Genomic DNA, 144,179 nt, shown 5'->3' with positions numbered 1-144,179 from the left:
TTCTTCATGTTCTGAGTCGTTGAGCGGGATCTTTCTCTAGCATTTTCTTTTTCTTAGTGGGCAGCAGGTAGCCTAGTGGTTAGAGTGTTAGACTAGTAACCGAAAGGTTGCAAGAATGAATCCATGAGCTGACAAGGTAAAAATCTGTCATTCTGCCCCTGAACAAGGCAGTTAACCCACTGTTCCTAGGCTGTCATTGAAAATAAGAATTTGTCTTAACCTCTTCACTATAGGGGGCAGAATTTTCACGGCCGGATGAAAAACGTACCCAAATTAAACTGCCTCCTACTCAGACTCAGAAGGTAGGATATGCATATTATTAGTAGCTTTGGATTGAAAACACTCTGAAGTTTCTAAAACCGTTTGAATGGTGTCTGTGAGTATAACAGAACTCATATGGCAAGCAAAAACCTGAGAGAAATCCTACCAGGAAGTGGCAATCTGGATGCATGGGCTCTCTTCAAGTCGTTTCCTATTGAATACACAGTGACGTAGTAATAATTGTGCACTTCCTACGGCTTCCACTAGATGTCAACAGTCTTTACAAAGTTGTTTGAGTCGTCTACGATGAACAGAGACCGAATGAGAAGGCTGGGAACTTGGTCACCAAGGGAATGACATCACTTCATTGGGGCGCGTTCCAAAACGTTTTTCAAGACACAGGAACCGTCCGGTTGAAATATTACTGAATCTTCACATTCTAAAGGCCCTAAAGATTGATGTTTTACAACGTTTGACATGTTTGAACGAACGTAAATACAACTTTTTTTTACTTTTCATCGTGACATTGCCCGCGCGCTTCCTACATTTGGAGTAGCTTACTGAACGCGCAAACGACAAGGAGTTATTTGGACATAAATTATGGACTTTATCGAACAAAACAACATTTGTTGTGGACCTGGGATTCCTGGAAGTGCCTTCTGATGAAGATCATCAAAGGTAAGGGAATATTTATGATTTTAGATGACTCCAAGATGGTGGCTATTTGTATAGCCTAGTGTATTTTTCTGAGCTCAGTACTCAGATTATTGCAAAGAGTGCTTTCCCCGTGAAGCTTTTTTGAAATCTTTCATAGCGTTTGCATAAAGGAGATGTTCATCTATAATTCTTTGAATGACAGTTTAATTTTGTATCAATGTTTTTGTATTTTTGTATATTGTGGCGCTGATTCACCGGCAGTATTTGAGGGAAAATGTTTTCTGAACGTCACGCGCCGATGTAAAATGCTGTTTTTATATATAAATATGAACTTTATCGAACAAAAAATGCATGTATTGTGTAACATGATGTCCTAGGAGTGTCATCTGATGAAGATCGTCAAAGGTTAGTGCTGCATTTAGCTGTGTTTTTATTTTTGTCGATGTACTCTCCTAACATAATCTAATGTTTTGAAGCCTTTTTGAAATCGGACAACGTGGTTCGATTCAGGAGAAGTATATCTATAAAATGGTGTAAAATAGTCCTATGTTTGAGAAATAGAAATTATTAGATTTGGTTTTGAATATGGCGCTCTGATTTTTCACTGGCTGTTGATCCCGCTAACGGGATCGGAGCTGTAATTTTAAATGTAAAAGGCTTTCAAAATAAAAAGATTGGGTGCGCTCAGTGCTTCCTTGACATTTCACAGAGATCCGCTTGATTTTGTGATAAGTCTTTGGAAAAATAACAGGAATTTTGCATTAATATGACTGCCGTATACTAAAATAGAAAAATACTACGTGTCTAAAAATCAATATCTATCTTACCTCTATATTGGATTCAAGAAGGAAGATTACAAGTTTAATAGTGAGCCTGTCAGGTAGACTTACTGACGTTATCCTATTTTCCTGATTCTTGACCACCTTTTTTCTCTGGCCTCCATTGATTTAGTCACCCTAATCTTGGCCATCCTACAATGGTAAAAACTCCAATAAGTTTTGAACGGGTTATGATAGAAACATGAGGTTTGGACTATTGGTTTTATTACAGGAGTATCTGCACAATTATTATTTCCACAATAAGTCAAAATATACATTTTGATTGGACACCCTATAGAGAGAGTGGAACCCACCTTTCAGCATTATAAGTGGTCAAATGACTCCTAAGCGGCTATGATAGAAGTAGGAAGAGAGATAAAGAACATTTATGAGATATCTTAACAATCAATCCTCCACTTTATACCCGGCTTCTGCCCTGTGGAACAGACAGATAGCAGACGGGAGACAGCAGATAGCGATTGGTAGTTAGCACAGGGTCTGTGGTGTTAGTGGACAGTAATGGGTCTCTCTGAGAAGCGTAGGGAGCTTGTCAGAATGGCCTAACGAAGACAAAGCCTAGGGCTGGGACTGGGTTATGGGGGAGGAGTGGGTTGGGGGGGCTAATGTGGTATTAATGGGGACCTCTACTGTCCTTGGCAAATCATGAGGTTTTGGTTGGCGCACAAACACACACACAGTAGTGTACACACACTAATCACACACACAATGAGAGAACACACACACACCCACCTACACAGTAGACCCGCAACAAGCCCCAAACTAAGCACTTGCCACCATGTACGAGTTTAGTAAGAGTAGTGACAAGCGGCATTTGTGGCTCTCATTTGCGTAACATCATCTATGTCTGTCTGTCTGTCTCTCCACATCACATTTAATAGCACTGGTAACGGTTCCATAATGGCAAATGAATGTCAAAATGGCACAGCGTACCCCCATTGCCTTGTATCAGGGGAATGTAGCGTGCCAACAACATCTGATGCTTTTAATGCTCTGCATCCCTAATGGCCATCTGGTCAAAAGTAGTGCACTACATAGGGAATAGGCAGCCATTTGGTACACAGCTTGAGTTTCCCCTCAGGATAAAACCCTGAGTGTACCGCGATCACTTTACAACCACAGACACAAAACAACAATCCTCTGACAGAATCAAAAATGTATGTTAATATGTGTTCAGCATGACGTTATTGGATGTGGATGTTGGCGTTGTGTTCAGCACTCCGGGTGGTCCAGCGTGACGTTATTGGATGTGGATGTTGGCGTTGTGTTCAGCACTCCGTGTGGTCCAGCGTGACGTTATTGGATGTGGATGTTGGCGTTGTGTTCAGCACTCCGGGTGGTCCAGCGTGACATTATTGGATGTGGATGTTGGCATTGTGTTCAGCACTCCGGGTGGTCCAGCGTGACGTTATTGGATGTGGATGTTGGCGTTGTGTTCAGCACTCCGGGTGGTCCAGCGTGACGTTATTGGATGTGGATGTTGGCGTTGTGTTCAGCACTCCGGGTGGTCCAGCATGACGTTATTGGATGTGGATGTTTGGCGTTGTGTTCAGTTCTTGTATCACAATAAAGGAGAAGTACTTTATTTAGATGCAATGACATACAATGGCATCAAGGGAAGTACTGAGCTCCCCCCCACTATCCATCTCTCTCCCTCCCTCCCAATTTCTCTCCCTCCCTCCCTGTAGTGGTACAGTCGCCCTCTGGTCCTGTGAAATGAGTTGTAAATTCCCGTCTGCCATGAAATGGCTCTAAAGAGCTCTGAGCGGTTGAGCGGAGCTATAAATTGAAGACAGTGGATCCTGGGGTAAGTAGTTGTACGCGACATGCATTACCCAACACCAGTTTAATGCACTTGGAGATTAATTGATTTAAAGCTATTTGAGAAGTTAATGTTTCAGGTATTATTCTGCTAAGTGGGTAGTAATGTCCCTGTGCTCTCCAGTGGTTAGAATGTAATTGTATAGATAGAGAGCATTGGAAAGGTATTGCAACTGATAGAGGATAATTGATTTTGGAGTCATACCATATTTCACACAGAAAAACACATTCTCACTCAGACGCACACACACACATACATGCACACACACACACACACACACACACACACACACACACACACACACACACACACACACACACACACACACACACACACACACACACACACACACACACACACACACACAGCTCCTGGATGCACACGGACACACACACACACACACACAGAGTGAGGGATGCTGGATGCACGTATTCACACTCTCACACAAACACACACACACCACAAAAACACACACCGCCACTCCCAGCTTATCCTTGGCCCAGAGCAGAGGTAGAGGTAGAGTGATGGTTGTAAAGGAAAACAGACCATTAGCTTCATTGGCATCTGCCAAGAGGCTGACAGAGGAAACGCTGTCACAACGTTGTAAAGATGTACCTGAGACACCTCCAGCCCTCACAGTCTGACAGCACAGCATCACTCACCCTGTGTGTGTGTGTGTGTGTGTGTGTGTGTGTGTGTGTGTGTGTGTGTGTGTGTGTGTGTGTGTGTGTGTGTGTGTGTGTCAGGCCGTCATCATTCCCCCTGTCTTCCTCCTAGAAGTGGCCGTCACAGCCAATAACCCTGGCCTCTCTGTCACTGAGGACTGTGGGTGCCATGGGAATGAGCCAGGAGAGAACCAAGGAACTCCAACACCACACCCGTAACGAAAGTATAATTTGGAATTAGAAAAATACTCAAATTCTCTTGCAATCCAATGAGGGCTATGGAAAGAACTGAGTTTTCTTCAAAAAATACATGTTTAAATAAATAATTGAACAGTGCACCAGAAGTACTTGCTGCAGTGATTCCTGAAATGCAGAGCCTGTTAGAGTATTTTTCTAATCCCAAATTAAACTTTTGTTGTTTGCTAGCTCAGCAGGCTAGCTAGTTCAGTCTCATTGACCACCAAACGTTGCCAATGCTAGCTAGCTAGCCACTTAATGTCACTTGTTTTCTCAAAATGTATGTTAGCTACCTAAGTTATCCATGTTACTAATACAACTCCCATCTGCTGTCAACATCAGGATATGATTCGAGAGCATGAGTTACCTCCAAAAGTGTGTATAGCTTTGACTGCATGCTGACAGTGAATTCAGCACCATTCAGTGGCTAGCTAGCTACAGTACAAACATCATTTGACCAGGTTCCCATGAAGGAATTGTAATGACAGTCCACCACAACATACCCAAACGTTTCCTGATTAGCAAGCCATTGTGTATTAGAAACACAGTTTGAAATCATTGTGAGGGGATTTCGCCAGTGGTTCAATGGGGAATTGGGGAAAATGTTGTTTGAGGTTGCATCAGTAACCAAGGGGGGCAGGGCTTAGCGAAGGGTCGATGTTTACGCCAGGGATCATCAGCTAGACTTAGCCGCAGGCTGATTTTTCTTGTGTGGATAGTCAGGGGGCTTGAACATAATTACAAATCATTTGTAGACTGCAAATTGACCTCAAGAAACCCATGCAGACATAACATTTCACTAAAACATATTCATTTCAAACCTTGCTAACATTCGCATGGGATCACATATCTCTCTCTATTACGTATGGGAATACTTTGGAACAGATTTCCAAAAATAAAATCACTTGGAGCTGATTTGTTGGTGTTTTTACAGTCTCTTATGTCCAACAATATAAACAAAAATTAAATAAACTGTTATTTTGCTCATAAAACTTGGGGGGGAAATACAATCACCCGCAAGCAAAAATTCAGCCCACGGGCCACCAGTTGGGGAACGCTGGTTTATGGTATTCACCTTATGGTGCCCCACCCACTTGACCCAGTTCCTGATCGAAAGTGATTGTTTTCTTCCTTCCGCCCCATTCACAAACACTGCATGAAAAGCAGAGTTCCTGGGTGAAATCGGATCTTCTATTGTATATTGGAGTCTAGAGGAGTAGAACGAAAACAAGACGTTGAATTCCACCCACCGGAATTCCACCCACCTGAGTGGCTGCTAACCCCCGTAGTTCAATTAATCACTGATTGCTGTACTTTGTTGTAAACACTAATTGCTTCTGTAACTGCATGGACTGTTTCACTGAAAATAACAGTAATCATGAGCTTGGTACACGTTTTGGCACAAATTCTGTTTAATACTCTAGTCCACATGCCTGTAGCTCTGTGCACTGACAGTATCAAATGAAAAACTTGTAGCTGGTTTGATAATAATGACCTTTGGGTAGGTGTTTGTGGGAGATACATTGAGTGTATGTAGCCAAAGGCTTGTGGACTGTCTTCCAACCTGGTGGATGGAATTCAACTGTTGTTTTCACAGTAGTTCCATATTACTAATAAATACAGTAATTTCACAACATATTAAAAAGTGTTGGGGGAAATTCAAGGTTAGTGATAAAGGTCAAAGGTGAGAATTCCTCTTTACTATATCTCAATCTGTGGGTTGGATAAAGGTCCCGATTTTATATTAATTATATAAATATTCATGACTTGAGACTGATGCAAATGGTACCGTGTTCTATCGGTCGTAGATGCACGGTCGAGAGTGCCTGCAGAGAATGAGAGCGACATCTGGAGAGGAGTTCATGTGGACCTGATAGAGATGAGGAGGATGGCCTGCAAACCGGCAAACTAATGTGCCTTCAGAAAGCGTTCACACCCCTTGACTTTTTCCACATTTTGTTGTGTTACCACAGCCTAAATTTAAAATATACTGAACAAAAATAAACACAACATGTAAAGTGTTGGTCCCATGTTTCATGAGCTGAAATAAAAGATCCCAGAAATGTCCCTTATGCACAAAAAGTACATTTCTCTAAAGTACTGTGTACATACTGTGTACATATGTGTTTACAATATGTACAAAGGAGCATTTCTCCTTTGTCAAGATAATATATCCACCTGACAGGTGTGGCATATAAACAAGCAGATTTGAATATTTTACCTTTATTTAACTAGGCAAGTCAGTTAAGAACAAATTCTTATTTACAATGATGGCCTAAGAAAAGTGGATTAACGGCATTGTTCAGGGACAGAACAACAGATTTTTACCTTGTCAGCTTAGGGATTCAATCTTGCAACCTTTTAGGTTACTAGTCCAACGCTCTAACCACTAGGGTACCTGCCGCTACCTGTGGAGATTGATCATTACACTGGTGCACCGTGTGCTGGGGACAATAAAAGGCCACTCTAAAATCTGCAGTTTTGTCACACAACACAATGTCACTGATGTCTCAAGTTTTGAGGGAGCGTGCAATTGGCATGCTGACTGCAAGAATGTCCACCAGAGCTGTTGCCAGATCATTTAATGGTAATTTTTCTACCATAAGCCACCTCCAACGTAGTTTTAGAGAATTTGGCAGTACGTCCAACCGGCCTCCAAACCGCAGACCACGTGTAACCACACCAGCCCAGGACCTCCACATCTGGCTTCTTCACCTGCGGGATCATCTGAGATCAACCACCCGGACAGATGATGAAACTAAGGATTATTTCTGTCTGTAATAAAGCTCTTTTGTGAGGAAAAACAAATTCTGATTGGCTGGGCCTGACAAGCCAGTGGGTGGGCCTGGCATCTTCACCTGCGGGATCCATAGATTAGGGCCTAATGAATTTATTTAAATGTACTGATATCCTTATATGAACTGGAAATCAGTAAAATCATTGAAATTGTTGCATGTTGCGTTCATATTTTTGTTCAGTATATGTTGAGAAATATTTTGAAAAAATTGGCCAACCCCCCCCCCACAATCCCGCAGGTATTCTTTATATCGGACTTGTCTCAAGACAGCTATGCATATTCATGAAATGATGTTAGTAGCCTAGCATTTCTCTCCATTGAATACAGGCGGTTGACCTCACAACCCTCATCTAATATTACAATAATGAGATGTATCCACCAATCCAAAGAAATGACAGGCGGGACCTAGAAAGGCCGCCGTGCCGCTTTGTGGACAACGACTCCCATTGTTAGAGCGGAGAGACATATATCTTGTCAGTATAACCATAATCTTTGGTGATGTGAAGCTTGAGACAGGCATTTGTAGTTCTGCAGTTAATAAGCATTTAATTTGGGGGGGGGGGGGGGGGGTAAATACAGGTGAATATATTGATAAAAGCCATCTTGTCCCAGAGAGATTTACAAGGTTACCAAAACGTCATGCCAGGGTGAGGCTACATGAAATACAGCCCTTATTTGAAATGTTTCAAAATCCCCTATGGAAAAAATGAATGGTGGAAAAACGATTGGAACCATTTCCGTGTTTGACCACTAGGTTTTATGGGTATTTCAACTCATACTGTGGTACTCTATTGTAGTGGCAGATATTGGCTAGGACCTCACCTCTTTGGTGTACTTACTGTAAATCCACTTTTGTATTGATTGGTGATGTACTATAATGTGAATTATTAAACTTTAAAATATCTGACGCAAAGCTGCAAAATCACTGTCAATTGGGGGGAATGATTGCATGAAAGAATCCAGAGTTGTAAAATAACCTCACAGACCAGTTATCTACCATGACACTACTTTTGAGAAGAGAGTGAAATATTGTTTTGTTCTGCAGCTGAGGATGTGTTCAGTGAATGTCAACAGGGACATGCTCACCAAGGAACAACATTAGCATTCATGTCAGGGTGAAGACACAGGTGTAACATTACTCGAACACGGCCACCATGTTGATAGCAGATTTTTCTCCGCTAACCACTCTAACTCATTCAAACAGACACACTGCCATCTTGTGGAGGTAGATATAATGGCCTGCAGGGGATTGTTGATTACAGGCTGAGCTCCAAGTCTGCATTCGTTATCTCCTTGGGGTGCATCTTAATAATTGTCTGTACTGGTTTCCTTTCCTGTTGCTTAGAATGACTATAAATGAAGGAGAGGAGACGAGGAGTGGAAATCACTTTATACTGTTGTGGGCTGGCTGGTAGCCTAGCTGTTAAGAGGTTTGGCTGGCAACCAAAAGGTTGCTGGTTCATATCCCCAAGCTGACTAAGAGTAATCTGTCAATGTGCCCTTGAGCAAGGCACTTAACTCTAGCTGCTCTGGATAAGAGCATCTGCTAAATATGTGAGATGGAACCAACCATCTAAGGTTCTTTTTTTAATGAGTCATCGCAATAGAGTGTTGGGTAAAGATAGATTTCAATTATTTAGATGTTTGAAAGTGAGTTCATGTGACATTCTACATTCTTGCCGTTCTATTTCTTTAGTACAGTACTGTTGTCTTAGGAGGTTAGGAGTGGTAAAATGTTAAATCATGAACACAGAGGTGTAGAAATGTAATGGCATTCGAAAGTACGCTGAGAATGATCCTTACCAGTTGGTGTCAGAGTAAGGCCCTGAAATAGACTCCAGCCACCCAAGTCATAGACTTGGGTGGCTGGTACCGATGCACCAAGTCTGGAACCAACAAGACCCTGTACAGCTTCTACCCCTAAGCCATAAGACTGCTAATAGTTAGTCCAGGTAGCTATTGGACTATCTGCATTGACCCTTTTTGCACTAGCTCTTTTGACTCATCACATACACTGCTGTTACTGTTTATTCTATATCCTGTTGCCTAGTCACTTTATCCCTACCTATATGTACTTATCTACCTCAATGACCTCATACCTGTCAACTTGGTACTGGTACCCCGTATATATAGCTATGTTATCATTACTCATTGTGGATTTATTCCATGTGTTATTATTTTTCTATTATTATTTGTTGGGAAGGATTTCACAGTTAGTCTTCTTTTTTTATATATATATATTTAACCTTTATTTAACTAGGCAAGTCAGTTAAGAACAAATTCTTATTTACAATGACAGCCTTGTTCAGGGGCAGAACAACATATTTTTACTTTGTCAGCTCAGGGATTCAATCCACCAACCTTTCAGGTAATGGCCCAACACTCTAACCACTAGGCTACCTGCCACCCCAGTCTACACCTGTTAGTTATGAAGCATTTGACAAAGACAATTTGATTTGACCTTGACTCCATGATTTCAGAGCAGTCTTTGATGTTATTGATCATAATTTGTCATTGAAAAAACTCCCTTGCTTTGGCTTTACATCACCTGCCACCACATGGTTGACAGTTACTTATCCAATAGAACTCAGAAAGTGTTCTTAAAAGGAAGCTTCTCTAACATCAGAAATGTACAGTGCGGTATCCCTCTGGGAAATTGTCTTGGGCCGTTACTCTTCTCTAGTTTTACAAATTATTTGCCACTGGTCTTACAGGAAGCTAAAATGACTGCATATGCTGATGATTGCACACGCTACACATCAGCACCTACAGCCAGTGAGCTCACTGAGACTCTTAGCAAGGAGTTACAGTGTCAGAATGGGTAATTAACAGTAAACTGGTCTTAAACCAAAAGCAGTGTATTTGGTTCAAAACATTCTCTAAGACATAAACCTCAACTGGAGTTGTACATAAAGGGTGTGACCATTGAACAAGTTGAAGAAGCTGAACTCCCAGGAGTAACATTGGATGGTCAGTTATCATGGTCAAGTCATATTGACAAAATTGTTGTGAAGATGGAGAGAGGTCTGTCTGTTGTAAAAACATGTTCTGTGTTTTTGACACTAAAATCAACTGGACTATTTGTTCAGGCTCTGGTCTTGTCCCATCTTGATTACTGTCCAGTAATATGGTCAGGTGCAGCAAAGAAAGACCTAGCAAAGCTGCAGCTGGCTCTAAACAGAGCAACACACCTTGCCCTTAACCGCACACAGAACTAACATCACAATAGTATTTCATGGTTAAGGGCTGAGGAGAAATGTACTTTTTTAAAGAAACATTTGTGTGTTGAAAGTGCCTTAACCACTTGTATAATCTATTTGAATACTCTTCAAACAGACATACAGTACAAGTCAAAAGTTTGGACACACCTACTCATTCAAGGGTTTTTCTTTATTTTGACTGTTTTCTACATTGCAGAATAATAGTGAAGACATCAAAACTATGAAATAACACATATGGAATCATGTAGTAACCAAAAAAGTGTTAAACAAATCCAAATATAGATTTTAGTTTTTAGATTCTTCAAAGTAGCCACTCCTTGCCTTGATGACAGCTTTGCACACTCTTGGCATTCTCTCAACCAGCTTCTTCTGGAATGCTTTTCCAACAGTCTTGAAGGAGTTCCCACACATGCTGAGAACTTGTTGGCTGCGTTTCCTTCACTCTGCGGTCCAACTCATCCCAAAACATCTCAATTTGGTTGAGGTCGGGTGATTGTGGAGACCAGGTCATGTTTTGGGTCATTTTCCAGTTGAAAAACAAATGATAGTTCCACTAAGTGCAAACCAAATTGTCACGTCCTGACCCTAGTAAGATGTCATTTTCTATAGTAGAGTAGGTCAGGGCGTGACAGGGGGTGTTTTGTGTTTTTCTATGTTTTCTATTTCTATGTTTAAGTTCTAGTTTTTCTATTTCTATGTTGTTGTTTTTTGGTTGATCTCCAATTGGAGGCAGCTGATCCACCATTGAGCACAAAAACAACACTTGTTACAGAATATTTTACATAGAAATAACATCTATGGTATCGTATACATCAATAAAAACAAAAGGAGGCTATTAAAATAACTATTTATTTTTAAATAGTCTGTCTGTCCCTCAGGTGTCTGTCTTCAGTGTTCCTGCCTTGACAATCACTCATTGCAAATATAAACAAGAACCTTGAACCTTGAACTTTTTCTTCCTGGGTTTTGTGGGTGATTATATTTTGAGTAGTGTGTTTTCTCTCTGCGTCACGGTTTGTTGTTTTGCTATTTCAAGTATTTGGTGTATTGCATTACGTTTCACGGATAAATAAATATGTGGAACTACAACCATGCTGCATTTTGGTCCGATCCTTTTGACAGCCGTGACAGAATCACCCACCACAAAAGGACCAAGCAGCGTGCCCAGGAGGAGCAGGGATCCTGGGCTCGGGAGAAAAGAGAATGGAGGACGTCCTGGACCTGGGAGGAGGTATTGGCAGGGGACAAGACCCTGCCATGGAAGCAGGTGGAAATGGCACAAGCGGAACAGCGATGCTATGAGGAGCTAGCCAAATGACGGAAGCCCGAGAGGCACCCCCTCAAAGAAATTGGGGGGGGGGAGGGCACACGGGGAGTTTGGCAGAGTCAGGGTGGAGACCTGAGCCAACTCCCCGTGCTTACCATGGGGAGCAAGTAACGGGGCAAGCACCGTGTTATGCGGTGATGCGCACTGTGTCGTCAGGGCGCACTCACGGGCCGGTGCGATCTGTGCCCGCGCCTTGCAGTTGTCAAGCTGGGTTGAGCATCCAGCAAAGACGGGTTGTGCCAGCCATAAGCTCCAGACCTCCAGTGCGCCTCCACGGCCTAGTATACCCTGTGCCGCCTCTCCGCACTCGCCCTGAGGTACATGTCATCAGCCCGGTGCCACCTGTACCGGTCCCACGCATCAGGCCTCCAGTGCGCCTCCACAGCCCAGTACGTCCTGTGCCTTCTCCCCGCACTCGCCCTGAGGTGTGTGTTACCAGTCTGGGGCCACCTATGCTAGTCCCACGCATCAGACCTCCAGGGCGCATCCCCAGTCAGGAGCCTTAAGCGACGCTCTCCAGCCCGGAACCTCCAGCAGCGGCCTGCAGCCCAGAACCTCCAGCGGCGGCCTGCAGCCCAGAACCTCCAGCAATGATCTACAGTCCGTTTCTTTCGACGACGATCCACGGTCAGGTGGTAATAAAGCAGAAGGATCAGTGGGTGGAGCGGGGAGTACGCCCCGAACCGGAGCCGCCTCCTATGCTGGAGGTTATGTGGACTGCATTTGAGCCGCCATAGACAATTGTCACCCTCCCTACCCTCCCTTTTGTTTTGTGGTTTATTTTGTTTTTGTTGCATTCGGAGTCTGCACCTTTGGGGGGGGGGGGGGGGGTACTGTCACATCCTAACCCTAGTAAGATGTCATTTTCTATAGTAGAGTAGGTCAGGGCGTGACGGGGTGTTTTGTGTTTTTCTATGTTTTGTATTTCTATGTTTAAGTTCTAGTTTTTCTATGTTGTTTTTTTTGGGGTTGATCTCCAATTGGAGGCAGCTGGTCCTCGTTACCTCTGATTGGAGATCATATTTAAGTAGGGGTTTTTCTTCCTGGGTTTTGTGGGTGATTATATTTTGAGTAGTGTGTTTTCTCTCTGCGTCACGGTTTGTTTTGTTATTTCAAGTAATTGGTGTATTGCATTATGTTTCACGGATAAATAAATATGTGGAACTACAACCATGCTGCATTTTGGTCCGATCCTTTTGACAGCCATGACACAAATGGGATGGCGTATCGCTGCAGAATGCTGTGGTAGCCATGCTGGTTAAGTGTGCATTGAATGCTAAATAAATCACAGACAGTGTCAACAGCAAAGCACCCCCACACCATCACACCTCCTCCTCCCTGCTTCACGGTGAGAACCACACATGTGGAGATCATCTATTCACCTACTCTGCGTCTCACAAAGACACGGCGGTTGGAATCAAAAATCTCAAATTTGGACACATCAGACCAAAGGACAGATTTCCACCAGTGTAATGTCCATACTTCATGTTTGTTGGCCCAAGCAAGTCTCTTCTTATTATTGGTGTCCTTTAGTAGAGGTTTCTTTACAGCAATTCGACCATGAAGGCCTTATTCACGTAGTCTCCTCTGAAGAGTTGATGTTGTGATGTGTCAGTTACTTGAACTCTGTGAAGCATTTATTTTGGGCTGCAATCTGAGGTGTAGTTAACTCTAATGAGCTTATCCTCTGCAGCAAAGGTAACTCTGGGTCTTCCTTTCCTGTGCCGGTCATGAAAGCCAGTTTCATCATGGCGCTTCATGGTTTTTGCGACAGCACTTGAAGAATCCTGTTAACCTCACTAGTGGGTGTGGGACGCATGAAACATACAAGTGTTATACATGGGTTTAAAGAAACTTTTTATTAATCCAACCACAGTGTCAGATTTCAAAAAGGCTTTACGGCGAAAGCAAACCATGCGATTATCTGAAAACAGCGCCCAGCAGACAAATCATTACAATCAGTTAGCAGCCAAGAAGAGGAGTAACAAAAGTCAGAAATAACGATAAAATGTATCACTTACCTTTGATGATCTTCATATGGTTGCACTCCGAAGAGTCCATGTTGCACAATAAATGTTTGTTTTGTTCGATAATGTCCCTCTTTATGTCCAAAAACCTCCGTTTTGTTGGTGCATTTTGTTCAGCAATCCATTGGAAAAAAGCGCGGTCACAACAGACAGACGAAAAATCAAAAAAGTAGAATAAAATTTTGTAGAAACGTCAAACGATATTTAAAATCAATCCTCAGGTTGTTTTTGTCATAAATAATCAATAATATTTCAACTGGACAAAAGCTTCGTCAATAGAAAAGGAGAAACAAGAAAAGTGCGCTCCCGATCGCGCTCTGGACTCATGTCTGGAAATTTCCACTGTCCACTCATTGAAAGTGCTGTATCTCCCTCATTTTTCAGACTAAAAGCCTGAAACAATGCCTAAAGACTGGCCACATGTAGAAGAAGCCATAGAGATCGTGAACTGGGTCCTAGTCTTTGTATGGTGGATAGGCTTTCAATGGAAAAACAGCCTTTCAAAATAATAGTACATCCTGGATGGATTGTCCTCAGGTTTTCGCCTGCCATATCAGTTCTGTTATACTCATTATTTTAACAGTTTTGGAAACTTTAGAGTGTTTTCTATCCAAATCTACCAATTATATGCATATCCTAGCTTCTGGGCCTGAGTAGCAGGCAGTTTACTATGGGCACGCTTTTCATCCAAAATTCCGAATGCTGCCCCCTACCCTAGTGAAGTTAATTGAAATGGATTCCAGGTGACTACCTCATGAAGCTGGTTGAGAGAATGCAAAAAGTGTACAAAGCTGTCTTTAAGGCAACGTGCGGCTACTTTGAAGAATCTCAAATATAAATATATATATATTTGGGGGTTACTACATGATTCCATATGTGTTATTTCATTGTTTTGATGTCTTCACTATTATTCTACAATGTAGAAAAATAGTAAAAATAAAGAAAAACCCTTGAATGAGTAGGTGTGTTCAAGTGTTTGATTTGTAGTGTACATACCCCACCAGACACGATAGTATGGGTTTCTTCACTGTACCCAAACCAAAAATAGATTTAATGCGTCAGTCAGTTATGTATTCACACTGAAAAATGTTGGTTCCTCAAGGGTTCTTTGTGAAGGGTGATTGTTCTAAGTGGAACCATAATGACTCAAAGAACCCTTTGAGCTCTTCAATTGTTCTTTACATTTCACAAAAGGGTTCTTTGCTATTTTAGTGATAATTAAAATGTAGGGATGGCGGCTCATTCAAATATTTTGGGGGCGTGGTTTACGCACAGCTCTTTTTATACAACCGTGAGTGTTATCCAGTTTATCTAATACAGGTACTGCAATTTTGGAAAGGAAAGTCTTTACCATATTCTGAAATTGCATTTTTGGTCTGCCCAGTTTTGTCATTAGAATGTGATACAAAATCTGCTAAAATTGTGCTTTAGGACCATGAAAACGCCTGAGTGGTCAGGTATGCTGTTTGGAGTGTTAAACCGACTGAAAAAAATGATATATATGATTTTTTATGTCCCCCCTGTTATGCCATTCTATATGACTATGGCCAGCAATGGTGTCTGTGAAAGATGCACATGTGTCTTTTCTCAATTGTTTATGTTTGATTAGCTCAGTCAGTGGTTCTCAAGTCTCTCCTCAGTGACCCCCAGCTGTTCCAGAGGTAGCTCACTTGATTCAACTTGTCAATTAACACAGTAATACCTATGGAATTTTAACTATTATATGGCTGACCAGAATAAAAAAAACCTGTATGGTTCTTCAAAAGGATCTACAGATAACCTTTCAGATTGAGAAAGGTTCTTCATAGAAACATTTTCCATAAAGGTTCTATAAAGAATCATTAAAAAAAATCAATATAGCCCCAAAAAGGATAGTAAATTTAGCAGAACACTTTTATGGTGCTAAATATACTGAATAAAAATATAAACGCAACAGGCAACAATTTCAACGAGTTACAGTTCATATAAGGAAATCATCAATTTAAAGAAATTCCTTAGGCCCTAATCTAAGGATTTCACGACTGGGCAGGGGCGCAGCCATGGGTGGGCCTAGAAGGGTATAGGCCCACCCACTTGGAAGCCAGGCCCACCCACTGGGTTGTCAGGCCCAGCCAATCAGAATTTGTTTTTCCTCACAAAAGAGCTTTATTACAGACAGAAATAATCCTTAGTTTCATCATCTGTCCGGGTGATTGATCTCAGATGATCCCGCAGGTGAAGAAGCCAGATGTGGAGGTCCTGGGCTGGTGTGGTTACACGTGGTCTGTGGTTGTAAGGCCGGTTGGACGTACTGCCAAATTCTCTAAAATGACTTTGGTGGTGGCTTATGGTAGAGAAATTAACATTAAATTATCTGTCAACAGCTCTGGTGGACGTTCCTTCAGTCAGCATGCCAATTGCACACTCCCTCAAAACCTGAGACATCCGTGGCCTTGTGTTGTGTGATAAACCTGCGCATTTTTAGAGTGGCCTTTTATTGTCCCCAGCAAAAGGTGCAACTGTGTAATGATCATGCTGTTTAATCAGCATGATCACCTGTCAGGTGGATGGATTATCTTGGCAAATGAGAAATGCTCACTAACAGGGATGTAAAGAAATTTGTGCATATGGAACATTTCTGGGATCTTTTATTTCAGCTCATGAAACATGGGACCAACACTACATGTTGCGTTTATATTTTTGTTCAGTATAGAACCTTTTTTAATGGTTCTTTATAGAACCTTACGAAAGGGTTCTTCATAGCACCATAAACATTCCATTTAGAACCTTGTGAGCATGGTTCTTTATTGAACCTTTAAAAAAGGGTTCTATATAGCACCGAAAAGGGATCTGCTGTGGTTACAAGCCAAATAACCCCTATCTGGTACTATTTACAACCATCATTTTTTTGTGTAGAGCCATGTCATCATGGAATAATCTGCCACCAGAAGTTACTCAATCACAAAGCAAGTTTATCTTGGAAAAAAAGATTTTAAAAAACATACTGTATCACAGCAACTCCTCTTTCTAAATATCTAATTTAACTTTACTGTATATAAGAATATGAATATCAGTGGTGAAAAAAGTACTCAATTGTCATACTTGAGTAAAAGTAAAGATACCTTAATACAAAATGACTCAAGTAAAAGTGAAAGTCAACCAGTAAAATACTGCTTGAGTAAAAGTATTTGGTTTTAAATATATACTTAGGTATCAAAAGTAAAGGTAAAAGTATAAACCATTTCAAATTCCTTATATTAAGCAAACCAGATGGCACAATTGTCTTGTTTTTTTTATTGACGGACAGCCATGAGCACTCTCCAACATTCAGACATCATTTACAAATGAAGCATTTGTGTTTCGTGAGTCCGCCAGATCAGAGGCAGAAGGGATGACCAGAGATGTTCTCTTGATAAGTGTGTGAATTGGAGCATATTATGGAGTATATTATTTTATTTAGAAATATAGTGAAGTAAAAGTAAAAGTAGAAAAAATATATAAATAGCAAATTACAGATACGCCAAAAAACGACTTAAGTAGTACTTTAAAGTATTTTGACCTAAGTACTTTACACCACTGATGAATATGTATGGATACTGTGTAAATAGTATTTTTGTTGTCCCCTGGTGTCTTTCCAATATATAAATCTTAGAATTTTTTCATTTTTTGAATGTAATATCTTATGTTGTTCTTGTCTATAACTGTTCTGTACTTTGTCATGTATTTGTATGTTTTATGTGGACCCCAGGAAGAGTAGCTGCTGCATGTGCAGTAACTAATGAGGATCCTAATCAACTAAACTAAACTACGACCCTCAGTTTATGGTGATATTGTCGGAGTCACAGATCGAAGTAGGTGTGTGTGTGCGTGTGTGTGCGTGTGTGTGCGTGCGTGTGTGAGTGTCAGCGTGTGTGCTTACAAGGTCACTTCAGACAGCTTGAGAAATATTCACTGCACAAAACACTAAAAACTAAAACTAATTTGAACTGACAAGAAAACAGATCTCTCTCGACAAAGCTTGTTCAGCAATCTGTTAAATTATGGATTCATAAAACGCTGCATTTTCTGGGGGGAGGGGGGCTCTGCACTTTCGAGAGTACAGTACAGAGTTTGCTTACAAGGGGCAAATCACAATTTTGATCACACAGCAATCTCCTCTATTTTACAGTAGTGATCCCTGGCCTGCCAATCACCTCTCTTTTACAGTAGTGATCCCTGGTCTGCCTATCACCTCTCTTTTACAGTAGTGATCCCTGGCCTGCCAGTCACCTTTCTATAACAGTAGTGATTCCTGGCCTTGTAATAATCCACCTTGGACGGACAGAGTTGTTTGCGTATGCAGATTTCATAAAATGTTGTATTAATACTGGGCAACTCAATCAGGGAATAATGTATGTGTCCAACTGGATGTGCTGGCTGCTTCCACAGATTGAGTCTGGCCCCTTATCTGTTAAGATAACATAGAGGAGCTAGAGCTTCCTCCCAGGCACTTTAAATGTCACCTGTAATTTGTCATATAGACCTGCCAGATGATCTGCAACAACCATTAGGCCAACCTTTTCCCCCCGACAACTCCATATCTCTCAATTTCTCTATGGGTGAATGTTTGCTGTTCTCACCCTTCCTGTTATGAATAGTGATACCTTTGCTGTGGTATACAATGATCCCCCTACAGTATTAAAACAGAAACAACTCCCTGCTTACCCACAGTGCACCACATGCTCAATGAAAGATGAGCTCCACGTACAGAGACAGAGCCATACAAATCCCAAGGTGAAACACAATTAAATCCAATTACTCTTCACAGCAACTTCTCCAGTATAAAAAAAAATATATATAAAAAAATAACACTGAGTGTTAAACCAACAGAGAAATGGGTGTTGCAAATAAATCATCCTAGTCCTATGGACTTCACCAAGTGATATCCTAAGATAATATTTTATCATTAGAAAAATATATATTTAACACAATACCATACGTATTTCATAAGGCCTTATTTTGAGGTCCTATTTTTACTCTAATACAGGTAAAGGGGATATCTCATTCAACCAAAATATGTCTTCCACATTTAACCCAACCCCTCTGAATCAGAGAGGTGCGGGGACTGCCTTAATCAACTTCCATACACATCACTTTGAAACAAAACCACGTCCCTTATTATTATATTTCCGAGAGAGAGAAAAAGAGAGAGAAAAAGAGAGAGAAAAAGAGAGAGAAAGAAAAAGAGAAAAACAACACTCTAAAACATTCCATAAAGCTTATTCCACTTTCCCCAACGCACAAGTGGTTATCTCCACCCTGCCACCATACAGCCTCAAAACCTAATGTCTACCTGGACTTGAACAGCCTTTACAACCAGGTCTACAGGATTTCTGGTAAACCTGGGAATTTTCGGGAAAGTTAACGGAATTTTGCAACCCTAACTGCAAGTCACAAACTTCTTGCTTGCAAAGATGTGTTATTCCTATTGGAATCCAGCCAGAGTTAGTATATCCAACAGTTAAAATTTGTATTCACCTGCGACCACATTCAGAATGAGTGCCAGGGTTAGGAGCATTGTGAGGACACTACCTAAAGCATTTAAACTGGAACAAATAAAATAATAAAATAATAAAATCAATAAAATTAAATTAAATTGTATTTATCACATGCTTCGTAAACAACAAGTGTAGACTACCCGTGAAATGCTTACTTCCCAACATATACACAGAGGAACCAGTACCGAGTCGATGTGCAGGTATACGAGGTAATTGAGGTAGATATGTACATACAGTGCGTTTGGAAAGTACTCAGACCCCTTGACTTTTTCAACATTTTGTTACGTTAAAGCCTTATTCTAAAATGGATTAAATCGTTTTTTCCTTCATAAATCTACACACAATACCCCATAATGGTTTTTAGACATTGTTGCAAAAGAAAAACACATTTACAAGTATTCAGACCCTTTACTAAGTACTTTGTTGAAGCCCCTTTGCCAGCGACTACAGCCTCGAGTCTTCTTGGGTATGACACTACAAGCTTGGCACACTTGTATTTGGGTAGTTTCTCCCATTCTTCTCTGCAGATCCTCTCAAGCTCTGTCAGGTTGGATTAGGAGTGTCGCTGCACAGCTATTTTCAGGTCTCTCCAGAGATGTTCGATCGGGTTCAAGTCCGGGCTCTGGCTGGGCCACTAAAGGACATTCAGAGACTTGTCCCGAAGCCACTGCTGCGTTGTCTTGGTTGTGTGCCAAGTCCTGTTAGCACACAGCCAAGGTTCACCTGTTGGAAGGTGAACTTTTCCCCAGTCTGAGGTCCTGAGGCTTATGGAGCAGATTTTCATCAAGGATCTCTCTGTACTTTGCTCCGTTCATCTATCCCTCAATTCTGACTAGTCGCCCAGTCCCTGCTGTTGAAAAACATCCCTACAGCCACCACCAGGCTTCCCCGTAGGGATGGTGCCAGGTTTCCTCCATATGAGATGCTTGGCATTCAGGCCAAAGAGTTCAATCTTGGTTTCATCAAACCAGAGAATCTTGTTTCTCATGGTCTTTTAGGTGCCTTTTGGCAAACTCCAAGCGGGCTGCCTTGTGCCTTTTACTGAGGAGTGGCTTCCGACTGGCCACTCTACCATAAAGGCCTGTTGGTGGAGTGCTGAAGAGATGGTTGTCCTTCTGGAAGGTTCTCCCATCTCCACAGAGGAACTCTGGAGCTTTGTCAGAGTGACCGTCGGGTTCTTGGTCACCTCCCTGACCAAGGCCCTTCTCTCACGATTACTCAGTTTGGCTGGGCGGCCAGCTCTAGGAAGAGTCTTGGTGGTTCCAAATTTCTTCCATTTAAGAATGATGGAGGCCACTGTGTTTTTGGGGACCTTTCAATGCTGCAGACATTTTTCAGTACCCTCCCCCATATCTGCGCCTCGACACAATACTGTCTCGTTATATAGACAGGTGTGAGCCATTCCAAATCATGTCCAATCAATGGAATTTACCACAGGTAGACTCCAATCAAGTTGTAGAAACATCTCAAGGATGATCTATGCAAACAGGATGCACCTGAGATCCATTTTGAGTCTCATAGCAAAGGGTCTGAATAATTATGTAAATAAGATTTATATATATTTTTTTTAATACATTTGCACAAATTCTAAAAACCTATTTTCGCTTTGTCATTATGGGGTATTGTGTGTAGATTGATGAGGAACAAAAATATATTTAACCTCTACACGATTGGTGGGTCCCCCACGGGACGGTTGAGCTAACATAGGCTAATGCGATTAGCATGAGGTTGTAAGTAACAAGAACATTTCCCAGGACATAGACATATCTGATATTGTCAGAAAGCTTAAATGCTTGTTAATCTAACTGCACTGTCCAATTTACAGTAGCTATTAGAGTGAAAGAATATCATACTATTGTTTGAGGAGAGTGCACAGTTATGAAATTGAAAATGTAGTAATAAACCAATTAGGCACATTTGGGCAGTCTTGTTACAAAATTGTGAACAGAAATGCAGTGGTTCATTAGATCAGTATAAAACTTTGCACATACACTGCGGCCATCTAGTGGCCAAAATCTATATTGCGGCTGGGCTGGAATAATACATTATGGCTTTTCTCTTGCATTACAAAAATTATGTTACAAAAAATATATATATGCATGTTTTTTTCATTGTATTATCTTTTACCAGATCTAATGTGTTACATTCTCCTACATTCATTTCAAATTTCCACAAATTTCAAAGTGTTTCCTTTCAAATGGTATCAATAATATGCATATCCTTGCTTCAGGTCCTGAGCTACAGGCAGTTAGATTTGGGTATGTAATTTTAGGCAAAGATTGAAAAAAAGGAGCGGATCCTTAAGAGGTTTTAGTCCATTTTAGAATAAGTCTGTAATGTAACAAAATGTGGAGAAAGTCGAAGGATCTGAATACTTTTCGAATGCACTGTATAGATAGGGGTAAAGGGACTAGGCAACAGGATCGATAATAACCAGTAGCAGCAGCGTATGTGATGATTTAAAAAATATATATATATTTCACCTTTATTTAACCAGGAAGGCTAGTTGAGAACAAGTTCTCATTAGCAACTGCGACCATGGCAAAGATAAAGCATAGCAATTCGACACATACAACAACACAGAGTTACACATGGAAGAAACAAAACATACAGTCAATAATACAGTAGAAAAAAGAAAACAAAAAGTCTATATACAGTGAGTGCAAATGAGGTAGGATAAGGGAGTTAAGGCAATAAATAGGCCATGATGACAAAGTAATTACAAAATAGCAATTAAACACTGGAATGGTAGACGTGCAGAAGATGACTGTGCAAGTAGAGATACTGGGGTGCAAAGGAGCAAGATAAATAAATAAATACAGTATGGGGATGAGGTAGTTGGATAGGCTGTTTACAGATGGGCTATGTAGGTGCAGTGATCTGTGAGCTGCTCTGACACCTGGTGCTTAAAGCTAGTGAGGGAGATATGAGTCTCCAGCTTCAGAGATTTTTGCAGTTCGTTCCAGTCATTGGCAGCAGAGAACTGGAAGGAAAGACGACCAAAGTTGGAATTGGCTTTGGGGGTGACCAGTGAGATATACTTGCTGGAGCGTGTGCTACGGGTGGGTGCTGCTATGGGGACCAGTAAGCTGAGATATGGCGGGGCTTTACCTAGCAGAGACTTGTAGATAACCTGTAGCCAGTGGGTTTGGCGACGAGTATGAAGCGAGGGCCAACCAACTAGAGCATACAGGTCGCAATGGTGGGTAGTGTATGGGGCTTTGGTGACAAAATAGATGGCACTGTGATAGACTGCATTCAATTTGTTGAGTAGAATGTTTGAGGCTATTTTATAGATGACATCGCCGAAGTTGAGGATCGGTAGGATGGTCAGTTTTACGAGGGTATGTTTGGCAGCATGAGTGAAGGATGCTTTGTTGCGATATAGGAAGCCGATTCTAGATTTAATTTTGGATTGGAGATGCTTAATGTGAGTCTGGAAGGAGAGTTTACAGTCTAACCAGACACCTAGGTATTTGTAGTTGTCCACGTATTCTAAGTCAGAGCCATCCAGAGTAGTGATGCTGGATGGGCGAGCAGGTGCGGGCAGTGATCGATTGAATAGCATGCATTTAGTTTTACTTGCGTTTAAGAGCAGTTGGAGGCCACGGAAGGAGAGTTGTATGGCATTGAAACTTGTCTGGAGGTTAGTTAACACAGTGTCCAAAGAGGGGCCAGAAGTATACAGAATGGTGTCCTCTGCGTAGAGGTGGATCAGAGAATCACCAGCAGCAAGAGCAACATCATTGATGTATACAGAGAAGAGAGTCGGCCTGAGAATTGAACCCTGTGGCACCCCCATAGAGACTGCCAGAGGTCCGGACAACAGGCCCTCCGATTTGACACACTGAACTCTATCAGAGAAGTAGTTGGTGAACCAGGCGAGGCAATCATTTCAGAAACCAAGGCTGTCGAGTCTGCCAATAAGAATGTGGTGATTGACAGAGTCGAAAGCCTTGGCCAGGTCGATGAATACGGCTGCACAGTAATGTCTCTTATTGATGGCGGTTATGATATCGTTTAGGACCTTGAGCGTGGCTGAGGTGCACCCATGACCAGCTCTGAAACCAGATTGCATAGCGGAGAAGGTACGGTGGGATTCGAAATGGTCGGTAATCTGTTTGTTAACTTGGCTTTCGAAGACCTTAGAAAGACAGGGTAGGATAGATATAGGTCTGTAGCAGTTTGGGTCTAGAGTGTCACCCCCTTTGAAGAGGGGGATAACTGCGACAGCTTTCCAATCTTTGGGAATCTCAGACGATACGAAAGAGAGGTTGAACAGGCTAGTAATAGGGGTTGCAACAATTTCGGCAGATTCTTTTTGAAAGAGAGGGTCCAGATTGTCTAGCCCGGCTGATTTGTAGGGGTCCAGATTTTGCAGCTCTTTCAGAACATCAGCTATCTGGATTTGAGTGAAGGAGAAATGGTGGGGGCTTTGGCGGGTTGCTGTGGAGGGTGCCGGGCAGTTGGCAGCTGGGAGGAGGTGCTCTTATTCTCCATAGACTTTACAGTGTCCCAGAACTTTTTTGAGTTAGTACTACAGGATGCAAATTTCTGTTTGAAAAAGCTAGCCTTAGCTTTCCTATCTGCCTGTGTATATTTGTTCCTAACTTCCCTGAAAAGTTGCATATCACGGGGGCTATTCGATGCTAATGCAGAATGCCACAGGATGTTTTTGTGCTGGTCAAGGGCAGACAGGTCTGGAGTGAACCAAGGACTATATCTATTCCTAGTTCAAAATTTTTTGAATGGGACATGCTTATTTAAGATGGTGAGGAAGGCACTTTTAAAGAATAGCCAGGCATCATCTACTGACGGGATGAGGTCAATGTCATTCCAGGATACCCCGGCCAGGTCGATTAGAAAGGCCTGCTCGCAGAAGTGTTTTAGGGTGCGTTTGACAGTGATGAGGGGTGGTCGTTTGGTCGCAGACCCATTACGGATGCAGGCAGTGAGGCAGTGATCGCTGAGACCTTGATTGAAAACAGCAGAGGTGTATTTGGAGGGAGAGTTAGTTTGGATGATATCTATGAGGGTGCCCGTGTTTACGGATTTGGGGTTGTACCTGGTAGGTTCATTGATAATTTGTGTGAGATTGAGGGCATCAAGCTTAGATTGTAGGATGGCCGGGGTGTTAAGCATGTCCCAGTTTAGGTCACCTAGTAGCATGAGCTCAGAAGATAGATGGGGGGCAATCAATTCACATATGGTATCGAGGGCACAGCTGGGGGCAGAGGGAGGTCTATAGCAAGCGGCAACAGTGAGAGACTTGTTTCTGGAAAGGTGAATTTTTAGAAGTAGAAGCTCGAATTGTTTGGGTATAGACTTGGATACTAATACAGAACTCTGCAGGCTATCTTTGCAGTAGATTGCAACACCGCCCCCTTTGGCAGTTCTATCTTGGCGGAAAATGTTATAGTTAGCGATGGAGATTTCAGGGTTTTTGGTGGTTTTCCTAAGCCAGGATTCAGACACGGCTAAGACATCCGGGTTGGCAGAGTGTGCTAAAGCAGTGAGTAAAGCAAACTTAGGGAGTAGGCTTCTAATGTTAACATGCATGAAACCAAGGCTTTTACGGTTACAGAAGTCAACAAATGAGAGCACCTGGGGAGTGGGAGTGGAGCTAGGCACTGCAGGACCTGGATTAACCTCTACATCACCAGAGGAACAGAGGAGAAGTAGGATAAGGCTACGACTAAAGGCTATACGAACTGGCCGTCTAGCACGTTCGGAACAGAGAGTAAAAGGAGCAGGTTTCTGGGCATGATAGCATAGATTCAAGGCATAGTGTACAGACAAAGGTAAGGTAGGATGTGAATACATTGGAGGTAAACCTAGGCATTGAGTAATGATGAGAGAGATATAGTCTCTAGAGACATTTAAACCAGGTGATGTCATCGCATACGTAGGAGGTGGAACAACATGGTTGGTTAAGGCATATTGAGCAGGGCTAGAGGCTCTACAGTGAAATAAGACAGTAATCACTAACCAGGACAGTAATGGACGAGGCATATTGATATTAGAGAGAGGCATGCGTAGCCAAGTGAACATATGGGTCCAGTGAGTGGTTGGGCTGACTGGAGACACGGCGATTCAGACAGTTAGCAGGCCGGTGCTAACAAGCTAACAGTTAGTAGGCCGGGGCTAAACAAGCTAACAGTTAGTAGACCGGGGCTGGCAAGCTAACAGTTAGCAGACCGGGTTAGCAAGCAAGCAGTTAGCAGACCGGGGCTAGCAGTTAGCAGACCGGGACAGGCAAGCTAGCAGTTAGCAGACCGGGGCAAGCAAGCTTGCAGTTAGCAGACCGAGGCTCGCAAGTTAGCCTTTGGGGGACGTCGCGATGGGGGTAAGTCTGTTTTTGCCTCATCGTGCGGTGACGTCGATAGACCAGTCGTAGAATTAGTAGGGTTCCAAGTAGCTCTAGGTAGCTAGCAGGCCGCGGTTAGCAGAATGGGCCTTCAGCGGACGTCGCGCCTGAGGGGCCTGTTGGAATCCTCAGGCAGATTATGTCGGTATTCCAGTCGTAGAGGATTGGCGGGGTTCCGTGCCCCGTACCGGCAGTAGAAGGGGTCCGGATATTGTAGCCCAGGAGTGGGCTTCGGTGGTAGCACAGGAGCCCTGGCTTCAGGCTAATTGGTGCTTGCTCTGGGATGGAAACGCTAGCCAGGAGTAGTCACCCGGGATTGCGGTTTGCTAGTTTCGAAGATCCAGATGAAAATGTTCAGAGTTTGCTGTAGGAATCTGGGGATATGGAGAAAAAATATTTATATTGGTCCGTTATGCTCTGGTTTGAGTCATGTTGTTCAGTCTGGCGAGAGCTTTCCGAGCTAAAGGTTAGCTGATGGCCGCTAGCAATGGTTTGCTGACTGATAGCTGATAGGTAGTTAGCTGACTAGCTTCAGTTGAGGGATTCCAGATCCAAAGTAAATAGAAATACTTTAGAAAAAAAACAGATCCACGCCACATTGGGTGAGGCGGGTTGCAGAAGAGTATTTAGAAGTGGAGGTTTAGGAAAATATTTAAAAAAGATATGCGAAGAAAAAGATGTAAAAAGATATATACAAGGGACACGACAGGACAAAGGACAAACGTCTGAATGCTATGCCATCTTGGATCAAAGTCATACCAGATACCATACAATTTCAGTAACGGGTGCAAAACATCTAAATATCTGGTTGGATTAGTTTATAAAATATGATATGTTATTTATCTTTGTGTACCCCAATCAATCAATAATGTACATGCACTAACATGACATTGAAACAAACAAATGATGGATGTAGTTTTGGTTCAAAGTGGTGTATGAGTTTCAGGCCCCTCTATTAGGGTAAACTTAGGCCCTGAAAATAAGGCCTTATGAAATATGTATGGTATTATATTAAATAAATAATATTTGCTTAGGATCTCACTTGGTGAATTCCATAGGACCGAAAATGGATGAATGTCTCTGTCACAACCATGTCTCCGTCACTAATAAATACAGTCATTTGTGCTAACTACAATTTTCTGTAAAGGCAAGGCACTCTGGGAAATATTTGAATAAGGCTTTACACTAAGTGTGTTAGTTTAACACTGTTCCGGTGTCTATATGGGTCCACAGACTGAACACTTTCAGTGTTGATTTATCCTAGTTTTTTGACACTGGAGAATTTGCTGTGTACCACTTAGTCTGCCTACTCCATCTCCCCAGGGGAGATTTATAGTAGTCCTAGAAGCCCCCCCCCCCCCCCCCCCCCCCCGAGAAGTGTAACTAGATTTAAGGAGATGAATGAATAACAATTACGATAAACAGGCGCTCCGGAATAGAACCTCACTTAAACATGGGTATTAAACAGTACCACTTGGCTGCAGAGGCTCCTAATCCTGGCCTTAAACGCTGGTAAAAATAGGACTGGGAATAGCAGTCATCCAGGCAGCAGAGAGTCAGGAGATTAGGGGAAGGGATTAGCTATCCAATTGTTCTCTAAGTGCATCCGCTCGGTGAGCGCTGTGGATTGGGAAGGAGAGGTAAGAAAGAGAAAAGGCTTGGAGAGGTTCTGGCTGCTGGTGCTCTGTTCAGCTTGCCTCGCCTGCCTGGAAAGCTAATGCTTGCTATTCCATTAGACATAATGAGCTGAGAGAGAGAGGGAGCTTGAGGAGGAGTAGAGAAGCTGAAAGGGTGATGGTGAATCATGGTTTAGGGATGCAGAGAGACAAGGGAGTAGGAGGGAGGACAAGAAGGGGACTAGTGAGATTTCCACACATAGTTGTGTAGAGAATGGATGTATTTTATGTCACTCCAGGGGAGTGTGTCTGTGTGCACGTGTGTGTGTGTGTGCGTGTTTGTGAGTGTGTAGAACCTGTGTACTAACATCCAATGTTTTTGTATAATTGCACTTCCTCCATCCTCTACCTGTCTAATGACAATACTAAGAGCTCCTCTACCTGTCTAATGATAGCACCAAGGGAACTCCTCTACCTATCTAATGATCACAATAAGAGAGCTCCTCAACCTATCTAATGATCACAATAAGGGAGCTCCTCTACCTGTCTAATGACCATAATAACCACCAGGGAGCTCCTCTACCTGTCTAATGATCAGACAAAGGGATCTCCTCTACCTGTCTACTGATCACACTAACCACCAGGGAGCTCCTCTACCTGTCTAATGATAACACCAAGGGAGCTTGAAAATAAGGGAGAGCTGCACACTCTAGGAGCTCAGATGTATCATTTTTAATATCCAACGTTTCGACAGCCAAGCTGTCTTCATCAGAGCACCTCTACCTGTCTAATGATCACACTAAGGGAGCTCCTCTACCTGTCTAATGATAACACCTAGGGAGGTCCTCTACCTGTCTAATGATAACACTAACCACCAGGGAGCTCCTCTACCTGTCTAATGATAACACTAACCACCAGGGAGCTCCTCTACCTGTCTAATGATAACACTTACCACCAGGGAGCTCCTCTACCTGTCTAATGATAACACTAACCACCAGGGAGCTCCTCTACCTGTCTAATGATCACACTAACCACCAGGGAGCTCCTCTACCTGTCTAATGATAACACTAACCACCAGGGAGCTCCTCTACCTGTCTAATGATAACACTAACCACCAGGGAGCTCCTCTACCTGTCTAATGATAACACTAACCACCAGGGAGCTCCTCTATAAATACTCCCGTCTGCAGAAGCTGCCTTCCTTGTTTAACAGTCAGCCAGCCTGCAGAGAGAGAGAGAGACTGGTCTTAGTAGACATTAGATTACTGACTTGGATGCAAGCCAAGAGCTGGGATGAAAACTTAATGTTTAAAAGTAGATTCCATCTAAGGGGGGGATTTGAGTCAGTATTGAGATATCTAATATTTTTATACTAAAAAACCTCAGGGGAGCTGCTCGACAATACTCAGTCCATTTCCACAGAATTAAGTTTAAGTTACAAGGAGAGGAGATGTGTGTAGATTAATGTAGATCCTATGTAGATCTCATCAAATCTGTGATTAGACTGTTTCATAAGAGGCAGCTTATGAGGATTTCCATCAGTGAAATGTTATTCAATGAGAAATGTAATGACATCATAACTCTTCATAGATTAAATGTCTCTGCACTGAAGCGAGAAATGTCAGATGCCACAAGATTAAATTCCATAAGATTAAAAGCGGTACCCATTTTATGCAGCATTACAGCCTTATATGAAACTAAACTGTATTAAAAACATGTTATAAAATGTAATAAACATGTGATGAACATCATGTAATATGTTTAAAAGTATACATTCTCAGGTGGTGAGTCTGTTTTAGTCAATTCACTTTTAACCATAGAGGACCATCTTTGGAAACAAGTGTTTTAATTAATATTTCTAAGTGATGTCCCCTGGGAATACAATGTACATCTTCCTGTATATGTTTTTAACCAAATAAATTACATTCAATTCACACCATCACCTGACTGAAGTCAGAGAGGTCATTACCTTACAGGATAGCATGGGATGTCTAGCAGGGATCCATTTCAATAGTCTACAATGGCCTCCCTGATTTCACCTGTCCAGCTCTTTCAAACCATTGTAATGTACTTTTACTTAGGAGAGGAGATGAGGAGAGGATGCCACATTAGACTATTGAGATGCAGACATTAGCATCCTGCCAGACTGAGACAGCCCGGTTGGTGACCTAGGCCAGTATCTACAAAGCATCTCAGAGTAGGTATGCTGATCTAGGATCAGGTTCCATCTGTCCATATAGTCTTATTCATTATGATATAAACAGCTAAACTGATCCTACACTCTTAGAAAAAAGGGTTCCAAAAGGTTTCTATGGTTGTCCCCATAGGATAACCCTTTTTGTTCTGGGTAGAACCCTTTTTTGGTTCCAGGTAGAACTGATTTTGATTCGACATAGAACCTTAGGTCAATACAAGTCTGCCTTGGACACATAGTCTTACTGTCCGTAGACTACCTATTTTCCTTGCCTGAGAGTTCATTTTTACCTTCATTTTAATTTAATGCAACATTTTCACCCAATCATGTTTGACTCAAGTCAGTTTGTTTACCTGTGTAATCTATTGTAAAAACATTATAAAGATTGAGTCAAACATTTAGCCTGTTAAAATAATTAATTAATTGGATATCAACACTGGTAGTGGTGCCAAAATGCACCATGGCTTACATGAGACACACATTAAACAATTAGGGTTCCTCAAAGGTTATTGGCCCTTCAATGGTTCTTTCTTCTTTTAGTGATAATTAAAAGGTTAGTGCTATCCGGGATCATTGGGATGTCCCTACCCTAAACCCTAACCCTATCCTTCCCCTAACCTTAACCATAACCCTTACCTAATCCTAACATTAACCCTTACCTTAACCATATTACATTTAAACTTTAATTGGATAAGGTCTCAAGGATCCCATTTAGACTTAAAATGTAGGGACGGCGACTCATTCAAATATTTTGGGTCATAGTTTGTTCACAGCTCTTTTTGTGCAACCGTGAGTGAGAGTGTCATTCCAGTTTATCTAATCTGTTGTGTTATGCTATTAATTATTGTGTATGACTACAGCCAGTGATAGTGTCTTGTGAAAGACTCATGTATGACCTTGTGCTAATTGAGAACTGCTGAATAAGGCAGTAGTTCTCAATTGTCTCCTCAGGGACCCAGCTGTTTTAGAGCTTGCACACCTGATTTAATTTGTTAATATAACACAATCAAACCTATGGAATTTTTTACAATATATGGATACTAAACCAGAATAAAAACATGTTATGTTTCTACAAAGAACCTTTGAGATTTAGAAAGGTTCTTTATAGAACCATTCTCCATAAAGGTTTTATAAACAAAATATTAAAATGGTTCTATATAGCGTAAAAAAAGGGTTTAACAATAGTGGAACCCTTTTTTGGTGCTAATGAAGCTTTTTTTAATGGGTATTTATAGATCTTTAGGAAAGGGTTCTTTATAGCACCATACAGGTTCCATTTGAGCATGGTTATTCATAGAACATTGAAAAAAAAGGTTCCATATAGCACCAAAAAGGATTATGCTATGGTTACAAGCCACTTTAGTATAGAAACATTTGTTTTTAGCGTGTAGCATGCCACAGTTGTCACAATTTTTAAAGACTGCGCACGTAAAATGTGTAAATCGCTCTGGATAAGAGCGTCTGCTAAATGACTTAAATGTAAATGTAAAAGTAGGCTACTTGTTTCAATAATGTTCATATAATCTCAATACTCCCCATACCCATTAGGTTGTTACGACCCACATAAAGAGGGAGGTAGTACAACACGGATAAACAAACATTTATTCGTTATAACTAATGTATTTCGTTGAACCCCCACCTCCATGTATAAAACCAAGAGCCACTCCTAGAATCTGCCTTGGCTTACTGAAAGCACAGCATTAGCGGAAGTAACCCGCCTAGCTCACTGTCCGTCGCTAAGAGAGGCTCAGTCATCAAGGTATAGTACAACTATTTCATAGTCTATATGCTACCTCTTGCGAACAATTTCACTTTCAAATAAATGCCATATCTTCAACGGGTATATTTGAGACCTAATTCGTTTCTATTCAGTGTATATAATCGTTTAATATCGCGGCGAACATGTCGTAGGCTAGTTGTAGCTCTTATAGACAACCTTTACCCTCTCGAATGGCGATATGTCATCTAGCGTGAATGAATTCGGTGAATGATTTTTCCACATCGTTTTAACAGGTTTGCCATTCGGGATATTATCCTACAGAATATATGAATACATTGGTGTTTTTATGACATTCTATGACATTGTATTTGTTCAATGTTGTAAGACAATGTGTTGGAGCGAATCAGGGTGTATTGATGCTTTGATTTATTAGGATCTCATTAGCCGACGCCATAGTCTTACTGGGATCCGACACATAACTACAAATACATTAGTCAAAAGACTCTTGCGCTCATTTGAATGAGTTGCAACTTCCATTTGTAGGATTTTGCAAACATATTACATTGTGTTGTGTTATACAAGTGTTTAACATGAATTGAGCTCTAATACCGATTACAGAAGTGTATATTGAGGTCATAAAGCGAGTGCGCAGAAAGTAGCCTACTTGCTCTTCCTGGTTCATGGCACCACGTTGGGCTTTGGCGATGGTGGGACGAGGTGAGGGATAGCATATTCTGGCACTCCAGTTCAGTCACTTGTATAGGCTTGCACTGTAAAGGTGAGGGAGCGAATTTGACAGTAATTTACAGGCAGCTCAGTGGCAAGTAAGTTACTGTATTTCATATTGCATTACATCTACCCCAATCTAAATACAGTAACAAAGCAAATACTGTGTAATGGTACATTGTTCAAAACCTGAGAAATAACTATTTAACTATTGTTAAAAAAAATAATGCTAGTCGTAATTAATTCATTAATTCATGGATAAAGGAAGGAAATTCATTGAGGGGAAGGGTTTATGTTTCACAGCATTTTACTTTAATTACATAGCATCCAACCTGCTCGCACCAATCCTAAGTAATGTGTTTACACATTACATCATATCCCTGCTGTTTCATTACAATATCAATTAATATTTTGTGTTTTATATCACTTGCACTTGTATAAGCCTTAACCAAGGCTTCCAAACTGGTAGCAACTACAGGGCAAAACAGACCAAAAGGACATGGCAAAATGCTCAACCAGTAAAGTTTAAGACTGACACTCCAATCTGTCCTCTAAATTGATGAGGCACTATAACAACAGGGGGTAAATTGGTAGGTATTCTCACTAACTGCTGGCACAAATGTAGCCTCTTACAAGGCACACCTCAAAACAATACTATGCACCCACTAGTGGTCAAAAGGTTTTTGGCTGTCCAAAAACGGTACACTACTGTATTCTGTGGGGTGGAATTACAGTACCATTTGAAATTCAGCAATTCTTTCCCCACCCACAACATTTTCCCAAAACGCACCATAATTGACAGTATGATGCAGTAAAATGTTTCACAGTATTTTTATGTTGATAAAACCTCAAATGACTATAAATTACAATTAAAAAAATTGTATTGTCATATACACCGTATAGGTGCAGTGAAATGTGTTGTTTTACACGGTCAGCCATAGTACTACAGCACCACTGGAGCAAATTAGGGTTAAGTGCCTTGCTGAAAGGCAACCATTTTTTCCCCGTTACAGTGTGGCTACTTCTTGGCGTAGCCAGTAGGTAGCTATTTAAATGTAAAGAGGATTATGTGCATACTGAGCGGCACACTTCTGGTCATGCGCAAATGTGATTTTGATGCAGGTGATTATGGAAGATTACCTTCTGGCAGCGAGTCAAAGACCTTACAGAGCATGACAGTTGTCAGACTTCAAATGCAAAGTTAGAGGGGTTACCTTGCAATGGGAGTCCGGTGTGCAGTGTCTGTGTCTCTATTCATGAGATTGTCCCGTGATGGGGTCGAGGGCCTCGGCACCGCGACTCAAAACCCAATGTGCCAAATGCACGTAAGTAACGTTGTTTGCACTGATATTCAGTGGAATTTGCTTGTTTATTTACTCTCTCTCCTCTACCCCCTCTTTCTCTCTTAACCCCCCTCTCTCTCATCACATTCTCTCTCTCTATTCTCTCTCCCATCACACGCTCCCTCTCTCTATTCTCTCTCTCCTCATCACTGTGTACCTCTCTCTCTTTCTACTGTCATGTTCTGTCCTTATAGCGCCATGTCAAACGAGGAGCGGACTTTCATTGCCATCAAGCCAGATGGAGTTCAGAGAAGGCTTGTCGGCGATATCATCAAGAGATTTGAGCTGAAGGGCTTCAAAATGGTGGGGATGAAATTCATCAAGGTACGTTATTCTACTGACTGTAATCTCTTTTATTTCAGATGTAAACCATATAATCCTTTTCACTTTCAGAACATTATTAACCAATAATTAGGACTGAATGGCAGGCCTGTCCATTATGTAAACCAGCTATCTGACAGATATTCTTTAAAAAAAAAACATGTGTCTTGAACCATGACAAAAGTCAACTATAGTTTGTGTGTATGCATTGATATGTAGGCTACATGTGCCTTTAAAAATATATATTTGTAGTGCTGTTCTTTTCTATTAATGTTCAGTATTATTTCATGTTTTGTGTGGACCCTAGGAAGAGTAGCTCCTGCTTTTGCAACAGTTAATGGGGATCCTAATAAAATACCAACTAAGCAAGAACTTGTGCCAATACACAATGATTGGACATACAATACAGTAGAGTACAGTAGGCTACAGTATAGTAGAGTACATTAGGGTAAAGTCGGGTACATTTGTACATTAGAGTAACTATAGAAAATATATTCACGTCACCAGATAATTGATTAAAATACACTGTTTTGCAATGAAGGTCTACAGTAGCTTCAACAGCACTCTGTATGTAGGGTAGCACCATGGTGTAGCCGGAGGACAGCTAGCTTCCATCCTCCTCTGGGTACATTGACTTCAATACAAAACCTAGGTGGCTCATGGTTCTTCCATCACCCCCTTCCGTAGACTTACACAGTAATTATGACAACTTCCGGAGGATGTCCTCCAACCTATCTGAGCTCTTGCAGCATGAACGGACATGTTGTTCACCCAATCAAAGGATCAGAGAATGAATCTAGTACTGAAAGCATAAGCTACAACGAGATAGCACTGCAGTACATGAAATGTGGTGAGTAGTTGACTCAAAGAGAGAGAAAGAAAATAGTTGAACAGTTTTGAGCAAAAATGAAGGAGAAGCGAGAGAGGGATATTTCGTTGTATTTTTCTTTCACTTAACTAGCGAATGCAGCTAGCTAGTTTAGCCTACTCAAACAGAGAGGGATGCTATGTTAGCTAGCTGGCTATGGCTATCCAACACTGGAACTCTTCCAAGGTAAGCTTTTGGTTTAATTAATTTATTGCCACCGGGGCCGCTGGTGTAACTGACTGTATTCATTCCACAGATTCTGTTGAAAAACTTTCTTAAACGGAAGCAAACAACAAAACGGGGATCAACCAGTGGAGGCTGGTGAGGGGAGGACGGCTCATAATAATGGCTAGAATGGAGTAAATGGAATGGCATCTAACACATGGTTTTCATATGTTTTATACCGTTCCATTCACTCCATTCAAGACATTATTATGAGCCGTTCTCCCCTCAGCAGCCTCCACTTGGATAAACATACCTGAATTTGTCCCTTATAAACTCTCTTATTTGAGACTGTTGGACTAATGATTACACACTGGATCAGCTAGATGCAGGCAAGAGTGTGCAAGGCGGTATTGAATATGTCGCTGTCTGTCACCTTGATTACTCAAATTTCTCTCGACCTGAGTGCACCTACATTGTAAACTTTCATTAACAGGCTAGGTTGTAGCAACCTCATCGTGGGTATAGGGAACATTAGAGTATCATGTAGTAGCCTAAACCTATCATTGTTATGTTGAACTGGGTGAATGGAATATGAATGACCGTCATCCAATATGGTGCATTTAGAAATAAAGCCATGCTCATAAAAACAATGATCGTCCTGCTTCATCTTAAACGACACCAACCACCACTGAGTGCAGTATGGGTACAGTGCAGTATGGGTACAGTAGGGTGCTGTACTGTAGGGTGCTGTACAGTAGGCTACAGTAGGGTGCTGTACAGTAGGGTGCTGTACAGTGGGGTAGACTACAGTGGGGTACTGTACAGTAGGGTAGGGTACTGTACAGTAGGCTACAGTGGGGTACAGTAGGGTAGGGTACTGTACAGTAGGCTACAGTAGGGTAGACTACAGTGGGGTACTGTACAGTAGGCTACAGTAGGGTATGTACAGTAGGGTAGGGTACTGTATAGTGGGTACTGTACAGTAGGGTGCTGTACAGTAGGCTACAGTTGGGTACTGTACAGTAGGGTTCTGTACTGTACAGTAGGCTACAGTGGGGTACTGTACAGTAGGCTACAGTGGGGTACTGTACAGTAGGGTACTGTACTGTACAGTAGGCTACAGTGGGGTACTGTACAGTAGGCTACAGTAGGGTATGTACAGTAGGGTAGGGTACTGTACAGTGGGTACTGTACAGTAGGGTGCTGTACAGTAGGCTACAGTGGGGTACTGTACAGTAGGGTACTGTACTGTACATTAGGCTACTGTGGGGTACTGTACAGTAGGGTGCAGTGGGGTACTGTACAGTAGGGTAGGGTGGGGTACTGTACAGTAGGGTACAGTGGGGTACTGTACAGTAGGGTACAGTGGGGTACTGTACAGTAGGCTACAGTAGGGTAATGTACAGTAGGGTAGTGTACAGTAGGGTAATGTACAGTAGGCTACATTAGGGTGGAATACAGTATAGAGGATCTTGCTGACTATTCTTATCCACAGGTGTGATTAGCATTGAGTGTTGTCTCCTGATCCTCTGTGTGTTGGTCTGTGGCCAGGAAGGCTGCCTGTGACCCCCGAACCCAGGGATCAGGAGGGCCCACTGATAATAGTCTCTCTGTTTACGGTGGGCTATTTCAGGGTTAAGCACATGCAGTCAACTGGTTCCTAGTTATAAGCTCTGGTGACTTCCTGTGAATGTACAAAACATTAAGAACTCTTTCCATGACATAGACTGACCATGTGAATCCAGGTGAAAGCTTTTATCCTTTATTGATGTCGCTTGTTAAATCCACTTCAATCAGTGTAGATTAATGGGAGGAGACAGGTTAAAGAAGGATTTTTAAGCCTTGAGACAATTGAGATATGTATGTGTGCCATTCAGAGGGTGAATGGGCAAGACAAAATATTTCAGTGCCTTTGAACAGGGTATGGTAGTAGGTGCCAGGCGCACCAGTTTAAGTGTGTCAAGAACTGCATTGCTGCTGAATTTTTCATGCTTAACAGTTTTCCATTTGTGTCAAGAATGGTCCACTACCCAAAGGACATCCAGCCAACTTGACCCAACTGTGGGAAGCATTGGCGTCAACATGGGCCAGCATTCCTGTGGAATGCTTTCGACACCTTGTAGAGTCCATGCCCCGATGAGTTGAGGCTGTTCTGATGGCAAAAGGGGTACAACTCAATATTAGGAAGGTGTTCTTAATGTTTTGTACACTGGAGCTCTCCAGATATTGGCTGTAGCTTTACCATATTGAGAGAGTCTGCTAAATCATGAAATAAATGTTGTCGACATGATTGTTACAGGATCCTTTGCTCCAATCGATTCTACAACTGATGTTCAACACAGCCCACTGTATTTTGCCGTGTTATGCCTTGTGTGTGTCACTATGGTTATGATGGGTTATTGACGGTTGTGGCTGTTGTTGTGTCTGACTAACCCAGGCCCCAGAGTCTCTGCTGAAGGAGCACTATGCCGACCTGAAGGACAGACCCTTCTTCCCTGGTCTCGTCAGCTACATGACCTCAGGCCCAGTGGTGGCTATGGTAAGACAAACATTCCTTGTTGTCTTCATTGACATGATGTGTCTAGTTTCTCCTACAAGAAGACAGAGAAGCCTACACATTGTAATGCTGTGGTTCCTAATACCTCCTGCAACAGGGGACTGTGGTTCCTAATACCTCCTGCAACAGGGAACTGTGGTTCCTAATACCTCCTGCAACAGGGAACTGTGGTTCCTAATACCTCCTGCAACAGGGAACTGTGGTTCCTAATACCTCCTGCAACAGGGAACTGTGGTTCCTAATACCTCCTGCAACAGGGAACTGTGGTTCCTATTACCTCCTGCAACAGGGAACTGTGGTTCCTATTACCTCCTGCAACAGGGAACTGTGGTTCCTAATTCCTCCTGCAACAGGGAACTGTGGTTCCTAATTCCTCCTGCAACAGGGAACTGTGGTTCCTAATACCTCCTGCAACAGGGAACTGTGGTTCCTAATACCTCCTGCAACAGGGAACTGTGGTTCCTAATACCTCCTGCAACAGGGAACTGTGGTTCCTATTACCTCCTGCAACAGGGAACTGTGGTTCCTAATACCTCCTTCAACAGGGAACTGTGGTTCCTAATACCTCCTTCAACAGGGAACTGTGGTTCCTAATACCTCCTGCAACAGGGAACTGTGTTTCCTATTACCTCCTGCAACAGGGAACTGTGGTTCCTAATACCTCCTGCAACAGGGAACTGTGGTTCCTAATACCTCCTGCAACAGGGAACTGTGGTTCCTAATACCTCCTGTAACAGGGAACTGCACCATAAATTTCACCATAAACACATTCGCTACCTGTACCAATGTCCGATCATAACTTTGATCCTCCAGGCGTCAACATATTAACCCTCCTGTTGTGTTCGTTTCATGTTAATTCATTCTGTGTTTCCGGTCCAAAATGACCGCCCTATTATAGCTGATTATAAATCCATAATAATACATATATTATCACCTAATGTTGTGTTAGATCTTCTTATCAACTGAAGTTCTTGTGAACATTACAAGTTTTGAACTTCTATTTGCTATTTATGGCCTGTAGGCCTCATTGACCTGAGCTCATACAACTCGTTTTTGAGTTAAAAAAGCATAACGTATGGATTATTTTGACTAACAAATACTCAGATGAAACATATTGTGCCATTTATCACAGACGACTTTGTGTCAAAGTTTAACAAGGACTCTCTCCTCCTCACCAGTGTCATGATCAAAGATATGATCAAGAGCCTCACATACAGTATATCGTTTGGTCATTGTGCTGCCACAGAATGAATTGTGAGCAAGGCCTTAAAAAAGCTTTATATACCAGGGCTGTGAGAAAAGTTCTATATATTATTGAAACAATGTTGTGATTGTTTGTGAGAATGCCAGCAGGTGTGGTTCCCGTGGGGGAATGATTCTGTTGGAGAAAGGTTCCCGTGGGGGTTGCCATGGAAGCCAAGAAGGGGAGTGAGGTGTGTGCTCAAACACACATGCATGTGGGGGTCTGGGAGAGGAAGTGTGTCCATCTGATGAATGGGCATGTGCCTGAACTAAATTTTATACACTAATTGTAGTCTCACCCATTCATTTCTAATGTCTGGTCATTTTTGACCGGGAACACCACATTTGAACAAAAGTTAAATAAAACACCCAAAATGTAATGAAAATCATAAAAATGTATTTTGTGTGTTCAGATGCCCTGCTGGGACAAAGTCATGGAACCTTATGACAATTAGATTAAATGAACTACATTTTTCAGAGAGAACTTGTGAATCGGTCCAATTCGACAGGAACACAACAGGAGGGTTAAGATTTAGTACTTATATTTTGAAATGTTTTTGACCGCTGTGCATAGAAATGGAAGATCAGAAAGAATAATGGGTTAATAAAGTGTTATCCCTCTGTGTGTGGTGGCAGGTGTGGGAAGGGTTCAATGTGGTGAAGACAGGCCGAGTGATGCTCGGAGAGACCAACCCTGCTGACTCCAAACCCGGCACCATCCGAGGAGACTTCTGCATCCAAGTGGGCAGGTGAGAATCAATCGCAGGCCTGTGCGAGACATAACACAATGATCTATAATGTAAAGATTCTATGAAGCTTCAACTTTATGATGGATAATCGGATTATCATCAGGGCCAGGACGATACCAGTATCGCGATACACACTTTATGGGGTATTTTCACATTAGACAGACAGAGAGAGATTTGAAATGAGAGGGGAGACCGAGAGAGCGAGGGAGATGCAGAGCGGTGGCTGGGACAGGATTCGTACCCATTCTGAGGGTGTAGTATTTGTGCTGCAGGGCGGTGGCGTTATCCGTGCAGGTTGACGCTTATTGTCATACGTCTTATCCTGGAGGCAGAATTGAGCCATTTCTCCTTAAATAGGCCGGCTGCAAGGTCAAAATAGTTTATATTGTAAAAATTAATGAAAACATAAATGTGCTTTTTGGTCTTAATGTAAACAGTGTCGTTAAGGTTAGGGTTCAAATCAAATTGTATTTGTCACATGCGCCGAATACAACAGGTGTAGACCTTACAGTGAAATGCTTACAAGCCCTTAACCAACAATGCAGTTTTAAGAAAATAAACTGAAGTAAAATAAAAAAAAAAAAAAAAACGAATTTAAGGAGGAAGAATAAAATAACAGTAGTGAGGCTCTATACAGGGGGTACCGGTACAGAGTCAATGTGCGGGGGCACCGGTTAGTCCAGGTAATATGTACATGTAGGTAGAAGTAAAGTGACTATGCATGGATAATAAACAGAGTAGCAGCAGCGTAAAAATGGGGGGTGGGGTGGGGACAATGCAACTAGTCCGGGTAGCCATTTGATTAGCTGTTCAGCAGTCTCATGGCTTGGGGGTAAAAGCTGTTAAGAAGCCTTTTGGACCTAGACTTGGCGCTTCGGTACCGCTTGCCGTGTGGTAGCAGAGAGAACAGTCTATGACTAGGGTGGCTGGAGTCTTTGACAATTTTTTTGGGCCTTCCTCTAACACCGCCTGAAATAGAGGTCCTGGATGGCAGGAAGCTTGGCCCCAGTGATGTACTGGGCCCTATGCACTACCCCATGTAGTGCCTTGCGGTTGGAGGCCGAGCAGTTTCCATACCAGGCGGTGATCCAACCAGTCAGGATGCTGTTGATGTTGCAGCTGTAGAACTTTTTGAGGATCTGAGGACCCATGCAACCGGTCTCCTGAGGGAGTAAAGGTGTTGTCGTGCCCTCTTCACGACTGTCTTGGTGTGTTTGGACAATGATAGTTTGTTGGTGATGTGGACACCAAGGAACTTGAAGCTATCAACCATCTCCACTACAGCCCTATCGATGAGAATGGGGGCGTGCTCGGTCCTCCTTTTCCTGCAGTCCACAATCATCTCCTTTGTCTTGATCACGTTGAGAGAGAGGATGTTATCTTGGCACCACACTGCCATGTCTCTGACCTCCTCCCTATAGGCTGTCTCATCATTGTCGGTGATCAGGCCTATCACTGTTGTGTCATCGGCAAACTTGATAATGGTGTTGGAGTCGTGCCTGGCCATGCAGTCGTGAGTCAACAGGGAACACAGGAGGGGAATGAGCACGGTCCCCTGAGGGGCCCCCATGTTGAGGATCAGTGTGGCAGATGTTGTTACCTACCCTCACCACCTGGGGGCGTCCCATCAGGAAGTCCAGGATCCAGTTGCAGAGAGAGGTGTTTAGTCCCAGGGTCCTTAGCTTAGTAATGAGCTTTAAGGGCACTGATCCTAGACCTGTGTCTGGGGTTATGGTTAGGTTTAAAAACCAGATGTTATGACTTTGTGGCTGTGCCAGCTAGTGCCCACTCTCTGCAGCGCTGCCTTCAGAACAAGCTCTCCTGCGTTATCAGCTATCAGGCACTATTTACATCACTTTGACAACTACAGTACTTTCAAACTCTCCATAGGCCCTAAAGTTAAATATCTGTTTCCTTATGTCATTAAACGATAATAATCGTTCTTTCCTTATTGTTTCAGGAACATCATCCATGGCAGTGACTCAGTAGAGAGTGCTAACACAGAGATCAATCTGTGGTTCAAACCTGAGGAGCTGTGCAGTTACACTAGCTGCTCCAGCAGCTGGCTCTACTGAGGAGCTAAAGGCTACAAGTTGCCCCCAGGCACAGGTCTAGGACCAGTTTACCATCCACAAACCATTAGCATTAGAAGGGGGAATATAAATCTCTTCCTGGCCACTCTGGACCACACCACTTCCCGTTCATCTTCTGTACCCATCTGTAATTGGTCCATCGCTGATTCCATTCATTCCTCTGCACGTACAGTTGTCATAGTGAATATGTTTTTTATTGTCATTTGTTCAACTTTCCAATAAAAAAATAATCACAAGCCCTTATTTTTCCTTGTTGCTGATTATAACACACAATTTTCTATAGATTATATTGTTATTGTACGTTTAATCATGAACATAAACTTTTCTTTGAACATAGACGGTTTAATAGTGCATCCATGTCTTGTGTGCCTCAGTGCTGTGACCAGATTGACATTTCAAACATTAGCAGGCAGGCCTCGTCACTGCCAACATTAAGAGGGATTAGCCGGCTCCATAATCTCAGATTGGGATTAACTGTAGATCTGCTGCTTTGCTCAGTTGAGCTAATGGTGGAGGAGCGGGTGGGACCTGGGATGACACTAAGGTTGGAAGCATCACGCATGCACACAGAGAACAGAGAATATGCTTAGAATAGTGCTGGTGTCATTGGGAAGGTTTGACCTGAGATGCCTATTGTGTGAGTGAGAGTGCTGGAAACACCTGAACCCAGCAGGGTCTTAAAATCATCTGGCGGATCTCCGTAGTCCGTCTCATTGCAGGGGTCTCTAGAGACGCACTGGGTGTCCACTACAGGCTGCAGTGACCTCAGAGCTCCAATCCTCAGGTCTGGCGCTCATCTCCAGGACGGTGCCCACAAGTCCCAACCCCATTTTGTCTGTCTTATCGGCCCGGGAACATCTTCTCATCAATGGCCTTCTCGGCGTTCTGTTGAACCGACTCAAGTTGATGCACGTGTCCATTTCTGATGGATTTATAATGACGAGGCGAAGCCGTAGTTTAAAAGATTTTGGAGTGTGTGCTTCATAATGGACAGTGGTGTAAAGTACTTAAGTAAAAATACTTTAAAGTACTACTTAAGTAGTTTTTTGGGGTATCTGTACTTTAATATTTATATTTTCAACAACTTTTATTTCACTACCTTCCTAAAGAAAATTGTACTTTTTACGACATACATTTTCCTTACGCATTACATTTTGAATGCTTAGCAGGAGAGGAAATGGTCCAATTTGTATACTTAAAGAGAACATCCCTGGTCATTCCTACTGCCTCTGATCTGGCACTCACTAAACACAAACGCTTTGTTTTTAAATTATGTTGGAGTGTTGGAGTGTGCCCCTGGCTATCCGTAAATAAATAAACTGGTTTGCTTAATATAAGGAATTTTAAGTTATTCATACTTTTACTTTTGATATTTAAGTATATTTTAGCAACTACATTTAGTTTTGATACTTAAGTATATTTAAAATCAAATACTTTTACTTTTACTCAAGTATTATTTTACTGGGTAACATTCACTTTTCCTTGAGTCAATTTCTATTAAAGGTATATTTACTTTTACTCAAGAATGAGAATTTAGTACTTTTTCCACCACTGAATTACCTCATTCTACTTCATACGACTTTTCGACCACATCTTTTCATGGCGTCTTTATAGTTTTTCCCAATTGCTAAAACACAATTCTGCAAACTAGGCTGGTTTTATCAAAATACTTAACACAATTCACAAAACCACACACCCAAACTGCAAAATACCTCATATATCCTTCAAAATGAAGCACTGCAACCAAAACTACTACATATAGCATTATCAAAATCAAACATTTGCACGAAATGGCACACACTTCATTCATATTACCAGATTTTTGTCTAACCAACTACACACTGTTGGGCATAATGAAAAGCACTCTCATCTTTAGTATGCTTTGCCATAATACTAAAATAGTTGAAATTGTAGAAAATTATTCAGATGCACAGAAATATTTGCAGATACACACACACATGCTGTTGAAACTTTTTATTTTTAATTTTTCACCAAACAAGTCAGTGCAACATATGCACAGCAGATATATTTACATTGGACTGAACAAAAATATGCTCACAAAAAAACAGTAAACTGAAAAAGAAAAGTGCAGAAAAAAAATATAGAAAACAAAAGAGGCAAGAAAAATAATTAGGCAGCATCTTGCCGCACAGCTGGGTCTGGCCACAACGCCTCGTCCACATCACAGGCAATATCTTCCCTTGCCAGACATCGAGGGAAGAAGCGCATTGAGTGCCTTATCCATCCCTGAATCGCACCCATATCAATCTCATCACATGCCTCTTCCATAGCCTGCACAAGAGGCATGCGCACAAAGGGCTGCCGGTCATATACCTTCTTCCACCGCCATGCCGAAAATAACTCTTCTATGGGGTTCAGAAATGGTGAGTATGGTGGGAGGTATTGCACGAGAAATGGTGGGTGGTCAGCAAACCAGTTTTGGACTGGGGCTGCACGATGAAAGCTCACGTTGTCCCATACTACAACATACCAGGTTCTTTGATGGTCTGCATCATTCATACGCTCTGGTGGTGTGAGAATGTTGTGGAGTCTGTCCAGAAATGTGAGAATATGGGCTGTGTTGTATGGTCCAAGGTTGGCATGACGGTGGAGGACACTATGCGTATTGGAGATGGCAGCGCACATTGTGATGTTCCCACCACGTTGGCCAGGAACATCTATAATGGCTCTGTGGCCAATGACGTTTCTCCCCCTTCTGGTCTTTGCTAGGTTGAACCCAGCCTCATCTATAAAGATGAACTCATGTGGGATTGCATGAGCATCCATTTCCAGTACTCCCTGAAAACAAAGAACAAAAGCAGTCAATATGGTGTTATCCAGTACACTGGGAAACAATGTTGCGTGTAGTGTACTGCAGTCAATATTGTACTTACGTCCACATATGCTCGTCTGACCTCTTTGTTTCTTTGAGAGTTTCTCACAAACGGCACCTTATAAAGTTGTTTCATTCTGATTTGGTTTCGCTTGAGAATGTGAGCCAATGTGGACAGACTGACTTGTTGAATGTTGTTGAATATGATGTTGTCTTGGATGATGTGGCTTTGGATTTCTCGTAATCTGATTTCATTATTTTCCAAAACCAAGTTTACAATGGCAGCTTCCTGTACCCCGGTGAACATTTAGCCCCTTCCTCCACCATGGTTGCGTCTCTCAGTCCTTTAGAAAAACAAAAAAAATAGGGCTTGGACAATGCAGCCTAAAGATATTTCCCCCACAGTAGAGTAAATTCTACAGGAAATTTGTGCAGTTAGTGTATGACAGCCATTCATGAAGTAAACAGGTGTCACCCAACTGATACTCTATGACATTGGGTGTACTACATAGTGTGAAAGAAATGTTGGTTACATACCTGTACTCCAGTCTAAATGTCCAGATGACACAGGCGACAGTAAAACGGCTCAAGTTGGGCTGCACTCTATGTCCAGCCTCTCGCATTGTCAGCCCATGGTTGATGACATGATCAACTAAGGTTGCTCTGATTTCATTTGAAAGTTGTCTTCTGTGGCCATGAACTCCTCTACCAGCTCTACCCCTACCTCTCACCCTCCCTCTCCCTCTCTCAGCAACAGCTTCCATTGTTGTTGTAAAACAAAAGGTGCTCACCTGTGGTCTTTTCATAGTGCTTACTTCCTGATTGAAGTGGTAACAACTAACCATTGAGGTGTTTGGCCAGGTGGCACATGTATTGGCCAATTAGCTCATGTAGTGTCATTTTGAATGGCAGTGTTTTGAAATGGCAAACATGTGACTTTATGTCAGATTGTTGTGTCTTATGCAGAGAACCGTGTGCAGTGCATTTAAAAAGTGCCATGTTGAATTGCAAAATGTGTGTAAAGCAGAAAATGTGTTGACTTTTGGAGACTTGAGAAGAGGTTTTGCTCTCTGTGTGTCAGTTTAAATAATTGTGCTGTGCATGTCATTTTAGTGTGTTAGCAATTGGAAAAAACTAATTTCCTGTGGTGTTTAAACCAAAGGAGGCTGGTGGGAGGAGCTATAGGAGGACAGGCTCATTGTAATAATGGCTGAAATGGAATACACGGAACAGAGTCAAACGTGGTTTTCATGTGTTTAATGTGTTGGAATAAACAGAACGGTATCAATTACTATAGTTTCTCCCACCAGCCTCCTCTGGTTCAAACAGCATAGAGGTGAAGTAACCTATAGAACTACAAAGACAGATAAAAAATACAAAAAAATAAAAATCGGCATTGACAAATATGGTAATTTATAAGTATCATTTTAATCAGCGTAAAAAAATGTGTTTCTTACAAAAATTGTTAACAGATACCTTTTCACAGCCATGCGGAAACAGTTTGCAATACTTGGAAACAAAAGACAAAAATAATACAACCAATATTATGTCCCCAAACATTTGGTTTATTTACAAATTCAAGGTATTGTCTATCAAACCTCAATCACAGCACAAAATGACCAGAAGAAAGAACGGAAACCTCATGTATCTAGATAGAGATGTACAAACCACATTGCAACCAAATTTCTACCACAAGGGTGTGTTAATAATTTCAATATTATACATTTTTAACAAATCATTGTTATTTGTATCCAAAATAAAACACCAAAACATAACTTAAGCCCCTCCATTCATAATTACAGTTAATGAGAATTATTTCCCCAATAAAATAACTAATAATCACTTTATCAAATATATATGTAGCACCATGATATATAACGGTTGAATATAGAGGGGTTGTCACATACAAAAAGAGACCCGTGTTAGTATTCAAAGAACAAACAGACACATTCTAGATTGACTCACCGCCCCCTACTTCCACTAGACATTTAAGATACGAAAGGTTTGGATAGGTGTAAGCAATATGCCTCAAAATGCCAATAAGCCTATCAAAAGGGCAAAATGGAGCTAGTACCATCTTTCTCATACCCATCCAATCCTTTCGGATCTATAGGATACGTAAGGTTAGTGGCAGGGGTCGATTTAGAGTGAGCGGTAGGACAACCAAAGACCATAACAGCAAAACAAGCTCAGTGTTGGTCCACAGAAAGACCTTACAATTTTGCATGCACTAACTCGATTGATCCGGTCCCAAATCAGCCCCTCCCTCTACACACTTCCTGAATCGCCCATTGTATATCTGAACAAATAGGTGTGAGCCTATAATGGCATCCTGTTCTTTCAGGTCTCTAAGGGGGGATTCAGAGGTGTTGATTTTGGATTGGGCATCTCGGTGACATTGGGATATTTCTAAGAATAAAGAGTCATAGTATCACTGAAAAAGAAACCGCTCTCTCCAAAATGTGATTGTGCATTACGAATTATTTGGGTTATTTGGAAGGTAGCAGCAAAGTTAGTCTATAAACAGTTGTGTCTTTTTGTTTTTCTAAGATACGTAATTTGATCAGTTAATTGGTTAAGATTACCACAATCCTTTAACGCTTTCTTCATTCTCATCTAGTTAGTCATAGTCTGTGCCAGATCTGATTTCTTGAGGTTAACAAAAACCAAATCCTGAACTCCAAACCTTTTCCACATAAGAGGATAGTGACACACTACATTTAATTATTCTGCTGGACATTGTATATAACCTTAATTAATATTAACAATTCAATCTAAAATCCAGAGAGAGGAAACGGTAGAAACTATTGATCGTACATCCTTTGGAAAAGGAACTACACATGGAAACAATAATTGGGGGTAAAACCTAGCTACACAAAGCATGGCGTCAAACTGAACACTGATCAAGGGGTTCTCAATGCATTGTTAAATCATTAGAACATGAAGGGTTTATGTAAAATACCTCACCAAATCAACAGAACAATAATTATTGAATACAAGAAACCATATAAAAAACGGGAGAAATCAACATTCAGACATGGACAAGAAGAAACATTAATTTGTGAGCAAGTTATTCCATTAAGACTTTCCTTTGAATAACTTTATGCAATGTCATTCTGTTTAATTTTGACTGTAATGCACTTTGCTTGACCCTTGCAGCCAAGAAAACACCGTAGAGAAAAATGCAAACATTTCCTGAGAAGTTAATTGTCAACCTTACTGGTATAGAAAGAGAGATTCTAGGTAATTTCCCATCCACTGCAACAATAACTGAGCTAGATCAACTTTTCTGTACTATTCTATTTATACATAGTGGGTTCAAATGACATCTATTATATTCTGTTTATAGACCATAGTTCACATAGTTAAGCAATAGAATGTAGGTCAATTGAAGCCAGTAAAATATATTGCATGTACCTTAATATCACTTCAGGGTGTTGTAATTCAGCGATCTGACATAGCAAAATACAGAAAACATTATTGCATATTATTCCATTTCGAGGACTACCTCAAAATGTGCTGTTACAAATATCTGTGTTCGGTGTCTAGTCAAACATATGAGGATATCATTATTTTTATTTGCATATGGTATATCAAGTTGCCCAAACCGGCATCTAGGATTAGAGACAGGTTATGATGTCACCATGACCCCCAACCCTGTCTCTATTTGACTGCCAAGCTCATCAGGAGGTAGTACAACAATATAACATATCACTGCGAGGGAAGAGAGGAAGTCTAGATATAATTGTCACCACTCACTACCAGCTGCAATGCACAAGCAGATTCAGGAAGTCGGGAGGATCTCCAACCAATCAGGAATCTAGCAAAAATGTATGCGGTCTAATTGGTGAATAAAGAAGCCAATGGGAAAGGTTTTCTCCTGCTATAGCCTACTCCAATCAGATCCCATTGGTTTTGTGAACGTACACTTACAAAGGCTATCAACAAAGCAATGTTTAATAAATGGAGACATTAACACCGACAAAGTTGTCATCCAGTGGCTCAGTTGAATACTTAACCAGTACACATCCATTTGGCTCTGAAATAAAGAATGACCCATAAACAAGAGGGGGGGATCCCTAACCAAACGGTTTTGCAAACCTTGATGTCATTCTTGACATGTAGTCTACATTGTTTTATTTCTGATTGACATCATTTTAGGATTAAACTTTGCTCGATTGATAGAAATTCTCTCTCTTTTAAGAGACAGATTTATGAAGAGTTTGCACTTGTTTTCTTAGAAGAAAATAGGTTATGACAAGGAATAAGACATTATGGTTGAGTCTAATAACGAGTATCTAATGTGGTTTAGCTTTGTTTCTGGAGTTGTTTCCCTAGTAAAAAAAACAGATGCAAACACTAGATAAGTCTGGTCTTTCTATTCTAAAGCTGCTGACATGCTAGAGGTAAGGATGGTTTCAACTAGCCAAAGAGACTGGCTGTTTGTTCCTGTAGTGCAATCTGTGACCGTGTTTATCTAGTGTATCCCAATACACACACTAGCATACTACATAGTATGCATAGCCAATACTAAGTAGTATGTCAGTTAACCTATTGGGGCACAAACCCCATCTAGTCTAAGAGATTCAGTCCTTTCACAAGGTTTCAAAACCCACTCAGGCCAAATCACAATCCTTATTATCGATATTGAATAGGTCTCGTCTATGAATATGTATCCTTATTATAATATCCACACCACTCCCCCAAAGAGCTGTTGATAACAAATCAGCATTTAAGACAAAATAACAACCCTCCAATTTAAAAGTACAAAAACTAACAAAAACAGAAACTCTACCAAAACTTCAAGTACTATTAGCAAATCAAAGCAAGTCCACCTGGCAAAACTGTTGGGAAAACAATTCCTGTTTTATACAGCTCTTTCTTTCCCTCCCTCCCTCCCTCCCTCCCTCCCTCCCTCCCTCCCTCCCTCCCTCCCTCCCTCCCTCCCTCCCTCCCTCCCTCCCTCCCTCCCTCGCTCGCTCGCTTTCAAGACCGCGTGAAATAAAATCCCTCCCAAGACCAAGTGAAATTCAATCCCTCCTTCCTTAGCTCTCTTACCTGAAAGAAATAAACCAAGACCTATATATCTGTCACAGTTAGTGCAGGTGTCTGTGTGTGTGTCCCCGAGTTGTGTCAGAGGTCCTGCCTGGCCTACGGCAGGGTGGTGGGAGAGACAGAGTACCCAGAGAACAGGCTTCTGTTGTGGGCATCCAGAGCTCCAAGGCCCCCTGCCTAGATGCATTTATGGAGGAAGACAGAAAGCCATGGTCGTATCCAATCATTCAGGGATGTGGGATTCTGATCAGGTTGTCCAGGTATCATAGCCCTCTTCTGGGCCAGTGGCTTTAGGAAGTGTCCAGTTACCCGTTGTTTATATGGTATGTCGGTCTGACTGAATGAGTGACTGTCCATCAGGGCTCCAGGGTTTGATGTTGTAGCTTCTCAGAAGTGTTCTTCTCCCCTGGATGGTTTTGGGGAGACCTAAGTAGCTCCCTGTCTTGATTTTGTGGAGTAAGGGTTTGGGTTTCAGGGCATGTAGTCACTTAGTGTTTTTGGGGTACCAAGTCCCCCAGCAGTATTCTCCCCTAATTGCAGTGTTAGAGGCCATATTTTCTGGATGAGGTTTTTTAGAGCTCTCCATGCTCCCTGCCCTGTTGCTCTTGTCTTGGTTTAGGGATGTGTCTTGTCCTAGTTGGGGGTTGTAGGCAGTGTCTCTCTGGATGTTGGATTTCAGGGGTTTCTATTGTCCGGCTCCCCATACCCTTCCAGGCTTAGCCCCCGATCCCCTGTCCCCCCTGTCAACAGGGCTCCTGTTTGATGTAGTAGCTGCCAGAGCCGTTGCTCTCCTGGTCTGAGACGCCCTGGGAGAAGGTGAACTCATCCACCTCAGCCTGTTCCTCCTTAAGACGTAATAGAGACTCTAGGGTGAGGGAGAGAGAGGGGGAGTTAGCAAAATAGAGGGTTACATAATTTTGAAAGAAACTGTCAAAACCCTGTCCAGCATACCAAGACAGATAATAAATGTTTAACACCAAGACAGAACAAAATAGCTAAACAACCATTATATTTTTATTTATTATTTATCTTCGGGGGTAAACAACCATTTTTAGTCACAAAACGTTTTTCAGCACAGGAACAGCTATCCTTGTTAATACCTAGCCCTCCATCTGAGCCTGTAGTTCCTGTAATGAAACCAGACTTCTACAGTATATCACCACTTTTCCTCCTTCCTGCAGACGTCCTGCTCACCTACTATGCATCATGAGGTGAGAGGAGAAATTGCCATTTCTCACATTAGTACTTTAACTTCAATAACATGACACAGAAACAGGTGAATAGAACTTGCTTTCATGATGGTGTATCCAACACACTGCGATCGCCCAGCAGGGTCAGCACCTACAGTGGCTGAGGACTGAGCCCTGTTAGTCCCTCTGTCTGTGTGGAGGTCTCAGTGGTTATTTATTGGTAGTGTTACCTGGTTTGTGGGTGTGATGGTGGTGGTGGTAGTGGTGGTGGGTGCGGGACCGGGGGGCCAGAGTGGGGGCCTGGCTGGAGTAAGGGGGCGGACTCTGCTCTTCGTCCTCCCCTGATAGGCTCCTCCTCCTGCCTGCCTGACTGAAGAGCCGACGACCAACCGGAACCTTCCGCTCTAGACACCAAGTTAGACTCAGGTAAGCTGCTAAGGGTGCTTTCAGGTTGCTACCGTTCCCAACAGTGTTCATTTGAATGTTCGGTTGCATAGGGTTACTTTATATGTATTTTGAATAATAAAATAAATGCTAACTTATTAATTAATTATAGATCCTATTGAGTGTGTATATAAAGGTAAATGACCTAGATAATCACATGATTTAATGAATTATAAAGCATGTACAGTTTAAGTGGGAAGTTTACATACACCATAGCCAAATACATTTAAACTCAGTTTTTCACAATTCCTGACATTTAATCCTGGTAAGAATTCCCTGTCTTAGGGAAGTTAGGATCACCACTTTATTTTAAGAATGTGAAATGTCAGAATAATAGTAGAGAATGATTTATTTCAGCTTTTATTTCTTTCATCACATTCCCAGTGGGTCAGATGTTAACATACACTCAATTAGTATTTGGTAGCATTGCCTTTAAATTGTTTAACTTGGGTCTAACGTTTCGGGTAGCCTTCCACAAGCTTCCCACAATAAATTGGGTGAATTGTGGCCCATTCCTCCTGACAGAGCTGGTGTAACTGAGTCAGGTTTGTAGGCCTTCTTGCTCGCACACGCTTTTTCAGTTTTGCCCACAAATTTTCTATAGGATTGAGGTCAGGGCTTTGTGATGGCCACTCCAATACCTTGACTTTGTTGTCCTTAAGCAATTTTGTCACAACTTTGGAAGTATGCTTGGGGTCAATGTCCATTTGGAAGACCCATTTGCAACCAAGCTTTAACTTCCTGATTGATGTCTTGCGATGTTGCTTCAATATATCCACATAATTATCCTGCCTCATGATGCCATCTATTTTGTGAAGTGCACCAGTCCCTCCTGCAGCAAAGCACCCCCACAACATGATGCTGCCACCCCCGTGCTTCACAGTTGGGATGGTGTTCTTCGGCTTGCAAGCATCCCCCTTTTTCCTTCAAACATAACGATGGTCATTATGGCCAAACAGTTCTATTTTTGTTTCATCAGACCAGAGGACATTTATCCAAAAAGTACGATCTTTGTCCCCATGTGCAGTTTCAAACCATAGTCTGGCTTTTTTTTATAATGGTTTTGGAGCAGTTGCTTCTTCCTTGCTGAGCGGCCTTTCAGGTTATGTCGATATAGGACTCGTTTTACTGTGGATGTAGATACTTTTGTACCCGTTTCCTCCAGCATCTTCACAAGGTCCGTTGCTGTTGTTCTGGAATTGATTTGCACTTTTCGAACCAAAGTACATTAATCTCTAGGAGACAGAACGCGTCTCCTTCCTGAGCGGTATGACGGCTGCGTGGTACCATGGTGTTTATACTTGCGTACTATTGTTCGTATAGATGAACGTGGTACCTTCAGGCGTTTGGAAATTGCTCCCAAGGATGAACCAGACTTGTGGAGGTCTACCATTTATTTTCTGAGGTCTTGGCTGATTTCTTTTGATTTTCCCATGATGTCAAGCAAAGAGGCACTGAGTTTGAAGGTAGGCCTTGAAATACATCCACAGGTACACCTCCAATTGACTCAAATTATGTCAATTAGCCTTTCAGAAGCTTCTAAAGCCATGCCATCATTTTCTGGAATTTCCCAAGCTGTTTAAAGGCACAGTCAACTTAGTGTATGTAAACCTCTGACACACTGGAATTGTGATACAGTGAATTAAAAGTGAAATAATCTGTCTGTAAACAATTGTTGGAAAAATGACTTGTGTCATGTACACAGTAGATATCCTAACTGACTTGCCAAAACTATAGTTTGTTAACAAGAAATTTGTGGAGTGATTGAAAAACGAGTTTTAATGACTCCAACCTAAGTGTATGTAAACTTCCGACTTCAACTGTACATATTCAAGTTATTTTATTCTGTTGAAATAGGATATTTCAAAAACCCCAATCATGTTTCAAACGGTTCAGAAGAATGACCTCTGATCCATTGTGAAATGTTCTAAAACATTGAATACACCCAAGGTAAGCCAGACTCAAGTAAACCAGCTAGCGTTGGTGTGTGACCACATGTCTGCACATAGCCCTGCTAAACCACTTCCTAAGACGTGAAACAAGCTGTGCTTGGAACATAGAGGTACACGGATGGCTCTAGAGGGATAGAACCAGTTTCACCATGGACATTGCCATCGAGGCCTTCCACCATTTTAAAGTGGTCAACTGGGTGGGGATTCCTATGGGTTGGGAGTGATCAGCCAAATATTTAGGCTTTAAGCTATATCACTGCCATTTAGTGGCCACAAATGAATAACACAGAAGAAGACTCCAGCACAGCAGGGGACGATAAATCAACAATATTATCTTTATGCTTTTTCAAACAAAACAGAAGAACATTCACTACTTTAAAATGGAGAGAGCCCCAATGGCACTGCCCATGTTGTCACGGACACCATAATGGTACAGATTTAAAAATAGGACATATCTTTCTCTCTATGGTTTGGACCATCACACCCAGAGTTACAACACCCTCGCCACCTTTTTGGCCCTCACCCAGAGTACCACAGCTTCCTGTCATGGGACTCATGCCAACCAATCAGATCTCAAGGAACAGACAAGAAAGAAAAAACTAAACATTAACATAAATTCTAAGCTAGATAGATTTCCCCCCACTAGAGTGTGGAACAGTGGAGGCTGGTAGGAGGCGCTTAGGGAGGACAGAGTCATTGCAATGGCTGGAATGGAATCAATGGAACAGTATCAAACACACGGAAACCACGTTTGACTCCGTTGCACTGAATCCATTCCAGCCATTATTACAATGAGCCCATCCTCCTATAGATCCTCCCACCAGCCTCCACTGGTGTGGACCAACGAAAGGAGGGAAAGAGGGAAGCAAGTGATGATGAAAGAGAAGAGAACTCACTTTTCTTTTGTCCTTTGTATTGTTGGGCTTTCTTCTTGTGCTTAGGTACAGCTGCTGGGATTTCTCTGGCCACTGAAATGACAGAAAATAGAGGAGAGAATAAACAGTGGCCTATTGTTTTACACAAATGTACATTTCTACCTGTTAGTTTGGGACTCCAATCGCATGTTATCAAGTAATTGGTCACGTATTAGCTGGAACTTAATCCAATCCATGAATGAGAGCCTAAGTGGTAGTTGTTTGGTTTATGATTGTGCATGTTGGTGTGTTACATGTTGGTGTGTTACATGTTGGTGTGTTGGTGTGTTACATGTTGGTGTGTTACATGTTGGTGTGTTACGTGTTGGTGTGTTACATGTTGGTGTGTTACGTGTTGGTGTGTTACATGTTGGTGTGTTACATGTTGGTGTGTTAGTGTGTTACATGTTGGTGTGTTAGTGTGTTACATGTTGGTGTGTTACATGTTGGTGTGTTACATGTTGGTGTGTTACATGTTGGTGTGTTACATGTTGGTGTGTTAGTGTGTTACATGTTGGTGTGTTACATGTTAGTGTGTTACATGTTGGTGTGTTACATGTTGGTGTGTTACATGTTAGTGTGTTTGTGTGTTACATGTTGGTGTGTTACATGTTAGTGTGTTTGTGTGTTACATGTTGGTGTGTTTGTGTGTTACATGTTGGTGTGTTTGTGTGTTACATGTTGGTGTGTTACATGTTGGTGTGTTACATGTTGGTGTGTTACATGTTGGTGTGTTACATGTTGGTGTGTTACATGTTGGTGTGTTACATGTTGGTGTGTTACATGTTGGTGTGTTACATGTTGGTGTGTTAGTGTGTTACATGTTGGTGTGTTAGTGTGTTACATATTGGTGTGTTACATGTTGGTGTGTTAGTGTGTTACATGTTGGTGTGTTAGTGTGTTACATATTGGTGTGTTACATGTTGGTGTGTTACATGTTGGTGTGTTAGTGTGTTACATGTTAGTGTGTAACATGTTGGTGTGTTAGTGTGTTACATGTTGGTGTGTTAGTGTGTTACATGTTAGTGTGTTACATGTTGGTGTGTTAGTGTGTTACATGTTAGTGTGTTACATGTTGGTGTGTTAGTGTGTTACATGTTGGTGTGTTAGTGTGTTACATGTTGGTGTGTTAGTGTGTTACATGTTAGTGTGTTACATGTTAATGTGTTACATTTGGGTAGAACTGTGGTGTTTGATCTCACTCTGTGCGGCGGGGGGCTGTAGCTGGTAGCCGGTCAGCTGACACCAGCCCACGGGGTAGAGGTCAGACGACTGACAGTCCACCCATTGGTCGTACTCGTCCTCCCAGCCGTCAAAGTGGATGCGCAACAGGCGGTGGACGATCCGAGTCACCGTGGCAACACACACCAACCTGGGCTCCATCAGGTCCACGGCCTCCAGCTTCATACCCTGACGGAACCCGTGGTTTGGAACATCCTGGGCAGGGGCAACAAGATGGCGGAGGCAAATACGAGAGACATTTTAGGTTCGTGGTCAATAGTGTTTTTTCCATAATTTTCGAAAAATGTCTTACATCAAACATGTATGTAAGCGAAAAATAGATAAATAATTTGCCTTGTAGGTAATGCCTGCTTGTAGTCGTTTTTATTTGAAGGATAATTTTCGTGTGATCATAGAAAGACAGAACTACAGGACTGCGCTAACCAACAAAACAACACAGCCACGATGTCAGGAATCAGTCCTACCTTGTTAAAGAGCTTCACAGGAGCGGCTATTGAACTTGTTTCTCTGAGGTAGTCAAACCATTTAAATGGCAGTTTAGTGTACCCTGTGGGGCAGAGTCAGTGGTAAGGCTGGGTTAACACACAACCCTTGACCAGAGAGGCCAAAGAGGAAGAGGAACAAGAGCTACCTTCAACAATTGGGACAAAGAGATACTATCTCAATGAGACTATCCTTAATTAAATAAACAACGGTTTAAAAAAAAATACCTGAGTGAGGGAATCTTGCAGTCTGTAAAAGAAGGAAAAGAAAGATGGGGTAAGAAGTGTACCTCTAGGGTGTGTGAGTTCGATGTTGTTGATTTCACAGAAGCCGGCAGGGAAGATGGAGGGAGAGGTGGAGTGGTAGCAGAACCAGTCTGAGCCGTTCGTCACCTCCGACCCGTCGACGCCGATCATGAGGTACCCGTCTGCCAACACCTGAAACAGACAGCAAACATCAATCTAAGATGTATACAACTCAAAACCTTAACAGGTGACCGGGGGCCGAAGGTAAGTAGAGGGAAACCCCAATCCAGGGGAGCCAACAGCGGAGTAGTATGACCCTTGAATTTTACCATGGAAACGACCCAAACTGTTGCCATGCCTTTATTACAGTATCTACACAGAAAGTGGAGAAGTGAGACAGTTACCTTTCTTACAGTGGCTACACTTATAGCTGAGAGGTTTAGAGGGTCGATGGCCTCTAGTTTCATCCTGTCCCTGAACCATTCACCACTCTGGTCCACGTCTTTCACCTGAGGAGATATCACAGATTCATTCATCATTCTGGATACGTACATTGGAAAATATCCATACAAACCACAGAGGCACAAAGACTTGGGTCATTGTAAACACGTGGTGTATTTACATTACCTTGGCAAACAGCTGGGCGGGGGCGTCCATTTGACCATCGATTTTCTTTGACACATCTGGGAAACAAACATTGTCAGCAGAGTCCGAAAACAAACACATTGGACTAACTACCTATCTAGGCCTAACTCACTAACAAATGAACTACCCAAAACCAACTAACTTGACTGACCGGATCGTTTGAAGCGGTGTCCGATGCTCCGGGACCATCCGATGGAGTGTATGAGCGGGGAGTACATGTGACACCAGAAGTCGTCAGAGCCCTCCTCGTAGACGAGCCTCAGCCGCCCCCCAATCACCTGCTCCACCAGAGCCACCCGTGTCCGGCACAGGTGGCTCTTATCCACCACCTCCACACGCATCAGCTTCTTAAAGGGGAACTGCATGTTCTCATGGACCTGGGTAGAGAGGGGGGAATGAAAGGAAGCACTAAGAGTAGGTGCTTTTAGAGAACTAGGTAGAGTTTAAGCCATCGTCCTTACCAGTGTTTACGTCTTGCAGCTCAAAATTATGAAATCTTACCTTGGTGGCAAAGTCCGGTGGTAGTGTTTTGGCTCCAGTGAGACGCTTCACAAGGAAAGCTTTCCAGTTAGAGTACTTTAGCTGTATCGCTGAGAGAGAAACCAAAAACATAATCCATCATCAGTCATTCAATCTGTTTTCTATCTTCTGTTAAGATCAAGGCATGTTAAAAGGCATGTTAAAAAAGGCATGTTAAAAAGGAAAGCGTGTTACTATGATCATGATTATGGAGTGATGTTTACATTTGGGAGGTACGAGCGGTTTCCCGCTGGATGCGCACCACCCTACGTGGTGAATCTCTGGAACACAGAGGTTGCACCAGAAGTCCCTGCTGGTGTCGTTGTCAAAACCCTCGTACCGCAGCAGAGCCTTGAACCCTGGGGAAGAGAACACAAATAGAAAGAGCCTTTCATGGGACATCTTTACAACCCCATTACTGTGCATTCTTCTAAGAAATATTAAGAATAGTCTGCTCATTATGGCAAACAAAATAAAAAATACTTTTAAAATGTTAAAAATTGTTTGGTTACACAGATAAAATTCCCCAAGTGGTTAGATGTGTTCTTACCTGACAGTTTGACGATCCCTGCTACCCAGTAGACTTTAGTAGAGAGGTTAGTATCAGAGTTGAGCACCTCCACCCTCACTCCTTCAGCTAGGTCTCCCCAGCACGTACCCATAGGGACCTGAGACACCGAAAAATAATGAAATGTAACATAAGTTCATAATATATGCCACAAGGTACAATTGTGTTGATCAAAACAAGGTGGATTTACAGATATATAACCTTAGTATCTGCAATAGACTTCAATACAGGACAATTTGAATGCCTAGCTGTTGTTTAAACGTACGTGCTTGAAGCAGCTGACTGGTGCTCCAACCAAGTTATTGCTACAGATGTACCGCCCCCAGTCAAAGCCTTCAACAGGAACCACTGTAGGGGAGAAGGAACAAGGTCAACATCACCTTCACTATACTGGGTCAGGACAGAGAATGTGTGTTCTTATGACTAAAACCATCTTCCATTCAAGGCCATTATTCTGCATGACAACAATATGAGAGATTGTGTGTTCTGTCTACAATATAATATATGCCATTTAGCAGAAGCTTTTAACCAAAGCGACTTAGTCATGCATGCATACATTTTACATATAGACGGTCCCGGGAATCGAACTCACTATCCTGGCTTTGAAGCGCCATGCTCTACAAACTGAACTACAGGTGGACTCGCCTGCTTTCGACTTAGCCTGGTTCTGTTGTTGTTGACTTGCTTGGTACTGGGCGTAAGCTGCCAACTTTGCCATGAGAGGCTGTTTCTGTAAGACCTTGGCCTTTTTCGTAGGTGGTTTACCCTTCAGTAACAAGCACAAAACATTAACAGTGAGATTAGATTGAAGAAACAAAAGAACAAAATATGCCCACACTTTTTACTGGTTATGTTCTCTTGCATTTCCAAAGGAAATAGAAGAAGATGTTCTAATTCTACTATCTGGCTACAACAAATAACATACAGAACATAGTATGGGATTATATGGTTACCTGGAGTCTAGCCAAGATGCTGGCTTTCTTAGAGTTGGAGGAGTAACTTCTAGAGCAGGAGACGCTGCAGAAGCGTTTAGTTTTGGAGTAGAAGGCGTCTCGCACTCCGACCATCCCACACATCTCACACGTGGCTGGAAAACAAGGAAACACAAACATTTCCTGGAAACTCAGAATAAAGCAGGAAATTCCAATTCATTCAAAGCAATGTATTCTTCTTTCATTAGTTATTTTTCTCAACTATATTGTATGAAATGACAGGATAGCTATGACAGTAGCAGGCCGGGATCTATGTCAATCACAGACAGCCACTTAATTCACGTGCTCAACCGGTTTTGTGCAATCACCCCAGAGACACTGACTGACCCATAGGATTCTTAACTGATTTATATCTATGGATTCTATATCAATATTTCCCTGTACTGACCCATGCCGGTCTTGCCGTCGGGATAGGTGTAGACCTGTCCATTGTTTTTGATGATGGGCAGGCTGGCGGGGATGGATGGCACCTCGTCCTCACTGTCCTCTGAGCTGGAGCTACTGGTGCTCTCCTCACTGCAGCTGTCGTACCGGTCAAACATCCCAAACGAGTCCTGGCGCTTACGCTCCGAACGCGGGGTGCGTTCAGCCTGGAAGGAGCAGAGAGAGGGAACGCATGACGCCTACTGACACCAATTCTACAGTGAGAGGGATATAATATAATTTCTTATTGACAATTGTTTTTCTTTCAACAAGTGAATAATCACAACTTAAATAACATGTTTTATTATGGCATATTAGTCCTAATAGAAGATCGGTATACTTGGAAACCGTGTACGGTAAACAATGTGATACAACAGCCACACTGATATGTAGCAGATAAAACTACCATGGCTAGGCATATGTACATGGCTACAGACAATGAGATGAGAAACATCCATACCAATACAGTTACTAGCATCGGATAACAAAATTTAACTGAGCAATAACTGAGTCTTACATATATATAAAATATAATACCAGTTTCCTTGCTATATAATCACAAAGCCGCCTAAAAGTGTTCATTTATTTACCATCACTGCACATGATAGTAGCTGGTAGCTAACGCTAGCTTGCTAACTTAGCTGTCTGGAGAAACACCTCCAGCTAAACGATCCTTTCTCCATCTTATTCGCACTAACGTTACTGGCTAGCTATTAATGTTATCGTTAACACTTAGCTAGCTAACATTGTTAAAACGGATTGTACAGAATGAATGTGAGAGACATGGGCTGGGCCTTAGCTAGCAAACCTGTTTTTCCAGTTTTAAGCGTTAGTTACTTGGCTAGCTGACCTAGCTACCGTCAGTTACAAGACACCGCTTGCAATAAATTATTTAAATGAGTAGCCATTTACCATGTAAAAACCGAATAAAGTATCCACATATTCACTTTCCAATAAAATAAGGGCTGTTGGATATTGCTATTTTGTAGTTTAGGGGATTCAATCAGCTGTTACTACAATCCGATAACGAAAGGGGAGCGCTAGCTAAGGCTAAAGTTAGCAAGCTTGCTACACAACAAATCGGATACGGACGGACCACATCACGAACATTAACTCACCAAATCCCTTGTGTTCTCCATCAGCCCTTCATATAGTTCGAGTATTTTATTGGCTCAATTAGAATAGTAAACCCCCCAAAGTAGGGGGTTTAATAGCTTGAAAAAGCTAAACTCAGAGCCCCGAAAGGAACTCAAGCAGGATAGTATCAACAAAAATACCATGTATCAAATGAGCATGCGCGATCAGAACCCACTTTGATGTGATTGGTCAGTGCTGAACGACAAGACACAGAAACAAAACAAAGTGTACATAATGAAAGTAGGGTTGACTAAATATATTAGTAAATGACAATTTTCGATAGTAAAAGTAAAAAGATCAAAGTGACCTGCCAAAATGTTCGTAGTCAAAAAGACAAGGCACAGCTATACTTTGAATTCAAATCAGCAAAGCATTTGACATATTTAAGTGTAATATATCTTTATTCTCACAACATAAAACTGAAGTACAATATTACAGAGGCTTACATTTGAATATACAGACTGATTTTGTTCTAACAGCCACAATCACCTAATATAGGGCTCGAATGGCTCATATCACAGTGCTTTATCTTAAACAATACTGGCATTAGGCTTCTTTTTCTCCATCTCGTCTCCTCAGCAACTTAAACAATAAACACATAGCAGCACAAGGCATAACTGCATGAAAGGCATAAGGGAATTACCAAAAATCAACCCGTATTGGGGAAAGACAACAGTTCAATGAAATTGGCTGGGAGAACTGCTGCACAGTCTGCATTCCAAATCGACCTCTAACCATTCCAGTAGATCAGTAGTGATCGGATAGGTTCAGACCACATGGTAAGTGGTTCACCTTGCCCACTGAGGTTATGCAAAAATTGTTATCATCCAATTGTTTCAAATAAACATAAAATGCCAAGGAGTATGGGGCTAATGGTCCATTTGGGATTCAGCATTAGTCAAGTAAGGCTTCTTGAAGAGGGTGAGGGGGTTGGTGACGTGGGGGTGGGGGTTGGTGTCCACTTCATAACATGGAGTTGATGCAGAGTGGATGGTCAGTGCTGAAATAAATCTAAGGTGAGAGGGAAAAAAAAAAAGTTAGTGGGATGTGTCTTGCACTATACACTTCCAATATTAATAGACATGTTAACAAAAAGTGAATCGTTTTGAATTTGTATCCATTCATCATTCAAATAAATAGATAAATTACATCAGCGCATATCTAACAAAAACATTACACTACAAAAACCAGGGAAGGGTATACGGAACTTGACATGTCTGTCTTTGGTCTCAGACAAACTCATCCTCTAGAACATCATCAACGCTTCCTGAGATTGAGGCCACTTCTGTAACAAAAATATAAAAAGACGCATTAGGTTAAGTAATAAATAAGCATCGTCATTCTGGCTTCAAATTTAATTCACCACCACATCAGTGAATTGTCCAGAATGTTCCACGCGACCCCTGATGAACGACAGGAAGTGCCTTGGTGATTCAGAGGAGTGACACAGGCCCAAAGACACAATAGCCATGTGACAAATCAACCCTCGTTGTGAAAAGTGGAGTCCCTCTGAAATTCAGCTTTACCTGTTTGGGATAGACTCCTTCATAGGTCATAATTCCTGAGGGCTCACTCTGTCATTTGCTTCAGTGCAGTTGGGCTCCTCGTTGAATTGCTCTGAGGTTTGCAGACCACTCCTCTGATGCGGTGGCCGCTCAGCAATACCCAATCTTCCACTCTCCGTCCTAACCTCCTCTGGTGAAAGGAATCCCGCTGAGGGTTTGTTCCTGTGTTCAGACCCTGCCTCCTTCCCAAGTGGACTCTTCACTTCCTCCATCTCATGTTCGTCCAGTCGGTTTCTCTGTTCCTCAGTCTTCTCATTCATTCCAGCTTGGCTTTCCAGGGTATTCATGTCCATTGCCTCCTCAGAGAGGTGGAATTGTAGTCTTGTTGCTTTCCTCTTCCTCTGTGGGTTGCCACCATCAACATTAGGGTAGGATACAGCCTGACCCTTCACCCAAGCAGGCGCCACTGACCCTATATAGATAATATCACTCCCACTGCTACTGAAACTACTGCTGCCAACTACAACCACACTAGGACTTTCAGTGCCATCTTCGCCACCCCCATGCCTGCCCTCTTCCAGCCACACATGCCTCTGTGTGGAGGAGGTAGGAGTGGAACCAATGCTGATGGCCCCCTCAATTTTCTGCTCCTCGTCCACTTCCTCCTCCAGACTGTCACCTCTAGTCGACCACCAAGTTGAATTTCCCCCAGTTGTCTCCACTTCTCCGGAAGACGAGGTTATGTCACATTCCTCATCCCCGTCATAACTGGAGCCCTCCAGGAAGACGTTGTCACTCAGCGTGACCGAATCCAACACAGAGGTCACAACCTCCAGAGGCAACGAGGAAGTAGATGAAGAGGTACAGGAGGACATAGGAAGTGTGTGTGTGAGTTGCAGCTGGGGCACTGAGAAGCTGTAGAGGTTGGTGGTTCGGTTGAGTGTGTGAGAGCGCTCACCCGGGACCTGGTGGTCTGGGGAGAGGGGGTGTTCAGAGGGGCTGGGGGACTCCAGGATGTGGGAGACCAGGTCCACCAGGGCTCGCTGGGCAGGGGTGGAGTGGATCAGCCCAAAGCCAAACCCCGAGGGGCCGTCATCAACATCAGCCCGCTGCAGCTCCAGAGGGCTCAGAGAGCCTGAGAATGAGCTGGCCACACCATCAAACACCCACTCATCATTCTGATGGCCTGTAACTTAAGACGTGTCGCCAAAAGGAGTTGGTCACACTGCGAATAGAGAAAACACCTGGGGACAACGGTTTGATTTTCTAGAGCCGTGTTTAGGGCCTTGGCGGTCACGGAATTTCATCAGCCGGTGACTGTCAAGCAAATAAGTGTCAGTCTCAAGGTAATTGACATACACATTTAGCATCTCCTGGCTTCCACACAGCCTACAAGCCATTTTAAAAACTAATAAATCCATGTAATATAGCCTACACCTTCACAATACATCCATTATTATTATAGACATGCCTAAAGAAGCATGACATGAAGAAAATGTATATTTCAGAAGAACAGAATAGCATACTCTTAGTTGTCCTTATGTTAGGTCCTGATGTGGCTATGCCAAATGGCTGTGGGCTACACTAGTTAATTTACCACACAAGATTTGCTTAGAATTCTGTGGCATTATTTTATAGTATGAAGAATACAATTTAACAGAGCTGAATAAAATATTAATATTTTCTCCAAACGATGAGGGAGTGTGCACATTCTGTGTTGAGCGGTTAACAAAGAAATAGGTATTCCTATATGCTTAAACTTAGTTAATGTAACTTTCTACAAATGTTGGGCTGTGTTTCAGTACATTGTAAGGCTGCATGAGACTAATCATGATTTGATAGAAGTCACTTGAAAGGCATGAGCTCTGCTTTGTTTTTTGCTCAGGCTGTAACACAATCCAGTAGTCTCTCATAATTTGATAAGCACTTGCTAATGCCTTGAATTTCCTGGCGGAATCCCGCTTGGTGGCCGTAATCCACCCCCAAAAAATAAAAACGTGCATGTCGCGGCCCGGCGTGACCTTCTCCCCATGTGTGCTGCACAATCCAAAGCGTCTCTCACACGGCTCTCTGTCATGTGAAAATTACTTGTCATGCACAAAATAGATATCCTAACCGACTTGCCAAAACAACAGTTTGTTAACAGGAAATTTGTGGAATGGTTGAAAATGAGTTAATGACTCCAACCTTAGAGTACGCAAACTTGCGACTTCAACTGCATCTATGCACTTAAATAGCAAATGGAGGACGCTTTCCCCGTGGATATTTTTCATGCCTGCCAGGTAGGCTATACTCCTGTTGTAAAGAAGCATGTGCTTAATATTTGGAAAGTTGATAAATAAATATAGTAGGCCTAGCCTATAGAAAGCTGATGGGGTCCTCTTTATATTAGCAGCCATCACTGTTTTTTCCTCAATTGCACAGCCTATAGAAATGTTGAGCAACATGAGCTCTCATGAAGTATTTGATTAGATTTGCAAATACATTTGCATTGATGTCACAGTGATTCGAGGGACAATAGAGTGCTGCGTACCAGGCAGTTAGTAGCCTACCAAACTTGCTAATGACCAGCAGCAGCATCAGAGCTTAGAGAAGCCTAATTACGTGTGGAATTTGACTGCCTTCATGACCGCCAAATAAACAGTCACCGCAACAGCCCTAGTCGTGTTCAATAAAGCGAATAAATGCATTGAAAAGGAACATAAAAGTAAGTTATTTCACTCAGGTAGAACATAATCCATTGAAATGTTTTTGTTGATTTACCTACTGAATGGAACCCTCAGTGTATACCCACCTGATAAGCTGATGCAGGACAGGCTTAGCTCCGACGTGGCTCCAGTCACGTCATCCTAAAAGGATGACAGTTAGAAAGTCAGTTCTGTACTTGAAATCGTCATCTCTAATTGATGGTCCCTCTCCTCTGCCTGGTGTTCTTACCAGCATCCTCTGTAGTGTTCCTGGGTCGTCCCTGTCGCCACTCCCGTTCCCATTAACCTGGCTAGGTACAGCATGGCCCAGACTCACCATCTCCCCTCCTAGATCTACAGCCTGACAGAGACACCACCAGATCAGGAAGTTCAAATGTTGACAATCATAGGGGGAGAAAAAAGTATGACAAAGAGAGAGAGAGTTAAGAGCCTGAGAGGGAAAGAAAGTGAGTGAATGAATGATAGTTGAGACAGACATTTCCACAGACATTTCCATCCTAGTCCAGTACTGACCTTGCCCTCGGTGTTGTCGTAGAGCTGTACACTTGGCCAAGAGGAGACCTCAGAGTGGGTGTAACTGCACAGTTTGGCCAGCAGGGGTCTCCACTCGGCAACATACGTCAGGCGCTCAAAGTCGTCCAGGGCTTGGTCGCTCCACACCTCACCTACCGGGTTGACTCCAGCTAAGCTGCACTCAATGGCCTGGAATGGTAGGCTGAGAAAGTCACTTCTAGAAGGGGCACGAGAGAAGACAAAACAGAACATTAGCCAAAGAGCTAAGAGCCATTAGAGAAAGCTTTCATCTATTATTTATTAAGTCCTAAATACAATGAGTGCTGGACTGTATTGTCCAGCTCTTTCTGACCCCTCACCTCATACTCCGGAGACTATCCCTGGGTAGTTCTCCATTGTCCCCAAAGTCGACATAGTAGAGGTCCACCAGTCCAGAGCCAATCATCCCCAGGACCCTGGCCCTGTTCCAGGTGCCATAGTCCCGGTACGGAGCTGCCACGATGTCCCCCACCACGATGGTCTCCACTCGCTGCTCCTGGAGGAGTAACAAGGGGCTCAACACTACAGACAATCCTATAGAAAGTGTAAAAACATTTCTCTGCAATGTAGAATAATAGAATGGTGTTTAGAGAGGACTATTTCAAGCGGGATCTAGACAGTCGTGTTCATTGGGGCACGCAACGGGAAACAAATGTGCATGTCTTATTGGACAAGACAAAATAGTCCTTTCCTGTTTTCACCTGTTTGGCATCTAAAGAACACAAGCAATGACTGACCTGCAGGGTGCCGTTGTTGTAGAAGCGGCTCATCTCGGCAGTAAGTTTGTCCAGCTGGAGGGAGCGGACCCCCAGGATCTGGATCCAGAAGTGGTGGGGGTTCTCTGACGCTGATACATACACCTCCAGGTGCTCATCTGGCTGGAAGCTCAGGTCTGGACTGGGGACTGGATGAGATATATATTTGAGAGAAAATATGAACACCACTACATAGTCTGTGTTGCAGAGTATAGGAAAACTCATTCCGCAGTCAATGATTTAGGAAAATAGCAGTGTCAATGGGAGAGCACCTGTATTCATCTCAGTAGTGTACAGCCAATTGGCTACAACTATCCCAAAAGTCAGAACATCAAAACTTACTTTCAAACTTAGAAACATCTGATAGAGAGTCAGGCGACAGAAGATCATCCTCCTCTCGTGCCTCTGTAGCCAGCTGTACCGCCTCTCCTCTAGCCTGGGCAAGGGCTCCCACTGCGTTCTGGACACCATTAGCATGGACTATCCCCCCTTCCTCCATCCAGAGAGGTCGTGGAGCCTCCTCCAGCTTCAGCTCCTGTGTGGGTTTGATCTCAGTGACAACTTTATAGTGACAGTAGAGTCCATACAGCCAGATGCTCTAATACACCCCTATACAGGTTAACCATTATAGGAATGTGTTAGAGCATCAGGGTGTATGGGCCACTACATGACTACTATAGCAGGACTTCTGCAGTCCAGAAAAGTGACATGTTGGACCTTTACCTCTGACCTCTGACCCTGGGGCTCAAAGGGTCTTCGTTTCTGGCGCAGGGCCGAGGACTGGGTAATCCTCCTCCTTACAGCCTCATCCTCAAATACCTTCTCTAGGATGAGCTCCTATGAGAAGAATTAACATGACATTGTTTAAGTGTTAGGTACATAGCTGGTTATAACACTGCAGAAGATACGCATTCTTGCCCACACCTTGGCCTGTCTGACCTCCAGTCTCGTCCCTGTGACAGACACCTTGCCCTTCTCTAGGCCCCGCCCCCTCTCCCTGGGACATACGACTCTTGCTCCTGTTGTCCTGGTAATGAGCTTCAGAGACTCCCCTCCACGACCTGAAGCACAGAGCAATATAATTCAATCATTCATATGATTTATATCTATGAAACGGTGTGAAATGGAACATAAGTCTTTTAACCTACACATGGCAGTTTTCTACAGACATCTAGAAAATCCTCTTTACCTATGATGCGTCCGAAGGCGGTCTGGGGCACCTCCATGACGTCAGTGGTGGTCTCCCAGTCTGTGGCCAGGTTCTCCAGGGCACACCTGGCCAGCAGCACCTGCTGAGGTGAGCCCTGCAGCAGGAAACACACTGAATTCTGGTAACTTTGCTCCCCCTCCCCTGCCTGCGAAGACTCAGAGAGCACCCTCACGCGGGCACTGGACTTCTGCATCACCTGGATGCAGGGAGAAAGAGGGACAGGTGAGAAGAGACCCTCCACAAGGCATTACAGAATACTGTATCACACAGAGCCTGACAACAATTTGCCTGTTACGGCAATTGCTCGGCCTCTGACCGCAAGGCACTACAGAGGGTAGTGCGTACGGCCCAGTACATCACTGGGGCTAAGCTGCCTGCCATCCAGGACCTCTACACCAGGCGGTGTCAGAGGAAGGCCCTAAAAATTGTCAAAGACCCCAGCCATAGAATGTTCTCTCTACTACCGCATGGCAAGCGGTACCGGAGTGCCAAGTCTAGGACAAAAAGGCTTCTCAACAGTTTTTACCCCCAAGCCATAAGACTCCTGAACAGGTAATCAAATGGCTACCCGGACTATTTGCATTGTGTCCCCCCCCTTTACGCTGCTGTTACTCTGTTTATCATACATGCATAGTCACTTTAACTATACATTCATGTACATACTACCTCAATTAGCCTGACTAACTGGTGTTTGTATGTAGCCTGTCTTTTTACTGTTGTTTTATTTCTTTACCTACCTATTGTTCACCTAATACCTTTTTTGCACTATTGGTTAGAGCCTGTAAGTAAGCATTTCACTGTAAGGTCTACACCTGTTGTATTCGGCGCATGTGACAAATAAACTGATTTGAAATAGTAAGACAGCCGGGTCAAGCGGGCTGGTAGGACACTGACCAGGTCCAGGAAGGAGGCTTGGTACTTGGTAATGTTCCTGTACACCTCCAGAGGTACTGACATCCTGGACTCGGTGTTAGCCAGCGGAGCTGTAAATAAATAAAAAAGACACCCCTTCCATAATCCATAGTGTAATAGAGAAGGTTATCTAGTACCAACGAGACACAAGACTCACGGCTGGTGCTTTTGATTTGTCGGTAGACGATGTATCCCACCGTCGCTCCTACAGACAGCCCCGCTGCCAGAGCCACAACTTTACCAGAGCTCAGGGTGCTCTTAGGCCCCTCCCTCACTGCCTCCATCACACGCCGCGTGCCCAGGGAGAGACTCCACCTACACAAGGCATGTTACGTCAGACAACACGTCATAATTCAGAATACCTAGACAGGCACATCAGATTCCACCTGAAAAACACGTGTTAAAATCTCCTGACAGTGGCATCCATTCCCACATGACACATTCGCTGTTGGAAACTGCACATCCTGAAAGCTCCATAGAAGCCATGCAGTGAAAATGCGAGCGCACAAGCCAGTTGGCTAAATGATATTTACCGTTGAAATTTGTAAAATAAAAAGAGTTCTTCCAAAGCAAGAGAACAGGTAATAACACCATTTTCCTGGAGATAGGAATGTGAAGCTATCGCCCCGCTAGTCTGATCCCTGATGTAGACTACTGCATTCTTTCAGATCCAACCAACACACACAATAGTAACCGATGTGATTAGCCGCTGAGCACGAACACACACAAAGCACTGTTCAGCCATAGGGCAGAGAGCATAACTGCCTTTGCCTCAGCCCAGAGTGGTGGCTGCAGACAGAAGCTAACCTAGACGTGCTGTTAGCTGTGCAACAAACACCACAGTTGGGCCAGCTCAACTCCTACCATTAGAAGTAGACTACATGGGGCCCGAAACACTATACAGAAAAATATGTCCATCGTTCTAATCTTCATAACTGGTCCAGGTCCATTAATGTTAATGCGTTTGCTGCAATAGGACAGGACTGGGGAGGAGACTATACTGTAGAACTGAAAGGATTTGGAGTCGGTTTTGGGGCATACGTAACCCAACAGTGTGGTGTATATGACCCACTCAGGCCTGAGGCAGCTGTAGCGGTCCCACCATGCAGACTGAGGCGTGTGTGTCGTCTCACTGTGACAGGATGGCCCGCGGGCTGTAGTTCAGAAACACCTGGGACTGAGAGATCCCCAGGTTCCCCACGTCCATCTTGGCAACCCAAACAATGTCACTCCTCTAGAATTTGGGTTCTTTTGAGTTCACCAACAAGGAGAATTGACAGACAGGTAAGAGGTTATCAGAGAGTGGCTCATTTTACAGAAAAAATAATGTATGAGGGACCATCTAGAGCGGTAGAGACCTGCTTGCAACTGTGGAAAGGACAAAATTTGATCATAAACTCATGCTGAGCTGGACCATTGGTTGGAATTTGGCTGAATGTCAGTGACCCTGCTGTATGCAGGAAGCTAGCTTGCCTAATAAAAAAATTATTTAAAAAAATAAAAAAGACTGATGGTAATTGGTATATAGTCTGAAACAAAGCACTTACAAGCCAGAATGTTGAATAAAATTACATTTGTACTTACTCTACTGGCTCTCTGCGGGGTTGGTCCTTCAGCTGGTCAAAATCTGAGACAATATCCACAGGAAACTTTTTAGAGCACCAGTACTGATGTTGAAATGTCTATCACCTGACATGGGCAATACCATGCAAGACATTAGTATGCATGCACATCCAAATTGTGCACGTGCCTTAGGTCATGAGAAAACATCTTGAGTACCACAGAGACCCGCATATTGAAGTGGGTCCAACCTCACGGACAATCGGCAGAGTATGTTCAAATATAATTGTATTCAGAATTAAAAATAGCTAAACGTAACTTGTCTTTGTAAAATGTGCGTGACTACGCTGTACAGGCAACGGAAAGCATCGCCACTAGGTACCGCTGCAGCAATTAATTCGTAGTACTCAAATGTACTGCGTCGTGTAAAACTAACTCCGGAGTCCACAAGCGAAGATGCTAGCGTAGAGAACCTGGTTTTCCAACCAGGACGTTCAAAATAAGCAAACATTCTTTACATTTCCTATGAGACATGCTCAAGTTACATGCGGATGCAACGAATTATTTCCTTTCAGGCGGCAGTCATTCATTGCAAAGGAGAAGTCCGCAACGCTACGTTTGGAGTGCCGCACTAGGCTGCGATGCGTTCTGTGTACCACATGCGTTCAATATTTTCAACTCGTGCGTTGCTTTATGGTGCGGTGGTAAACGGAAGTACAGACACCAACTAGCTAGCTTTTAACTAGTTGAAAAGCGAAACACATGTACGGCAAATGCGGTCTACACATCCGTCAAAACAAAAAACGCATATACATCGAGCAGTGACCGTTAAGAACGCAGTGTACCGACGTTCGCTAGCTAGCTTGTTCGCTCACTCAGAATGAGGTCCCAAGTCATTTGGTACAAGCGGAGTCGCAGTGACATTGTCTAGAGTCAGAATGAGGTCCCAAGACATTTGGTACAAGCGGAGTCGCAGTGACATTGTCTAGCAGCATTCGATATGTCAAACATGATCATTAAAAGCAATCAAAACTAGTGTTAGTTATCGTTGACACTTACAAAAACACCTTCTCTCGTCGTTTGACCGCTCTGCAAAAATCTTCCCCGTTCCAAATCGACGCATGGACGAACGTACGTAATGTTATTTCAAAGAACACTCAATGCTTTTGGTTAAGAATCCGAATACTGGTAATTTCAGCCAATCACAGCCGAGGTTCTCGGTTGGTCATGCTTTGGGGGAAGAGCTGTGGCCTAAAGTAACCAATCACCAATCAAATATATAAATTGTCCTCAACAACGTGAATTGATGTTGCAGAAAAAACAATGAAACAAATATATTGTACATACAGCGCACGCTGTTGCACGTGTACAGTCAGGTCCAAAATTATTGCCACCCTTGATAAAGATGATCAAAAAATACTGTATTAAATAACAAATACTGAGCTATATTGTATGCAAAAAAAAGGGGGAATTATATTATTTTATACTAATACAATTGCTCAGATAGATTTTGTTTAACAAGTGATATTTATTCTCTAATAGAAAAGTGTCAAAATTATTTTCACCCCTGTTTTCAATACCTCAACTTCCGAGAATAATGCCACTGAGCCTTTTTCCTAAATGTTTTATGAGTTGGAGAACACATTGGGAGGGATCTTGACCATTCATCCATACAGAATCTTTCCAGATCCTTGATATCCTTCATCTGCTCTTCAATTCAAACCACAGGTTTTGAATGGGGTTTAAGTTAGGAGACTGAGATGGCCAATCCAAAATATTGATTTTGTGGTCAATTAACCATTTCTTTCTTGATTTTTATGTGTGCTTGGGGTTATTGCCTTGCTGGAAGATCCACTCATGGGCAAGTTTTAGCCTCCTGGCAGAGGTAACCGAGGCTAAAATGTCCTGATGCTGGGTAAAGTGCACAAACAAAATCTCTTTCTCTGAGCAATTGTAGTAGTATAAAATCAGTATTTTTTTTGCATACAATATAGCTCAATATTTGTGTTATTTATTTTTGTATTTTTTGCTCATTTTTTATCAAGGGTGACAATTTTTGACCTGACTGTAGGATGATTGGGCAGTGATGGCCTTTAATTTTCATCCAAGACCTTTAAATCATGAGGTTTCAGTGGCTATTTTAGATTTTATTTTGGTGGGGCAAAATAAAAAAAATGTGGGATGCATGCCATCAAAGCCACAACACAACACTAAACAATACATTAATTGCACTATAACGGTGACAAATGGTGTCCACAAACTGTTAGAGCCTACATAAAGCTGTCCCAATAGCAGAGTCCCACAGCAGTCCCAACACCTTACCACTGCTACACCTGGCTATCAGAGGAGCCTTATCTGTCAGCGAACAGTTAATTCAGCCTCATTTACTGCCTTTAAAAAAAACATAGATGAAATGGCTGACTTGCTTAAAAACAAATGTGGTTTCTGCTGACAATTGAGATGTACAAACTATGGCATAAGGGGACAACAAGCAGATAAGAGGCAATCTATAATTCCGATTAAGACATTAATGAGCGAGCTAGGACAGACATAGCCAATATAACTATTTGTTCAGCACTTTTGAAATGTACAGCGCCAGAACATGGGCCATTCTTACAGTGTTCTCCCTGAACACCAAGTCAGAACCGGAAGATAAATAAAGGGGGCATATAAGCAGACAATGAAAGCTCTTACAATATTCAATGATTACATTTCTCAAAAACAGGTTATAGGCTACATGTGCACCACCAGGTCAGAACAGTAGGCAAAATTAAGAGGTGAAAATAGACCAAATTATTAGGGTGAGGCACATAGGCTACTAATAGAGTACTACACAACATACACTTAGAATTACTTTCTTAGCTACAGTATACATATCTCCCTGGCATATTACATCATTTATGCAGCAGCATACAATACATTTTTGGACTCACCTTGTTGTGCTGTGCTCACTTGAACAGGAAGGTGGCGCGGCGGTCCTTCGTGGGAACATTTTGTCGTCAAACTTTGTCATCAAAGTCTGGCATTCTCTGGATTTATTGTGCTTTCAAGTGAACTCAAGAAAAAAAAGGTTGAATCATGATGACGTCAGTTCCCAGTTGTCTTGAACTCACTAAAGTCCGATTTTGCAGTTCCGAGCAAAGTTGTTTTGAGCCTGGCACAAATCATGCTTCATTGACAGCATGGCCAATGTTGAATGTTTATAATTTTAAACTAGGAAAAGAGACCCTTAATCTTAGACTTGGGACCACACAGCCACTCCACTGAATAGCAGGCTAATGATTGCTTTGCAATGCTTGCAGTTAGCCGCTGATTCCTTCCAAACTACTCATTGTTGAATTTGCGATTTCCGACTTGTGTAATTTTTATGTCCAATGGCCGATGAGCACCGATACGTTTTATCTATAATTTATTTTCATTATTTCTCTTCATATGACAAGGATTAAAAAGGATTTGCCAGTAGCTTGTCGACTTGATGATGGACAGCTAACTAAGATTTTAAAGGTATGATTTTGACATGATCAGTCCCATCAAAGCTACTGTAGATATAACGTGATCTGACAATTTTATCTGTGGCCAATGACCTGGAGCCTTCTTGGATGGGCACTTCTAATGTAACTCTATGGCAGCCCCCAAGGGGCTTGAATTTGAGCTCTACCCTTAGACTTTAGTGGTGACGTAGTGTCCCCATGAGTGACAGAACAGAGCCAATCACGGCACACTGCTCCGTATTTTCCTGTTGGCTTGCCCCACCACCACAGAAAGCACTGAGCTAGGCTGAAACACCTGCATTTTAGAGCTGCCCTACTCAAGAACACACAAAAAAAAGAGACCATGATCGTATGCGGCTTTATTAACTCAATGATATATATTTTTTTACATTGTAAATTGATGCGACACGTATTAATGCCAAAATAACATTCAAAACAAGCAAGCCCAACATTTATTTTGCAAAAAATGTGGTGCTCTCTGTCCCACCTGCCCTGAATGACGGGTCGCCACTGAGGTTTACATTTTAGTCATTTAGCAGACGCAGAGCGACTTACAGGAGCTGTTAGGTGCCTTGCTCAAAGGCACAACAGATTTTTCACCTAGTCTGTGACCTTTTGGTTACAGGCCCAACGCTGTTAACCACTTTCTGTCCAGTCTGTGTACTGTATCAGAGATGAAGAGGCACATCTTTGACTGTACAATGGTACTGTGAAGGCCATTGCTCTGATTTATAGGGTCAGAATACTGGTCTAGATAGTTTTGCGTTAAATAGTTGCTCTCCCATATATTGTGATTCAAAGACGTTTTAATAAGTGCATTCTATAGTCATTCTCAACATGTCCTTCTCTAAGCCTCAAGCAGCCTGCCTTAATTCTGCACGGAACATCCATTGTGTCACAGAGGCCATTGATGATTTAAATTTTTGGAATACATATAGCTACGTGGAATAAATATTTATTTAAAAATACCATATTTATGACATTGATTCACGTACATTTTTGCACAAAAAAACCAACAATTATACATCTTTTAAAAAAATATACATTTATCAATTCACCAAGTCTCACATTTCAAGTCAATCGACACAAGGTTCAGCTTTACGCATTTTAATATGGACAAAGTTCCAGAGCCTTGGTTGTTCCACCAAAACTGATGTATACCCACCCCAATCAACCCACAGCCCGTACCTTCAACACCAACCAAATCCACCTACAGCCCGTATTGCTGTATTGCCTACACTGATCCAGTCCTTTCAGATCTACACATCTACCCCATGACATTTGGGGCTGGGTCGTAGACGAGGGGTAAGTAGGTGTCTAGGTCGATCTGTGCAGTGAAAAACACCTGCAGGCCAAGCTCCACTGAGTTCACATTGCATACTCAAACTGAAAGAACCTAAAAAAAACTGAAACCATATCATGACCAAGACTGGGCATCGATAAGGTATTATTTATGCATACATTTAAGCAATGAGATATATTAGATACACAAAACTAGTCAAAAGTTTGGACACTCATTCAAGGGCATTTTTTTTTTTTTTTAATTTTTTTTTTTTACATTGTAGAATAGTGAAGACAAACTAATACGGGATCATGTTGTTACCAAAGTTTTAAACCAATCAAAATACATTTTATATTTTAGATCCTTCAAAGTAGCCACCCTTTGCCTTGATGACAGCTTTGCACACTTGGCATTCTCTCAACCAGCTTCATGAGACAGTCACCTGGAATGTATTTCAATTAACAGGTGTACCTTGTTAATTTGTGGAATTTCTTTCATTCTTAATGCATTTGTGCCAATCAGTTGTGTTGTGACAAGGTAGGGGTGGTATACAGAAGATAGCCCTATTTGGTAAAAGACCAAGTCCATATCATGACAAAAGAGAAACAACAGTTCATCATTACTTTAAGACATGAAGGTCAGTCAATCTGGAAGATTAAGAACTTTGAAAGTTTCTTCAAGTGCAGTCACAAAAACCATCAAGCACCATGATGAAACTGGCTCTCATGAGGACGGCCAGAGGAAAGGAAGACCCACAGTTACCTCTGCTGCAGAAGATAAGTTCATTAGAGTTAACTGCACCTCAGATTGCAGTCCAAATAAATGCTTCAGAGTTAAAGTAACAGAAAGTTCAACATCAACTGTTCAGAAGAGACTACGTGAAATCAGGTCTTCATGGTCGAATTGCTGCAAAGAAACCACTACTAAAGGACACCAATAAGAAGAAGAGACTTGCTTGGGCCAAGAAACACGAACAATGGACCGGTGGAAATCGGTCCTTTGGTCTGATGTGTCCAAATTTGCGATTTTTGGTTCCAACCGCTGTGTCTATGTGAGACGCAGTGTAGGTGAACAGATGACCTTCGCATGTGTGGTTCCCACCGTGAAGCATGGAGGAAAGGGGGATGCCTTCAACTGAAATGTGTCTTCTGCATTTAATTCAACCCCTCTGAATCAGAGGTGTGGGGGGCTGGAGTCTTCGGTGCCCAAGGAACAGTGGGTAGATCGACAGATTTTTACCATGTCAGCTCGGGGATTTGATCCAGCAACCTTTCGGTTACTGGCCCAACACTCTACCCACTAGCCTACCTGCCGGAGGTGGTGTGATGATGCTTTGCTGGTGACACTGTCAGTGATATATTTAGAATTCAAGGCACACTTAACCAGCATGGCTACCACAGCATTCTGCAGCGATACGCCATCCCATCTGGTTTGTGCTTAGTGGGACCATCATTTGTTTTTTAACAGGACAATGACCCAACACACCTCCAGGCTGCATAAGGTCTATTTGACCAAGAAGGAGATGAGTGATGGAGTGCTGCATCAGATGACCTGGCCTCAACTGAGATGGTTTGAAATGAGTTGGACTGCAGAGTGAAGGAAAAGCAGCCAACAAGTGCTCATTATGTGGGAACTCCTTGAAGACTGTTGGAAAAGCATTCCTCATGAAGCTGGTTGAGAGAATGCCAAGAGTGTGCAAAGCTGTCATCAAGGCAAAGGGTGGCTACTTTGAAGAATCTAAAATATAAAACATATTTTGATGTGTAACACTTTTTTGGTTACTACATGATTCCATATGTGTTATTTCATAGGTTTGATGTCTTCACTATTATTCTACAATGTAGAACATGGTACAAATAAAGAAACCCCTTGAATGAGTAGGTGTGTCCATATACATAAATGGGAAATACATTAAAAAAATCATGGATTGAAATGTACTTATGCATTCTACTGTATAAAAATCAACATCTTCAGTCTGTTTTCCCTCGTAAGATAGCTACGTTGTTCATTCAATAAGGAATTCTAAGTAGTTCAGTGCTTTTACATTATATCTACCCTCACACACAGATCTAGCAGACCATGCAACTACCAACTCTTCTATGAAATAGTGTACTTAAAAAGTAAGTACGCTCCAACCAAAGGGAGCCTATGAAGACCACAAGTGTGCAAGGCCCGATCCTGAGGTGTTAATCTAAAAAGGTAGGCACCATGTTTTTATGCCATCTTGGGCCCTGCCCCGACTCCTAGTCAATATAACATGAGCATTGTAGCCCGCATTCAAAACAAAGACGGGTAAACAATACCAGAGCACGTGGTGAGAAGTCGAGAGGTGTGGCGCACGCATTATCAAATGTATACATTTATATACAGTTTGACTGGGGCACAGGAGTTTTTTCTGACCATGTGATACAACCAGGGAAAAACTCCAGACCGAAGTGCATAGGGTGCCATTTGGGAAACAAGGACAAGAAGATGAACACATCAAGCTGTAAAAATAAGATACAACAAAAATGAAAATAGAACAGCAGTGGCTGATCAATCTGGAGCTAGTCATCATTTGTAGAGTTCAAATGGGTCTACTGATATGATCACCCAACACAGACAGGTAGCCTGGTGGGTCTCACTAACTCTGCTTCTAGGCCGGGATTCAATCTGAAACCACCATTCGCCGCTTGACGTAGGTCATTTCCAAATGAGCCGAGATCTGCAGCTTTTACCTTAAATGGGATCTTCACGAACGCGGTAACATTGAATTGAAAGCAGCATTGTCTATAAGCGTGATCGGAATGAATCGCAGACTATGTCAGCTTGCGCATTGTTGTTGTCGAATGCAGAAACAAGCACACAAGCTAGTAAAAAAAGACAACTGGATGACATGAAGCACCTTCAGGATACCCTGGGATGCTCTAGAACCCTAGAGGTTATTCAAGTCTACAACACCACTGACAAAACCTTATTAGCTGAGTAGACCACAGTCCCTCAGTAGAACTCTGGCGGGAAAAACAGTATGTACACAAGGATCAAACCAGTCTAGGATGATTGATGATTATTAAACCATAAATCCCTTTCTTACAGTACATGAGTTTCAAAGTGGCAGGCTAGCACATTCTTCAAAATACAATTTACCTAGAAAGAGACTAATTCGGTTCTACTTGTTTATAGTAAATTAATCTTCATTACTTATTGCATTAGAGCATGATTGCCCTTGGCTTAGCTCGGGAGTCGGATCGTGTGGGTGAAACAAAGGAAACATTTGTTAGGAAGGAAAATCACAAGGGATATTCCTCTTGGATCCTGGTTAAGAACATGCCACGTTCATTATATGGCTAGAAGGCTGGGCTATAAAGAGTCTTGTTAAGAAATCCTTAGTATGGTGAACAGAACCTTTCAGAAACTGGTTCACGTGAATCCACAGGGTTAGCACTACATTGTGGACTCCAGACATCACCTGATGGCAGGCTTTTCAGGTCTATCAATGCCAATTATTTGACAGATTTAGGACCAGGACGTTGTCCCAGACCAGGATCTGGGCCATGTTACTAGATACAGCATCCGTTCCTTTTAGCACTGCTTGGCGTTCAGATATACAGCAGCAAGTGGCTGTAATGACTGACTACATTCAAGGTGAAGGCTATTGTACTCTACTATGGTATTGGGATTCACGTGAAAGGGGGAGACATGCTGAAGTGTGATAATCCCCATGTGAGCCAGTATCAGAGACAAGGAGAAAATACCCCCTTCCCTAAACTCAAGTAGGGGCTACTGTAAAACTTTCCCCATGCGTTAAAAAAACATTCCACTCTATAATAAATTATTCACATTTCTATGCTGTCTTTCTTTTAAAAGCAAAAAAGGAAAGAACATTCTTTGGGATTTTCCTTTTTTTTTTAACATAACAATGATACAATATAATTTAAATCTAAAAAATAAAAAAGATTGGATTTTCGCAGTGCTAAACCACCCAGCACGTGTAGCGGTTTGGAGGACCTGCTAGGCAAAGTGCTTTCAGGTTGAGGTGGGTTGAGTGATCCTGGGTTCAAGTCAATGGGCACTCATGAGGAGTTTGATTCTGGGTTTAAGGTAGAAGTTCCCCTAAACCACAGATCTAGAATCAGATAACCCTGTCTCCAATCCTAACAGAGGGATGAGAACCATCTGACCCTGTGTCAGTGGTTAGGGACAACTTCGACCTCCTCCAGATTCTGGTGCCTCATCTTTTCCCAGTGGGCTGATTGGTTCACAGCATGCATTGCCACGCCCCTCTGTTAATTGTCAATCAGAAGGGAGAGTTCATCCCTAGTTTAGTCTCAAACTGTAGCTTCTGTCTCTTCTGGTAGCGAACCCTCACCCTGCAGACAGAAGGAATGGAAAGATCAACACATGAGAACCATTCTCCCCCCACATGACATCATCCTCCATCCCACAATCCTCTACTTTCAACCCTTTGTCTTTTCCGCAATCTTTCTCCCATCATACCCCTCCTACTCCTCCTCTCACCCCTTCCTTCCTCCATCTTACCGTATCTCGTGTAGTTTGACGGCCTCGTTGAGCAGCACTACCACCAGGCAGGACAGGGAGACCAACAGCCAGGCCAGCATGGGGATGTCCTTCAGGCCAAAGGTCAAAGAACCCGACCTGTCCTGCCACAGCTTGTAGTCCACCGTGGCCTGTACCATCTGACCCAACAGACTGGAGGTGGGGAGGAAGGGAGGGGAAGAGTGAGAGTATCAGATGGATGCCAACAAAAACAAACATATCTATTGCAGCTGCCGCTTCGTAGTTGTTGGAAACAGTTAGGCTACACACACTTACACTACAAGGACAGTGAGGCACCACCAGGTGTTGCTGAAAGGGTTCTTCTTCCACAGAGGCTGGGAGCGATGGACGTAACTTAGCGAGATGACCACTGGAAAAGAGGAAGGGAAGACACAAAGACATGATTATCCAGGGGCAGAACAGAAGTCAGAGGCTGCGTCTGAAATGGAAACCTATTCCCTATATCACACCCTGGTTAAAAGTAGTGCACTATATAGGAAATAGGGTGCCATAGGGCTCTGGTCTAAAGTAGTGCACTATATAGGGAATATGGTGCCATAGGGCTCTGATCTAAAGTAGTGCACTATATAGGGAATATGGTGCCATAGAGCTCTGGTCTAAAGTAGTGCACTATATAGGGAATATGGTGCCATTTAGGATGCATCCTGACTTAACAGATGCAGGGGTGAGAGTTCACCGAGAGCTCCTCCTACCGGTGTGCAGGGCCAGGAACCCAGCCATGACCTTCTGAGTGAGCAACAGGCCGTTGGACAGCTCTCTGAACCAATGGGGAGCGTCTCGAGCTGAACTGACACTAAGGATATCAGTACAGTTGATGGTGGTGTTCTCTGCCAGCGTCAGGTTGTTGGTCCTCAGGCAGACCTCGTGCAGCGTGAAGCCAAAGCCTAGCAGGTAGGCACACACGGTCAGGCCAAACTTCAACAGGAAACAACCCAGGAAGTAGGTCTGCGTCTGCAGGAAGTATATGTACACAAATCAAGATGTTAAAAGGAATGCTATGGTAGACGTCATGAGTAAGATACTTTTGTATATATAGTGTATGTGGACACCCCTTCAGATGAGAGGATTTGGTTATTTCAGCTATTAAAATGGAGCACACAGCCACGCAATCTCGACAGACAAATATTGCAGTACAATGGCCTTACTGAAGAGCTCAGTGACTTTCAATGTGGCATTGTCATAGGACGCCACTTTTCCAACAAGTCAGTGTCACATTTCTGCCTTTCTAGAGCTGCCTCGTCAACTGTAAGTGCTGTTATTGTGAAGTTGAAACTTCTAGGAGCAACAACGGCTCAGCCGCAAAGTGGTAAGCCACACAAGCTCACAAAATGGGACAGCAGAGTGCTGAAGTGTGAAGCAACACTCACTACCCAGTTCCAAACTGCCTCTGGAAGCAATGTCAGCACAAGAACTGTTCGTCGGGCGCTTCATGAAATGGGTTTCAATGGCTGAGCAGCCGCACACAAGCCTAAGATCACCATGCTCAATTCCAAGCGTCGGCTGGAGTGGTGTAAAGCTCAGCACCATTGGACTCAGGAGCAGTGGAAATGTTATGAATCACACTTCACCATCTGGCAGTCCGACGAACGAATCTGCGTTCGGCGGATGCCAGGAGAACGCTACCTGCCCCAATGCATAGTGCCAACTGTAAAGTTTGGTGGAGGAGGAATAATGGTCTGGGGCTGTTTTTCATGTTTTTTTTTCAAGTTCCAGTGAAGGGAAATCTTAACGCTACAGCATACAATGACGATTCTTCCAACTTTGTGGCAACAGTTTGGGGAAGGCCCTTTCCTGTCTCAGCATAACAATGCCCCTGTGCACAAAACAAGGTCAATACAGAAATGGTCTGGTGAGATCGGTGTGACTTGACTGGCATGCACAGAGCCCTGACCACAACCCCATCGAACATCTTTGGGATGAATTGGAACACCGACTGCGAGCCAGGCTTAATCTCCCAACATCAGTGCCAGACCTCACTAATGCTCATGGCTGAATGGAAGCAAGTCCCCACAGCACTGTTCTAACATCTAGTGGAAAAACTTCCCAGAAGAATGGAGGCTGTTATAGCAGCAAAGGGGGGACCAACTCCATATTAATGCCCATGATTTTGGAATGAGATTAGACCAGCAGGTGTCCACATACTTTTGGTATGTAGTGTATCAATAATAAGCATCTGACTCAGCATATTTGGAGTTGGCAAATCATGACAATCCTCACAAAATTAGCATAGCGTGAAGTAATATTTGCACTCACTGTATATAGACTTTTTGTTTTCTTTTGTTCTACTGTATTATTGACTGTATGTTTTGTTTATTCCATGTGTAACTCTGTGTTGTTGTATGTGTCGAATTGCTACGCTTTATCTTGGCAAAGTCGCAGTTGTAAATGAGAACTTATTCTCAACTAGCCTACCTGGTTAAATAAAGGTGAAATAAAAAATAGAAATATGTCTGAAACAGGGCCGGTGCGGGTATAGTACCTTTCTAGGGATGGCATCTTGGTTCTTCCCTGTGGCCACATTCATCACAGAACTGTCTGGTGGCTTTCCTAAGAATGAAACACTGCCAACACAACACACAGAGACATGGTTAGTATCATGTAAGTCTACTGTTGTACTATATAACACGAGTGTGAAATCTCTATGGTTGGTAGTGGTGGTACCTGAGCAATGGACAGCTGAAGCAGGACAACCACAGGATGTCAGTGATGTTCATAGGAGGAGGGAGCTGGGCTAGGCAGGCCAGAAACTACACCAACGGGAGGGGAAACAATAACGGAATCAAATATTCAGGTTTAACTGTTGCATCCTCAGTTCTTTTATTATAGTTGAAATTAATTGGCTGTACAGGTGTCCTCTCACCTGGATGAGGACCAGGGTCAGCTGACACTGCAACAGGAACAGGAAGCTCTTGCGGATGGTGTAGGTAGTGTGACGTGCCTGGAAAGGAATCATAACTTGTCAAATAAATATATTGTATCTTTGTGTGTCTGTACATGTTTCGCTACCTCATCAGAACTAGAATGTTCCGACAAGGTAGGAAAACAAGAATAATTTGGAAAGTCTGTACTTTTTTCAGGTCCTGAATTTGTTAACATGCTATTTTAGTCTTAAGGGTTAGGTTTGGGGTTAAGGTTAAATAAAGGTTAGGGAAAATAGGATTTTGAATGGCAATACATTTTTACTCCCCAAAAAGTCCTGAAATGTCATGAGAGAGAGAGAGCGAGAATGTGGTCGGAAATCCCACTTGTCACCCAACGTCCCCCACCATGCAAAAAAAATTAAAAAGTTGCGAAATTTAAAAAAACGCTCAGAACTCCCTCCCCAAAAAATGCAGCTCCAAATTCGCTCAATTCATTTTGTTTAAAAATATCATTTAACAAAACACCCCATCTACTTTTGTGACTATGTACCATTTGGTTTTGAAGTAGGCTGTCGTAAGAAGCTTCAACATTTCAACATTAACAAATAGCTATTTCTCTAATCTATTGATGATCAGATACTTCAGCCATAACTGGTTCTGTTGCGCTCACATTTTACAGTCAATAGACATCTTTAGTATTGTTCCAAACGTACTCCTTTCTTCATAAAAAAAAAAAAGAATAGCCTGTATAGAAATGAAAACGTCTCTGGTGCTGCAGCATGGGTTCATTCATCGTCTTGCCATCAATTATACAGGCTGTGTGACCTAGTTCTTGGTTGACTCATCCACAGCTCTGTGCATTAGTAATGGGGTAGGCTAAATAAATACAATAGAAATCAGAGCGGGAGAGAAGGACGACACTTTTAAAAAAACACTTTTATGCTCTCCACGTGCCAGAAAAATTACTCATGCTCTGCTCCAGCTCCACTCACATCCTCTGGTGTGTGTCTCACCTGTTCTATGAGTTTGACCATGCTGACAGACTCCCCCTGGTGGAAGGTGACAGAACAGGCCAGGGTGTTGAGTTGACCAGACAGACTGAGAGGAGACAGACCCTCCACCTCCCCGTTCAGCCCTGCTCCTATAGCGTAGCCAAACGTCTCCCACGAACACCGCGACGGGTACAGGGGGTCCAGGGCGATGCTGGGGGGGGGGTTAGGAAACAGCGTGTGTGTGATCTGCATTCCTCTCCATACTGTCATTAAGTCCAGCAATATTATGTGGTTGTAAGTGTACTTATGGACGCACATCAAAGACTATTTATAAATGAACTAGGCAGCAGCTGCTGTGTTTGTGACATGTGATTACGTGTGTGTGTGTGTGTGTGTACCTGAGGTCACTCTGTAGAAAGAGGCAGCTGTTGCGGAAGTTAGCAGAGCTCCCCAGGCAGCATGTCACTTCTCTGTTCTCCTGCATGATCTTGATCATCTCACACATGGCTACACACAGTGAGAGATTTAGAGCACTCACACATGCGTAGCTGTAACACGCATAACTACATTGCATATCTTGTGATACAATACACTCCTATACAGTGGTCAATTGATTTGTATATTAAAATATAGGAATGTCTCGGAAACCAATACTACGGTTTTTGAAAAACAGAAAAGCTTGTTTCATGTAAGTGGAGATGTTCAGACTCACTCTCTGGGGTACAGTCGGTGAAGAGGGGTACCAACAGAGGCACGTTGTCAATGTTCTTCAGGTGAGGACGAACCTGGTGGATACCACGAGGTAGCTTGGCCTGGAGGGAGACAGAAGGATTAGCATGAGACAGGGGGAAGGGACAGACGAGGGAAGACAAACAGTACTTGTTCCTGTACCCGGTTGCAGTCCTCCAGGAAGCTGGGGACATCAGTGGTCTCCTCCTCCGGTAACAGCAGCCCTTCTGCCTCATCTCTAGAGTCTTGATGGTCATCGTGTACGGAGTACTGGCCGGGGCTGTTGGGGGCGCCGTCACAGGGACTGTCTCTGTTTGGGGTCAGAGAGATATGACAGTTCCACCCTGTTTCCAGGCCCATCTTCTCTGCAAACACCTACCACATTCACAAAACAGACAGATCATCATCATCATCACCGGCATCATCATCATCATCACATACATCTCAGCAAACCCACAGACACACACACCTTGCTGCGTAGTTCGTCCTCCATAGAGAAGTAGACGAAGCGTATGCAGGCGGTGACCAGAGCGTCTATGAGCCTGACGGTGTCCAGACGAGCCTGGAACTGGGATGACACCATCCCCATGAAGATCTGACCACTCAGAGCCTGAACACAGTCGTCCTTCTCCACACCTCCTATACCCTCTATGGAGAGAGAGAGAGAAGAGGGGGACAACACAAAAATACATCCAAGCAAAAGTTACACTAAGGTACAAAACACATCTGTAAGTGTAGCAGCATCTCCCTTCCTGCATCCTCAACTCTTCCCTCCCTCCCTCCCTCCCTCCCTCCCTCCCTCCCTCACCATCAGAGCTCCAGGAGTTCCTGCGGGAGACATGTTTGATAGGGGTGGTGGAGGGCAGTTCTACCCCAGAGAAGAGGTTGGGTCCGGGGGCTAGTTCCACACATTTCCCATTGAGCTGGTTGGACAGAGACACCTGCATGGGCTTGTAGGCAAAAGCAGAGCAGTATCCCGACAGACAGGCCCGCTGGTAGAAGTCCAGAACCTTCTTCCTGTAGAGGGGTTACCATATAAAGGGTTAATAATGGTTTTCATGAGGCTGCCATAAGGCTGTTATTAGGCTGTTCTGACCTGTCGGAGCCAGAGAGGGGGTAGATGTCGGTTCCGTCCCAGACATCAGTGCAGGCCTCCAGGATGAGGTCAGCTGAGCCGTGAGACAACATCTGGACGTTATCTAGAGGTGATAGTTCAGGGGTCACAGAGGTGCAACAAAACGATTCCAAGAAAGAGGTCAAGGGTTAAAGGAGAGGGAGGGTAAGAGAGATAAGTGCGAGGGGAAAAATACAAAGAACAAAAGAGTTATAGAGAAAAAAATTAAATACAAATTGAGCTATTCTCACTGGAAGAGGAGTCTCTTATGAAGAGGGAGATGAGGTGGCTGATGGGAGGTTGTCTCTTGGTAAAGTTATGTTGGCGTCGAGGGACAGACTCCTTGGCCTTCTCCCCACAGGGCATCTGGTACAGAGCTAGGTGGTTCTCCTGTTTAAACAGCTCCCTCGCTCCAGGAGTGAACCCTGAGAGAAACCCAGGAAGAAAGAGAAGGGGTCAGTGTGTATGAGTCTGGAGTTCACAGAGTAAATGTATAGTTTTCTGTGTGATTCTCTTCCTCTCCTCACCTATAAGCCTGGACAGCTCACACAGTCCCCAGGGCACGTGGACGGGCAGCACGGCCCCGTGGCTCTCCTGCAGCGCCAGGTTACTGAGGTGGTCGGAGAAGCGGCAGAGCTGCTGGGTGACGCTGGCGTTGCACAGGTTGAGCAGGATGTTGAGGCCCAGGGGCTTGAGGCTGGGCAGGTGGCACTGCCAGCCCTGCTCGTCAAACTGGATACTCACCGGGTTCTGCTGGTCCTGAGACAGACTCAACATCTCCAGGTGGTAGTCACACACGTAGTCCTCCGCGTCATTGTCACAGCAACCCACCATGTCCTGAGAGAGGGGTGGTGAGAGAAAGGGGAGAGAAATGCTGTGTAGTAAGATGACAAGAGAATGATATACAGGATGTGTGTGTGTGTGTGTGTGTGTGTGTGTGTGTGTGTGTGTGTTTTACCTGTTCAGGGCCCTGATCCCCACCATCTGTGTCATGGCTGAAGCTGACATTAGATCCTGAGGGGTGTTTGGTGCGTGTGTGTGTCTCCCGTGCTTGCGAACAGCCAGTGTCATGTGACGTCTCGCTGGGCTCATACCCATCCATCATTGGCATACACAGCAGAGCCTCCCCCTCCTGTGTCTGACGGACAGGATGAACAGCCAATCAGACATCACTCTTTACACCACTGCTTTTCAGTGATTGAAAGTACTCAAGTTAAAATAAAGTAAATAAATACTTAAGTAGTTTTTTGGGGTATATTTTTCACAACTTTTAGGTCACTATATTCCTAAAGAAAATGTGTTTTTTCTCCATACTATTTTTCTCAGTACTATTACATTTTGAATGCTTAGCAGGACAGAAATGGTCCAATTCACAAACTTATCAAGAGAACATCCCAGGTCATCCCTACTGCCTCTGATCTGGTGGACTCACGAAACACTTTGTTTATAAATTATGTCGGACTGTGCCCCTGGCTATCCGTAAAATAAAAAAAATCGTAAATCGTGCCGTCTGGTTTCCTTAATAGGAATGTGAAATTATTCATAATTTTACTTTTGATACTTAAGTATATTTAAAAAAATACTTTTACTCAAGAAGTATTTTACTGAGTGATTTTCTATTAAGGTATCTTTACCTTTACCACCACTGCTGAAAAGACACACCTATCAAACGAGTCTCACAGGAACTAGATCATTGTCTCACGTCAGATAGCGCCATCTCACGGAAGACAATGGGAACTACAGAGCCTTCAGAAAGTATTCACACCCCTGGACTTTTCCCACATTTTGCGGTCTCACAAAGTGGGATTCAAATGGACTTGTCATTTTTTGACAACAATTTACACAAAATATTCTAATGTCAAAGTGGAAGAATTTTTTTGGACTAATGTTAGATTTTTTATTTTTTTTTAATACAAAAAAAAAAAAAAAAAACATACTAATATACACTATGTATACAAAAGTACGTGGACACCCCTTAAAATGTGTGGTTTCGGCTATTTCAGCCACACTCGTTGCTGACAGATTGATAAGAGAATTATCTAATAAAGGTAAATGAATCAATAAACCATGATGAATTATTAGTCATACAGCATGGTTAATGAATAATCAATGTAATGATCGATTGGTCTGATTAGTTCCAGAAAGTCCAGGAACCACTGGAGAGGGAAAGAAATGTGTGTGTATGTAATTAGTGTAGAGAGCAGGGGACAGATGGTAAAGGGAGTAAAACTTCAAAGGGTTCCTAACCTTGAGGGAAAGGAACAAGCTGAGCTAGGTAGTGATAAACAGTGTGAGAAGTCAATGGGGGATGCAGGTCACCAACAGTTTGTGTGTAAATGCATGTGCGTAAGTAAGCAAGAACTATAAAATGACTGTTTTGTTATCCTGACCTCAGAACGTTCTCATGAATAAAGCTACAGAAACCTTTTGCAGAAAGCTGAGTCCTTGCCTAATTATTTAACCCATTGTCTTACAAACCTTGGGCATTAGTCAAGGCGAATTGATTATTGATTATTATCATCAAGATATCAAATTATTCTAACACAGATGTATAAAAATCAAGCACACAGCAATTCTAGAAGGGCACTGTGTGACCAACTGACTTGTTGGAAAGGTGGCATCCTATGACGGTGCAAAGTTGAAAGTCACAGCTCTTCAGTAAGGCCATTCCACTGCCAATGGAGATTACATAGCTGTGTGCTCGATTTTATACACCTGTCAGCAACGGGCGTGGCTGAAATAGCCAAAGCGGAAAGCAGCATCGTTGTCGTCAACGTCTTGTTTCATCTGCTGCATTGACCATGCAGACTGAACAGTGAGCGTCAAGCGGACTTGTGGTCGAGAACAACTGCACTCCTTGAGTGACAGGTGGTGGGGCATGGTGAGAGACGACTCAAGTAGCGGAGGAAACTATAAAAACGGACGTTACACACAGCGGAGTGGCGTATCACATTTAACCAAACATTGAAATACTGTTAGAAACAGTGAAGTAAATGTATCCATACCGGTATATAGGAAGATACGACATGCCACCCACACACACACACCCACCTCGTCCCGGTCCTCGGAGTTGACAGAGAGGTCGTCTCGCAGGTCTTCTTGACTGTCGTTGTGAGGCGGCTCCACGCGACCACTAAAGAACAGCACCGTCTCTGGACTGGGGTTAGGCCAGGATAATACACCCCGTTTATCCACACAACACAACACCTAGAGAGAGAAAGAGAGCGAGTTACACACAAATGCACACACACACACACACAAATGCACACACGCACACACACTTACAGTGACAGAGCCAAGTGTGTGTAGCAGGCTGGAAGTGTAGCAGAGTGTCTGTGACTCTCCCTTCAGCACACCCACCAGGTGTCTCCACACACACCGCAGCATCTCCTGCACACACACAAACACACATTTAGACTAGATAGCAATTTCACCCACTAAAAAAAATATATAGTTGATACAATTTTGCAGGCAATATAATCTACAGTATAGTGGGCTACAGTGGTAATTGAGGTAGATACAGTGTCTTCAGGAAGTATTCAAACCTCCTGACTTATTCCACATGTTGTTGTGTTACAGCCGGAATTCAAAATGGATTCAATTGAGATTTTGTATCACTGGCCTACACACAATACCCCATAATGTCAAAATGGAATTATGTTTAAAGAATTGTTTACCAATGAATAAAAAAAATGACTCATTGTGTGTACAATAATAGTGTTTAACATGATTTTTCAATGACTACCTCATCCCTGTAACCAACACATATGTGTAAAGTCCTTCAGTTGAGCAGTGAATTTCAAACACAGATTCAACCACAAAGATTGGGGAGGTGTTCCAATGCCTCACAAAGAAGAGCACCAATTGGTAGATGTGTAAAAAAAAGATTTAAAAGCTGATACTGAATATCCCTTTGAGCATGGTGAAGTTAATTACACTTTGTATGGTGTATCAACACCCCAAGTCACTACAAAGATACAGATGTCCTTCTTAACTCCGTTGCCGGAGAGGAAGGAAACCCCTCAGGGATTTCACCATGAGGCCAATGTTGACTTCAAAACAGTTAGAGTTTAATGGCTGTGATAGGAGAAAATTGTATTTACGTCACAATCCTAATACTAACCTAAATGACAGAGTGAAAAGAAGGAAGCCTGTACAGAATGAAAAATATTCCAAAACATGCATCCTGTTTGCAAACAAGACACTGAAGTAAAACTGCATGAAATGTGGAAAAGCAATTAATACAAAGCATTATGTTTGGGACAAATCCAACACATTACTGATTACAACGCTCCATGTTTTCAAACATAGTGGTGGCTGCATCATGTTATGGATATACCGCAAATTCCGGACTATAAGCCGCAACTTTTTTCCCAGGCTTTAAACCTCGCGGTGTAAACAATGACGCGGCTAATATATGGATTTTTCCCGCTTTCAAAATTGTTTTTTTCAGAAAAAAAAACACGTTCTGTGACGTGCTCAGTTTTTTGACGGCATGAAGCTTTCATTAGACCAATGAAATTGCCGAACGGGTTAAGCTCAAACATCTTTTTTGTTTACTGTTTAGATTAAATCGAGCGCTCTCAAACTTCCCATCATTCTGATTACGGTAGTCATTTTGTCACGCTCATCATGGCAAAGACATGGAGAAATGCATATGATGCAGCTTTCAAGTTGAAGGCGATTGATCTGGCTGTTGGAAAAGGAAATAGAGCTGCTGCATGGGAGCTTGGTCTTAATGAGTCGATGATAAGACGTTGGAAACAGCAGCGTGAGGAATTGACTCAGTGCAAAAAGACAACTAAAGCTTACTGCAAATTTTTTATTACAAGCCGTGTTTCGTTAAAGCCTATTTATTTTTGTTACAAGCCATGTTTCGTTAAAGCCTATTTATTTTTGTTACAAGCCGTGTTTCGTTAAACCCTGTGTAAAGTTCATTTGTTTCAATGTACCGGTAGGCACCTGCGGCTTATAGACATGTGCGGCTTATTTATGTTCAAAATAATATATTTTTTAAATTCAGTGGGTGCGCTTAATAGTCCGGAAATTACAGTACTTGTAATCATTAAGGATTGGTGATAAAAATAAAACAAAGGAGCTAAGCACAGGCAAAATCCTAGAGGAAAACCTGGTTCAGTCTGCTTTCCACCAGACACTGAGATGAATTCACCTTTCAGCAGGACAATAACTTAAAACACAAGGCCAGATCTACATGAGTTGCTTAGCAAGACAACATTGATTGTTCCTGAGTGGCCTAGTTACAGCTGACTTAAATCAACTTGAAAATGGCTGTCTAGCAATGATCAACATCCAACTTGACAGAGCTTGAAGAATTTCAAAAAGAATAATGTGCAATTATACAATCCAGGTGTGCAAAGCTCTTCTTAGAAACTTACCCAGAAAGACTCACAGCTGTAATCGATTCCAAAGGTGCTTCTAATATGCATTGACTCAGTGGTGTGAATAAATGTGCAAACATTTTAAAAACATGTTTTCACTTTGTCATTATGGGATGTTGTGTGTAAACAAAATATATTTAATCCATTTTGCATTCAGGCTGTAACACAACAAAATGTGGAATAAGTCATGGGGTCTGTATATTTTCTGAAGGCACGGTATATAACTAGTGGAAAAGTGGAAAATAAAACACCTCTAGAACACCTTCATCTTTCCCAAAATGGTTGAAACCTAAATGTGAGTAAACACAGTATTTGTAGACGTCATTTTAGATGTCTTCAGTCTGACTACAGTCCAGGCGATGCAATCAGGGATTATGACCCAATACTCTCAGATGCTTCCTTTCCTTAAGTCCTTTTCTTAAGAAATTATATTTCTACCAGGTCCTTCTGACCATTTCCAGATTAATGTTCATCAAGTAAGGCATTTGAGTAAAGGAAGTCGTTTGAGAGTTGAAGTACACAGCTAGTGAGGTAGAGTTTCCCCATCATGCATTGCAAGCTAGAGGACAGAAGTGGCAGGCTCATGGGAAAGGCCGATCCAGAACCAAGCCCTATAGCAGGGAAGGGGTTAGTTCTGGACTGGGCCAATGTGTCAGTAACGTAGAGGTGGGGGCGGTGAGTACTGCCGTTTGTGGGGGGAGTCGAAGGGTTACGTGATTGGCTGAAGAAATGGTATGATGAAAAATTGCCCAAACTACATGAGTCAAATTTGCCCTTCCATTAGGGATGATCGGAGAAAGACTGATTGGCTGACAGCGAGAGAGAACCAATAGAAATTCCAAAGAGACAAGAGATCTCATGCCAGTTGAAGAAAATCAATCACATTAGGGATAAACAATGCAAAACCAAATATATGATTGGAGTCCCAAACAACAAAAGAAGATGAGTGAGGCGGGTGTGTGTGAGCTACAGGGTTTCACAGTGGTGGGTGCAGGGGCGAGGGCGGGCAGCGTGAGGACGGGGACGAGGGAGTGAGGGGGGAGACAGGGGTAGGACTTGAGGAGTTATACCTGGGAGGACACCACTTCAGTGTAGCTGCTTAAAGTGTCCTCGGAGAACTTAGCAAGCTGGGGCGAGAGAAGAGGCTAGTTAAACCACACAGGAGGCATCTCTCTGTGTCTCGCATGGCGCTTGTGTATGTGTTTCTCACCAGGCCAGTAGGAGAAGCTCTGCTGGACTCAGCCAGGACGCTAGCCTCTCCATAGGTGTTGACCAGCACCCACATGACAGGAAACAGCAGGGGAAGGATGGGCAGCACTCCCATCAGCTGGAACACAACACTTATTACAATAGGAATATTTTATAGGTTTGAAGAGATTCCGCCCCCACTGGTTAGCCAACCCTGCTATAAATATGGAGAAGGGGCACGGTCAGGAAGAGGTGTTCAGTCGCCATACCTGCAGCTGGATGAAGTTGAAGCGTCCAGGAGTGAGGCTAGGGGCGTCAAAGAAATAACGCACTGTATTCACAACCAAGAACGCCATCTATAGGAGGAGAGAGGGATAACATGAGGGACAACATCAAGTGGCTTTAATTAAGAAACTGTGTTTGCTTTCCTCACCAGTACAATAGGGCAGGCGAACTTGGCCATGATGGACTGAACGGTGAACCTCTCGTTATCCAGGGCTGTGATTGGTCGAGACAGAGCCAGGTCCAGACTGTTCCTGTAAAGCACAGAGGTGGATTCAGCCAGGGGTGTCAGTCATTTCAGATGACGTCATGAGACGGTTTGAGCCTCATCTTGGACAACAACAAACATGCAGTTTAGACCAGTATTAGACTTAATGTGGGTCTGGGAAACCTGCCCAGTATCTTTAAACTGCTTCAAAATGACACACTGAGATGTCACAATCACGGGACAATTTCAGGTTTCCTTTGACTCTAGATGATCATTCATGATTTGCGCAAACTTTCTCCTCGAGTTGAATTCTTGGACCAAGAATTGTTGGATAGCAAACTAGAAAGTGGTGAATTATTACCTCAAACCCGTTCACCTCAAAATCAAAGTTTGTCAGACTGTTTAGCCTCAAGAGGATGCATTGCCCACCTGACGCTGTCGAGGATGGGCGTGCGGACCACCCTGAAGAGGCGGTGCTGCTGGGGGCTCTGGGGACCCCTCTTCTGGTCCCCCCGGGGGGAGGGAGGGGGGGAACGAGGTGGGAACATGTCACCTGGCTCCAGAACTATATGATCGTCATCCTGGAGAAGGGAGATACAGGTGAGACATCCACATAAGCAGTATCCACCTCCTCTCTCACCTTTACCATCTACGCCTCCCTCCCTCTCTCCACCCCCCTCTTTCCCTCTCGCCGTACATTGATGCCTCTGAGAGAAGCGAATGTCTCCTGTCCTGGCCGTAGTGCTATGACGTCTCCCTCCACCAGTAGGGACACAGGCAGGTTGACCAGGTTGGAGTCGCGGTAGGTCCAGTGGAGTGACCAGGAGGGGGAGGAGGGGGTGTACAGGTCAGGGTAAAGGGAGGGAGACCACCTCATCCCCTCACCCAAATCTGCCCAGCCCGACAGGTAGCCTGGAGGCGGGAGAGAGAGGGTGGAAGGGGAAATTAAAAGATAGGATCATAAAACGAGAATGGTGTAAACTTGCCAACCTCAAGTAAAAGTGTTTATTGCTTAACGTTTTCCCTCCATTTAAATCTCCAACTGTCAACTCTCATCCCATCTCCTTCTTGCGCCATCCCCCCTTTTCTCTCACCGTTGAGCTGATTGATGATGCTGTTGAGTCGGTGTACCATCTCAGTTCTCCTCAGCCTCTGCTGTCGACCAATCAGCATGAAGCTCAGCGTGAAGAGCATGAGGAGGGCCGCAGCGTTCACCAGCTCTATCCCAGAACTACAGAGAGGAGAAAAGGAGAGATATGATAGCATTGAGACTGTTGGGGATTCCTGTGTTTCAATCTTATTTTACCGTGAGGTAGCTCTGATAGGAACCTTTGGGTTTAAGTTCCAGTCTAAACAACACCCACACGTTCCAGTCTAAACAACACCCACACGTTCCAGTCTAAACAACACCCACACGTTCCAGTCTAAACAACACCCACACGTTCCAGTCTAAACAACACCCACACGTTCCAGTCTAAACAACACCCACAATCAAATAAAATTAGACCATATGGACACAAATCCATACCGCGATATATTGCCTGAATTGATGCCATAACAATAAAGAGAATGCTAAGCTTATAACTTGAATGTGCACCACCGTTTATTCAAATGATCCTTTAAACTACTAGTCTGATGGTTGTAGCCACCAACTGTCCCATTAACAATCACCCATATTAACACACTTAATTCACATTTCTCTAGTATAGGCTACTTATCGTAATGAACGATATGGTCTGTGTGGATAATGTTCTGTCTATTGTCCCAGCTCTACAGTCAAACACACCTGCCGTGCGGCTGGTTGCCATAACAACAGAGAAGTCCCACCACCACCAGCAGTGTGAGGGCGGCTCCCGGCCAATGGAGACAGGAGTGGCGGTTGCCATGGTGAAGGAAGCTTTTCACCCACTGCTCCTAAAATAACATCAACAAACAAAACAGATCATTACGCTCTACAACAAAGTGTGTGTGTGCGCGTCAATGTGTATGTATGTGAGTGTGTGCGGTGGTATCTACCTGTGCAGTGGGTTGTTTGCCACGGCCTGTGGTCTGGTGCTGGTCAAGCAGGGTGGTGAGCTGGTCCCTCAGTGTTCCCAGAGCCTGACCAGTGGACAAGCCCAGGGTCCCCACCCCCCCCTCCTCCTGACACACACACACACACAAAATATATCATTTGAATCCACAAATCACATTACAGTCAAGAATGATTCAAACACTTCAAAAGTCAGAAATTCATGGACATTTATGGTACAAAAAGCACCTTGTACACACAGCTTGGCTGCCCATAACAGCTGAAACAGAGCAGTACCATGCTAGCTGCTTTGCCTTGGTCCTATGCACAGCTAAACTGTACAGTAGAATTATCGTCACTAATGAGCTAAACTAACTGAAGCCAATAGGACACGGTTGTAAATGAGCAGAGATACAGCAGAGATCAGAGGTCGAACAATCGGCATGGCCGATTAACTTTTTATGGATAGGGGGCAGTATTTTCACGGCCGGATAAAAAACGTACCCGATTTAATCTGATTATTACTCCTGCCCAGAAACTAGAATATGCATATAATTATTAGCTTTGGATAGAAAACACTCCAAAGTTTCTAAAACTGTTTGAATGGTGTCTGTGAGTATAACTGAACTCATTTGGCAGGCCAAAACCTGAGAAGATTCCAAACAGGAAGCGCCCTCTCTGACCATTTCTTGGCCTTCTTTGTCATCTCTATCCAAAACAGGGGATCTCTGCTGTAACGTGACATTTTCTAACACTCCCATAGGCTCTCAGAAGGCGCCAGAACGTTGAATGATGACTTTGCAGGCCATGGCTGAAAAACAGTAGCGCATTTGGTAAGTGGTCGATCTGAGAACAATGAGACTGGGGCGCGTGTGCACGAGACGACTCCATGTTTTTATTTTCAGTCTTTGAACAAAAACAACGACTCCCGGTCGGAATATTAACGCTTTTTTACGAGAAAAATCGCATAAAAATGGATTTTAAACAGCATTTGACATGCTTCGAAGTACGGTAATGGAATATTTTGTCACGAAACGCGCCGGGCGCGTCACCCTTCGGATAGTGTCTTGAACGCACAACAAAACGCCGCTATTTGGATATAACTATGGATTATTTGGAACCAAACCAACATTTGTTATTGAAGTAGAAGTCCTGGGAGTGCATTCTGACGAAGAACAGCAAAAGGTAATCCAATTTTTCTTATAGTAAATCTGACTTTGGTGAGGGCTAAACTTGGTGGGTGTCAAAATAGCTAGCCTGTGATGGCCGAGCTATCTACTCAGAATATTGCAAAATGTGCTTTCACCGAAAAGCTATTTTTAAAATCGGACACCGCGATTGCATAAAGGAGTTCTGTATCTATAATTCTTAAAATAATTATGTTTTTTGTGAACGTTTATCATGAGTAATTTAGTAAATTCACCGGAAGTGTTCGGTGGGAATGCTAGTTCTGAACGTCACATGCTAATGTAAAAAGCTGGTTTTTGATATAAATATGAACTTGATTGAACAAAACATGCATGTATTGTATAACATAATGTCCTAAGATTGTCATCTGATGAAGATCATCAAAGGTTAGTGCTGCATTTAGCTGTGGTTTTGTTTTTTGTGACATTATATGCTAGCTTGAAAAATGTGTCTGATTATTTCTGGCTGGGTACTCTGCTGACATAATCTAATGTTTTGCTTTCGCTGTAAAGCCTTTTTGAAATCGGACAGTGTGGTTAGATAAAGGAGAGTCTTGTCTTTAAAATGGTGTAAAATAGTAATATGTTTGAAAAATTGAAGTTTTCGGATTTTCGAGGACTTTGTATTTCGCGCCACGCCCATCATTCGATATTGGAGCAGGTGTTCCGCTAGCGGAACGTCTAGATGTTAGGGCCGATTTCAAGTTTTCATAACAATCTGTAATCGGCATTACATTGCAATAAATTGCAATCCATGAGGAGACTGCGTGGCAGCCTGACCACCTGTTACGCGAGTGCAGCATCAAAAGGACCTTGTGGCTGCAAGGAACCAAGGTCAGTTGCTAGCTAGCATTAAACTAAGCTTATAAAAAAAACTCTTAACATAATCACTAGTTAAACTTGTAATATCATCAACCATGTGTAGTTAACTAGCTTGTCCTGCGTTCCATATAATCAATGCAGTGCCTTTTAATTTAGCATCGAATTACAGCCTACTTCAACTTCGCCAGACGGGTGATGATTTAACAAAAGCGCATTCGCAAATAAAGCACAATCGTTGCACCAATGTACCAAACCATAAACATCAATGCCTTTCTTAAATTCAATACAGAAGTATATATTTTTTAAACCTGCATATTTAGTTAAAATAAATTCCTGTGAGCAGGAAATATTAACTATGGAAATTGTGTCACTTCTCTTGCGTTCTGTGCAAGCAGAGTCAGGGTATTTGCAGCAGTTTGGGATGCCTGGCACATTGTGAACTGTGTGAAGACCATTTCTTCCTAACAAAGACCGTAATTAATTTGCCAGAATTTTACATAATTGACATAACTTTGAAGGTTGTGCAATGGAAGTGCAATATTTAGACTTCGGGTTGCCACCCGGTCGATAAAATACTTAACAGTTCCGTATTTCACTGAAAGAAAACGTTTTGATTTCTAAATAATTGTTTCCGGATTTGACCACGTTAATGACCTAAGGCTCGTATTTCTGTGTGTTATTATATTATAATTAAGTCTATGATTAGATAGAGCAGTCTGACTGAACGGTTGTAGGCAGCAGCAGGCTCGTAAGCATTCATTCAAACAGCACTTTCCTGCATTTGCCAGCAGCTCTTAGCAATGCTTGAAGCACAGCGCTGTTTATGACTTCAAGCCTATCTAATCCTGAGATCAGGCTGGCAATACTAAAGTGCCTATAAGAACATCCAATAGTCAAAGGTATATGAAATACAAATGGTATAGAGAGAGAACTAGTCCTATGATAACTACAACCTACAACTTCTTAACTGGGAATATTGAAGACTCGTGTTAAAAGGAACCACCAGCTTTCATATGTTCTGTTCTCATGTTCTGAGCAAGGAACTTAAACGTTAGCATTTTTACATGGCATATATTGCACTTTTACTTTCTTCTCCAAACACTGTTTTTGCATTATTTAAACCAAAGTGAACATATTTCATTATTTATTTGAGACTAAAATGATTTTACTTTTGTATTATATTAAGTTAAAATTAAAGTGTTCATTGTTCATTCAGTATTATTGTAATTGTCATTATAACAAATATTAATTTATATATATATTGTTTTAAATAATAATTAAAATTAAAAAAATATCATTTTAGATAATTTGGCACTATGTCCAACCGGCTTCACAACCGCAGACCACATGTACGGCGTCGTGTGGGCGAGCAGTTTTCTGATGTCAACGTTGTGAACAGAGTGCCCCACGGTGGCAGTGGGGTTATGGTACGGGCAGACATAAGCTACGGACAACGAACACAATTGCATTTTTATCGATGGCAATTTAAATGCTCAGAGGTACTTTGACGAGATACTGAGGTCCAATGTTGTGCCATTCATCCGCCGCCATCACCTCATGTTTCAGCATGATAATGCACAGCCCCATGTCGCAAGGATCTGTACACAATTCCTGAAATCTGAAAATGTCCCAGTTCTTCCATGGCATGCATACTTAGACATGTCACCCACTGAGCATGTTTGGGATGCTCTGGATCGATGGGTACGACAGCATGTTCCAATTCCCGCCAATATCCAGCAACTTCGCACAGCCATGGAAGAGGAGTAGAACAACATTCCACAGGCCACAATCAACCTGATCAACTCTATGCGTAGGAGATGTGTTGCACTGCACTGCATGAGGCAAATGGTGGTCACACCAGATACTGACTGGTTTTCCTTTTCTTAAGGCATCTGTGACCAACAGATGCATATCTGTATGACCAGTCATCTGAAATCCATAGATTAGTGCCTAATGAATGCATTTAAATTGACTGATTTCCTTAGATGAACTGTAACATCTGAAATTGTTGTGTTTATATATATATACATTTTTCAGTTTTGTTATGCGCAACAGTAGTGAAGCCAGCTGCAGTGGAACAGTCATGCCTAATGTCAGTGGGTTAGGGTTACAACAGAAGTGAAGCCAGCTGCAGAGGAACAGTCATGCCTAATGTCAGTGGGTTAGGGTTACAACAGAAGTGAAGCCAGCTGCAGAGGAACAGCCATATCTAATGTCAGTGGGTTAGGGTTACAACAGAAGTGAAGCCAGCTGCAGAGGAACAGTCATGCCTAATGTCAGTGGGTTAGGGTTACAATGGAAGGGAAGCCAGCTGCAGAGGAACAGCCATATCTAATGTCAGTGGGTTAGGGTTACAATGGAAGGGAAGCCAGCTGCAGAGGAACAGCCATATCTAATGTCAGTGGGTTAGGGTTAGAATGGAAGAGAAGCCAGCTGCAGAGGAACAGCCATATCTAATGTCAGTGGGTTAGGGTTACAATGGAAGAGAAGCCAGCTGCAGAGGAACAGCCATATCTAATGTCAGTGGGTTAGGGTTACAATGGAAGGGAAGCCAGCTGCAGAGGAACAGTCACACCTAATGTCAGTGGGAACCCAATCTTTTCCCACACTCTACAGACACACCTAATTTGAGCTCAGCTTTGTTTTCAAGCTCCACATCCCACACAGCTATAAATAAATGGACAATTCTCCAGAGTCAAGAAGCAGAAAATCCTGTAGACATGGACACACACACAAACACACCCGGACGTCAGAGCCTGTGTGACACCGCTTCAGCATCCTAATGCCTGGCTAGCCTGTCTCATCTCTCGCTGCCCTACACTGAATCTTGGTCTAGCTCAGCAACAGCTCAGTGCCAGCTGGACTAGCTGACTGAATGTGCCTCTGCAATGTCTGGCTAGATGATACAGGAGAGTGTAAAAAGAGAAGAGGCATATGAAAGCTGAAAGAAAGAGTGCATGGGTGGAAAGAAGAGAAACTGTATTGAGGGTTGTGCTTTGCAGTGTTTCCGCAGCAGTTGTTTAGCTGTGGTGGTGCGCCATGACAAAATTACAGTCCACATTTAATTTTGCTCTGCAAACAAAACAAGTAATGAATAGAAAAACTACTCTACTCTGAGGTTGTCAGATTGATCTATTTACCTAGTCAGCTTGTTGTGTGTTTTATGCAAGATAAATATTCCTTGAGGAACAAGTTACGAGTGCTATAGGGAGGGAAACATGCATTCTGACAAGAAGTCAATGCATGACAATTCTTGCAATTGCAGGGAAAACAGAAGTTAATGGCCTTTGTTAAAAAGGGGACCCCAGCATTCCATTCCTACTTTTAACTCCTAAAGTTAACTGCAACATTTTAAACCAAGAGTTTTTAGCAGTGGCATGGTTAAGTAAGTTACCACTGCTATTCCCTGTGAGTGCATAGGGGAGAGTGGGGCTAAATGTAACATGGGTAAATTGTTTAATTTCTGGGAGGTGGAAATATATTTTTTCCCTTCATTTTGGAGTAGAAAGTCCTTTTAAAAAGTCACCCAAACTGAGCATAGTCCTTCTACATAATCCCCAGGCCCCTAAAACAAGTGGGGGTAGGGACCCAACCTTTGTGTGGTAGCAGGGAGTAGCAGCACTTGCTATGCAAACGTGAGTATAACTCTTTTTTTCACTCATCAATCTACACAAAATACCCCATAATGTCAAAGCAAAAACAGGTTTTTTTTAAAATGTTTGCAAATTTATGAAAAAAATATGAATAAATAAAAATATCACATTTACATAAGTATTCAGACCCTTCGCATAGTACTTTGTTGAAGCACCTTTGGAAGCGATTACAGCCTCGAGTCTCCTTGGGTATGACACTACTAGCTTGGCACACCTGTATTTGGGGAGTTTCTCCCATTCTTCTTTGCAGAGCCTCTCAATCTCAGATCCTCTCAAGATCCTCTTCTCCCTTGATTGCTCAGTTTGGTATTATGTGTAGATTGATATGGAAAAAAATATAATTTAACCATTTTAGAATAATGCTGTAACGTAACAAGATGTGGAAAAAGTCAAGGGGTCTAAATACTTTCCGAAAGTACTGTAAGTGAAAGAGCTAGCTTACTACCTCTATGCTAACGTTAACTAGCTATAGAACTACCGCATTTAGTTCACATCTTCCATCTAAATGTTTAAATTTTAGTCATTTAGCAGATGCTTATCCAGAGCGAATTACAGTAGTGAATGCATACATTTCTTTCTCCGTACTGGTCCCCCGTGGGAATCGAACCCACAACCCTGGCGTTGCAAACACAATGCTCTACCAACTGAGCCACACGGAACCTAAATAACACTGAATAACGCTAAAGTAACCAAATGAACATGTCTGCCAGCTGTTGGTAGCCAACTGCTGGTGCTGTCATGCTAGATAGTACAAGCCTATGGGAAAATAGTTGTTTTGTTCGCGATGGAGGGCAATGTTTTTGTATAGAGCCCTGTTGCTAGGGCCAAAACTGTGTGCGTCTGTGTGTGGATTGCGGGCTAAAACGAAACACGACGCCTCGGGCATGTATTCTATCATGGATGTGGTGACGTAGCGGTGAAAGGAGCCATGTTTTCTTTAGAGGGGTGGATAGTTTATTTCTGGAGCTAGCCGCATGATTTGTGTTTTGGGAGCACTTGGGCTCTGTGTGTGTGTGGATGGCTCGATGGATGGTGTATGTGGTGCCGGGGGAGTTTTCAATAGAGCCTGCCTGCGGCCTAAATTAAAATGTGATGCTTTGGTCATGGATCTGATTGTGGATCTGGGGTCATTTTGGAGAAGTCCCGGAGACAGGCTTTCTTTGGAGGAGTGAACTGTGGATTTTGTTCAATGGGAAAGTTTTATTTAAAAAAATTCTTAGGTTCAATGTTGTCACAGATGCTTCTTGTTGAAGAGGCATCAGCTAACGTTAGCTTGCTCCATTTCTGAATTCATTTGTGGCCTTTTCTTTCTAGCTGGCAAAATAAGTGAGCTAGATTTTGTTTGTGTATTGCCATATGTTGATAACATACCCAAGTTTGTCACTGGTATTGGCTAGTAAATACCCGAAATCTAGCCAGCTAGACAGTTATAGCAGCAAGCTAAAACCGGGGAGAGAGGGAGGAGAGAATTTACTTTGTTTCATCTACTGCTGGATTGATAAAGTAATTTTACAGACTATAATTGCTCAATATGTTGTGAATATTGTAGGAAAATCCTCACAATAACCTGCCCTGGGACTGGGGTTGAAAATTAGCCGGCTGGCTAAAACCGGCACTTTTACTGAAACATTGATTAATGTGCACTGTCCCTGTAAAACAAAACCAACTCAAACAGCTGCTTTCCAGACTAAAACGTGAAGTACAACTTAGTCGTCATCAGCTCATCATGTACAGTAGGCTCAGCGTGTGAATCATCTTGTGCTCGGTTTTCATATGCAGGGAGAATAAATTGTACAATTGTAAAGTAAAAAGTTAGAACCCATGTACATTCACAGCCGCGGGAAGTAATGGTGTCGAGGGTGCTGATAAATCACAATCCAATTCATATTATTTTAACTGATATACTCTAGGCCTTTATTACTCCTGTACGAGCAGAGCAAAAAACTCCACAGCAGAGCGGGGTGAGAGAAAGGGAGGAGGCTGAGAATGAGAGCGGATGGTGTGGTTGCTGACACTTGTCAACCTTCAGCTCACTGCTTTTAAAGTACAGGCTCATGATAACAAGCTGACAGTCCAGTTCCTCTTTTGAGACACCAGACCAAAGACGGATTCAATGTGTCTGTCATGAATAGCTTACATTTACTGGCCAGCTTCAAAAAATCTTGGAAGAGCGGCTACACACACACACACACACACACACACACACACACACACACACACACACACACACACACACACACACACACACACACACTCTCTCTGTTTCACAAACAGCCCACTTAAGGGAGCCAGCTGACGTCGCTGGGCGCTAGGAAACTCACTTGCTTCTTATCCTGTAGCTCCATGGCAACCAGCGCAGCCTCACACCATGCTCCGAGTCTCACACACACCAGACGAGCATAGGCAGCGCCTTCACCCTCCGAATGTCCCCTCGATCCCCTCCGGATGTCCCCTCGAGCCCCAACTTCGGCTGGAGGACAATGTCACCCACTGGCCCCCTCCTGGTGCCGCTATGTCAGCCTGCTCTGCCAGTCTGAGGGGATGACCATGCACGCCCACATGGACTCACTGCAGGGTTTTTGGAGGCTAGTTACTGTAGTCACGAATGGCTGGGTAGATCTGTGTGGGGAAGAGATCAATTAAAGGGAAAGATAAATTATTACGGTATTGGCATATAGCAGTCAGTCAGCGGTGATTTCATACCCTAGCTATAGGTCAGTAGATCTGTGGGCTACATGACTGCAGTGGGAAAGAGGTAGAGACGGATGTCTTTCTGACAGTTTCTGCTGAACAGGTACAGGAACCACACCCAACGTGTATGATAATTTACTTTACATCTATACATGGTGTAAGAATGCAGTCCAATAAGCAACTGGTGCAAACTACTGTACACATACGGAAAGACGTCATCAACTTATATAGCCAGCCATTCAGAAACAGAACTATTCGTTGCTGACAGATGTACAATAGATGTAATGTAATCACTTTCTGCGTATGCTTATCCTTGGATTTCCTTGCACTGATTTGACCTGTACTTACACTGTCGTCTATGGGAGAGAGAGGCGAGGAGCGACAGCTCACATGTCATGATGCTTTTATAGTGACTTCCGGTTTTAGTGTGCATATGGAGCTTATGGTTTCACATGCCATCTAGATAACTGGGAGTCAATGGTAGTGTCCGCAGATTCTGCCATGGAAAAACAAGAATGCAATGCACCTGGCTAAAACTTCACACAATCAATGCTGTGTGACAAAAACACGTGCTAATGTTGCCAGCTAAAGCGCTGTTTCCGATTCATCGCCAGCTAGCTAATACGAGCTAATCTAGCTAGCGTTGCCATTTACAGGTTCGTTTTCTAATCGATGTCAAGAGACGCCTGCGATAACTGGCAACCGCGCGCTAAGCAATTTACAGAGCAAATGACACCACTGTCACTGCACCAAATATATCCGCATATCTGTCATACTCACGTTCAGGTTGCAACGAGGTCTGTCTCTCGTCACACCGTTTAAACCTCAATTTTATCTCGAAAGCCAGTGTCCAGTCCACTAGTGAAACGCCATGTTAGTGAAGGAGTGGCATTGTTTTGTTGGAAGCGGTGAAGTACGGTTGTGATAGGTTGTGATTCCTGGAGGGCTTGCCATAGGTGGACTACTCTCTCTGTTGTTGATAAGGGGTTTGATTGACATGTGTAGGAGGGGCGGCTGGTGCAAGTCCTATTTTTACGGTCTCCGACACGATTCGACCGTTTTATTTTGAAATACGGTCTATCCTCAATTCAATTTCAATTCAAGGGGCTTTATTGGCATGGGAAACATGTGTTAACATTGCCAAAGCAAGTGAAGTAGATAATAAATAAAAGTGAAATAAACAACAATAATTTACAGTAAACATTACACTCACAGAAATTCCAAAATAATAAAGCCATTAAACATGTCATATATATATATATATATATATACAGTGTTGTAACGATGTGCAAATAGATAAAGTATACAATGGAATATAAATCAACATAAACATGGGTTGTATTTACAATGGTGTTTGTTCTTCACTGGTTGCCCTTTTCTTGTGGGAACAGATCACAAATCTTGTTGCTGTGATGGCACACTGGTATTTCACCCAGTAAATATGGGAGTTTATCAAAATTGGGTTTGTCTTCGAATTCTTTGTGGGCAGTGTGCACATAGCCTGTCTCCTCGAGTATGTCCTCGACTTCTCAATAGCAAGGCTATGCTCACTGAGTCTGTACATAGTCAAAGCTTTCCTTAAGTTTGGGTCAGTCACAGTGGGCAGGTATTCTGCCACTGTGTACTCTCTGTTTAGAGCCAAATAGCATTCTAGTTCGCTCAGTTTTTTTGTTAATACTTTCCAATGGGTCAAGTAATTCTTTTTTGGTTTTCTCATGATTTGGTTGGGTCTAATTGTGTTGCTGTCCTGGGGCTCTTTTTCTGTTTGTGAACAGAGCCCTATGACCAGCTTGATCAGGGGACTCTTCTCCAGGTCCATCTCTCTGTAGGTGATGGCTTTGTTATGGAAGGTTTGGGAATCACTTCCTTTTAGGTGGTTGTAGAATTTAACGTCTCTTTTCTGGATTTTCAATCTCTGTAATCTTTTTCAAAGGTGAGTAGGTTACTGCGTAGTTGGCTTAACTTCTGTGGGCTACGTGGGACGCTAGCCAGTGACACAGCCAGTGAAATATCAGGGCGGCAAATTCAAAACAACAAAATGTCATAATTCAAATTTCTCAAACATACAACTATTTTACACAATTTTTAAAGATACACTTCTCCTTGATGTAACCACATTGTCCGATTTCAAAAAGGCTTTACAGCGAAAGCAAAACATTAGATTATGTTAGGAGAGTACATAGACAAAAATAATCACACAGCCATTTTCCAAGCAAGGACATTTGTCACAAAAACCCAAAACACAGCTAAATGAAGCACTAACCTTTGACGATCTTCATCAGATGATACTCCTAGGACATTATGTTACACAATACATGTATGTTTTGTTCAATAAAGTTCATATTTATATCCAAAAACATCATTTTACATTGGCGCGTGATGTTCAGAAAATGTATTCCCACCAAAACTTCCGGTGAATGTGCACATCAATTTACAAAAATACTCATCATAAACGTTGACAAATACGTTGAAAAATCGAACAATTATTTAAATAATTATAGATAGACTACTCCTGGATGCAACCGCTGTGTCAGATTTTAAAATAGCTTTACGGAGAAAGCACATTTTTCAATATTCTGAGTACATAGCTCGCCATCACAGCAAGCTATACAGACACCCGCCAAGTTCGGGGTCACCTAAACTCAGAATTAGTATTATAAATATTCTCTTACCTTTGCTGATCTTCATCAGAATGCACTCCCAGGAGTGCTACTTCCACAAGAAATGTTGTTTTTGTTCGAAGTAATCCATATTTATGTCCAAATACCTCCGTTTTGTTCGTGCGTACAGAGCACTATCCAAAGGCATAACTCGCGAGCGCGGTACCAGAGACGAAAAGTCAAAATGTTCCATTACCGTACTTAGAAGCATGTCAAACGCTGTTTAAAATCAATCTTTATGGTATTTTTAATGTAAAATTGTGATAATATTCCAACTGGACAATAGCATATTCATTCAACAAGAAAAAGAAGGAACGGTGCGCTCGCAGGATCGCGCATATCCAATCCCTTTGTCCCCAGGCAGTGCACTGATTGACTGAGCTCCTATACTCTGCCCAGTGACAGGAGAATGCTGAAAGAACTTTCTGAAGGCTGTTGACAGCCAATGGAAGCCTTAGGAAGTGCAACGTGACCCCACAGACACTGTAGTTTTGATAGAGAATCAAAAGAAGAACTACAATTCTCAGACTTTCCACTTCCTGGTTGGATTTTTCTCCGGTTTTTGCCTGCCGTATGAGTTCTGTTATACTCACAGACACCATTCAAACAGTTTTAGAAACTTCAGAGTGTTTTCTATCCAAATCTACTAATAATATGCATATTCTAGTTTCTGGGCCAGAGTAGTAACCAGTTTAATTTGGGTACGTTTTTCATCCGGCCGTGAAAATACTGCCCCCTACACCTCAACAGAGAGGAAGACGCGAAGCGAGAGGTTGTACTCCGCTCAAAATGGTGCAAAAGCCGTCCATGAAAATAGGCCCATGAAGTAAGGATTTTTTTTTGTATGGTGGTCCATCAGAGCGTATCGAATCTGGCCAACAAAACATTGAATTGTTAATTTGCTACATGAGGCAATTTTTTTTGATTGCATAGAAGTTTCTCCATGGTTAGGTTGTTACCAATGCATTGATATAAAAATGGACGCACATTGCATTCCATCAATTTTGAAAAAAAACTACTTTATATCAGAGTTGTGCAAGTTGTCATGGAGATAGAAGCCTCATCATGGATATAACCTGTTTTAGCATGGACATTGCCATTGAGGGCTTCCACCATTTTAAAGTGTTCAACTGGGTGGGGATTCCTATGAGTTGGAAGAAATCAGCCAAAGAAGAAGAATACATTGTACTACTTTAAAATGGAGAGAACCTCAATGGCGCTGCCCATGCTGTCACAGACCGGTATTCCTGATGTGGCCGGTGAAACTTTGCTTATTCACAATGATTCACAGCTGTAATGGCTGCCAAAAGTGCTTCCACCAATGGTAGGGCAACATTTTGATTTCCACCTAAATAGACATACCCAAATGTAATTATTTTTCATGACATGGCCGTTAAAATAACCGGTATTGTTGCATTGTTTTAGAAAGGTCTGGAATTCACCTTTCTGGTAAAAATAATTATAAATGCTGAGATTTTCTCCTAAACGTCCAATGAGCGGCGCAGATACCATTCAAATGTGTGCAGGCTGATTACAACTGCAGCTTAAAGCACAAAGTGATTTTGTCCATCTGTGACCAAGGAAAAGTCATCTTCTTTCAATTCTATAGTATTTTTTCCATGTTGAGAGCTCAAAATCCAGCTGAGAATATCACAGCGAGATGAAACCACAATGGCTGGACTGTCATCATTCATTTGTTGTATTTAAAGCTGGGCTCACTCACTCAGAAGAAGAGATAATTGATTCTTTGTCTGGATAGAAGACCTGGGATAACTATAGTTTTAACTATGCTTTGTGGAATGTACCTATTTTCTCTGGGAACGAATAGTTTCTTTGGAGGTGACTACAAATATTTAAATACATATCCCAAAAAGTACTACTTTTTAAAACTATTTCAATACAGATCTCAGAAAGTAACTACTTTTGTAAACTACTTGAATACAGATCTTGGAAAGCAACTACTTTTTAAAACTATTTCAATACAGATCTCAGAAAGTAACTACTTTTTAAAACGTTTGAATACAGATCTCAGGAAGGGACTTCTTTCCTGAAGCTAATGGATTGGCTGCTTTAAACTAATGTCAGGAATGTATCTGGACCTGCATGTTGAAGGTAGAAATGAAAGGGATAGAGCACACATCATCTCCTATACTATTTCAATCTATCTGACAGTCATATGTGATCTACACAATACATTTCTATCTGAACATTCCATTGTCCTAAATGTCCATTTCCCCAGGTGTACATAATCAAGTCAAACTAATTATATTCTGAACAGATAAGTATAAATAAGTTGTAATTCTCAACAACTGTCTGACTCTTTCAACATGCCACTGAAAAGGTTGAAAGCTGCAATTCCTTTTATGATACCTGAAAAATACTGCAGAGTAATTCAAAGCCTTTTGCAACTGTTGCAAACAGCAAGTTGGATGCTTAGCAAAAACAACTTCAAACCTCTTTGTCCATCTGAGGGTAAGAGTCCTTGTTTCAAGCACACCCTCTTTAAAGGGATAGTTTACTCAGAATACAAACTAACATGATTTTCAACCTACCTTGGTTGTAGTTCATTCAAGAAGGCAGTTTTTTGATATTTTGCAACACTTAATAGCCATATTTTGTGACTGCTAGCATTCTCAGTTTTATTTTACTAGGCAAGTCAGTTAAGAACAAATTCCTATTTTCAATGACACCCTAGGAATAGTGGGTTAACTGCCTTGTTCAGGAGCAGAAGGACAGATTTTTACCTTGTCAGCTCAGGGATTCGATCTTGCAACCTTTTGGTTACAAGTCTAAAGTTCCAACCACTAGGCTACCTGCCGCCTCAGTAACACTTAACATTAAACTGTTCAAGAAACAGCAGAGGGAGCACCCCCCGATCCACATCGATGGGACACCATTGGAGAAGGTAGAAAGTTTTTTTTTTTTTTAAGTTCCTCGGCGTACATATCACTGACAAACTGAAATGGTCCACCCACAGAGACAGTGTGGTGAAGAAGGAGCAACCGCACCTTCAACCTCAGGCGGCTGAAGAAATTTGGCTTGTCACCTAAAACCCTCAAACTTTTATAGATGCACAATTGAGAGCATCCTGTCCGGCTGTATCACCACCTGATACGGCAACTGCACACCCACAACCGCAGGGCTCTCCAGAGGGTGGTGCGGTCTGCACAACACATCAAAGGGGGCAAACTACCTGCCCTCCAGGACACCTACAGCACCCGATGTCACAAGAAGGCCAAAAAGATCATCAAGGACAACAACCACCCGAGCCCCTGCCTGTTCACCCCGCTATCATCCAGAAGGCAAGGTCAGTACAGATGCAGCTTCTATCTCAAGGCCATCAGACTGATAAACAGCCATCAGAGGGGTTGCTGCCTACATACAGACCCAAATCATTGGCCACTTTAATAAATGGATCACTAGTTTAATAATGTTTACATATCTTGCATTACTCATCTCATATGTATTTACTGTATTCTATACTATCTACTGTATCTCAATCTATGCCGTTCTGACATTGCTCGTCCAAATAGATCAATCTGACAACCTCAGAGTAGAATAGTTTTTCTATTCATTACTTGTTTTGTCTGCAGAGCAAAATTAAATGTGGACTGTAATTTTGTCTTAATTCCTTTACTTAGATTTGTGTGTAATTGGGTATTTGTTGTGAAATTGTTAGATATTACTTGTTAGATATTGCTGCACTGTCTGAACTAGAAGCACAAGCATTTTGCTACACCCGCAATAACATCTGCTAAACACGTGTATGTGACAAATACAATTTGATTTGACTGTGTAATAAAACTAATTACTTTTGGAGCACCATTTTATTTGCATGTCATTACATACAGTCATACTCTGGTAATTGTATTTTAATTGCGAAGCAATGAGCTTGTCACGTCCTGACCATAGAAGCTTTAATTTTTTATGGTAGAGTAGGTCAGGGTGTGACGGGGTTGTGTCTAGTTTAGATTTTCTAGGTTGTCATGTTCTTGTTTCTGTATTTCTATGTTTTTTTTGGGGGGGGGATGATCTCCAATTGGAGGCAGCTGGTCATCGTTGTCTCTAATTGTAGATCAGGCCTTCCCTGTGGCTCAGTTGGTAGAGCATGGTGTTTGCAACGCCAGCATGGTGTGTGCAACGCCAGGGTTGTGGGTTCGATTCTCACGGGGGGCCAGTACAAAAAATAATAATAATAAAAAATAAATAAATGCATGAAATGTATGCATTCACTACTGTAAGTCGCTCTGGATAAGAGCGTCTGCTAAATGACTTAAATGTAAATCATACTTAAGTAGTTGTTTTTCCCACCTGGGTTTGTGGGAGATTGTATTTTGAGTAAGTGTATGTTGCACCTCTTCGGCACATTTTGTTTATTAGTTATTTTGTATGTCTTGCATAGTTTCACAGTTATATTAAAATGTGGAACGATACACACGCTGCACTTTGGTCCCATTCTTCAGACAGCCGTGACAGAGCTGAGTTTTTGTAACTACTGTACAAGAGGTATCGTGACTGTTCTTTATTCCACTTCTGTAATGACTCCATTATTATGCAATTATAAATGAGTTTACAAAGTCATAGGTAACAACAAGGTTACTATTGTAGTAATCACAAGGTTACTACACATGTATAAGAACTGGATGTCAAGTGTTACTGTATCACTTTCTCACTCATTATGGCAATATAGTCATTTTGAAGCTCCAAGAGTGCAACAAAAAGTATAATGCTGAGGTGATTCCCTAAACAGAGTACACAGCGGCAGAATACCTGACCACTGTGACTGACACAAACTTAACGAAAGCTTTGACTGTGTATAGACTCAGTGAGCATTGCCTTGCTATTGAGAAAGGCCGCTGTAGGCAGACCTGGCTCTCTAGAGAAGACAGGCTATGTGCACACTGCCCACAAAATGAGGTGGAAACTGAGCTGCACTTCCTAGCCTCCTGCCAAATGTATGACCATATTAGAGAGATATATTTCCCTCAGATTACACAGTCCCAAAAATAATTTGAAAACATATCCAATTTTGATAAACTCCCATATTTACTGAGTGAAATACCACAGTGTGCCATCACAGCAGCAAGATTTGTGACCTGTTGCCACAAGAAAAGGGCAACCAGTGAAGCACAAACACCATTGTAAATACAACCCATATTTAAGTGTATTTATTTTCCCTTTTGTACTTTAACTTGTGTGAGTGTAATATTTGCTGTACACTTTATTGTTTATTTCACTTTTGTTTATCCATTTCACTTGCTTTGGCAATGTTTCCAATGCTAATAAAGCCACTTGAATTTAATTGAATTGAGCAGGCCGATTAGGCTTTTTGGCATTATAAGGCACAGGGATCACAGAGCGCTTTGTACACCAATGTCAGTCAGAACCAGAACTGCTCATCTAAGAGGTTTTTAACTCTGAAGTGTGACAACATCAAGACATCTTAGTCTTTTATTAATTTGGAAAATGTTATGTAATTTTATTTCACTTTAAAAATGTAAAGTAGGGGGGGGGGTGGAATCAAACTAAAACCGTTGTTAGATTGAATATTAAGGCAGCAAATTGTGCAAGTTGTGTGAACTTTGGACAGCTTGAAGAGACATGGCTTCTCTGCCACAAACCAGACCTGTTGTAACAGTAAATAATGAACCCGCCAATAAAACAAACAAAACAAACTTATATAAACTTTTTTGTGTGCGAAGATTTATGGATCCCGTGTGGCTCAGATGGTAGAGCATGGTGTTTGCAACACCAGGGTTATGGGTTCTATTTCCACAGAGAAAAAGTACAAAAATGTATCTGCTCACTACGGTAAGTTGCTCTGGATAAGAGCATCTGCTAAATGACTCAAATGTAATGATAGTGTACTGCCCTGTTGAGTGTATCAAGGTACCGTTTACACTGTATCCTGTGCATGTGACCAATAAACTGTTGAGAGCATTTCATTGTTTCCTGTGCATGTGACAAATGAACTTTGGTTTATTTTGAGACCATTTGACTTGAGCCTGTTGTAATCTGTTAATAATTGTATAAGTAGCCTAGCAGTAGTAACTTTCATGTTAAGGGTTAGATGGAATGATCTATGTGCATTGTGTTGGGGCAGAGATAAAGGGGGCCTGTCTCTGAGTGCAAGACTGATTCCATAACATACTGACCAGACCGCTCGACCACATGTTGATTTTGTCCACCCAAACCAGACCCGATCAGGACACACAGGTTGAAATATCAAAACGAACTCTGAACCAACTGTATAATTTGGGGACAGGTCAAAAAGCATTAAACATGTACTGTATGTCAATTTAGCTAGCTAGCTTGCTGTTGCTAGATAATTTGTCCTGGGAAATAAACATTAGGTTGTTTTGTCACCTGAAATGCACAAGGTCCTCTACTCCGACAATGAATCCACAGATAAAAGGGTAAACCGAGTTAGTTTCTAGTCATCTCCCCTCCTTAGGGTTTTCTTCTTCTTCGGACTTCATATGGCGGTTGGCAACCAACTTTAAGGTGCATTACCACCTCCAACTGGACTGGAGCGTGGACCTCAGTTCATCTTTCAATCACCCACGTGAGTATATGCTGCTAAAAACCAATGAGGAGATGGGAGAGGCGGGACTTGCAGCGAATCAAGCATCACAAACAGAACCAAGTTCTATTTTAGCACCCAGTGTGGGTGCAATGATTGAATAACTTGCAATGGTCGCGCTAGCGCTGTGTGGTCAGCATGTGAGGGTTGAATAGGAGCCATGTGTCTGGGGTTAGCTCTGATAGATCATAATCACTGTTTTATAACTTTGCAGTTTTATATCCTTATATACTCTTAAATAAATGCATATTCATTCTAATATATTCTTAGAGATTGAAAGTAGTGTTAGGTTTAAGGTGTTTGAGAAGTGTAATTATCTAGTGGACAGCAGTAGACTGAAGGAATGTGTACTACCAATAACTCAAAGCCTCTCCTGACTGATTTAAATTTGTAAATTTTTTATGTAACCTTTATTTAATTAGACAAGTCAGTTAAGAACAAATTCTTATTTATAAAGACGACCTACCCCGGTCAAACCCTAACAACGCTGGGCCAATTGTGCGCCGCCCTATGGGACTCCCAATCAAGGCCATTTGTGATAGAGCCTGGATTCGAACCAGGGTGTCCGTAGTGATGCCTCTAGCATTGAGATGTAGTGCCTTAGACCACTGCGCCACTCAGGAGCGCAGTGATAAGAAGACCTGCGAAAGGCATGGAGGAGTGCGAAGGCTCTGGACTCTGGGACACGATAACACCAAGAGGAACGGACTCAGTTTCTGCTCAGCAACAGAGACTGGTTGTTCATCCTAGACATACGGTAGGGGGGTCTAGTCAGAAGTGGAGTTTAGTCAGAAAGGTATACATCTATGTGCTTGTGTGACCTGTAGATTGTCTTTTGCAGCTGCAACACTCAGTGTGGTGAATAAATCTAGCTTGATTTTTCTCGGAGTCCGTCTGGAACACAACAGGTTGGTGGCACCTTAATTTGGGAGGACGGGCTCGTGGTAATGGCTGGAGCAGAATAAGTAGAAAAGTATCAAATACATCAAACACATGGTTTGATGCCATTCCATTCACTCCATTCCAGCCATTCTTGTGAGCCGTCCTCCCCTCAGCAGCCTCCACTGGTCTGGATTATTGTACCAGAAATTAGAACCTACCAGTAGCCTACAAAGATTCCAGGATTGCCAGGCCTACAGTAGGCCTACTGCAGGCTTCTGGGCTAGAAGTTGTTTCCATACTGTAGTAATGTAGTCTAGTAAGAATGGGACAGGTCAGTTTGTGGTTTTATAGGCCTATCAAATTAAACACAGCTGGAAAACAGTATCTCTTTCTAACATAGTTTTTCCATTAGCAATACATGTACATATAGAGTTTAAACAACAATACCAAATTCATCAAGCTGTTTCATAGTTATACACAAAGTAAACAAGAACATCAATCCCCAAAATATTTTTAAGGCCAGGCACCACAGGCTGAAAGGACATTTTTGCTTCTACCTATACATTTTGAGATTTGTTGGTATTTTATAATTTGAGCAATTTCTAAAAAGAAGCATCATTTTTTTAAAAACTTGATGAAAATGTATATTTTCTTTAGTTTATCATACTATAGTGGCACTTTAAAATGGACATATATCAATCATTTCAAAACTCACTACATTGAATTTGCAATAATTTAAAAGACCGTTGCATAGATAGTGTTACAAACTGGACTATATTCAGTAACCTACTTTGAAGAGATGGTGATTGGGTATAAAAAGGCATTTGGCCTCCATATTCAGTGTTCTTAAACTGCCACTTCCAGAAAGTCACTCTTTCCACAACTAGTTTTTCTCAGATTCAGAAGCATCTGCATTTACAACATATTGTGTGGTAATCCTTAAATATATTCTCCAGACTTCCCCTGAAGGAATTGTTGATACACTAAATGACCAAAAGTATGTGGACTTGTTGAACATCTCATTTCAAAATCATGGATATTAATATGGAGTTGGTCCCCCTTTTGCTGCTTTAACAGCCTACACTCTTCTGGGAAGTCCTTCCACTAAGTGTTGGAACATTGCTTAGCCTGTTTGGGATAGGGGGCAGTATTTTCACGGCCGGATAAAAAACATACCCGATTTAATCTGGTTATATTCCTGCCCAGAAACTAGAATATGCATATAATTGGTAGATTTGGATAGAAAACACTCTAAAGTTTCTAAAACTGTTTGAATGGTGTCTGTGAGTATAACAGAACTCATATGGCAGGCCAAAACCTGAGAAGGTTCCATACAGGAAGTGCCCTGTCTGAAAATGTATTGTCCTTCTGTAGCCTCTCTATCGAAAATACAGCGTCTGGGCTGTAACGTGACATTTTCTAAGGCTTCCATTGGCTCTCAGAAGGCGCCAGAAAGTGGAATGAGAGCTCTGCAGTCTCTGGGCTAAGTACAGCAGCTCTGTTTGTTACTGGCCTGCCTGGGGACAGTGACACTGGAGATGCGCGTCCACGAGACTACTCCATTTTGTTCTTTCAGTCTTGGAATATTATCGCTATTTTACGAGAAAAATAGCATAAAAATTGATTTTAAACAGCGTTTGACATGCTTCAAAGTACGGTAATGGAATATTTTGAAATTTTTTGTCATGAAATGCGCCCGCGCGTCACCCTTCGGATAGTGACCTCAACGCACGAACAAAACGGAGCTATTTCAATATAACTATGGATTATTTCCAACCAAAACAACATTTGTTGTTGAAGTAGAAGTCCTGGGAGTGCATTCTGACGAAGAACAGCAAAGGTAATCCAATTTTTCTTAAAATAATTCTGAGTTTAGTGAGCACCAAACTTGGTGGGTGTCAAATTAGCTAGCCTGTGATGGCCGAGCTATGTACTCAGAATATTGCAAAATGTGCTTTCTCCGAAAAGTTATTTTAAAATCTGGCACCGCGATTGCATAAAGGAGTTCTGTATCTATAATTCTTAAAATAATTGTTATGTTTTTTTGTAAACGTTTATCGTGAGTAATTTAGTAAATTCACCGGAAGTTTGCGGTGGGTATGCTAGTTCTGAACATCACATGCTAATGTAAAAAGCTGTTTTTTGATATAAATATGAACTTTATTGAACAAAACATGCATGTATTGTATAACATAATGTCCTAGGAGTGTCATCTGATGAAGATCATCAAAGGTTAGTGCTGCATTTAGCTGTGGTTTTGGTTTTTGTGACATATATGCTTGCTTTGAAAATGGCTGTGTGATTATTTTTGGCAGGGTACTCTCCTGACATAATCTTATGTTTTGCTTTCACTGTAAAGCCTTTTTGAAATCGGACAATGTGGTTAGATTAACGAGAGTCTTGTCTTTAAAATGGTGTAAAATAGTTGATTGTTTGAGAAAATTGAATTGTAGTATTTTAGTTGGTTTTGTATTTCGCGCCGTGCGATGCCATTGGCTGTTGGCTAGGGGTTCCGCATGCGGAACGGGGTTAGAGGACTTGCTTCCATTCAGCCACAAAAGCATTAGTGAGGTCGGGCAGTGATGTTGTGCGATTAGGCCTGGCACACAGTCGGCATTCCAAATTATCTTCCACACCGATCTCTACAAACCATTTCTGTATGGACCTCGCTTTGTGCATGGGGGAAATGTCATGCTGAAACAGGAAAGGGCCTTCCCCAAACTGTTGCCACAAAGTTGGAGGCACAGAATCGTCTAGAATGGCATTGTTAGCCAGCCTGCCAGCTTAGTGGAGTCTGCCACTAGCTGGAATAAATGTTGTGGATCTTAATGTTTTTCCTCATAATCCTGGACTATCGGACCACCATTTTATTACGTTTGCAATCGCAACAAATAATCTGCTCAGACCCCAACCAAGGAGCATTAAAAGTCGTGCTATAAATTCTCAGACAAACAAAAGATTCCTTGATGCCCTTCCAGACTCCCTCTGCCGGCCCAAGGACGTCAGAGGACAAAAATCAGTTAACCACCTAACTGAGGAACTCAATTTAACCTTGCGCAATACCCTAGATGCAGTTGCACCCCTAAAAACTAAAAACATTTGTCATAAGAAACTAGCTCCCTGGTATACAGAAAATACACGAGCTCTGAAGCAAGCTTCCAGAAAATTGGAATGGAAATGGCGCCACACCAAACTGGAAGTCTTCCGACTAGCTTGGAAAGACAGTACCGTGCAGTATCGAAGAGCCCTCACTGCTGCTCGATCATCCTATTTTTCCAACTTAATTGAGGAAAATAAGAACAATCTGAAATTTATTGATACCGTCACAAAGCTAACTAAAAAGCAGCATTCCCCAAGAGAGGATGGCTTTCACTTCAGCAGTAATGAATTCATGAACTTCTTTGAGGAAAAGATCATGATCATTAGAAAGCAAATTACGGACTCCTCTTTAAATCTGCGTATTCCTCCAAAGATCCGTTGTCCTGAGTCTGCACAACTCTGCCAGGACTTAAGATCAAGGGAGACACTAAAGTGTTTTAGTACTATATCTCTTGACACAATGATGAAAATAATCATGGCCTCTAAACCTTCAAGCTGCATACTGGACCCTATTCCAACTAAACTACTGAAAGAGCTGCTTCCTGTGCTTGGCCCTCCTATGTTGAACATAATAAACGGCTCTCTATCCACCGGATGTGTACCAAACTCACTAAAAGTGGCAGTAATAAAGCCTCTCTTGAAAAAGCCAAATCTTGACCCAGAAATTATAAAAAAACTATCGGCCTATATCGAATCTTCCATTCCTCTCAAAAATGTTAGAAAAAGCTGTTGCGCAGCAACTGACTGCCTTTCTGAAGACAAACAATGTATACGAAACTCTTCAGTCTGGTTTTAGACCCCATCATAGCACTGAGACTGCACTTGTGAAGGTGGTAAATGACCTTTTAATGACGTCAGACCGAGGCTCTGCATCTGTCCTCGTGCTCCTAGATCTTAGTGCTGCTTTTGATACCATCGATCACCACATTCTTTTGGAGAGATTGGAAACTCAAATTGGTCTACATGGACAAGTTCTGGCCTGGTTTAGATCTTATCTGTCGGAAAGATATCAGTTTCTCTCTGTGAATGGTTTGTCCTCTGACAAATCAACTGTACATTTTGGTGTTCCTCAAGGTTCCGTTTTAGGACCACTATTGTTTTCACTATATATTTTACCTCTTGGGGATGTCATTCGAAAACATAATGTTAAATTTCACTGCTATGCGGATGACACACAGCTGTACATTTCAATGAAACATGGTGAAGCCCCAAAATTGCCCTCGCTAGAAGCCTGTGTCTCAGACATAAGGAAGTGGATGGCTGCAAACTTTCTACTTTTAAACTCGGACAAAACAGAGATGCTTGTTCTAGGTCCCAAGAAACAAAGAGATCTTCTGTTGAATCTGACAATTAATCTGGATGGTTGTACAGTCGTCTCAAATAAAACTATGAAGGACCTCGGTGTTACTCTGGACCCTGATCTCTCTTTTGAAGAACATTAGAAGACTGTTTCAAGGACAGCTTTTTTCCATCTACGTAACATTGCAAAAATCAGAAACTTTCAGTCCAAAAATGACGCAGAAAAATTAATCCATGCCTTTGTTACTTCTAGGTTGGACTACTGCAATGCTCTACTTTCCGGCTACCCGGATAAAGCACTAAATAAACTTCAGTTAGTGCTAAATACGGCTGCTAGAATCCTGACTAGAACCCAAAAATTTGATCATATTACTCCAGTGCTAGCCTCCCTACACTGGCTTCCTGTTAAGGCAAGGGCTGATTTCAAGGTTTTACTGCTAACCTACAAAGCATTACATGGGCTTGCTCCTACCTGTCTTTCCGATTTGGTCCTGCCGTACATACCTACACGTACGCTACGGTCACAAGACGCGGGCCTCCTAATTGTCCCTAGAATTTCTAAGCAAACAGCTGGAGGCAGGGCTTTCTCCTATAGAGCTCCATTTTTATGGAAGGGTCTGCCTACCCATGTGAGAGACACACTCAGTATCAACCTTTAAGTCTTTACTGAAGACTCATCTCTTCAGTAGGTCCTATGATTAAGTGTAGTCTGGCCCAGGGGTGTGAAGGTGAACGGAAAGGCTGGAGCAACGAACCGCCCTTGCTGTCTCTGCCTGGCCGGTTCCCCTCTCTCCACTGGGATTCTCTGCCTCTAACCCTATTACAGGGGCTGAGTCACTGGCTTACTGGTGTTCTTCCATGCCGTCCCTGGGTGGGGTACGTCACTTGAGTGGGTTGAGTCACTGACGTGGTCTTCCTGTCTGGGTTGGCGCCCCCCCTTGGGTTGTGCCGTGGCGGAGATCTTTGTGGGCTATACTCGGCCTTGTCTCGGGATGGTAAGTTGGTGGTTGGAGATATCCCTCCAGTGGTGTGGGGGCTGTGCTTTGGCAAAGTGGGTGGGGTTATATCCTACCTGTTTGGCCCTGTCCGGGGGTTTCATCGGATGGGGCCATAGTGTCTCCTGACCCCTCCTGTCTCAGCCTCCAGTATTTATGCTGCAGTAGTTTATGTGTCGGGGGGCTAGGGTCAGTCTGTCACATCTGGAGTATTTCTCTTGTCTTATCCGGTGTCCTGTGTGAATTTAAATATGCTCTCTCTAATTGTCTCTTTCTCTCTCTCTCGGAGGACCTGAGCCCTAGGACCATGCCTCAGGACTACCTGGCATGATGACTCCTTGCTGTCCCTAGTCCAACCTGGCCGTGCTGCTGCTCCAGTTCCAACTGTTCTGCCTGCGGCTATGGAACCCTAACCTGTTCACCGGACATGCTACCTGTCCCAGACCTGCTGTCTCAGACCTGCTGGAACCCTGACCTGTTCACCGGACGTGCTACCTGTCCCAGACCTGCTGTTTTCAACTCTCTAGAGACAGCAGGAGCGGTAGAGATACTCTCAAAGATCGGCTATGAAAAAGCCTACTGACACTTACTCTTGTGTTGCTGACTTGTTGCACCCTCGACAACTACTATGATTGTTATTATTTCACCATGCTGGTAATTTATGAACATTTGAACATCTTGGCCATGTGCTGTTATAATCTCCATCCGGCACAGCCAGAAGAGGACTGCCCACCCCTCATAGCCTGGTTCCTCTCTAGGTTTCTTCCTAGGTTTTGGCCTTTCTAGGGAGTTTTTCCTAGCCACCGTGCTTCTACACCTGCATTGCTTGCCGTTTGGGGTTTTAGGCTGGGTTTCTGTACAGCACTTTGAGATATCAGCTGATTTAAGAAGGGCTATATAAATACATTTGATTTGATTTGATGATTGTATGCTGTAGCATTAAGAATTCCCTTCACTGGAACTAAGGAGCCTAGCCCGAAAGATGATAAAGACCCCCAAACCATTATTCCTCCTCCACCAAACTTTACAGTTGGCACTATGCATTCAGGCAGGTAGCGTTCTCCTGGAATCCGCCAACCCAGATTCGTCCGTCGGACTGCCAGATGGTGAAGCGTGATTCATCACTCCAGAGAACGAGTTTCCACTGCTCCAGAGTCCAATGGAGCTGAGCTTTACACCACTCCAGCCGACACTTGGCATTGCGTATGGTGATCTTAGGCTTGTGTGCAGCTGCTCGGCCATGGAAACCCATTTGCAGTCCCATTCTGTGAGCTTGTGTGGCCTACCACTTCGTGGATGAGCCGATTTTGCTCCTAGATGTTTCCACTTCACAATAAAAGCACTTACAGTTGACCAGGGCAGCCCTAGCAGTGCAGACATTTGATGAACTGACTTGTTGGAATGTTGGCATGCTATGACCGTGCCACGTTGAAAGTCACTGAGCCATTCCACTGCCAATGTTCCCTATGGAGATTGCATGGCTGTGTGCTCGATTTTATACACTTGTCAGCAACGGGTGTGGCTGAAATAGCCGAATCCCCTAATTTGAAGGGGTCTCCACAAACTTTTGTACATATATTGTATGTTGTACATTTTTTATTTTCATTGGAAAAATGCGACAAAATGCATTTTATGTGCGTGTCTAGTATTTCACAGATAGAAAGATAACAAGTATTTATCCACAATCTGCTCTGGACAAGTCCGGTCCTGGAGTGTCTTAACAAAATGAAACCAAAATATTTAGACTGATTTCATCCAGTGTCCAGAAAAATTGATTTGATTGATATGTAAAAAAAAAATAGATATTGAGTCATTTGCATATTTAAACAAAATATTTCAGAAAAATTGTAATAAAAAAAAAAACATAATTTTGTCTGCATTCAACTTGTAAAAGTGAATTGTTATATTGATTAAGGGGAAAAAATTACCGTGAGGGTGTGGTGCCTGGACTTAAATTACACAAACATTTATTGCAAATAAATCTTCACATTGATACATTGGTTATATAAACACGTACAAAGGAATTTAAAAATGTGGACATTCATTGGTACTCATAGCTGTAATATGTCAATTTTTTATAACTAAATGTTGTAGATAAAAATATGAAGACATCTGTTTTGATAATCATCAGCGCAGGCCCGTTTATCAATAGGCTGATCCTGAGACATCTAGGCTGAGGGTATCAGCAGGCTCCGTCTCTGAGAGAGAGAGTGTGTGTGTGTGTGTGTGTGTCTACTAGTTGCGGCTAGAGACAGAACTATTGATGGGTGGTTGTACCAACTTCTCCATAATGACAGCAATGATGTGGCACAACTCCTTGGCCTGTAGGGCAGAGAACACGCACACACACACACACACACACACACAAATTGAGGTGTTGCATCTCTAACGTGCGCTGCCCTTAGTGCCCATATCCCTTCCACTGTCTAACCGCACAGCTTACACAACTAACCCATACACCACTGGTCACCAACCTGGGGTCCTGGAACACTCCAACTAAATTCTGCACTCCATGTATCTCTACACGAGATCGGGGGTTGGTGACCACCGCACTGTCATAGCCTACTGTGTACTGAGTTGTACTTCACCTGTTTGAGGTGGACGGTGATGGTTTTTGGGCGTCCTGGGTTGCCGTATTTGATCTCCACTCCTGGCACCTTCTTGTCTTGCTTGGGCTTGACCAAGTTCAGTGACTGCACTTCCACCAGCGGGATCACAAACGCCCGCTCCTGAATAACACAGGAAAATTATTAGAAAGCATTAGTAGATGTGAACTAGAAATGATTAAAACATTAATAATAGCAGACATCTTTCAAAGCCATAGATCCATAAAATCCATCATGATCGATCAGTTCACTCATAATTCCCAAAACACTATGCCTACATTACGTACGTTTGGGGTGTCCCTCCATACACAACAGTGTTTCTGGGGTGTAAATTCATTACCTGTGTATTGGGGTGGCAGAACAACACTTCGTCTTGGTTGACAGCCACCAGGCAGGGCGAGGGGCAGCTGCGATGGCTGACCTTCTGAGCCAGGAAGATATTTGAGCCGAACAGAGGTAGGGAGCTCAGGCACTCTGGGGATAGAGGCAGCAAAATCAATCAATATAATTATATTTATACAGCATTATACTATAGATATAGTGAATCTAAATATATTTACAAATACCTTTATCACAAAGTGCTTTACACAACCAAGGCCAAAATAAAAGTGTGCACGTGTGTGTGTGTGTGTGTGTGTGTGTGTGTGTGTGTGTGTGTGTGTGTGTGTGTGTGTGTGTGTGTGTGTGTGTGTGTGTTGGTGCCTCACCGAGGAAGCGTGCTTTGGCGTCGTGGGGGCTGAGGGACAGCATGGTGGTTCTCTCTCTGAGGGAGATCGAGTGGATCTGCTCCAGGTTGGTGCTGCCCCCTTCCTGTCGGGGGAGGTACTCCTTCAGTTCAGGCCTGACAGGGACAGAAGAGAGAGAACTATCAGTAACTCTATCACTCTTAACACAGTACAGAGGGAACAATCACTTATGTGTAGAGGCAAAAGCAGTGGTACTCATTGCGAGGCTCACGGTGATTTTCCATTCATAACACACAATGATACAATTTCAATGCAATGTGTTTAATGCAGGCCTGAATCACTTCATTGAATATATCTATTGTTCCCTGGACAGAAGACAGAAGGCAGTAAAGCGCAGCTGTTGAACAGAAAGGCCGCAATAGAACGTTTGCCGAAATAGAACGAAACTGCTCAGCTACAGTAACTGACACATATCAGTTTGCGACTAGCTAATTTTGCAGTCTGGTCGACATGGATCGATTTATTGTAAAAAAAAAAAACATGTAAATCTATTGACAATGAAAATGAGGGGGAGGAGCTGGAGAACAACGTGACAGCTATGAACGAACAACCACCGGAGAACCAGGAAAATCAGGAAGATGACGGCGGGGAAATGCAGCTAGCTAATATAGCTAACCTAGCTAACGTGGCTCCGGTGGCAAAGAGAAGGATACGGTCGAGTCATGAACACCGACAGTTTCAAGAGAAGTGGACAGATAAGTCTTTTTTTGTACTGCATGATGGGCCTAGCTTACTTTGTCTTATTTGCCAGAAGGCAGTCAATTGTTTTCAACAAGAACATTTCGAGCGACATTTCCAGTCACACCATGTCCACTTTGACAAAACACATCCACAAAGCAACCTCAGAAACAACAAAATAGCGCAACTCTAAGGACAGCTCAAAGGACAACAAATGACAAACGACAGAGGCAACATATGAGATTGCTTAGATACTTGCGAGAAACAAGAAGGCCTTCACAGACGCGGAGATTGTCAAATAATGTTTTTTGGCCTTAGCCAAAATATTGTATGCTGATATTCTGAAAGCCTTTGTTACATTTTTTGCTGACAATAATATTGACAGGTCAAATCTGGCATCTGTGTGCACTGACGGCGCCCCAAACATGCGAGGGAAGGAGAAGGGCCTGATGAGAAAGAGAGGTTATTCCCGAATTTGTTACGTTTCATTGTATCATTCATCAGAAAGCACTTGTGCCTAAACTCAAAGACTGACTGAATTTGATCCAGGAAGTCGTGAGCGTGGTGAACATTATTATTGCGAGGGCACTGAATCACCGACAGTTTCGCGAGTTGCTGGAGGAATACCAGAAAGAATACAGCAACTTGATATTTCACAATGAGGTGAGATGTCTGTCTCGTGGCAGAGTTTTGGAAAGATTTCTCTCTCTCCTCCCTCAAATCCATGAATTTGTTGGAAGCAAAGGGAGAGAGGAGCCAGAGCTGGATGATCCACAGTGGATATTAAAGCAGTTTTTTTTTTACTGACGTCACCTGAACACGGTGAATCTCCAGCTCCAAGGGAAAGCTAAAACTCCGGGCAAAATGTTGCATGTGGTCACAGCATTTCAAAATAAAATCACCGCACTGTAGATACCTGACAGACAGATTGTTCATTTCCCAAAACTCAGAGCTGTCACCACATCCAACCCAGACATACTGCAACATTTTAGCTATGATGTATGTGTGCGTGTGTTGAAAGAGTTGGAGTTTGAGTCAAGATTCAACGATATCAATGAGTACAAGGAGTTTTTCAACTTCATTGAGAATCCCTTTCATGTGCCAGTGTCATCTCTGACCCCAGTCATCACAGCCATCTGTCCTGACCATGCTGGAATAGAGAGATAGTGAAGCTACAGGAAAATGACACATTGCAAGGTGAACTAAGATCAGGTGTTACCCATTTCTGGAACCTTGTGTCAGACACAGAGTATCCACTTCTGAAGCAGTGTGTGCAAAAAGGAGACAATTTTTTTTGTCAGCACTTATTCACGTGAACCGACATTTTCAACAATGAACATTGTGAAACAAAAACAGAGAAACAGACTGACCAATGCACACCTGGATTGCCTCACAAGGATAGCAACAACAGACTATACATTTAGAATGAATTCAGTCAAGGAGCAGAAGGGACATTTTCGCTCATCCAACAACTGAGGTAACCCTTAATATGGGTCTTATGTGATGTGTGTATGTATATATTTGTGATGTGCTGTACATCAAATCAATTACAGGTGCTCTATTGCTCTCAAATTGATAATTAGATAATATTGGAAGAAAAAGTATTAACAAATAACAAAGATCTGTGTGCGGCTCTCTGAATGATTGTCTCAACCCAAAGTGGCCCCCTTACAAAAAATTGTGAGTAACACTGAGCTAAAGGTTAAGGCTAGTACTCACACAGAGGGCTCTTGAGTAAGACCCTGTGCCATATGCTGCAGGACAGCCAGCTCTGCCATCTGCTGGACAACATTGGCACCACCGCTTGGCAGCAGCAGTTTGTCATCCAGGTAATCACCCAGGACCTGCAGGCAACAGACAGGGACAGAAGGAGTTCATTGAACTACAGGGACAGAAGGGTTGTCACCAGGGCCTGACATAACTGGAGGTGTTTTCTATGGTAATAACAGAACTAGGGGTCATTACTACGGTACCTGTTGGAAGTGGAACTCCAGGTACAGGTCATTGTCGAAGTGAAGGGGGTGTGTCCACATGACGCGGTGGAAGGACAGGAAGATGGAGCCGTCATCCAAAAGGAAGTCAAACAGGTACTCATCAGGGTGGATTGGCCGCACCATCCCCTCTGACGGAGGAGAGGAAGAAGAGAGCCAGGAAGGAGGTTGTGATAAGGCAGGATGAAGAGGGAAGAAGAGAGATCTTTCTGCTGCTCCACAAAGTCTGTAGCATTCTTAGAAGTCCCCTACACACTCATTACCTATAATACATCTCTACACATTCATTACCTATAATACATCTCTACACATTCATTACCTATAATACATCTCTACACATTCATTACCTATAATACATCTCTACACATTCATTACCTATAATACATCTCTACACATTCATTACCTATAATACATCTCTACACTTAGCAAAATAATACCATCTGACTGCTGTTATTCTGACTAATGTTGGCAGGATATTATTCTGTTTTAATGTTACTACTGAATCACTATGATAAATATAATCATTTTTATTGTTTTATTTTATTTTTAACAAAGCTGAGATTTACTTTGCAGGTGAAATACAGATGAAATCAGTTATTGACAGAGACATGGAGGCGTAACAGGAAGATCGGAATGCTGTGAACCAAGAGGTTCTGAGTTCAAATGCCAGGTGAGGACATGTTGAATAATAATTACTGTAGAAATAAACACAATGTATTTCGTGACATCCCAATGACTCATTTTTGTTTGCGGGGCATCATGTAACAATTAGAATCAGAATGAATTAGAATGTGAAATCATGTGGATTCTTTTTCTGTCAGGGAAGCCTCTACGATTCTCGTAGTTTTGCGGTCACAAAATTAATGTCTAACAATCTTTTGTCAGTTGCAGGTGAAGAGTTTTGGGGAGTAATTTGGGTTTAATAAGCTATAGCATGTTAGCTATATGATGTCTGTTTGTCCTCCTACCCTGGTCGCAGTTGGCATGGATAGAGAACTCGTTGACTTCTGACAGGTCCTGAATGCCCATCTCTGTACACAGCTCTTCCACCACCTCCAGAGCCACCTAGGTACACAGAGTCAATCTTTATTTTTCTCATGATGATAATTAAAGGGAGGCAGGGGAAAGGAGAGAAGGAAAAAGGAGTCTTGACTTACGCTAAAGCTGCGTATCTTACAGGGGAAGTCCACTCCACCTGGCAGCTTGATGGGGAACCGGCGAGAGCTTCTGCCAGCCTACAGAGAACAACACACACCAAGCGATGACGGTACTGATCGTCACAAAATAAAATAATATCCACACTCATGTCTCACCAGTATGGCTTCCATCTCTACGTGAGAGGGGACGTGTCTGCGACCTCCGTGGATCAGAGACCGGAACAGGTTCTCCTTACAATATTGAGACAGCTCTGAGATGGAGAGGAAAAACACACACACACACACACACATATATCTGCATTAGATACAGAAGAGCACTGGGGTAGCAAACAGCTGCAGATTTTTAAAGGGATATCTTTGGAGGCATCGCGAGTGTGTGAGGGGGGCAGGGCTGTGTGTGTGTGTACCTTGGTATGGGTGTGAGGGGTCTTGGCTGATGTTTTGTAAGAGTTGTGTGACGTAGGGATTGAGAGTGCCAGAACAGGGGAAGAACCCTGTTACCAGGTTCAATAAACGCCAACCTCGGGTACAGCTCTGCCTGTATACCACACACACACACAAAACACACACACACGTAAGGAATTGACCCTCTGTACACTATTCACAGGTAAAGGTTTATACACACACTGCCAGCCTCTCACCTGTGTGTGTTGTTAGTGGTCTGTTTGATGACCTGGCAGTAGATCTCATCTCTCAGGAACTCCTTCTCCTTCCCCAGCTGAACACACAAACACAATGGACAGATTGTTTTTATTCAAGCAGTTGTATCCTCATTAGGAGTGTACAGTGAGCGATAGTGTGCGTGTGTGTAAGATATATGTATGTCTCACCATCAAGACATGGCTGACACAGTCTTCCTCAGACTTGTGTTTCCCCAGAGGCTGGTCTCCCATGAACTGCATCACACCTTCAGAGAGCGTAGTATCAAAGCGAAAAATTGATACGCAATGTACACTTAAACAGTGTCCGTGCAGGTGTGTGTGTGTGTGTGTGTGCATGCGTGTGTGTGTGGACTCACTCATGAAGGCCTGGACAGCCAGGTTATTAAGATCAGGATCAGAGTACAGGATGAGAGATTCCTGAACGGGAACCTCTGTGTACTGAACCATCTCCGAGAAGTTTCTACCTCCATCAAGAAGACCTCTATCCTCCATGCTGTGATAGAGAGACAAATGGAGTAGGGGAAAGAGGAAGCAGGGGTGATGATTAAAGAGAAAAAGAAGAGGTGATTGTGTAGTTATGGAAGACAGTTGTAACACTAAACATAGGATTACACACTGTACATTGTACAAGCCTATTACCAGGGTTGTAATTGGGCTCCGGAGTGGCGCAGCGGTCTAAGGCACTGCATCTCAGTGCAAGAGACCCTGGTTTGATTTCAGGCAGTATCACAACTGGACGTAATTGAGAGTCCCATAGGGTGGCGCACAACTGGCCCAGTGTTGTCTGGGTTTGGCCGGTGTAGGCCGTCATTGTAAATAAGAATTTGATATTAACTGACTTGCCTAGTCAAATAAAGGTTCGATTAAAATGACCCCTCTTACCTCATGGCAGCATCTCTGAAGTATTTCATGGCAAACTCTGTCATCAGGAACGTCTGTACGTCATTCATCTCACTACCCTGAACCGACCGAGCCGACCCCAGGATGGAGCCATCTCGGCTGGGCTGTGCTGAGCCGTTGTGGGAGGTGGGTCTGGGGGCTGGAGCTCTCATGCTCTTCCTCCTCTCGTTGCGGCGGTCAAGGTGGACATGGTGGTAGTCAGGAGGGGCAGACGGCTGAGTGATGTCCGTGGGGAAGAGACCCGAGCGCCCCCCAATTGAACCGAAACACCAACCTGAGAGAGAGGGAGAGAGCAGGTTAGGACTGTCACAGAGAGAGAGACAGAGGTCAAAGGTCACTGTGATGACCTCACCTGGTTTGAGGCCATCTATGGGCATGAGTTTGATGATGTCACCCTTGCGGAAGTTGAGCAGGCTCTTGTCGACCGTCTCAAAGCTCTTCAGGGCGATCACATGATCCGAGCCCTGAGAAGGTTTGGTGGGAGATTATACACAACAAAGATTCTATACAGTAAGATGTACCAGGAAATATACACAAGTATGTGGACACCCCTTCAAATTTGTGGATTTGGCTATTTCAGCCACACCCATTGCTGACAGTTGTATAAAACTGAACACACAGCCATGCAATCGCCATAGACAAACATTGGCGGTAGAACTAAAGAGCTCAGTGACTTTCAACGTGCCACCGTCATAGCATGCCACTATTCCAACAAGTCAGTTTGTCAAATCTCTGCCCTGCTAGAGCTGCCATGGTTAACTGTACGGGATGTTATTGTGAAGTGGAAAGGTCTAGGAGCAACAACAGCTCAGCCACGTAGTAGTAGGCCACACAGGCTCACCGAGTAGGACCGCCGAGGGCTAAAGCACGTATTACATAAAAATTGTCTGTCCTCAGTTGCAACACTCACTACCAAGTTCCAAACTGTCTCTGGAAGCAACGAGCAGCACAAGAACTGTTCGCCACAAGCTTCATGAAATGGGTTTCCATGGCCGAGCAGCTGCACACAAGCCTAAGATCACCATTCACAATGCCAAGCGTTAGCTGGAGTGGTGTAAAGCTCGCCGCCATTGGACTCTGGAGCAGTGGAAACACGTTCTCTGGAGTGATGAATTGCTTCACCATTTGGTAGTTCGACGAACAAGTCTGGGTTTGGCAGATGCCAGGAGAACGCTACCTGCCTGAATGCATAGTGCCAACTGTAAAGTTTGGTGGAGGAGGAATAATGGTTTGGGCTAGGCCCCTTAGTTCCAGTGAAGGGAAATCTTAACGCTATAGCATAAAATTACATTCGAAATGATTCTGTGCTTCCTACATTGTGGTAACAGTTTCCTGTTTCAGCATGACAATGCCCCCGTGCACAAAGCGAGGTCCATACAGAAATGGTTTGTCGAGATCAGTGTGAAAGAACTTGACTGGCCTGCACAGAGCCCTGACCTCAACCCCATCTAACACTTTTGGGTTACATTGGAACGCAGACTGCGAGCCAGGCCAATTCGCCCAACATCAGTGCTCAACCTCACTAATGTTCTTGTGGCTGAATGGAAGCAAGTCCCTGCGGGCAATGTTCCAACATCCAGAAGAGTGGAGGCTGTTATAGCAGCAAAGGGGGGACCAACTCCATATTAATGTCCATGATTTTGGATTGAGATGTTCGACGAGCAGGTGTCCACATCCTTTTGGTCATGTAACATATATAAGCAACTATTTGTATGATATAAGATGAGGAAGAGGAGGGTGGTTACCTCGACGAGTTCTTGGTGGAACAGCCTGACCATAGCAGTGATCTGAACAGCTCTGTTGCTCTGCAACTGCAGCTGTTCTTCTTTCAGACTGAATTCTACCATGTCTGCAGACCGCAGCTTCACCGACAGCAGCTCCGCATAGCTACACAGAGAAAACCACAGCACTTACTGTACACACACAGGGAGACCATACACCGACATCACATACTAGATGTATACTCTCACTTAATCATTCATAGTTCAGAGTTCATACATCTTTTCCATGTTGTTGTGATTGAAGGATAGGAGTACCTGTAGCTGCGTAGCAGTATCAGGTGTTTGGGGTTGATGCCTGATGCTCTGGCCACCTTCAGCAGACGAAGCCCACGATGAGACACACCCAATATCTGGGTGTCCCCGCTGGTATCACCCTACAACACACACACACACACACACACGCAATACGCACACACACACAGGTTTATACACACTCCAGGCTCTCACACACAGGAGAGAGAGAGAGAGAGAGGGAGAAAACTAACTCACTTTGACAGGGAACAGTCTTGTGAAGTAGTTTTCCCAGTTGTCTCTGGCAGCCATCACTATCCTCTTCTTCATGGTGTCGTCCTGGACCAAGCTGACACTTGTACCCACATGGAAACTGGCTGGAATAGAGGGAGAATAGAGAGAAAAGGACAGAGAATAGAGAGAGAAGGAGGGAGAATAGAGGGAGAATAGAGAGAGAAGGAAGGAGGGAGAGAACGTAAGAAGATACAGTGGGATGAAGGTTCAGAACAGTAATATTTACCTGGAATCACCAACCACACTCACCTGGTAAAAAAAACAACTAGACTAACCTGGTAAAGAAAACAACTAGACTAACCTGGTAAAGAAAACAACTAGACTCACCTGGTAAAGAAACAACTAGACTCACCTGGTAAAGAAACAACTAGACTCACCTGGTAAAGAAACAACTAGACTCACCTGGTAAAGAAACAACTAGACTCACCTGGTAAAGAAACAACTAGACTCACCTGGTTAAAAAACAACTAGACTCACCTGGTAAAGAAACAACTAGACTCACCTGGTTAAAAAAACAACTAGACTCACCTGGTTAAAAAAACAACTAGACTCACCTGGTTAAAAAAACAACTAGACTCACCTGGTAAAGAAACAACTAGACTCACCTGGTTAAAAAAACAACTAGACTCACCTGGTTAAAAAAACAACTAGACTCACCTGGTTAAAAAAAACAACTAGACTCACCTGGTAAAGAAACAACTAGACTCACCTGGTAAAGAAACAACTAGACTCACCTGGTAAAGAAACAACTAGACTCACCTGGTTAAAAAAAACAACTAGACTCACCTGGTTAAAAAAAACAACTAGACTCACCTGGTTAAAAAAACAACTAGACTCACCTGGTTAAAAAACAACTAGACTCACCTGGTTAAAAAAACAACTAGACTCACCTGGTTAAAAAAACAACTAGACTCACCTGGTTAAAATAACAACTAGACTCCACTGCTAAAATAACAACTAGACTCACCCAGTAGGTCCTTCATTTTCCTCCTCTCCTCTCTGGAGATCCTCACACAGGTGTCACAGTACGTGTCTCTCATGATCTGAAAGGGAAAGAAAAACCCGGATTTATATGAATATAAGGTGTGATATGTAGGAGGTAGTGAATAAAAAGGGTCACAGGGAAATAATCAACACTGACCTGCTCACAGAGGAGATTGAGGATGTAGGGGTGGTTGAACTTCTCTCTGGGGTAAAACACCTGAACACACACAGGGAAATGATTGTGATTCACATACAGTATAATGCAAACACATTGTAGAACAATACAGACAATTTTATGTTCTCGCCTGCAGTTCCAGCTCACCTCTTTGCGTAGGAACAGTTTGCCAGGCATAGCCGAGTAGGAGAAGTAGACGCTGGCAGAGAACCTGTGGAGCTGGGTGCGGACACTCTCCTCCCCAGACAGCAGATCTATGGAGGACAATTCAAATCAGTTGTTTTTTTGTTGTTGTATATTTTGTATATATTTAGCAATTTAGTACAAACAAAGGAATAACACAGCTGCCAGACATATGAAATAAAGTATTGCTTAAGCAAGACATGGGACAAGAAGAGAGCAACAGTGACAGTTACAACAACAGTAAGTGTTCCTAGTCAGTGTTCACAGTCAGTCTCTGTCCAGATGATCCAGAAACGGACCCCAAATCTTGAGAAATCTGCTGGAGGAGTTAATCCTGAAAGAAAATGATATTTTCCAAGTTAATGGTGTTAATCATTTCTGCTAGCCGTCTACGGAAGCAAAGGAGGGTGGGTGACTTCCATTCTGTGAGGATCATTGTTTTTGCAGCCACCATTCCAAACATCAGAGCCTGTTGTTCCTCATAGGACGATCTTAGAACAGACTCTGAGCAGACAAAGAGAGCAAGTTCCACTTCAGGTTCAATGGCCCTCTCATATACCTTTGACAACCAATCAAATATGTTCCTCCAGAAATGATTAAGTAGGGGGCAGAGCCTAAAAAGATGAGATAATGAACCTTCTGAGGCTTTACACTTGTCACACAGTGGGGAGACCTGAGGGTAAATGATATGTCATTTGGTTTTGGAGTAATGAAGTCTATGCATGACTTTGTATTGTATCCATTGATATCTGGCAATGATGGAACAGGAGTGAATTCTAGACAGGGCTTCTCCCCATAGATCATCTGAGAGCTCAATATTTAACTCTTTACCCCAAGACTCCTTGAGATGACCAGTAGAGGCCTCTATGTAGCTGGAGAAAAAGGAGACACACTGTGAGATGAGGTGTTTTGAATTGGGAGGGCGCTGTGGCAAATCATAAAACACATGTTGTAAAGGGAGGATGTCAACAGTTTGAATTTTCCCTTTGATATAGTGTCTGATTTGTAAATAATGGAAAAAATGTGAATGGGATAGTTTGAATGTATTATTTAATTGGATGAATGATGCCAATTGCTTATCTATGTATAAGTCTTAAATTGTGGCCAGTCCCTTCTCCCTCCATTTAACAAACACCAGATGGAACAATAGAAGGATTCAAGCAAATAAATCAAATCAAATGTTACTGGTCACATACCCATATTTAGCAGATGTTATTGCGGGTGTAGTGAAATGCTTGTGTTCCTAGCTCTAACAGCGCAGTAGTATCTTAACAATTCACAACAATGAAACACAAATCTCCTCACCAAACACAAAGAATGTGAGTTACTTTACTTCTCTGTGGATTTGTGACTGCAGTATCTGAGGCTATGGCTGGTCAGGTGGTGCAGACACAACAGTGCAAACACAAACACTGTACTACTGTCCACACCTGCCTGTACTGTACCTCTGAAGTAGTTTAACTTACTGAGTGTGGGGGCAGCCTTGGTGGGGGGGTCTGGCAAGCTCTCATAGATGTGTTGGACTGGGGGAGGAGGAGGGGCGAACCCGGGGGGAGCAGGCGGAGGGTTCTCGGCGCGTCCCTGAGTGCCAAACAGGTCGGCGAGGGAGCGCTGTTTCTGCATCATGTTGTTGGAAATGGAGTGAGGCCCTCTGGTGGAGGGAGGAGAGGGCTGCCGTGCGGGGGGAGGCTGTCTCTGACGGGGGGAGGGGAGAAGAGTATTACCATAGGCTAGGTAAGATAACTGAATGGATATGTTAGCTCCAACACTCCTCACCAACATGTCTCGGGCTAGGCAACAATGCATGCACGGATGTACACACAGCTCTAACCTTCTGCTGTTGTACAGGTCCGTTATTTCTAAGGATAGAAAGGGCCTCCTCTTTAGGATCATTCTTCTTCACAAACGACTGTGCTGGAACCCTGGAGAGGAGCGAGGGAGTTAGATTTCCGCTAATGCAGCGGGATCTACACAACAGATGACGTGGACTTCAAACATATAGGATGGATCCACAGTCCCACTTACCTGATTGGTTTGAAGGGTTTTGGATCGTTGACAGGGCGGTTTTGGTACTGTTTAATGATGTCACGGATTCTGGTGCTGGGAGGGGGCGGGGAGGCAGGAGGGCTGGGGCGGTCTGGTTCTCTGGCAGGAGGAGACGGGGGACGTTGCCAAGTCCTGGGTGCTGGAGGTGGGGAGGGAGAGGGAGAGCGGGGAAGGGTCTGTTTGTGGGGGCTCCCTCCGGGACGTTGCCAAGTCCTGGGTTCTGGGGGTGGGGAGGGGGAGGGGGGACGGGTCTGTTTGGGGGGGCTACTGGGAGCAGGGCGAGGCTTTGGCGGTTTGGCTGCTGGCTTTGGCTGAGAACCTGACAGAGCGAATGACAGCACAGACAGCTGGGTGTAAGGTAAGACAAGTGGTAGTCATTTTATCCTGTGAAAACTACAGATTATCTGAAGTTGAATAGGTGGGTGTGTCCAACTCTACTCACCAATCTTCTGGAAGAACTCTCTCTTGTCCTTGAAAGAGTCCAGCTGGTCTGGACTGACAAAGTCCACATCTCTCTCAGGCTGATAAAAACAAAGACACTTTACATCTCAGTTTGCTTACAAGTTAATGTTGTTGTTAATGTGTTTCTTTTGTAATGAAATTACACATTTTTGCAATGGCTAAGTACATGAAAGATAAAAAGAATCAAGCAGAATTGAGCACAAACACACTAGCATCACACCCCTCCCCTGTCACACATACCTCAGGTATGTAGTGCTGTAACTGTGGTTTCCTCTGGCTGGGTGTAGTTAGCGGCGGAGGGGCGCGGGGGAGTGTTTGTGTCTGGGCCGGGGGTGAGAGGGCAGGGGGGTGTGTCTGGGCCGGGGGTGAGGGGGCGAGGGGGGGTGTGACGGGTCGAAGGTTAGCCTGGCGCCGCAGCTGCTGTCTCTGCTGCTCCTGAGTCTGCTGCTGGGACATGGTCATCGCCTGCATTGTCATCTGCTGAGCCTAGAGAGGGAGGGAGGAGGAGAGAAGGAGACATGAGAGAGAGAGTGAGAGAGTGAGAGAGTGTGTGAGTGAGTGAGTGAGTGAGTGTGTGAGTGAGTGAGTGAGTGAGTGAGTGAGTGAGTGAGTGAGTGAGTGAGAGCGATGGAGAGAAAGAGTGATGAGAGAGAGAGAAAGAGAGAGAGAGCGATGGAGAGAAAGAGTGATGAGAGAGAGAGAGAGAGAGCGAGAGAAAGAGCGATGGAGAGAGAGAGAGAGAGAAAAAGAGCGATGGAGAGCGAGAGAGAGAGAGAGAGAAAGTGTAGTCATGTTAGAATAGAAATGGTGATATCATAAGAACATGAGTTAAGGATAGGAGGAGGATTATGGTTTATTTGTTTTCATGGCATGTTTGTCCCAGTTTTCCACCAGTGTCTCCAAGTCCTTACCATGAACAGGGCCTGTTGGTTGATGAAAGCCTGCTGCTGTGCTACCATCTGCTGGGGGTCCAGGCCTGGTGCAGCTGGCTGGGGTGACATCATGGTTGGCATCATAGGCATGGGGGCAGCTGGCATCATACTTGGCATCATTGGAGCCCTGTAGTCTTGCATGGCAGGGTTCACTGGCATTCCTGGGAGACACATTTTTTTTCGGGGGGCGGGGGGGGGGGGGGGGGGGGGTGATTGTTAGAATAATGCAGGATAGAGAAAATAGATGACTTATTTAAATCATGATTAGAATGTTTGTGTAATTAAATTACTCCCCTCACTCACCCATAGAATAGCCTGGCATTGTCATTGGAACACCTGCAACACAGGTATTGTATTTAACATTGCAATTAAAATAATGAGAGAAACTGACAGAGAGAGAGAGAGTCAAATTGGTGTTTTACCAAAATATCATATGACAGACCGCGTATTCACCCTGCACACCCTAATTGACCAAGACCACAAATACAAATTCCATCTATACACTGTTGCCCTAGAGCACACAAAAAACGATACATACCTCGGCCTAAACATCAGCGCCACAGGTAACTTCCACAAAGCTGTGAACAATCTGAGAGGCAAGGCAAGAAGGGCCTTCCATGCCATCAAAAGAAACATAAAATTCGACATACCAATTAGTATATGGCTAAAAAAATACTTGAATCAGTTGTAGAATCCTTTTCCGTTTATGGTGGTGAAAAATTATTCAAAAATATCCTCTGTGTACAACGTAAAACACCAAATAATGCATACAGAGCAGAATTAGGCCGGTACCCGCTAATTATCAAAATCCAGAAATGAGGCATTAATTTCTACAACCACCTAAAAGGAAGCAATTCCCAAACCTTCCATAACAAAGCCATCACCTACAGAGAGAGGAACCTGAAGAAGAGTCCCCTGAGCAAGCTGGTCCACAATTAGACCCAACTAAATCATGAGAAAACAAAAAGATAATTACTTGACACATTGGAAAGAATTAACAAAAAAACTGAGCAAACTATAATGCTATTTGGCCCTAAACAGAGAATACACAGTGGCAGAATACCTGACCACTGTGACTGACCCAAACTTAAGGAAAGCTTTGACTATGTACAGACTCAGTGGGCATTGCCTTGCTATTGAGAGAGGCTGCCGTAGGCAGACTTGGCTCGAAAGAGAAGACAGGCTATGTGCACACTGCCCACAAAATGAGATGGAAACTGAGCTGCACTTCCTAACCTCCTGCCAAATGTATGACCATATTAGAGACTCATATTTCCCTCAGATTACACAGACCCACAAAGAATTCGAAAACAAATCCAATTTTGATAAACTCCCATATCTATTGGGTGAAATACCACAGTGTGCCATCACAGCAGAAAGATTTATGACCTGTTGCCACAAGAAAAGGGCAGTGAAAACAAACACCATTACAAATACAACCCATATTTATGTTAATTTATTTTGCCTTTTGTACTTTCACTATTTGCATATCGTTACAACATTGTAATAGTGTTTCTGCTGTTTATTTAACTTTTGTTTATTATCTATTTCACTTGCTTTAGCAATGTGAACATATGTTTCCTATGCCCATAAAGCCCTTTGAATTGAATTGAGAGAGATGCAGTACCTGGTCTATACATCCCTCCTCCTCCTCTCATCCTCCTGTTCAACATGGCCATACGCTCCTGGTCCTCCAGGTAATCACATGTAAACACAGGTAAACACATGTAATCACAGGTAAACACAGGTAAAACAGACACCTATTATATATAACAATGAATGGTGTAGTGAAAAGCGTCTCAGGTAAAATACTGACCCCTGGTTCCTGGTCCATCATTGGGTCAAAGAGGTCATCCAGATAGCAGTCCATCTGACCAGAACCCTCTGACTGCTGGTAGTCTCTGCGGCCCTGCTGTGGGAGACAAGGGGCCGGAATGGAGGGGGCCGGGGGGATGAAGCCATCTAGATCTGTTGTGATCATCCTAATGGAGAGAGAGAGACAGAGAGAGAGTGAGTGAAGTTGGGGTCCTGTGTTCCCCCAACCTCACCATTCTCCCTCGCTGTTGAGCAAATAGTCAGGGTCTGTGTGCCTCCCAGTCTCACCCGTCTCCCTCGTTGTTGAACAGGTAGTCAGGTTCTGTGTGTGCGGTCTCCAGTGTAGCATCAGTCTCTGCTCCAGCCAACAGGTCCAAGACAAAGTCACATCCAGCCAGATCAGACCAGCCCTCATCAGTTAGCAGAGACACGGACCAGCCCCGTGGAGCCTCGGGTAACCCTCTGAAGTGGAGCAGCCACGAGGCCAGCTGCTCCCCTGTGGTCCAGGACTCTACCTCAGCTGTCATCTTCTCCTCTGGAAGAGATGGAGAGAGAGAGGGAATGAAGCATACTACCCTGGTGCTGGAAACACCAACACTCCAGCCAAGTGAACCACCAGAATCCCACTGAGCAAATGGAACCACAACACAAGACAGAAAAAGCGACATAGATATTCTATAGACATTACATATACAGTCATGGCCAAAAGTTTTGAGAATGACACAAATATTAATTTTCACAGTCTGCTGCCTCTGTTTGTATGATGGAAATTTGCATATACTCCAGAATGTTATGAAGAGTGATCAGATGAATTGCAATTAATTGCAAAGTCCCTCTTTGCCATGCAAATGAACCGAATCCCCCAAAAAACATTTCCAATGCATTACAGCCCTGCCACAAAAGGACCAGCTGACATCATGTCAGTGATTCTCTCGTTAACACAGGTGTGAGTGTTGACGAGGACAAGGCTGGAGATCACTCTGTCATGCTGATTGAGTTCGAATAACAGACTGGAAGCTTCAAAAGGAGGGTGGTGCTTGGAGTCATTGTTCTTCCTCTGTCAATCATGGTTAACTGCAAGGAAACACGTGCCGTCATCATTGCTTTGCACAAAAAGGGCTTCACAGGCATATTGTTGCCAGTATTGCTGCCAGTAAGATTGCACCTAAATCAACCATTTATCGGATCATCAAGAACTTCAAGGAGAGCGGTTCAATTGTTGTGAAGAAGGCTTCAGGACGCTCAAGAGTCCAGCAAGTCCAGCAAGCGCCAGGACCGTCTCCTAAAGTTGATTCAGCTGCAGGATCGGGGCACCACCAGTACAGAGCTTGCTCAGGAATGGCAGCAGGCAGGTGTGAGTGCATCTGCACGCACAGTGAGGCGAAGACTTTTGGAGGGTGGCCTGGTGTCAAGAAGGGCAGCAAAGAAGCCACTTCTCTCCAGGAAAAACATCAAGGACAGACTGATATTCTGCAAAAGGTACAGGGATTGGACTGCTGAGGACTGGGGTAAAGTCATTTTCTCTGATGAATCCCCTTTCCGATTGTTTGGGGCATCCAGAAAAAAGCTTGTCTGGAGAAGACAAGGTGAGCGCTACCATCAGTCCTGTGTCATGCCAACAGTAAAGCATCCTGAGACCATTCATGTGTGGGGTTGCTTCTCAGCCAAGGGAGTGGGCTCACTCACAATTTTGCCTAAGAACACAGCCGTGAATAAAGAATGGTACCAACACATCCTCCGAGAGCAACTTCTCCCAACCATCCAGGAACAGTTTGGTGACAAACAACGCCTTATCCAGCATGATGGACCACCTTTCCATAAGACAAAAGTGATAACTAAGTGGCTCGGGGAACAAAACATCAATATTTTGGGTCCATGGCAGGAAACTCCCCAGACCTTAATCCCATTCTCAAGAGGCGGGTTGACAAACAAAAACCCACAAATTCTGACAAACTCCAAGCATTGATTATGCAAGAATGGGCTGCTATCAGTCAGGATGTGGCCCAGAAGTTAATTGACAGCATGCCAGGGCAGATTGCAGAGGTCTTGAAAAAGACCTCTTTGCATCAACTTCATGTAATTGTCAATAAAAGCCTTAGACACTTATGAAATGCATGTAATTATACTTCAGTATTCCATAGTAACATCTGACAAAAATATCTAGACACTGAAGCAGAAAACTTTGTGGAAATTAATATTTGTGTCATTCTCAAAACTTTTGGCCACGACTGTACATGTTATAACCCCTCTCTCGCTTACCGTTGAAGGTGTGTATGTCCATCACCATATTTCCTCTCCTCTGATTGGTTGTCCACTCCAGCTGGGATGGGGGGTGGAGGCGGGAGGCAGGGGAGGGTAACTTGAGGGAGGTGAGGAGTTTGTGCTGGCACAGAGAACGATATTCACCTGGACCATTATCAGATACATACCTGTTCACAGGGGAGACAGAGAAACACAGACTTACATACCTGTTCTCAGGGGAGACAGAGAAACACAGACTTACATACCTGTTCTCAGGGGAGACAGAGAAACACAGACTTACATACCTGTTCTCAGGCGAGACAGAGAAACACAGACTTACATACCTGTTCTCATGTAACACAAAACCAAAGAACCAATAATAATGGTTAACAAAGAGATTACATATTTTTATGCTTTTCTTCTAGTACTACACAAAGCACATTTTTAATCACTCCAAAAAATACATCTTTACAAATTATTTTGCTCACTGGGCTGCTTACTTGAGCAGGGGTTTGTCCAGGGCTGGGGAGGGGGTGAATGTGCTAAGGCAGTAGGCCAGTAACAACCAGCCCCGCAGCGCCACCTCCTCTGACTCCCTGCCCCAGGTGGTGTGGGCCAACTGGGCTAGGATCTCATCCCTCAGGGGGGGTCTGGTCTGGCCCTGCTCCACAATGTAGTTCCCCAACATCTGCTCCTGCCAGCCACTCAGATCACTGTCCCCTGCAAAACGCAATATCTGAGGAGGGAATGATGGGGATATAGAGGGAGGTGACATCAAGTTAAGATAACAGCTAAGACAGCACCATACTAAGTTAAGATAGCACCATACTGTACACATCTGTGTTCTTGTCCCTATATCTGTGTGTGTGTGTGTGTGTGTGTGTGTGTGTGTGTGTGTGTCCAGTACTGACCAGTTTATGGATCTCCAGAGCGGTTCGAGCGTCTTCAGGCTCCAGAGAGGTCAGAGGTCGCTGGAGGGAGTAGCCCTGTGGCTGACACCAGCCATCCTTCAGTGTGGCGTTGGCGTATCGTGAGAAGGGGTAACTGTCAATATCGAGGGGCAGGATTAGGGTGTTTTGTGCTTTCACCTGTGGAGGCGCCACCTCTGTCACCCCTGATACATGCTGCCGCCCTGGTGGAGAGACACAGAACTAGAATCACACACAGAGAAAAGGCGACAGAGGCAATGGCAGCTTTGGGTCCAGTCCAGCAACAACCTGCCATTTACCTGTTCTGTTTACAGACCAGAAGAAGTCAGATAAAAGCGTTAAGTTCTACATAAATGTTTAGCCAATCCCAGCCCTCCTCAACCCATCTTCTCCTTTCCCAGCGCTGCTCTCACTCACCTGCTGCGCTGCGTAGTCTGGCCGATAGCTCAGCCGGAATCTCCAACATTCCCACATCCTGGAAAAGGGAATTATGAGGAAGGAATACTTTATTAGACCAGAGGCTCCTTTTTAAATATACAGCTCTGAATTCTATAGCTAATAACATACTTACATTTTAGTCATTTAGCAGATGCTCTTATCCAGAGCGACTTACAGTAGTGAATGCATACATTTCATGCATTTTTATTTTATTATTATATATATTTTTTGTACTGGCCCCCCGTGGGAATCGAACCCACAACCCTGGGGTTGCACACACCATGCTCTACCAACTGAGCCACAGGGAATTGATTCAATTGGAATAGATTTTGTACAGGTGTTAAGAAACAAACTGTAGTTAGCTCCTACCATTCCTGTGGAGTACAAGTCCTGGGTCTTTGTGGTGGTGGCTTTCACCGTGCTCCTGTCATTCCTGTCTTGTTCCTGAGAGCAAACACACACACTGCTTCGACTGAGTTGAGCCCCAAGCTATCTATATCATGTTAACTAGTTTTTATCCAATCAGGAGAGGCTGAGCACTGATAGGCAGCGAGGACCCCTCCTTTCTATAACACAGAAACCAAATGGACAATCCATGAACACACAGCTGTCAAACCTTTACACAAACAGGAATCAGCAATTAATTTCATCCATTCAATTATATCCGGCCTTTTCTCAATTATTTCCCAGCTTGTGAATAAACCTTCCAATATTTTTCTCCAGGTGTTTCTCCTGTACCTGTCATCAGGTGTACTTGTTCTACCTGCTCAGGAGAGGCGTGAAGAGGTCTGTCAGGTAAACAGACTATGGACAGAGAGAGATTCCAGTCCTATTCTCAGTAACACAACCTGCTATATATTCCAGCTGCCTTCCCTCCGCCCACAATACAAGCCACACGGATACTAGAGTCCAGAATGCAATCCTTTATCTTATGGTTTACAGCCTGAGCTCCATACAGCTAAAGGTGTTCCCTCATATCACTGTGAATGTCTCATCCAGTACTCTTCTGATATGATGTATATAGATCCCTTGTTAATTGATTTACTGAGGTGTATTGATGGGTGTGTGTGGGTTACACAGTACACAAACAAACACACACACAAAATGTAGCTTTATGCTGAGGTGCATGGGTGCACACATACACAACGTAGTTTCCTGATTAAGAGATTTGCTGATGTGATTGCTGGGTGCTGGTTAATGGGTGCTGTCAGTTTAATAAACGTGTGTCAGCTCCATCTGTTGTAATTAAAAAGTGATAGTCCACTAGAGTATCTGTATCGTAATCATTTCATTAATCCACCATATTTGGTATAATGGGGACAATATCTATACATCCATTCCACAGAGTTTGAATTCAACATTACTTATCAAGAAATATACAGTGCCTTCAGAAAGTATTCCCACGCCTTGACATTTAAAAAAAAATGTTATTGAGATTTTGTGTCAATGGCTTCCACACAATGCCCCATAATGTCAAAGTCGAAAATGAAAAGCTGAAATGACAGTAACTATACAAGCCAAAATAAGTTCTGGAGTAAAAATGTGCTTATCGTGGATTTTTGAAAGACTACCTCATCTCTGTACTCCACACATACAATTATCTGTAAGGTCCCTCAGTTGAGGAGTGAATTTCAAACACAGATTCAACCACAAAGACCAGGGAGGCTTCCCAGTGCCTCGCAAAGAAGGGCACCTTTTGGTAGATGGGTAAAAAAAAAAGCTGACATTGAATATTCCTTTGAGCATGGTGAAGTTATTAATTACACTCTGGATAGTGTATCAATACACCCAGTCACTACAAAGATACAGGCGTCCTTCCTAACTCAGTTGCCGGGAAGGAAGGAAACCGCTCATATGGATTTCACCATGAGGCCAATGTTGACTTTAAAACAGTTATAGATTTGAATGGCTGTGATAGGAGAAAACTGAGGATGGATCAACAACGCTGAACTTACTCCACAATACTAACCTAATTGACAGAGTGAAAAGAAGGAAGTCTGTACAGACTAAAAATATCCCAAAACATGCATCCTGTTTACAATAAGGCACTAAAGTAAAACTGAAACAACAAAAAATTTGGGAAAGAAATTTAACTTTATGTCCTGAATACAAAGTGTTATGTTTGCGGCAAATCCAACACAACACATCACTGACTACCACTCTTCATATTTTCAAGTATGGTGGTGGCTGCATCATGTTATGGGTATGCTTGTCATCATTATGGGTAGATTAGTTTGGATGTTTATTTAGTGACATGCACAGGGTCACAGATGCAGTAAAATACTTAAGCTCCAAGCATCAACAATACAGGCGTGAGTTAAACAATAAAATAGATACAGAATTATAATAATATATACATATTTACAACTGTGACAATGATCAAAATGAATGTCCATTGGGGTGTGGGCAGGGTAATCGTTCATTGACAAATATACACTGGAGTTGCTTAGCAAGACGACATTGAATGTTTCTGAGTGGCCTAGTTACAGTTTTGACTTAAATCGACTGGAAAAAGTCGCTGGCAAAAAAATTATAAAAACACGTTTTCACTTTGCCATTATGGGGTATTGTGTGTAGATGGGTAAGAAAAAAACATATTCAATTCAGGCTGTAACAATAAAACATTTTCAATTCAGGCTGTAACAATAAAACATTTTCAATTCAGGCTGTAACAATAAAATGTGAAATAAGTCAAGGTATATGAATACTTTCTGAAGGTGCTGTACATGGTACAAAGTGTTCACACCAGCTCTACCAGGTGATCGATAGCCTCTCTTTCTCCCTGGCCTGTCATCATGACAACAGTGTCCATAGTCCAAGTCCCATAAAACAATAACACCCAATGAGAGTAATTCAATAACCAGCACCCAAAGGGGAAGCGAAAAGAAAGTAAACTAATCCGCTCTAATGAACATGGAGAAAAATGAAATGAACAACAATAGATTAGAGAAAAATAAAGGGAGAAGACGAGATGACCAACAAATCATCCACCTATACATTGGCAATAGTATCCTCTCTCTTACTTCTTGTCACTCTTCCTCCCTCTTTCTCGCTTTCAACCTCTCCCTCCATCTCTCTCTTCTTCCTCTAAACTCTCAAAATGTCAATACAGCCCTGAACTGAAGATACAGTATTATCAAGTATTAAAAAGCCTATTGATAAAAGAATCAATACCTACCTGTTAATAATCCTGTATTAGTCCAGAAAGGGAGGCAGAACTGGCAAGCAGAAGGAGAGATGCCACAGCCTCTTATTTCAGTAATATGGGTTAAAGTCCAAGACAGGAAGTGTGTGTGTGTGAGTGTGTGCGTTTGTGCGTGTGTATGAGAAACACGAAACAGAGAGAGAATGGGTATGGAAAGAAGATAGGTGGTAAGTGTAGGTAAATTGGACGAGGACAGGAGGTAACTGAAATATTTAGGTGACCACGACTTGTTTACATCACATTACACTATAAAAAAAAATGTTGCAGGCATTGTGCCACTTAGGGTTGTTTTCTTAAAAAATAACCGGGTTGGGTTGTTGATGATGGGTTATTTAGATATAACTCAGCAGGTCAGATCAGAAGACTGGAGCCGTAGTTTAGAAGGGGCGTGGATTTTAGGACATTATTTTTGGCCACCCGTGATAGTAAATATAATTCTGGTTAATCTGTTCTGTTCTATTGTTATCACGTTTGTGGCTTAAATGAGGTTTACACTAGTGTATAAGTCCCTTAAGAGCTTTAGAGCATATCGTAATTTTGGGATAGATGCCACTTTGTTACAATATGTAAATAATAACGTTATTAATTTAGTTTAAGAATATGTAATGTGCAAAAATATTCAAGGAACATTTTAATTTGCAGTGTACAAACTTGAAAAAGAAGTGTACAAACGTAACATGATGAATAGGGTAAGTCAACCCAGCATGAAAGGGAATAAAACCCCCGAACTGATTCCAACAACCAAACATGTTGAATTATTCATGCAACCCAGACTAAAAAAAAACAGAGTGTGTTCTATCTAATATTTACCCAACGCTGGGTTATCAAATAACCCAAATTGGTTTGTTTTTAACCCATCGTTTTTTAGAATGTACCTGGCAGTGATGCATAGAGAGTCACGACTTCCGCCGAAGTTGGTGCCTCTCCTTGTTTGGGCGGCGTTCGGCGGTCAACGTCACCGGCTTTCTAGCCACTCGATCTACATTTCTTTTTCCATTTCTTTTGTCTGTATTGTACACACCTGGTTCCCATTTTGTTTTAATTATTTCCCTATTTAACCCTCTGGAGCCATCATGGTTTTGTGCGTGTTTATTGTTGTCAGTTGTCTCGTTTATGTGATTCTGGATTTTCGTTCTCCTTGTTGGAGGATTATTTTTGCGTAAAGTTACTATTATTACTAATCTCTGTCCTGCGCCTGACTCCGCCTTACCCACATCACCTAGACTCTGACAGAGAGGGAACAGCAGGCTACCTGGTTACACATTCACTTCAATTCACTCCTGATGCCTTTCTTCTCAAAGATCAATTATAGGATGAAAAACACACATTTCCTATAACTACATTCATAAACAGTCACCCATCACAACTTAGTCCATAAATATTCTCTAAAACAGTAGGGATTCACCCTAATATAAATGTAATTACACATAAAGTCACTCCCAACCTCATAACATGCTAGTTTAATAACCATGGAAAATAGAACACTCCAATTTAATTTACAGGATTCTCTCTAAACATAGATTCTCTCTAAACAGTACCTCACGTAACCTACGGATCAACGTTAGGGACACCCCGGCTCTCTTCAAACACAAAGATATGAATTTCAAAACCACAAACACTTACTCTGTCAACACAAAGACTTGAACTTCTATTACTGAAGTTCTCACACAATCATCCAAATTCTTCAGAATTCAAAGTCTCTTTGGGATGAAAATTAACCAGGCCTATTGAGTCAGCCATGACTGAAGTGAATATTAACATGAGTAATGAACACCAACAGGTAATACCGAAGCCACGTTCATACAGTATAGCATTGTTGAACTTAAAAAAGTCAGGCTTCCTCACTGGTCCATAGGATAAAACTACAGCAGTAGGTTATGTGAGATATTATATTATGGTACCACAACAGTATCAAGATGCATTCAATACGCATTCAGGTAAAACATGGAAGGTCATGATGAAACGACATCAGGGTGGGAGAGAGAGGGGAGGGGTACACATTCCTCCATTACACCTGTGATGGGGTTGCTTACCTACTGGTGTTGTGAAACAGAATGGATTGAGGAAATAATGTATAGCCCTATGTATAAAGTCTGTATATAATTAACATAATATGGTGGCCAAGAAACACGGTCATTGACTTTGTTATAAATCAGACGATTATTTCCTGTATGTGTGTGTACGGGTGTGTATGTGTGTGTACGGGTGTGTGTGTGTACACGTGCGTGTGTATCTTACCCTTCACTGTTATCTCTTGCTAGTGTTCCTGGTGATCATCAGAGCAGCCCAGAACTGAGTGAAGGACAGTTGTGTCTGCAGATGAACCCTCTGATGTTCCACTGGATAGTGGCAGCTGCCCAGGTATGTAAAATGACTGTTGCTTCTACATTGATAAAGTTTGATCATAAAGTTACTGGTCCCCTCCCCCATGACAAACACTGATTCATTATTAAGGGACAAGGTGACATCACCTTAACTCTAATTTTAATACACCAATGGTAACATGGCGTGTTTGCAGAGAGGTGTGGTTTATATCTGTAACGGCTATCTTCGTGAAGAGAGGACCAA

The 144,179-nt window shown here is 42.8% G+C and overlaps 5 protein-coding genes and 1 long non-coding RNA gene across 22 annotated transcripts; 2 read left to right on the top strand and 4 right to left on the bottom strand.

Moving 5' to 3' along the window:
- Positions 1-33,525: 33,525 nt before the first annotated feature.
- Positions 33,526-41,548, top strand: LOC100136353 (nucleoside diphosphate kinase; the record flags this gene model as incomplete). Its single annotated transcript, NM_001123526.1, is given in 4 exon segments — positions 33,526-33,655; positions 37,123-37,224; positions 39,121-39,233; positions 41,194-41,548. Coding segments are annotated over 4 exon segments (456 nt in total). The 3' UTR covers positions 41,309-41,548.
- A 7,580-nt stretch (positions 41,549-49,128) lies between these two features.
- On the bottom strand, positions 49,129-60,119 carry mbtd1 (mbt domain containing 1). Its single transcript, XM_014158130.3, has 17 exons — positions 59,950-60,119; positions 58,797-58,998; positions 58,370-58,503; positions 58,062-58,182; positions 57,682-57,764; positions 57,399-57,516; positions 57,073-57,207; positions 56,831-56,919; positions 56,481-56,706; positions 56,312-56,367; positions 56,089-56,193; positions 55,729-55,876; positions 55,421-55,503; positions 54,917-55,151; positions 53,697-53,768; positions 50,635-50,808; positions 49,129-50,079 (listed from the first exon to the last, which is right to left on the bottom strand). The coding sequence occupies exons 1-17, from the start codon at positions 59,968-59,970 to the stop codon at positions 49,958-49,960; spliced, it is 2,124 nt and encodes a 707-aa protein (XP_014013605.1). The 5' UTR covers positions 59,971-60,119; the 3' UTR covers positions 49,129-49,957.
- A 231-nt stretch (positions 60,120-60,350) lies between these two features.
- tdrkh (tudor and KH domain containing) lies at positions 60,351-70,373 on the bottom strand. Of its 8 annotated transcripts, none has more exons than XR_006760724.2 (17): positions 70,230-70,352; positions 69,195-69,299; positions 68,744-68,858; positions 67,768-67,925; positions 67,593-67,681; positions 66,678-66,894; positions 66,413-66,549; positions 66,212-66,325; positions 65,831-66,023; positions 65,471-65,637; positions 65,054-65,229; positions 64,695-64,911; positions 64,411-64,521; positions 64,268-64,322; positions 61,495-62,665; positions 61,177-61,253; positions 60,351-60,979 (listed from the first exon to the last, which is right to left on the bottom strand). XR_006760724.2 is itself a non-coding variant. In XM_014158129.3 (16 exons), the coding sequence occupies exons 3-15, from the start codon at positions 68,815-68,817 to the stop codon at positions 61,198-61,200; spliced, it is 1,764 nt and encodes a 587-aa protein (XP_014013604.2). In that variant the 5' UTR covers positions 68,818-68,858; positions 69,195-69,299; positions 70,230-70,352; the 3' UTR covers positions 60,351-60,979; positions 61,177-61,197. The 8 variants fall into 8 exon arrangements, 2 of the variants coding, with proteins under 2 accessions (XP_014013604.2, XP_014013603.2); XR_006760725.2 differs by having other exon boundaries at positions 69,195-69,237; positions 70,230-70,299; XR_001322541.3 differs by lacking the exon at positions 68,744-68,858 and having other exon boundaries at positions 69,195-69,237; positions 70,230-70,373.
- Positions 70,374-73,003: 2,630 nt separating this feature from the next.
- LOC106578893 (transmembrane protein 94) lies at positions 73,004-110,802 on the bottom strand. Of its 4 annotated transcripts, none has more exons than XM_045702373.2 (30): positions 110,664-110,802; positions 101,268-101,565; positions 93,290-93,415; positions 93,060-93,187; positions 92,368-92,504; positions 91,971-92,185; positions 91,703-91,854; positions 91,217-91,319; positions 91,053-91,139; positions 90,806-90,922; positions 90,666-90,722; positions 87,482-87,586; positions 87,248-87,403; positions 85,155-85,334; positions 84,724-85,033; positions 84,448-84,621; positions 84,179-84,281; positions 83,891-84,099; positions 83,552-83,730; positions 83,245-83,457; positions 83,066-83,165; positions 82,752-82,860; positions 82,375-82,564; positions 81,361-81,438; positions 81,162-81,247; positions 80,980-81,061; positions 79,193-79,451; positions 78,756-78,849; positions 78,462-78,632; positions 73,004-78,292 (listed from the first exon to the last, which is right to left on the bottom strand). In XM_045702373.2, the coding sequence occupies exons 2-30, from the start codon at positions 101,289-101,291 to the stop codon at positions 78,220-78,222; spliced, it is 4,017 nt and encodes a 1,338-aa protein (XP_045558329.1). In that variant the 5' UTR covers positions 101,292-101,565; positions 110,664-110,802; the 3' UTR covers positions 73,004-78,219. The 4 variants fall into 4 exon arrangements, with proteins under 4 accessions (XP_045558329.1, XP_014013606.1, XP_045558328.1 ...); XM_014158131.3 differs by lacking the exon at positions 110,664-110,802 and adding an exon at positions 102,418-102,732; XM_045702372.2 differs by lacking the exon at positions 110,664-110,802 and adding an exon at positions 101,986-102,279.
- Positions 110,803-118,733: 7,931 nt separating this feature from the next.
- myo15b (myosin XVB) lies at positions 118,734-141,732 on the bottom strand. 5 transcript variants are annotated; one of them, XM_014158133.3, is made up of 37 exons: positions 141,585-141,732; positions 138,776-138,850; positions 138,386-138,443; positions 137,951-138,171; positions 137,540-137,775; positions 137,058-137,227; positions 135,087-135,333; positions 134,800-134,965; positions 134,611-134,674; positions 133,287-133,319; positions 132,963-133,144; positions 132,292-132,537; positions 132,032-132,110; positions 131,569-131,908; positions 131,375-131,465; positions 131,010-131,238; positions 129,508-129,614; positions 129,343-129,402; positions 129,169-129,244; positions 128,166-128,284; positions 127,932-128,050; positions 127,641-127,782; positions 126,248-126,359; positions 125,878-126,169; positions 125,352-125,488; positions 125,164-125,240; positions 124,975-125,051; positions 124,741-124,871; positions 124,490-124,584; positions 124,334-124,411; positions 124,145-124,241; positions 123,159-123,307; positions 122,905-123,029; positions 120,469-120,602; positions 120,102-120,235; positions 119,744-119,884; positions 118,734-119,477 (listed from the first exon to the last, which is right to left on the bottom strand). In XM_014158133.3, exons 2-37 carry the CDS (start codon positions 138,776-138,778, stop codon positions 119,391-119,393), a joined length of 4,854 nt encoding a protein of 1,617 aa, XP_014013608.3. In that variant the 5' UTR covers positions 138,779-138,850; positions 141,585-141,732; the 3' UTR covers positions 118,734-119,390. The 5 variants fall into 5 exon arrangements, with proteins under 5 accessions (XP_014013608.3, XP_082821888.1, XP_082821887.1 ...); XM_082965762.1 differs by having other exon boundaries at positions 134,611-134,668; XM_082965761.1 differs by having other exon boundaries at positions 138,776-138,869; positions 141,585-141,668.
- Positions 120,803-124,491, top strand: LOC145862300 (uncharacterized). Of its 3 annotated transcripts, none has more exons than XR_014381626.1 (4): positions 120,803-122,662; positions 123,750-123,846; positions 124,156-124,245; positions 124,356-124,491. It is a non-coding gene; the product is annotated as an uncharacterized LOC145862300 (long non-coding RNA). The 3 variants fall into 3 exon arrangements; XR_014381625.1 differs by lacking the exon at positions 120,803-122,662 and adding an exon at positions 123,270-123,400; XR_014381624.1 differs by lacking the exon at positions 120,803-122,662 and having other exon boundaries at positions 123,306-123,846.
- Positions 141,733-144,179: the final 2,447 nt, after the last annotated feature.

The sequence above is a fragment of the Salmo salar genome, chromosome 19, assembly GCF_965601325.2.
Source record: "Salmo salar chromosome 19, fSalSal1, whole genome shotgun sequence".
NCBI lineage: Eukaryota > Metazoa > Chordata > Actinopteri > Salmoniformes > Salmonidae > Salmo > Salmo salar.
Note: the sequence above shows the minus strand (reverse complement) of the source record. Positions and strands in the feature narration are given on the sequence as shown.

Coding starts and splice junctions, on each gene's coding strand:
- myo15b (XM_014158133.3), bottom strand. Junction 133,320..134,610: donor AGGAGGGATGTATAGACCAG/GTACTGCATCTC, acceptor CCTGTGTTGCAG/GTGTTCCAATGACAATGCCA. Junction 129,615..131,009: donor CAAGGCTGCCCCCACACTCA/GTAAGTTAAACT, acceptor TGTCCTCCATAG/ATCTGCTGTCTGGGGAGGAG.
- LOC106578893 (XM_045702373.2), bottom strand. CDS start 101,291: ATGGAGCTACAGGATAAGAAGCAA. Junction 83,731..83,890: donor GAACTCCTGGAGCTCTGATG/GTGAGGGAGGGA, acceptor CTCTCTCCATAG/AGGGTATAGGAGGTGTGGAG. Junction 82,565..82,751: donor TTTCTACAGAGTGACCTCAG/GTACACACACAC, acceptor CCCCCCCCCCAG/CATCGCCCTGGACCCCCTGT.
- tdrkh (XM_014158128.3), bottom strand. CDS start 70,293: ATGCGTCGATTTGGAACGGGGAAGATTTTTGCAGAGCGGTCAAACGAC. Junction 65,230..65,470: donor ACAACAACGGCACCCTGCAG/GTCAGTCATTGC, acceptor TTACTCCTCCAG/GAGCAGCGAGTGGAGACCAT. Junction 64,522..64,694: donor ACGACAACACCGAGGGCAAG/GTCAGTACTGGA, acceptor TGTCTCTGTCAG/GCTGTAGATCTAGGAGGGGA.
- mbtd1 (XM_014158130.3), bottom strand. CDS start 59,970: ATGGAGAACACAAGGGATTTG. Junction 58,999..59,949: donor TGGAGAACACAAGGGATTTG/GTGAGTTAATGT, acceptor TGCTCCTTCCAG/GCTGAACGCACCCCGCGTTC. Junction 56,920..57,072: donor ACCGCTCGTACCTCCCAAAT/GTAAACATCACT, acceptor TTTCTCTCTCAG/CGATACAGCTAAAGTACTCT.